Raw genomic sequence first — 121896 nt, 5'->3', positions numbered from 1 at the left:
TAGGAAGATCTATACCAGTGGTCGGCAAACTCATTAGTCAACAGAGCCAAATATCAACAGTACAACGATTGAAATTTCTTTGGAGTCCCATATTTTAAACTTAAACTTCTTCTAACGCCACTTCTTCAAAATAGACTAGCCCAGGCCGTGGCATTTTGTGGAAGAGCCACACTCAAGGGGCCAAAGGGCCGCATGTGGCTCGCGAGCTGGTTTGCCGACCATGGATCTATACAATCAAGACCTCCAGGTCACAGGAGGTGACACAGGAACCTCCAGGTGAAGACAGAAGAATCTTAGGTTACTCACTGACAGATCTGAGCCTTTAATAGGAACTACTGTGGCTCTCACTCACTGACACTGAACGTGGGCTGATCTGCAGACTCCTGTCAGTAAGCACCGGCTGCGGTGGGTGGGCCAGGGAAGGATGCCTTGGTGCCCACAGCACCTGTGCCGCTGCATGAGGCCCATTTCTTCACAAAACAAAAACAAACCACCGTAAGAAAAATGAATTTTTTAATTATTTTTTCTCAAAGGCAGAATCACATAGCCGTTTTGATATGATTTCCAGTAGGTCTAAAATACTGCTTTTTGGAGTGGTAAAAATTCCATTACAGAAACACACAGAACAGACATAGGATAAACAGAAATCACATCAGTTGATTGAATGGTTGTTCTCAGGATGTTCTCAACCTTATTTTCCTGTAAGAAAAGTTTCCAGGATCGGATCAGGAACTGCTGTCAGCACACAACCACGCTTTGGCAAAGGAGAGACCACATCAGTGACCTGGCTCAGTGCAGTGCTGTGTGTGCATCTGCAGAAGCTGCATGTGTGTGAGTGCTTTGTGTCAGCTGGGAGATTTATAATTTCAAAAAATCTAAGGAAATTAAATCACATTCTTTACAAAAGCAAACCACTGCTTCAGTATCCTTTTCCCTTGAGACACATGCTGTGTTAGGAACAGGTTCAAAAGCTTCCATGTACAACCATCTGTTATTCATCTGAAATACCCGGACGGAAAACTGGCAACCTGGGTACATGGCTTAGAAAGTAAAACTTTACAAATTTTATAAACAATTAAAATACGCGCAGGCATTTTCTTAACTGCTAATTGTCAAAACTTTCCATTGTTTTTAAATCTGAAAGACTAAGGACTTTGGGGAAAAGCCACTCCGAACACACAATAGTATTACTGTAATGGAAGTAAAAAGCAGGTTAACAGACACATTAAAGTAAAAATACTAAGTGACCAGTTACTGTTAGAAGCTTGAGTTGTATTCCAATCTTAAAAGAAATGACGACTACTTAAGTGGATTGCAATGTTCAAGACTAATGGAAATGATGTTGCTGCTGTAACAAGTTATAAAACACTGAGCAAACATGCTCCACAGGGTGTGCGTCCCGTGAATTTAAAGTTACACATGATCATGTTAAGAATGCCATTCACCACGGGCCGTCCCCAAGGCATCTTTAAAAAAATCTACACCAAAGGTTTGGACAGTGAAAGCAGCAGTACACTCTGTTTCTTATAGAGACGCCAATACAGTAAACGCATTCACTTTTTAGCTACCATTATACTAGTCACAATTTGTAACCTTACAGAATAAAGCTATAGTATATGAAATTACAATATATTTATCTTCTTTAAAACCATTTTTAAAGAAGGGCCTACCTGTCAATTTTTAGAAGTCAAAAACTAGCAGAAAAAATGTAACTGATAAATGCAGTCTTTTAAAATATGTAGTGGTTAATTATATGCTAATTTTCAAAATACAACAGAATTTTTGGTTCGTGAGGCCCTTTAAGCAACAAAAGGTAGGTGAGGGAGTCACATTTATCAATAGAAATATAAAGCTCATGAAAAAATTTCAATGCTTATTAAAATATCTTTTTTCAGAATGCCTTTTTTGGTAGTTAAACATAAGAAACCTCACTAATAAATAATGGGTATGAGCTGGTAGGACACATAAATGAATTAAGATGCTTTATTATGACTGTGTCACATACTTCTTTTGAAGACCATCAGTAAATGATTTCTTTCTATGTCAACTGAAATACAATTATTTCTTAACATATATCAGGATCTACTGCCTAACATGTCTGTTTTCTCTCTGTAGAGCAGAGATCAGCACACTGCGGCCCCACAGGCCAAATCTGAATGACTGCCTGTTCCTGTAAATTAAGTTTTCTTTGCACACAGCCACTGACTCACTCATATAACGTCTGTGGCTAATGTCATGCTGCAGGGGCAGAGGTGAATAGTTTATACAGACCATATAATTCATTCTCAAAGCCTGAATTATTTACTATCCAATCCTTTACAGAAAAAATTTGTCAACCTCGGCCCTGGGGGGTTTCCCCGAATAATGTAAATTAATGCATGTTCCTCTACTTCAACACCTGTTCTCTCTTCCAATACATGTATACAGTCCATGTACTTTATAGTTAATTGTATTTGTTGGTATACACCTAGGAAGCCAACATTCTAGCCGGGCTCCCATGTTTAATGTATTTCAAACATAAGCACTCCCTATGGCTATGACCTGTTTGACTTCTGGTCACTTTGGAATGCTCTGGGAGTTGGATGATAATAAAATGGGGGGGTGGGGTGGGGGGGCAATACACTAACAGAATGGCCAAAAAAACTTGCATCTTATTTCATCTTGAAGAAGGAAGCTGGATAGCAAAAAGAATAACCCAAATCAAATACACCTTAGGGTAAATGCCTTTCAATCGGGAAAAACAGTTCGATAGTTTTACACACACACACACCCCTCCCACCTACCACAAACTGACAGCTAAACAGAAAGTGTATTTGTTTCATAAATATATTACTATCTATATACATATAGATACATCCATAAAAGGCATGTTAAATAATTATCTGTGTAATCAATACTACTTTAAAGTTTTTCTTGCGTGTGCTTTAAAGTTACACACTCTATTAAAATTATCAAAATAAGTCTTTAAAAACAACAGAAATAAAACCAGTGAAGAGTCACTTTCCATTCAAATGTTTCCACATCTTATCATTGGTCACCTGGACTCCAGACTTGGGCATGCACAGATCAAGGAAACACAGTTCAACGAAGGAAAAGTTAGCCATCAAAATTCTAACACCCTCCCATTGTTAATACTTCATAACAAGTGTGTGTATATATATATATATATATAAACATCCGTTTTACATAGTTATATTACATATGCTTATAAATGAATTCTCATGAAAACACAGAGTTCTATTTACTGCCAGCATCAAATATTTTATACTGGTTTGCATTTCTTTCCAATGCAATTTAGGTCAAGGACAAACTCTATAGATACAGAGGCCATAAAAGGAGCCTGAAAACTTACACATCACATGCGAGAAAAGAGGAGATACGAAGGGCCAGTTCTTGGCCAGTTGGGTACTATTCCCTTTGTGCTAAGACACAGAAACAACGAACTGGCTCATTACTGTGTGAAGTACAGTCAGCTCAGAAAATTCCAGTTGGAACCCTTTCTCCTGGCAGCTTCACTACTAACTAACCACCTCTCTTATTTATTAGCGAGTCTGGTAAAAGATACGATTAAGGTAAAAGTTTTGGCTAAATTAAAGGTCTGGATCCAGCTCTGGGTTTATTTTAATGGTGGATCCTTTTACATATTGCTTTAGATAATTAAGAACTGGATGTATCTAAGGTCTGCCAAATACCTGATTCTTAATCTCTGAAAGCAGCACTGGTGCTTCAATAAAAGGGGGAGGCAAACTGGCCTCTTGTCGGAAGGAAATGCCTGTATCTAACGTGCAGCTACACGGAGGGGTTTCAGCGTGGGCAGCTCAGAGCTCTCCGCTCAGGACCGGCGAGGCAAGCCCCAACTCCCGGGAGTCTGAAACCCGGGAAGCAAGGACAGATTGTTAACTGAAAACAGCCAGAAGGTAAAATTAAAGGTGTGACATACATTTCACCTAAAATCTCGCTTCAATAAATTTAGTCACGTTTGCCAGAATCTCCAAACAACTAAGAATCTAAAGTTAAGAAAACGGAAGCAAAAACAACATGTGCATTTTAAAAGTGATTTCACACTTAAAGAAAAAAGAGACTTGCAATATGATAAAATAAAAGGTACTATGCACGTGTAACCCTATTTTTGGCACTGATTTCGCCTCTGCATTTGAGCTTGTCCTACAGGTAGTGAAAGAAGGAGACAGGTTCACAGGCGAGGGGGGCTCAGGCAGACACCACCCAGAATGCTGTGCGGCCTCCTCGGTCTTCTTTCCAGTTACAGTGACAGCCACACCTGCCTCAACAACAACAGCAATGACTGTGTAGAACACCACTTTCCTGAATTAAGTTTGCTGAACACGGTTCAGATTATTGGATATGTCAATATGCACAATGCCTTGTAGAAGCATTTACTGTATACCCAAACCCTACTCCATGCAACACACAGTGTCGCACAAGTAGTGAAAATGTTAGCCTAGTCAAAGGTGCTTGGACATTATTTTCAGGCAGCATTTTACCTTTATTTTAAGTTCACACTAGATGTTTTAGGAGAAAGAAAATGCCAATAAATTTATTTAATATACTTCAATATATTATATAAAACTAGGACAGACACTTTTATTTACCTAAATTATTACTTTAATTTTCTACCCTATTCTAGACCTCAGTTTTACGTAAAAAATTTGTATTTAAATAAGGGATAAAATGTTGCCCAAAAGTCTAACCATGTTACACTTTTGTGTTGTAACTAGATCTACAAATCAAAAAGTTCTTATAGTTAAAAAGATACAATTTGTATCAACAGTAAAAGGTACTTTCTGGTTTTTCAGGGCTTTACTTCGAACTGTAGCACGTGGAGTAATCAGCACACCCAGGGCATCCCGGCAGACTGAGGACACGGACCGGAAGGAGTCATCACACTACGTACAAGTCACACACTGGAGGCGACAGGGAAGTCATGCCAATCACACCACTGTCTGCCACTGACTGCAGGACCTACCTTCTAACCGATGAAAACGAATTAGCATCTAGCAAAACCCATGTCTTTGAAACCAGAAATATCCCTTACTAATACTAAAACAGACTTTGGTCTGTATCTAACACTACACTATTTGTGGCAAGAATCTGGCCTTAATAATATAATAGGCCCCCCGCCCCCCATAAAACAACCTTCAGGAAAATGGAAAATATACAGTATCTTACAAAAATGTTAAGTTACCATTTACAACTCCTCCATCGCCATTTCCATAGTGCAGTATCAATAAGTGTTGCATATTCTCAACACATAAAACCACCTCAGGCCAGCCTTGATAAACAGCAGGAAAGCTAGAGAGTATATTAAATATAAAAGTTGCATTGAGAATAATTAGATTCATTAAAAACAGGCAAGTACTGTGAAAGGGTTACTTTATCCAGTATTGTTGTGCCCCCAAAGAAAAAGACAAACACATTAAAAAATACAGGTCAATGAAAATCTAGGAATTCAATTCCATTTCTACTCTCTAGAAGCACATCACAGCTGGATAGCAAAGCTCTAAACTGTAACAGTTACGGCTTTTGCCTTATTCATAAAATAAAAATGGAAACACTTTTTTCCCCCATTGATTGCATCTGCTTTCTTTTAAATCTGCCATATTAAATTAACTAATTACGTAACAGACAAAAAAAAAATCTGAACAAAAATAAACAATAAAAAGTGCCATATTGTAAATCATTCTAGTATATACTGTTACCCATTTCAACATAAAACTGGTAACTTACATTAGTTTAAAATATAGTCAGTGCTGTAGTATATCTTTGTTTCTATAAATAATGATTATAGCACAAAGAAGCCCACTTTCCCCAAATAAAAATAACTTAAAAAGCTGTAAAAGGTTCAATTAAGCTTGGCTTGAAAAAATAGTTTGCTAGGTCTAGTCAAATGTTCAACATTCTGAAGGTATTGTAATTGCTTGCAATTGATAGAGAAACACCAAGTTAATAAAACATGAAATAAGGATAAAAAGTGCTGCATATAAACCCCTGATGCACCAAAGATTAATATCAAAGATCACATCTAATAAATCAAACTGGAGAAATCTCCAGCCAAGGATAGAGCTTTAAAAAGGAAATGTTTAAAAAAACGTTTGAATGTAAAGCAATCCCGTGATAGATACTTCCACTATGTGGGGCTATACATACAGATTCCATGATACAGTATTTCACATAAATGGATACTATAGAACCTCCTTGCCGAGAAGGAGATCACATGTGCTATTGTAGCAAACCTCCCTCAGCATTTGAGCTGAACAAAAAACTACTAAACACCACAAAGATGCATCGTCTCTCAGTAGCCCAGCTGCGATTTCTCCACTAAGATGGCTGCGGCCAGCTGCTGGGCGTCGGTGACGTGAGGGTTCCTTTTCATGACGATTCTCACGAGGTCGGGCGGGAAGATGTTGCACAGGTTGATGTACACCTTCTCCCGGCTGTCCGGGTAGCGCGGGGGGTCCGGGGGCAGCCCGCAGTACGGGACCCGCCAGGGGGGCTCCTGCTGCTCGGGGAGGCTCTGGAAGGTGAACTGCTCGTAGCACGGCTGCGTGGAGCTGTCGGGCAGGGAGTAGGTCTGCCGGTAGCCGTAGGCGTCCACCCCGTACCCCTGCCTGTCCCAGCCGCCCAGCCCCTCCTGGCGGGAGTAAGGCTTTCTCTGTCTCGAAGGGGAGCTGTCGTACAGCCGGGAGTCAGAGATGCTGTCCAGTCTCGTGGCCACCAAGGACCGCCCCAGGTGCGGTGCCTTGTGCGCGGAGCTCGGAGGAGAGGGGTACTCGCCGGGGCAGCTGGACCGGGCCCCCACAGCTGGGTGCTGCAGGTGCATGGCCAGATGCGGGAGAGGAGGCTTGTGATGGTACTTTGGTTCTTCGTGACTGTAACTTTGCACTCTGGTTAAGGGGTCGTGGAAGTTCTGCAGGAAGGGCTGGGAATTAAGGCGGCCGTGAGGGTACATGTGCTGACACTTTAGGTTCTCTTCCAGTTGGGGGTCGGGAGAACTGACGTAGGACCGGTCGTTGTAGCCCACGTACGAGTCGCTGCTCCCACAGCTCATGCTCCCGTCGCTGCTGCAGTCAGAGGCCACGGAGCTGATCCTGTAATCCGTGTCTAAGGAAAAACGCCTTTCGGGACTCCGTGGGCCCGAGATACTCAGATTCGAATATGCATTCAACATGGAGTAATACCCAATGTCAACGGGGGAGTCACATTTGGGGTACTGTTCGTAAGGCATTGGCGTCCCATGATTTTTGGTTGTCATCATTATTGGAGGATATTGTCCCTGCGGTCTTTGATCCTGAGGTGGGAAATGAACTCCAGAGGGAAGGCCATTGCTTAAAGATGTAGTGCTTTGGGGTTTTGCAGCAGAAGTAGCCGGTATACTCACTAGGGAGGGTACAGACCTGGTTTCCAATTTGTTTTTGGTGGGAAGCTTTTCCTCTAGGTCTGGGTAGGCCTGAGTCCTGATGCTGGGGTCCGACTGCCTCTTGGGGGCGCCTCGCTTGCCGTCGGCAGAGCCGTCGGCCTTGGTGCTGCAGGGGACGCTGTTGCTCTTCACCAGCCCGCCTTCGTTGGCAGTCTTGGCGGCCGTGTTTCTGGACATGGCACGGAGCTCATCGGCCACGGACCTCTGGGGCTGGCTGCCCCTTTCCGGATGATAATATTTGCACTTGTGCCCATAGGTGCACTTCTTTCCTGCAGAGAGGAGGACCAATTAGGCGAAGGAGCATATGCCCAGGCCCCCAGCGCTCAGCCCGGAACTATGACTTGGACTGGCGAGAGAAAGGAAGGCAGGGTCGGAGGCACACCGAGTGCGCCTCACTTCTGAGAAATGCCACTTGCCGTCTCCCCTCCATTAACAGCACTAAGAAGCTGGCCCAGTGACTAATAATCGCCTCCAGAGTTCTGGGTTAATACCCTGTGTCCTCAACTACGACCTACCCATTCTCTTCCAGGATGACTTTATAATAAGGTAGGGCATTCGAGGGGGGGGGGGGGTAAGTACTACTATAATGTGATAAAGCCGTTGTGACCTGATGTGTATCTACATGTAAGAACTCCAAATGTTGATCTAGATGAAAACTTCATGTAGAAGGAACCGAGTTTTTGGAACTGAGTTTGGGAGATGCATTTGCATTGAAGCCAATTAGGTAAAAATAATTACTTTTTCATGGTTAGAATGTTTTCTTAAGTTTAATTACAAATAAAAGAACTGATATTATGCCATCCAAGATTAAAAGTGATTATTAAAGATTTAACAACACACTGTGCTCTAAAGGCAGATATTAAACACCCAGAAAGAAGTTACCGTATGGGCAGGGCTGCTTCTTGTGTTCGGGAACAATAGGCTTCTTCCTCAGAAAATTGTCCAGGCTCGGACCGTGCCTGCCAAGAGGGTCATCAGGGGGCATGAACCTGTCACGAGTAAAACACAAAATTATACCTAACTAGGAAGTTTATCATGTAATTCTAAAGACAGTGTAAACATTTATTACTCTAAGGTATTTTTTCCAATTTTAGTCCAAATACTTCGATTCAACATTTACAGGATAAAAATATTAATGGACTAAGTTCTCTTGATAATAACAAAATTAAAATGTTTCAAGCTAAATTCATATTTGTTTTAATTCAAATAAGCTTTGAGTGAAACATGTTCCAATTATTTCTTCCTTCCTCTCAATCCTGGGGATTTGTAAGGATTTCAGAAAACAATCCCGAGGACATTATAGGAGAGTTTTATAACCATCAATGCTGTGAAGCAGTGTAAACAGGAGGGGAATGATGAGGGGCCGCTGAGGAAGAGAAGGGAGATGGAGCATGGACGGCAGTTAACGACTTGCATGTTGGAATCTGTGCACATGTCATCTCGTTTCATGCTTCCAGGGTCCCTGCAGCATCCGCGCTGCTCTGGGGGCTAACACACTTTTCTAATTCGGGCTTAGATAAAGGAAGTTACTTTCATCTAAGTTCACGTTCACATGTGCAGCCAAGATGCCTGACTCCACACAGTCATTTCCCTTCCCACTCTCCCAAGGTGCTTTTCAGCTGATGTAGAAAATGTCTTAAGAAAATAAACATTATACTGGACCGACTGCCCAATGGAAGCAAGAATTCACAGTGTGCATAATGAAAAGCAGTTATGACTGCAAAGTTCTGCTATTAGTTAAGTTACTGTTTGAACGTGAAAGAAACCAAGTATTTACCCATAAAATGCGAATAATTTATGAGCTCTTAAGGGGGTGTCAACATGGATGAGTAGTAACACTTAGCAAATATTAATATAAGAATAATAGGGCAACATTAAAAGTTTAAAAATAGAAGACACTCAATCCTACAATCTTAATGCAATTAATTTCTACTTATGTGTTGCATTTTAGTCATTTTTCTGTATGCATATTCCATTTTACAAACACAGATTTTATGCTTTGTCTTTTTAACATACGATTCAATGTTTAAAAGCTTTTCATCATCATAACTCAGGATAGCAATATTACTTGTAAACAAATGTTTTACTCACTTGTCATTGACAAATGAATACATTAACAATCGCTCATCAATGAACTTCTTCCACTCTGGCTTCTCATTAGCCAAATCCCTGTAGTTGTCATTGGACACAATTATTCCGTCGGACTCGAAAGCCAGCTTCACGATGAACCTGTCATCGTAGCACACCACGCGCCTGCCCTGGACTCGCCGGGACGGAGTAAACACCAGGATTTTCTCCTTCTCTAATTTACGAAGAATCTCTTGATCTGCAGGGTAGAATTTCAGGAATAAATACATACGTAACACACGTAGCAACTTCACACAGTGTGAGGTTTTATAAAACAAGCTGGATATATATAATCCTTTCATTACGGATTATTATTTTACAGTTCATGGATGTAGCAAATTTGTAACTCCTAATATTTTTCCTTCAGGATTTCTAATGAAGCTTTAAAAATAATAGTCCCCCTCAAATGAATTTAAAAAATATAAAACGTTTAAAACTTCAAAAATGTTTAAAAGTTAAGAAAAATTAAAAGCATAAAACTTAAACATGACTGAACAACTTGTGAATTAACTGGAGTTACTAATTTTTAAAACTTCTATCTCTTCAGCAGACAATCACTACATGCCTACTCGATGGCATATACTATGCTAAGTGTTAATGGCCACCAAGATGAAGAATGACCTCCCTTCCAGGATGTCTTAGGTACTGGATTAGGTAAACATGTAAACTAGTAACAAGGGTTGTAATTGCCACAACAGAAGGACGAGCAAAGTATGAGGGAAGTGGGGATGGAAGAGCAATATGGGCCAACCAGCTCTGAGACTGGCATATAAATCTCATGATGCTCCCGATAAAGTGCCAAAGTTCACTGAGACCGGAACTTTGGTTAGAAAAGCAGCAGAGGAGGGGAAGAAATGTGGGCTTTGAAGTCAGCAAGTCAAGGCTAATGCTCAGGTTCTGCTGCTTTACGTCTATGGCATCAATCCTACTGCGCCCGCTTCTCCATGTCTTCACATGCAGCTGGTGGGCTCTGAGGACCAATGCGTTACTATGTGTACAAGCACTCAGCACGGTGCCTGGGAAGCTCTCCATGAACTCGGTGTGCTTTTGCTTAATGCTGTTTAATAGACATATGTAATTGTTGCTCTTTTAAAAGTAACAGGAAACCAAAATTAAGAGCCTAGTCTCATCTAGAAGATCTGTCACCTTAGAGTTATTTTCTGTGTTCCCCAGATAAACTTTTTAAGGGCAGGTGCCATGTCTCATTGATCTGTTTCCACCAGCCTTCAGCACATCAGTAGGTAATAAATGTGTGCGAACAAATACATGAGCTACTTAACCATGTACATTCAGAGGTCTTCTAGTTATTTACTGTCTATGTTCAGGAATAAGCCACTGTACTTTATTTGTAGGCGTGTTTAGTCACATAAGATATGCCTGGATCCTCACCAAAGTGGCTGAAGGAACAAGTGTGGTGGCCATCATCGTGTTTCCTTAATAGCTATCGAGAAAAACAGGACATTAACTAGGATGGTAATTAGTAATAACTGATTAGATGACAACTACTGTGTTTCCCCGAAAATAAGACATCCTCTGAAAATAAGACCTAGCGCATGGAAAGATAAGAGATCCCCTGAAAATAAGACCTAGTGCAACTTTGGGAGAAAAAATTAATATAAGACACTGTCTTGTTTTCGGGAAAACAGGGTAGTTAGGTCAAGTAACCCTAACTTAAATATTGGGTAAATATAGCCAGTAAATTAATGGAATCTCTAGTTCTCAGCATAGTACCTGAGTCATAGTTGAGTACTTGCTTATTAAATATTTGATAAAATCAATGGAAGACTGGCAAAAGAGCGGTCTGAATTTATATTTGAGGACTTAACAAAAATTTCTTATCAAGTTTATTTTTTTGCTACCGTGAGAAATATGGGACTATCCAATTCCCAGTTTTAGTCAGGAGGATGGTTATCCTGGAGGAAATATCCAACCTCTGACAGTTCGTGTGTGCATTTCAGAGTCAACTGCATACTGAAGGGTTCCGGACGCATCATGCTGGTGTTTCAAAAGCTATCATAAACTTAGGCACAACTGACACTGTGTATTATCCTTTCCCTTCTTTTTTAAGAAAAGTATATATTTTTTATTTCAGAGAGGAAGGGAGAGGGAGAGAGAGAGAGAAACATCAGTGATGAGAGGGAATCATTGATCGGTTGCCTCCTGCACACCCCACTCTAGGGATTCAGCCCGCAACCTTGGCATGTGCCTGACCAGGAATTGAACCATGACCTCCTGGTTCATAGGTTGATGTTCAACCACTGAGCCACGCCAGCTGGGCAGTCTTTTTCCCTTTCTTAATTTCATATTCTTTCTATGCTCAAGAATGTTTAAGTATTGTTTGTTTCTTTTCAGTTCAATTACAGTTAATATTTGGGCATATTTCCTTCTAGTCATTTTCTGTGTACTTTTCCTCTCCATTGTTTATATATGTACATATGTATGTATATGTGTGTATATACACACACAAACATAATAATAAAACCTGCCTTGTGTGTAAAAGAGCAGTTCTATCAAAATATACTAATTTATTGTACCATTCTTTTATTTTACTTTATTTTTTTGTTAATCCTCACCCGAGGATATTTTTTCCCCATTGATTTTTAGAGAAAGTGGGAAGGAGGGGCAGAGACACACAGAGAGAAAATCGATGTGAGAGAGACATATGGATTGGTTGCCTTCTCACATGCTCCAGCAGGATCCAGCCTGCAAACCTAGGTACGTGCCTTTGACCAGAATCAAACCTGAGACCCTTCAATCCACAGACCAAATGCTCTATCGATGAACAACCGGCTACCTGAACCATTCTTTTAAAGAATGTATGATTTGGTTCCATTGCTTTCTAGTATAATATTGCACTAAATGTCTTTGTAGTCAGAAATCTTTGTGTGGACTCTGCTTAAATTTACATTTTTTTAATTGCTACTGAGGTGAACCTTTTCCTTTTATAAAGCACTTGCTTTCTTCTGCAAGCTGTCTATTCCTCCCCTAGTACCACTTATATATTTAAAAAAAACTCTTATCAATGCAAATGAGCTCCTTATATGTTAAGAACATGGGTTCTGTGTTTACTGGTTGTATTTTTTTTTCTTAGTAAAATAAAAAGATTTCTCATTTTTAAGAAAGTTTCCCAAATAGAGAAGTTTAAATTTTGATGCAATTAAGTCTATCTTTTCCTTCATAATTTCTTTAAAAAATTTTAAATTTAGATAGTTCTCCCCTGCCATTCAAAGACTACTTACATAAGTCTCTAATGGTTTAAGTTTATGACAATTAATTCTTCAGCCATCTGGAATCAACTGCCATATGATGTAAGATCAAGATGTAAATATGTATATTTTTCTCAAAGAGTTATCCAATGTCTTGGTACTACTGGCTGAATTATGCCTGCCTCTCCCACTTTACAGTTTCCACAGGTCTGATTCCTTGGCTCTGTACTTCCTACCATAACTTATCTATCTATTCTTAGAGATTTAAGGATTATAGATAAAAATAAAGTCTGCCGAGACCAGTTTGGCTCAGTGGATAGAGCGTCGGTCTGCGGACTCGGGAGCGTCGGTCTGCGGACGCGGGGGTCCCGGGTTCGATTCCGGTCAGGGGCATGTGCATTGGTTGCGCGAACATCCCCGGTGGGGGGTGTGCAGGAGGCAGCTGGTCGATGTATCTCTCTTATTGATGTTTCTAGCTCTCTATCCTTCTCCTTTCCTCTCTGTGAAAATCAATAAAATATATTTAAAAAATAAATAAATAAATAAATAAATAAATAAATAAAGTCTTAAAATGAGACTTCAGGTAAATGGTAAGTGGTCTGTCCATTTGCTTTTGGGTGTGAAGTGTATTTTCTTCACCCAGGTCCTCAGTTTTTGCTAATGCTGGAGGTGTAGAGAGGAGCGAGAATCACTTGACTTGAGCAAAATGTTCAATAACAATTAGCAGGCACAGGGGACATTTTTGGTTGAAACTCAGACATTCAGAAATTACAGAATAATGCAAAACACAGATACTTTATTGGGACAAAGCGTTTCCTGCCACCTGATACCAAACAACACATCCTGAGTCTCAGATATTTTTTGATCTGCAATCAATATAATTTGATTGTCACCTAGTCTAATTTTTATAGTAGATGAGAAAATTGTGGTCCAAAAAGGTTCTGTCTATTGCTCAAAGTCTTATGGCTAGTAAATGGCAAAGGCAGAATTTGAATCTAAATCTCCTGATACCTAACATGTCTCTAAGGTCAGAATTTCACAACATTTGAAGTAAAAAGTTTCAAAATTCAAACAAAACAAAAACTCAGCTTATGTAGCAAGGATTACTGTATAACATAATAAGATGGTTTGAAAATTAAGTTAATTTTCCACCCAAGGCCATGCGGCCATCACATAGAGGAAACTGAAACAGGCTGACACAGTGTGCAGTGAGAGGGGGCAGTGCGGATGCTCCTGACACTAAGTCAGAGCCACGGGCTTACCTGTAATGAGAGCATCGGGCCGGGACTGCTCTTTTCTCCAGGCAGGAACAAAAACAGTGACATCTCTGTGGCCTCTTTCCAAGAACCAATCCACTGCCAGTTTTATTCCTCGGCAGGAAAATACTTCTTTGTTCCCGTGGCTGAAAGATTATTTTAGAACGCTTTACACAACAAAACCTAAATTTAACTTAATTCAAATTTGAAAACAGGAATGATCACATCATTACAATGTAATAGGAGCTTTCAAATTTGAGATGGAGTTGAATAGCTCAAAGAAACTCTAAGATAACTTCGAAGTTGAAAATCTGTGAGAAAGAAATTAAGAAAATTGGGATGATTATTGAGTGGAGAATAATGAAAAGTTATTGTATGTAAAGTTGTAAAGGATAACAAGTCAGAAAGATACATGCTCTTTTTGACCAGAAAGGGGCCTCAAACACAGCAAGAATAGTTTCAGTCAAATGTAACAGAGAAGCCACATAGGAAAAAATCTGTAAAAACAGTAGAATGGAGCCCAGCCAGTGTTGCTCAGTGGTTAAGCATTGACCTATGAACTAGGACATGGTTCAGTTCCTGGTCAGGGCACATGCCTTAGTTATAGGCTCAATCCTAGGTAAGGGGTATGAAGGAGGCAGCCGATCCCATGATTCTCTGTCATCACTGTGTTTCTCTCTCCCGCTCTGAAGGCAATAAAAACTTATTTAAAAAACAAAACAGTGGAATGGAATACCTATTTGTTTTTAAAAACTTCCTTCTCAACACTTATTATATTTCAATATAACGAATCAGTAATGTACAAAATGTATTAGGTGACCATGAAAAACAACATATATGGGAAAAGTATGTTCACAGTGCTTAGTCTCATCCAAGAAACACTTTCCATGTCCTTCCCTGAAGACACCTGGTTTCCGTTTAACACTATTGGGTCAGACAAGGATTAATGACGACACAAGGGCATTCAGAGCTGGATCAGCAGTCTCAGTGCCTAAAAGAAAATGCCCAACTACGAGATGGTCATTCAACAAGTATTCACGCGGCACCAGGCTTTGCTTGTGCACTGCAGCCTAAGGATTCAAAACACTTCTGAGGTTTGTGAAAAAAGTCTCTTGTTTTGAATGCAGCAATTGCATTCTTTTTAAAAACGTATTTATTTATTTTTTATTGTTGACTCTGCATTCTTTTATAGTTTGAGCTCTGAAGGCTGCGCTTCTTATCGTTAATGAGACAGATATTCTTTACTTCTTATGCCTGAGGAAGGCTAAATGAAATAGGTGGACAAATGCTTTACTAATGTTTGGCACAGATCGAACATTAAGTATGTTCCTATATTGTTATAGTGGTCCCCTGTGAAACACTGGAGCCATCTAATATGGCTAATCATTTTGAAAACAAAAGGGAAACAGACCACCTTGTTATGCAGATATTGAAGGCAATAAATGCAAACCAGAGGCACTATGGCTCCATGCCCCTCCTGATGGTCCTGGGCAGGATCGAGGTGAAGTTAGACATTCTGGAAGTTTCAGAGAAAGGGATACAGGATGGGGGACTCTGAAGTCCCATTTTCTGGGTAAGAAGGGCTACCTGAAGCCTCACCAATGATACAAAATGATGCCAGGTTTCATGGAAAATACTGACATTTAGTCAGTCTTCTGAAAAACTACAGAAAATGTTGGCAGCATCTTTTGAGAGAAAATATATACATACTAACTGTTCCTAAATAGAAACACTCCATGTGCTAAAACATAACCATCTTGTTTTGCATGGATGCTCTGAAACCTAAGTGTACGGCTATGTGCTGGTCATTATGCCATTTGCTTACTCAGACTTGAGCATTGACCTGCTCTGGTGCTAAGAGACAATAGAAGCATTTTCTGCCCAGTGACTTCATCTGTCAGGGCGACTGTCACATTTCACTGCAGGAAGAGAAGATCCCACCTTCTATTTAAAGAACTTCCATACAATGTGGGTAAACAGCAAACATGAGGAAGGTTCCACACAGGCTGAAACAGGATACTGTACTGCACACTACTGACAGTATAAGTTGTTTCATATCCTTTCTTTCCCCACGGCCCGAGCCCCCACATCCCCATCCCACAAAACCTCACCGGGAGAGAGCAGGAGGAAGGCAGGCCACACTGTGAATGGGGAATGGAAACATATAAAGAACCCGGGTTTCTAAGCCGATGGACCCACATCCATCTCTGACCTTGTTATCAGAGAAAAAAGACCCTTCCTCATTTGTTCAAGAAACTGTAGTCAATTTTTCTGTTATTTGCAGCTACACACATCCTTAACCATAAACCAAAAACACTGGCAAAGCTATACTAATATCAGAAAAAATACCTTATGGCAAAAATTACTAGCAACAAAGTTATTACATAATACTGTAGTAATAAAGGAACAATTCACAAGGAAGCTGTGATAATTGTGATCTCAGTCTCCATATGAGGATTGCAAAAGATCACAGGATTTCTAGAATAAATGGACAGATGGAGCAGAAAACACGTGGTGAGACTTATAGACTGGTCAATGAACAATTACAAGCCTGATCTAATGGACATGGGCAAAACCCTGCACAAAATTAGGGAAGAGAAAGTCTTTTCAAGAGCACAGGAAAGACTGATGGAAGTAGCTGTGTGCTAGGCCTCCGAACAGATTTCAACGGACAGCAGACATACGTATCACAGATAGCATACACTGACAATGTTATTACAATGGAGACACAAAGGTTCTAATTAAAATGAATATTGCTGTTCACCAGCAAACCGATTAAAATGTTTAAAAAAAACAATCCCGTTTGTAACAATAACAAAAACTAAACAACTCTAAAGAAAAAGGTAAAGCAAGAGATTTATAGAGAAGATGAATATTGAAAAGCTGTAGTAAAGGGAATAAGAAAAGACCTAGGTGAAAGGAACAATGAACCATCTTCCTGGATGCAATACCCAATTAAGCTATAGTGCATTGCAACTCCCAGAAAAATTCTCAAAGGGCTTTTTATGGAACGTGAAAAGCTGACCCTAAAGTTAGCATGGAAAAAACAAAAGGCCAAGAATAGTTAAGCGCTTTTGAAGAACAAAAGAGGAGGACCTTCCCCACCAGTTATCAATACTTACTATAAAGCTACAGAAATCCAATCACTGTTGTACTGATACAGGCAAAGATAAAAAACAAAAACAAAAACATAAAATATGTAACAGAAAAGTAAGTGTAAAGTGACACACACAAGAATGAATGTTAAAAGTGACATTATAAATCAATTCAACAAACAGTATTAGGGCATTTAGTTATTTATATGGGAAAAATAAAATTGTGTTTTTATCTCAAATCGCACACAAAAGTAAGCTGTAGATAGATCAAAGATTTAAATTTGAAAGGAAATATTATAAAACTTTTAGAAGAAATTATAGGAGAAATTTACATCAGGATAGGAAATACTTCTTAAGGAAGATATGCAAGCACGTGCTATGTTAACCTGTTAACCGAGCGGGACGTATAAATACGTCAAATGTAAACAATATCGGGAACGGGTAGTACCTATGAATACGTCCTGGAAATATATGTTGTGCCCTGAGAGGGACGGTCTATATTTTTTGTAATCTTTATAATTGTTTGTAAAATTTATAATTTTTCAATTTGATGTTTCCATTTTTTTGTTGGTATTCTTTTCTATTTTTTTGAAATTTTGTATTTTCCTTTGTGCTTTATATATAAATAAATGAAAAAAAATATATCATTTACTTTAATTAAGTATAAAAAAAAATAATAATAATCTGAAATTACGTCCTCCGGGTGTGACGTACTGACACGTCCTAGTGAAAGAGTACGCGCCCATTACAGGTTGCGTAATTAAAAAGGGAACTCCCCAGTTAACAGGTTAATTAAGGAAAAGACTGATACATTTGGGCACATAAAACTTATTTATGCAAAAGACTCCATGAACAAAATAAAAGTGCCACAGACTGCCATAGGGAGAAGTCATTGCAACATATAACCCCAACCAAAAGGCTAGTCCTCATCTATATATATAAAAGGCGAAGTGAAAGTTTGACCAACCTACTGATTGTCCAACTGGCCTGTAGGTGTGACATGCACTGACCACCAGGGGGCAGACACTTAACACAGGAGCTGCTAAGGGACAGCAACTTTGCAGAGTGCCCTCTTGCACTCCACGGCCCCTTGGGGGATGTCAGAGAGCAGGTTTCAGCCAGGCCGAGGGATCCCACCTGCTGGAGGGACCCCACTCACTCCACAGATGCCCTTTGAACCATGATGCTGTCCTATGCGCAGCCGGCTGGGAAGGGACGGCAGGAGGTTGGCTCCGAGGGAGGTTGGCTCTGGGGGATGTCCAGCCTGTCTCGCCCAGTCCTGCCTCGCTGGCCACCTTCTAATTAATTTCTTTTCAGTATGCATGAATCCATGCATCAGGGCACTAGTAATATATAAAGTACTCCCAACATAGAGAAGTTTTTTGTGTAACCGTTTTTTTTTTTGTTTTGTTTTGTTTTTTAAGGCAAAAGATATGAGCAAATTCACAGAAGAGGAAACCCAAATGACCAACAAACATGAAAAGATGCTCAGTAGTGAAGAAATGCAAATTAAAGCCAAAATGAGACACCGCTTCACACTCATCAGATTGGAAAAAATAAAGTTTGCAAACACCAGATGTTGCCAAGGATGTGTGAAAGCAAGAACTTATAGATTACAGGTGGGAGTGTGAACTGGGGTAACAATTCAGGAGAATAATTTGGCAAAACTTTATAAAGTTGAAGGCGTGTTTTCTCTAAAACTATTTCACATTTAGGTTGAAGAAACCCAATGGTAGCTTGAAAAGGTTTAATGCGGTTAGCAGCTGGCATTCATTCTTGGCCCAGCCTTAGATCTCACATGGGGGCAGGCTAAAGTCTTTTTTTTTTTTTTTTTAAATATTTTATTGATTTTAGAGAGGAAGGGAGAGGGAGAGAGATAGAAACACCAATAATGAGAGAGAATCATTGATTGGCTGCCTCCTGCAGGCCACCTACTGGGGATCGAGCCCTCAACCTGGCACATGCCCCTGGCCGGAATTGAACCTGGGATCCCTCAGTCCGCAGGCTGACGCTCTATCCATTGAGCCAAACCAGCTAGGGCCCAAAGTCTTCTCTCCTACAGGGAGAGGGAAAGGCAGACAAGTGGGGACGTGTAGGTGGGTTCCTGAGTCTCCAATACTTTCCCAGCCAGTCTTGCCCTCGCCAGGCCAAAGAAATGAATGCTGACCTGGAAATCCCTGAAAGGGCTGCTGTGCCTTAGAATTCCTTGCCAGCCAAGGCCCACAATCACCCCGAGTCATTCCTGTTAAAGGCCAAGTAGACAACTACCAACTGGGTCCAAACAGCAGATGGCACTTCCACAGACCAGGAGAGGCTGTGGGTGACTGGCCTTCACCTAACCTTCCTGAGTGACGCACACTGAAGGATGTGACTAATCACATGTGCTGGATACAATGTAAGGGGCCACTGAGGAGTTGTGATAACCAATTATAAAAACAGGATGTCAGAGTAAGCACAATGTACTCACTGGTGCAAAGGAACTATTATCTGCTGAGTGTTTACTAAGAAGGTTGGATGGTATTTAGAAACTGTAGCTTTAATTTCATATAAACAGAGAAGAAAAATCATACCTAGTTCTCTAGCCACTTTCAAGCTATAGCTGCACAAATTCAGGGTCATTTGTTCTCAGTACTAAAAAGAATTAATTCTAATTTTATGAATTGGCATGTTCCTTTGGGCCTCAAATTCTTTTTTAATTCAATCCTTTGGGAATAAGGATGGTCTGCCTCAGGTGAGTCCTTTGCTAGGTGAATTTGTTGAAAGATATTGACCACTTTTAATTAGTTAAGAAACCCGGGAGGTTTGCTAAAAAGCATCCCTTCAACTACGCTGGCTCAGTGGAATCGGGCTCCCAGGGAAAATTCCAAATCCTCACTGCAAATGTTGAATTACTATTGATCAAAATGGGTAACACCGGCTTCACGGTTGCATGTGGTTCACCATTGGTTTTAATGGTAGCAAGTGACAAGAAACCTGCCAGCAGGTCTCTTTCTTAAAAGCCTTAATTTACTGTCATGTTTGGAACAGGCAAGCATATAAATTCTTGTTTTGCAATGGCCAGAGGAAGGCTCGTTTGAAGAAATAAACTGGTATATTTAGAGAGATTTTTAGAAAAGCCATTCATTATGTAAAAGGACTATTGGTATCTCTGGATCCCAGGAAATGAATGAACTGGACAGCCATAAAGAATTAAGAAACAGAAAGTTCCTTTCTCTGTCTCCTGGTTCTCAACCCTTCTCTGTTGTTGCTCCTGCTCCTCTGTGCCTCTCACCCTTCTCTGCCTCAGTCTGGGGCCTGGGAGATGACCATTGCTCAGCTGGCTGGTTCCCAATGGCTTTAGGATCTGGGGGTAACTTCCCTTTGGAAGAGAGAATAACCAGCCTTACCTAATGTTGTGATATGGACTCTACCCCTGGGAATCCCCTGGCACTCCACATGCAAAACAGCCAGGGTAGTAGAAATGATTAACAGGAAGGAACAAGGAGTCTGAGGATTTAGATAAATGACTGTCTTAGAATGAAGGCCTCGGGTTGGCGAATGGTTGCTCTGATAACTTGGAAGAAAGGGAAACAGCAAAACGAGACTAAAACTGCAGTGCCCTTCAAACCAACTCACTTTTCATCTCAAAGTGGAAAAAAAAATCAACCCTATTCCTTTGGAGCCCCAGAGACGCGTGCCTCCTGTGAACTCACTGCTCAGCAAACCCTTTTCTTCCCCAAGATTGCTGGGTATATCGGATGTGGTGAGGGTGCGTATGCCCCTTTCCCTACTTCACATCACCCACCCGGAGTCGCCTTCCAGCGCTTTGGGAAACTCTGCAAAAATGCACCGGGGCTCCCCAGCACGTTGCCATCTGCAGCGCTCTGCAGGATGGACACCGGCTGCTGCAAGAGTCTTGCCTCTTGATGACTCTGCTCTGACTCTGCTCGACTAATCAAACAGGCATCATGGGGCCCAAGGATAACCCTCACAAGGGAGAACCCTGGGCTGGGGCACCTCCTCCAGTCAGGCTGCTCCGCAGGCCTGGGCCACCCACTGCTGGCACTGCTGGCGGTAATCTTTGAAATCCTTCTGCAGCAGCTGACCTGGAAAGAGTCTCATTGATTTCATCACGGGGCCTTTTCTAATTTAACAGGATGGATCCGGAGGCAGATCAGATGGATTCCGCTCCAGCTCGGTGGTAGCCTTGTTGTGGGAATTTAAGTGAGAAAAAGTACCTGGATGGCAAGGATAGACAGCTTCTCAGTTATTGGCAATAACAATCCAGCTTTCGGGAAAGATGGAGAAAGGGGAAGAAAAGAGAAGCGCAGGGCTGCAGTGTTACCTGCCCAGTGAGAATTATTCACAAAGGGAGGAGACCTTTTTCTGGAACACCAACAAACAAGAGAGGGCTCCCGAACGGAGACTCAGTATGATGCCACTGTAAGAAGCCAAGGACATTGGAAGAGGAATGCCGAGAGACTCAGGAAGACACAAGGAATGTGACCTAGTTAACTGAAGCTTTACTACCTCCACCAGGAGACTCTTCCCCCAAGACTCTTACCAGTGTTAGTTTGCATTATAACTGGTAAATAGTGCAAACTAATGCGCAAAATGGACATAATTGGAGAGCCCCCGAGCTGGGAATGGGAAAACTTCATATCCACATTTCTTTTTCCTGCTTAATCTTTTCCTGGCCTTTCTTATGGATCCCGGAGCCATGCATTTTCTACTGACCTTGCTGGTTTCACCCAGACCCAGAAAAACACACACATTGTGGGTATCTCTGAACAACCTTCCACCTGCTCGTTCTCCAGCGAGGCTCCTATGTCACTTTCCTTACTGCCGTGACCTGCTGCAGAAGCCAAGGGCTGCACTCAGGTAGAGTGTATGTGAAGCTCTTGGGAGACAAGGCACCGAGGTGAACATGTGCTTACCTACACTGACAGTAAATCCGTGTTGGGGTCCGCCATGCTATGGGCCAAATTTTGGAGAACAATAGAGGGCCCGACTGGGGAGGCACATGGGCATTTCTTTTAATTATCGTCAGCTGAACTCAGGGCGCTGGGCAGAGCCACGCCCTAAGAACCCGTTTCCCCAAGATGGCAGACAGTGCTGTCAGCTTGGCCTTCATATTATCCCAGGTGTCAGTAGGGGCAGGACTAGATATGTAAATCCAGGCATGCTAGGGCCTACTTAAGAATGCGAATTAGTTGGTGATACTTCCAGGCATTGAGGGTATAAAATAAATGCACTGGGAGGGGTCAGGTGGTCATCGTCCTGCCTCTCCATCAGAGAGGAAGGATGGCGTCCCGCCTGGCTCCCAGCTTTAAATCTATTTCTGCACCTCCTTTCTTTCTTTCTATTATTTCTCACTTAGAGCCGGTTCGTTCATCTCTCGTTCCATGCTGGACGCAGTAAAGGGAGATCCCCACCATATCTGGCCCCCGCCGCAGCAGGCCTCCACAGAACAGAGGCTTTCTAACATCAATGGCGACTTATTGCTGACTTATTTGTCACTGCAACTTCCCTGACAGATTTCCATAACTCACTGAATTATAACTTCAGACAATGAGATGGAATTAATTTGCAGACCAAGCTGTGAAGGGCTGCTGGAGTTTGGATTGGGGTAAGGAAGTCCCATTACTTGTACCCAGGAACTCCCATTCAGCTTCAGAGACATGCAACCCCCTCAGAATTAGAGACTGAAAACCAAGAGAGGCTAAAATGAACAGTTTATCTTTGACAAACGTTAGGCTTTCACTGTCATAACTTTTCATTATTACCCAAATTTATTTTGCCTCACATCTAATGGGATTACATTTAATTTATTCATATACACTACTATAACTAATTTGAAAACCATGCATATTCTTTTCTGTCTTCAACAGAAAAGCAATTCAATCAGTCAAAATAATATATTTGCTACATCTTTTATCAACACCACATATATTCCCACTAGAGAACTGAAGTATACTTGCTCAGTAATGTGCCATTAAATATCATCAATTATGGTTAATAGATTATAATGGCATATTTTGTAATGCAGAGAAAAATGCAGGGAAACACACGTTTTAATGTACTTTGGAACTTCCACATGGAAGCTCAATATTTGATATAACTAGGAAATACAATCTCACATATTATGTTTTCTTAAGTTATACACACACACATATCATTTACTAGGTTAATCACAGTACAGGAAAAGTTATTTCAGAATTATAACTGTTCTCTTCTAGTGTAAGGAGCAATAAAAAAAAGAAGAAACTTAAAAAAAGGGAAGTAACTTATTATTAAAGGGAACCCCCTCTTTTTATTTTTCATGGCATTAAAAATAAAAGAACAAAGGAATCTCTTTTCAATTATTTTATTTCCTCAATTTGATTTTGCTTTAGTTTTTGTTTTGAATTAACATATTACTTATAATGTTATACAGAACCTTGAAAATCATAGGATTTTTACTTTTTTATATTCTAAAATTTATGTACTAAGTAATATATAGTAAAAGAAAAGCTATTCATAAAAAGTCTTCCCATAAATCATCTAAAATGTAATTATAAAAATTAAACCTAGAATGGCTTATTTAATACTACTATCAATGAATATAATATTAGTGCTATTGCTGCTAACTAGTACTACTACTAAATAGAGATGGCTCTGATGAGTAGGCCAATACAGTGAAAATATAGTCTTTGGAATCAGACATGATTTTAAGTATTTTCTTTACCATTTTTCTGTGTGACTTTGGCCAAGCTACTTATTCTGAACCTCAATTTTCTCATATGTAAAATGAAGATAATCCCACCAAGTTTATAGGGCCTTTGGGATTGAACAAGAGTACCTGGAGGCTTCAATAAACATTAATTCCTTCACTTTCTTGTGTCCCATTAGCTTGCATTGGAATGAAAATAAAACCAATAAAATAGATCTTTAATAGCTTTAATCTCACCATTGATGGTAAATTGTGATTCTTAGAGCAATATGTTTGATGTGTGGAAGTCAACTAAAGAGTTTTAGATAAAAAAAAATAGATCAAATTAATAGGGGATGAAAAAAGACAATTGCTGTTTTGATAACTTTCTATATATCATCCTTTATTTAAATAAAAAACTAGATCTATAAGGTTGTTATACTCCCAACTGGAGGATTCAAGTATGACTGTAAAACTTGTATGACTTTAATGGGTCATTATGATGAAAAGGACACAAGTTGTCAGGGTTTGTCAGTCAGTCAAATACCTACAATGTGAAAATATAAATAAAAAATATCCTTTTAAATTAGAAAACTACATTTGACTCTTTAGTACCAAGTCCTTCAAGTTTAGATGTAGTTAGCTTAATATATTATAGAAATTCAGGGTGCACTGGACATTATTCACAGAATAATAGTAATGCAGTTATAAAAATATTTATCAAACACTAAATTAATACACCCAGGTGCTCATTAAATATTTGTTGAATTAAATTTTTTCCTCAAATTTTAGGCCTCATTATTAAAACAGAGTTGGACATATGAAAATAGATTTTAATTACAAAGGATTCTTAGAAAAATGGCTTTAACATGCTCTTCGTTAATACATTTTCCATGTTAAATGACTGTTACAAAGAAATTCTTATAGCTTATGTCCCTGAGGCAGAGAAAGGCTTGCAGCTGGATATCACCTTCAGTATGGAAATCAGACACCTGACTTTCTATCACTGTTGTCTAAGTGAAGTTCATATTGTATTTGAGAACCTACTAACTTCATGTGCTGACTCATGCCATCTAGAATTCTTTCTTTTACTTTCTACAATCTACTTACTAATATTGGTTGATGCTATTTTGTCATTCTTGTAGTTTCTCAAATCTATTATCTCTGATTTCTTTTCCAAGATTACTTTGAGGCTAAGACTAGTTATCAGGATGCTCAGTACTGAACATACCACCAAAAAACGAAGTCCACGCTCCTCTGCTACAAACAGAAATTCCACAGTGTGGCTCAGAGACCCTTCTGGGAGCAGGGAAGCAAGTTTAAGTGGGAAACACAGCTCCACCTCTGCATTCCAACTCAAACTGACTCTGCTTTTGTTTGTTTTAAATACTGGGCTTCCATGCAAGATTTGCAGGATTGTACTGCTTTAGAGGAAAAGAAAGTCTAATAAATTATTTATTTAGGACAATGAAAACATCCAACATCAAAATTACAATGGAAGTCTTGACATGAAATACTTCCTATTAGCTTCCAGTTGGTTACAGACATAATAGCAGTTTGGCTTAGAGAGAGAATTTTCAGAATGAAAGAGGGTAAGGAAAAAGAAAATGAGAAAGATTTCTTTGACCTTATAATGTCCATAATTTGAAACCAAAGTTAATAATAGGAAGCACTTGTAGCTAATCCAGATCCTAGGGGGTGATCAGTCTAAAAAAGCTGAAGAGAACTTATCTGTTAAGTAGATGTAAGAATGTCTTCAATATTAACAAAACTAGAAAGCATTAACTCTAATCACTTTTCCTTATCCTATCTAATAAAGAGGGAACATGCTAATTGAGCCTCACACCATCACAAAGATGGCGGCGCTCACAGCCAATAAGGAAGGGGGATGCTAACTGACTGCCCTGACCTCAAAGATGGAAGCACCCACAATCAGTATGGAGGGAATATGCTAACTGACTGTCACACCCTCTATATATCTCAAGTTTAATGGAATCACAAATGTGAAAGCTTGTAAGCTACTTAGAGAAAATAAAAATCACAATATCATAGAATTTCATTTCAGAAATATTAATCATGCTTTATTTCTGTCTGTATCCAGAATATACATTTCATCATATATCTATATTATCAGGTACCTGCCCTACTAAGGACAGAGGCCTATTTGCTGAATGACCAATTTGCTAAATTATTTTCTTTTTTTTAAGAATTAAAATTAACTGCAGCTTTTTATCAAGAATCATTAGTTCAGCTCCACTAAACGTAAATTTCATTCTTTTCATGTTTCAGAAACCAAACACTTTTTGAATGATTATCATTTAATATGCAAAAGTTTAGGGCTTTCTGTAAATGTACTTTACCCTCCTTTTTACTTTTGCACACTATGTCCTCTTTGCTCCTATATCTAACAATGAAACATCTGTCACAAGTTATGCTAGACTATGTTCTGGGGATTTATCTCAATTTTTGCTCATTCAACAAATTTATCCAGAGCTTCTATTAAGGTAACACATTTGAAATAGGATAGTAAATAAGTCAAAACTAGATGTATGCTTCCCCAAGACAATACAGGATCCCTGCAATTTTAGGACCCTCAGCTGCATACTCTACCTATGTAGCTTGTCCCTTTGCTATTTTGGAGTCATCCAGATCTTAATCACATGTCTCCTTTATGAAACTGTAGCTATCATCATTGAAAACTGATGATATAAACTGCAGTGAAAATAAAATGGGCTGCTAAATTGTTACTGTTAAATAATGAATAATAGGTTTTTATTACAGTAGTTACTATATTCTAGTTCTTTAAGATAATAACTTAATTTACTCAGCACCTATGCTATGCCAGGTACTTGGTATTAATTATCTCTAATTTTAATAAGAAACCTGCAATATAAAAATGTCCCCTTTTTATAATTTTGCAAATAGAGGCTAGGGAGTATAAACAACTTAGAATTCTGTAGAGAATTAATTACATTTTTAAAAAAGTCTATTGTGCTAATTTTAATAAAAATGCCTTTGCTTTCCTACTTTTAATTTACATCTAAAGAATTATTTATATCAGTTCCATGGCTCACATTTAAATGAAGTTAAAATATATTCATCTTATATAGGGAATATATCTGAGAGATCAAGGAAGGAAATAAAACCCATCCCCTCATTTACTTATGATTTATTACAATATGTACAATTTATATTTTTTATTATAAGGTTTGTTAAACTTATGAGTAGGAAATTAATTTCATAAGTAAAAGCATGTCATATTTTATGCAACATGAAATGGGTGAAATCTCTCTGTATCTTTGTTAAATTAAGATTCTGAATTTGGCCGGGACCGGTTTGGCTCAATGGATAGAGTGTCGGCTTGGGGACTGAAAGGTCCCGGGTTCGATTCCGGTCAAGGGCATGTACCTTGGTTGCGGGCACATCCCCAGTGGGGGGTGTGCAAGAGGCAGCTGATCGATGACTCTCTCTCATCGATGTTTCTGACTCTCTATCTCTCTCCCTTCCTCTCTGTACAAAATCAATAAAATATATTTAAAAAAAAAAAAAGATTCTGAATTTGAAGTAGATATGCATTTTTAAACAACTTTGCTACTTTAAGTAGATCTTATAAATGGCAGAATGTAAACTGTCTTCTATGAGTTTTTAGGAGTCCTGGTACTTTCATAGTTACGGATGTGGTATGTTTTATTGTGACTGACAGTAAAATACGACTATAATAAGATTTCCTGTCGCATTGCTCAGTCCTGGAATGCCTGCAGCACTTCCACTAAGTGTCAGATTAAAGTACATGACGGAAAGAAGGCCCGAATCTGCACCGTCCATGTTGACAGCAAGGGACAGGACTGTGCAGAAGTGTGGGGGTAGAAGTTTGTTTTCCTAACTACATAAGAAGAGATCTGAAATGCCTTAATTATGCCATTGTGGTTTTTTTTTTTTTTTTTTTTTTTTTTTTTTTTTTTTACATTAGAGTTTTTCTATGAAAAAATTTCACCATGTGGGATAAGTGTTGTTTAGAGTGTTCAGTCAATTTTCAGTTGTTCAAGGACTTTTCATTACCATTGAGAACTAGGTTTTGGTCCTGTGACTCGACATCAGGCTGACCCAACTGTGCCAACATTTATCTTGATGATACCCATCTTAAAAATTCATTTCCAGGTTTTATAAATCTAAGGCTCTCTTTCCCCTCCAAGGCCTGCATTTACTTCCAATGCCAAATCCCCTACTTGGGCCTTTCTTGTCTCCTCCTTCAGAACTTTGCTTCAAAAATTTAACTCATATGTCAGTTCCTCTCCTGTGGAGACTTTCCTGTCCCCTCAGCTTGTAATTTCATTCTTAAAAATAAAACAAAATCGCCGAAACCGGTTTGGCTCAATGGATAGAGCATCGGCTTGGGGACTGAAAGGTCCCGGGTTCGATTCCGGTCAAGGGCATGTACCTTGGTTGCGGGCATATCCCCAGTAGGGGGTGTGCAAGAGGCAGCTGATCGATGACTCTCTCTCATCGATGTCTCTAACTCTCTGTCTCTCTCCCTTCCTCTCTGTACAAAATCAATAAAATATATTAAAAAAATAAATAAAAAAATAAAACAAAATCTTTTCCCAACCCCTCTTCTTCCTCTTTCTTCCCTTCCTCTGTCAACACCTATCTATCTATCTATCTATCTATCTATCTATCTATCTATCTATCTACCTACCTACCTACCTACCTACGTATCTATCTATCATCTAAAACCCTAATATGCAAATAGACTGAACAGCAGAACAATGGAATAACTGGTTGTTATGATGTGTGCTGACCACCAGGGAGCACGTGCAGAATATGGTGGGTATGGGCAGCAGGCGGCAGAGCGCGGAACATGGCAGGCGTCTGTCATTGGGGTGAGCCTCTGGTGGTGACTGAAAATCCTTTGCTCCCGTGCACTTCCCCGCTCGCACCCACTGCCAGCGCTCAGCACTGGCCCTGATCACTCGGCGCTGTCAGCAGGTTTGAGCAGCGGCTGCCGGCCCCAATAGCCCCACAGGAGCAGGGGGAGGTGGAGAAGCCCTGAGGGGCAATCAGGGCTGGCAACCGCCACTTCCACCCGCTGCTGGCGCTCATCAGTGATCACTGTGATGCCAGCAGGTGCGAGCGGGGCCCGGAGCCATTAGTGCCTGGAAGCAGCGGCGGTGGGAGTGAGGCTCCGGCAGACAGTCCCAGGGGCCGAAGCGGGAGGGTCTGGGTGGGACACGGAGGATGGGCTGAGACCCACCCCTACGCCCACCACAGCTTCTCAGCCCGCAGTTCCTTTCAAGGTGCATGAACTGGTGCACTGGGCCCCTAGTTCTAGAATAAAAGTCTAGCGCTATTCCTTCATTTCTTGACATCCTATAATTGGGCTTCTATCTTTAATATCATATGGCATTCTTGAAGACAAGGACTTCCTGGCTGTTATGTCCTCCTGTTAATGAGATACTTTGAATTGTTCCTTTCAATAAAAAATACTAAAAATGAATGTAGCCGAAACCGGTTTGGCTCAATGGATAGAGCATCGGCTTGGGGACTGAAAGGTCCCGGGTTCGATTCCGGTCAAGGGCATGTACCTTGGTTGCGGGCATATCCCCAGTAGGGGGTGTGCAAGAGGCAGCTGATCGATGACTCTCTCTCATCAATGTTTCTATCTCTCTCCCTTCTTCTCTGTACAAAATCAATAAAATGTATTTAAAAAAAATAAAAATGAATGTAAAGACTTTGAAGTCAGACATTTTTGGATTGATACTATATTCTGCCTTGGGCAAGTAATTTAAATCCTGCAAGTTTCATCTGCTTATAAATGCAAGTAAGATAATATAGCTTTCACCTATAAAGGTTATTTGAACAAGTTGATCCTTCTTACACCTTTGTACTTGTCATCACCTACTAAAAACAGTGGTTTTCAAATTTCAGTGTGATTAATGGGGTACTGCTTACAAAAGGAGATGTCTACACCTTGATCTGGACTTGACAGTGTGGACTTGGTAGGTCTTAGAACAACACTGTGCAATAGGTGCTGGCTACATGTGGCTACTGAGCACATGCAGTAGGGAAAGTCTGAAATGAGGTGTGCTGTGAGGGTAAGATGCCCAATATGAAGACATATGAAAGGAACAATTCAAAATATCTCATTAACAACTTTTAATTGATTATATACTACAGTGATATTTTGGCTATATTAGGCTAAACAAAATTTATTATTTACATTCATTTTTCCTGTTTCTTTTTTTAAAATTATTTTTAATCCTCATGGAAGGATATTTTTTCCATTGATTTTTAGAGAGAATGGAAGAGAGTATGGGGGAGGGACTGAGGAAGGTACCAGAAAATTTAAAATGACACATGTGCCACACATTACATTTCCATTGGACATCACTGTCCTAGAATGTGTTTTATGTATTTTGAAAACTTATCGTTATTGTTGAAATTTTTAACAAGTTCTCAGATCACCTTTTGAGAAACAATATATAAAATTATAAGCTCTATAAAAGAATAACTGATGCCTTCATATACTTTATGTCCTCAGTGTTCTGAACATTGTGGGCAGTTATCTATATGGTTCTAATTGAATTTAGATGCACTTTAAATTTTAAGCCATCAAAATTTATAAAATATTTCATTAGAAGTTCTGCATTTGTTTTCCCCCTCTCAGTTCCTAAATAATTACTTTTGAATTACAACTCTCAGATAAAATAAAAACTGAAACTATTTGTTCTCAAATCATAAAGATAGTTTATTTTCTAAAAGAACTGTTTTTTTCTTTTCTTTCTTTTAAAAAAAATATATTTTTATTGATTTCAGAGATGAAGGGAGAGTGAGAGAGATAGAAACATCAATGATGAGAGAGAATCATTGATCTGCTACCTCCTGCACACTGGGGATCAAGCCCACAACCCGAGCATGTGCCCTGACCAGAATCAAACCCAAGACCCTTCAGTCCACAGGTCGATGCTCTATCCACTGAGCCAAACCAGCTAGGGCAGAACTGTGTTTTTTTCCTATGGTTATTTGATTTCATGTAGAAATAGGCTATTTAGATTCCAAAATTGTTGACTATTATTGTACTCAAATTCTTCATTTAAAACTAGTGGTTAACACTAAGCCAGAAACAAATGCTAATTTTTATAGCATAGTAATAGGGCCAGAAAAGAAAGAAAGAGAGAGAGACATATCTGAGGAAGGAGATCTCTAATTAGGGACAAATGGGGTGAAAATGGCTGACCACTCTAGAAGTAGAGAGATAGATCATTAAAAGAGATACAATTAGAAATAAGTAAGCTAATGTTAGGATGCAGAATAAAGTTGACTTTAATAACTGTCAGAAGAGAAACAGTCACAAAATTAGAAATACCTTTTAAAGATGTCTTGGTAGCAATCACTGACCATTTCCCCACTTACCTCATTGCCACGTTGCTGCCATCAATGACGATAGGTCTCAGGTTTTCTCCGTCATCGCTTACAATCTCTTGCATTGGAGAATCAGACCGCTGAGATTCCAGTGAAGACGTGTCCCGCATTATACTGTTAACTGTACTAACTGTTTGTTCAGCCTCATTTTTATTTCCAAGTTTGACAAGTTCTCCCAAAATATCATTGATTAAAGCGTCGGTACCAAGTTTGTTCAGCACAAGCTGAACCTGTTCTTCGGAATAACCTAACTTCAGTGCAAACTCCAGTTTTGTTTGGTAATCTCGCACCACGTCGGGAGGCTTCTTCACTTCCTTGGACGCAGTCTGGGGCTCTTCGGGTTTCAAGTCTTGTGAGATTTCACTGCCTTTGAGGACACGAGGCTCTAAACAGGGAGACCTACATAGCTGTCTGTGAGTCTTGGTTAATAAGCATGGCTCTACTGAAATGCTACTCAATTGTTCGGACTCATGATCAGAGTTTGTGCTTTCTTCAGAGTCACCAGAGCTCGCATTCTCTTCTGACACCTCCTTTCCTTCCTTCCCGGAATTAACTCTATCCATTGTTGGTTTTTCTACCATTGACCAAGGTACAGATATGCTGAAATGTGGGTCAGTGCTCTCCACACAAAGGTGGCCTAGGTCGTGCCCCAGATGATCCTTCAAGCCCATGAAGCTGTTCCGTGTACTTGACTCCACTTTGCTGCTTTTTCTGTATTCCTGAATGCACAGCACCCCGTATTCCTAGAGAAGAATGTAAGATATTTAGAATTTAATATGTATTTCGTTTGTCTCAATATATAAGTTGAAAGAGAATTACCAAACTATAAATACCTATGTTCGTTATGGTAAGCCTATATCCTCTCATCCCTCACCACCCTTGCCAAGATAGCCTTGTTTTGCAAACCAAGTTAGAAATTAGAAAGGCCATGTGACCCCTCCAAGGTAACAAAGTAGTAAGTAGTGAATTGCATTTTTAACCAATTTTTGTCCGATTCTAAAACTCCTATTTTCTCACTAAATCATGCTGCTTCTCAACCATAATGGAAGAGATTTTTTTTTCAACTGTTAGGAAAGGCCTATGTGTGTTTCTAAAGCGACATACAGAAGACTATCAAAAAGCATGTTTAAGATATGCTTTGACAGTTTATGTACATTTAAAAAAGCAACTCATAAAAATTGTAAAGAAAAACACTAGTGTATGATTGTAAAAGTATCATTAATTATAAAATCAACCATTTAAACAACAATCTAAAGACATTTCAAAAATGATTCCAGTACTGAGTTGAAAGAACAAAGATTCAGCAACAGCCAGTAAGAAATTAAATAATTATAAAGTCAACTGTAATCCATTTAAGAGAGAGCTAGCCCTGGCTATCTTATTTTGTAAACATTAAACACAGTAACAGAACATAATTTTTAATGTTATGCTGCCCTTATTTAGCGCCAGGAACACTGGAGTCTATTTCATTCCAGGAAGTGGGGAAAAGCTCTTTTAGTCTATACACATTTATAGAAAGCAGAGAAAATATTTCACATAAAATTAGCAGTAGCCCTGCCCAGTTTTCTCAATGGTTAGAGCACCAGCCTTCAGACTGAAGGGTCGTCGGCTCGATTCCTGGTCAAGGGCCCGTACTTGTTGCAGGTTCCCCAGCCTTAGTAGGGACACACGGGGGAGGTAACCAATCAATGCGTCTCACCTCAATGTTTCTCTCTCTCCCCCTCATTCTTTCTTCTCTCCCACTCGCTCTAGAAATCAATGGGGAACATATCCTCGGGTGAAAATTAAAATAAATAAATAAATAAATCAGCAAATAATTATGTATGTTGAAACAAATGTTAATGTCTTCAATTTTATAGGAGAAAATGTTTCTATATCATATCAGATAACTAATTAACCATTACCTGCATTTAATTAAAAAGTCATCTTTTCTCTTGCTTTCCCCCTATAAAATTGCTTTACTGTTTAAAATGCTTCTGCTGCTTTACCATTCTCCTTAGACTCTACTGGGAGTAATTGTTACTTCTCTACCAGGAACAGGTTAGCAAAATAAAATTATTTTCTCTTGAGCTTCATTGGAAGAATTGTGTTTACTTATTAAGGCAATCCCAGTGTATATCCATGGATATTGTAAGCAGAATTTGAGACTGTCATAAAACATCTATTTATATAACCTAAAAAAAGATATTGGGAAAACATTTAATTCTAAAGCTCTTGAACATCTTATTTACACTAGAAAGGAGCTATTATATAAACGTTGAAACAAAATGCTAAGTGATTTTTCTAAGTCGCACACTGAACACATACTTCGTGAACTTATTAGTGCAAAATATTGCTACACAATGAAATAAATTATATTCAGGAGGGTAAATACTAAAGAGAACATGGAAATCTTTCACCTGATGCAATACACTTAACATTCCTTCAGTGTAGAACTCCTACACACTTATACAGGAGTTTTTTCACATTTTATCTCTTGAGAAGACAGATACTTTAATATCACGGTTCTAGTAATGTAGCACTCATTAGTTTTAAAGAAACATCAAACTCTCCTGGCTCCTGAACGTACAATAGAAATATTCCTTAGGAGAGTTCCATATACATGTGCACCAGGATGAGGCTGTAACAGTATCAGGTTTTTTTTCCTTCTATTAATATGGATATTCATGAGCCAAATTATTTAGAATTAATGAAACTTTGGAACCAAATCTTTACACCCACTGATTTATTAACTACTGTAATACACTGACACCATAATGCAAGTAACAAATCACAACAGCATCCTAATAAAAGGATATAGTTAAAAGAAAAATCTGCACTGTGACCTTCGTAGAGCTCCCACCAAAAGTATTTTAAAAAAGGAAAACCTATTGGAAGCTGGGCTGCCTGGCAACCAGAAGCTGGTTGCTAAGCTGCACTCCTTTAACATGCCATCATGAATGCTAGCACAGTGAAAGAATAATTTGGTATGAACAAAAGCCTCTAAAAGAGACTGGGACTTAAGAGCGTCTGGTTTACCCTCGGAGAACAATGCAGCTGCCAAACCAATCTGGAAGCTCCGACATCATTGTTCTGTAAACCCCACAATCTGCTCTGCCTGCAGGAAGTGTAGTTAATGGGCAACATTTTTTATCTCCCCTGAAAACTTTGGGTTTCGCCTAAGTGCTGTTGTGAGATAATTCTTCAAGATCATAATTCACTGACCAAATCTCTGAATTGAACTAGAAATTATAATTTTAATTTTGAGCAGTAGTGTTTTTGTTATGGGTTGTTTCAAACAAGATAAATACTTATGAAATATGCAGCCAGTGGGGGAAAATTAGAATGCAATGTTATGTTTACAGCATAAATAAAATTCTTAATTTTTACATTTTTCAAAGAAACAAAACCAGATACCGTACTTTTTAAACTGAAAATTAGTCACCATAAAAAAAGTACTTAAACCTTCAGTCTAATAAAAAAAAATACTGATTATATTATGTAAATCTGCTAAGTAATTATATTATATGGCTATAATACAGAGAGAAAAAATGAGATTATCAGTTGTTTGCTTCTTACAATATTAAACCAGATAAAACTCATTTGCATATGAATGCATTTAATGAATACAATATACCTTTAACTTGTGATAAATCATGTGATTTATATATACTACTTAAACCAAAAGTTTAAAATAATTGGACTAATATATATATTTTAAAACACATATGTATTGATTTCAGAGAGAAAAGAAGAGGGAAAGAGAGACAGACAGAAGAGGGAAAGAGAGAGAATAATTGATTGGATGCCTCCTGCAAGCTCTACACTGGGGATCGATCCCACAACCCAAGCATATGTCCCAACCGGGAATTGAACCATGACCTCTTGGTTTATAGGTTGATGCTCAACCACTGAGCCACGCAGGTCAGGTGGACAAATATGATTTTTAATATTAAGGGTAAATGTAAGCTTGATGTAACCTACTTAAAAAAGCCTTTTTATTTTGTTGCAAAATAAGTTTTCTTTTAAAAGATTTTGGTTTAACTTTTTTTTTTTCTCACACTGACAGACCTCTCTTCATTGGTTACCTCAGAGAACGTTATTCAATATCATCTTAAACAGTTATATCATTTTTAGTACATATTAACCAACAGACTAAATATGAAATAGTACAAATAAGGTCAACTGAGTTCATTTGCCAGGCCTATAAACTGCATATATTCTCTCTGTATAATATAAATCTAAAATAATCTGATTTGTATTGAGCTGGGTGGTAAAGATTTGTGTTTTGCTTTTTTAAAACTTTAACCTTTAAAATGCTTCCTTACCCACTTGAAATTAGTAAAGGATTGCCCTAACTTAATATGGCACTTAAAAAAAAAAAGAATTTGGCAATATTTTAAAATCTTTCAATAAAAACTTAAATGCTAAGATTTAAAATCTGATAAAAAATATTTTCATATGCTGCAGTATTTGTCAATCTAATGCAATATGTAAAAATTACAAGTAATTAAAAGAAATCTTTTTTAAAAAAATATATTTTATTGATTTTTCACAGAGAGGAAGAGAGAGGGATAGAGTTAGAAACATCGATGAGAGAGAATCATCGATCAGCTGCCTCTTGCACACCCCCTTACTGAGGATGTGCCCGCAACCAAGGTACATGCCCTTGACCGGAATCGAACCCGGGACCTTTCAGTCTGCAGGCCGACGCTCTATCCACTGAGCCAAACCGGTTTCGGCTTAAAAGAAATCTTACGATAAAGACTGGTATATGATCTTTTTGTTCAATGCCTTAAAAATGACTAATATAATTTTGAAAAAGAAAAAATAGCGAAGACTAATAATGTCACAAAAGTGATTACATGTCAGGTAGAAAATATTTTCTCCTTAATTTCTACACCATTTATTAGACTTTTATGTTTTGTATTTACTCAAATGCAAGCATATATAAATAATATTTAATCAACTCTGAACTAATAAGGGTAATTTTTCTCAATTCATTAAGCAGCAACATAGAGTTTATACTCTGATAGTTATAAAAAACAATACAAGAAATATTTTTAAGCTTTCTATCAGGAATCCATTAAAACTAGCCTTTACATACTATACTCATGAACACAAGGAGTATTGGGCAAAAATATAATTGTCTGAAAACAGATTTCTATACTTATAAAGTTACAGATTCCCTTCAGAAATTGTATTGGAAATGAAACATTTTTTCTTGCTAAATGCCTAATAAGTGAAAAAAGCAAATAATACTATTTGTTGAAAAAAACCTAAATTTTCATAATTTTGTAGATGATGAAGAACTATAATATTTTAATGGCCAACAAAACAAAACAAAACAAAACAAAACAAAAAAGAAAAAACACTTTATCTTAGCAAGTTGTTGCCTTTAGTAAAATTTTTTGAAAATTCTCATTAGATGACTTGGATAATCCTAAAATCTTCTTCTCAAATCAAATCAAATATGTTTTATATCCTAAAGAGCCTCATATTAATCAAGAATATTAAACCATAAACTTGTTAAGTCAATTTATTTGTTTGTAATGTAAGTTTACAAAGCCATACAGTGGGTTCTGGTTGTTATCCAAAAAGTAATACTAAGAGAACAATAAAAATAAAATAATGAATATGTAATAAATACCTACTGCTATAGTCTCTGTGTATTTAATTACCATTGTATTTCAGTGAGAGCTGTTGTCTGTGTCCCTCTAGCTAACAAAGGAAGATGTCCCTTTGAACAGATTGGTTAATGCTCTTTAGGGCAACAGATGTCTACTGGAACCGCAGGAGACCAGCAACTGGTGGCCTGCCCATCTTCGGAAAACTTTCAATAGTCTTATGCATATGTTCACACAATAGGGCATGTGGCAGAAGTGAAAACCTCTTTTTAACCCTTTGAGCTCTCTCTTTCTCTCCCAACTTAGAGATGAAAGTCTCTGTCGCCTCCCCTTTCCCCATAACAGAACTCTTGAAAGCAACAGTTTTTGAAATGACATCTTCAATCTAATATCTGAAACTAGGGCAAGGAAAGAAAAATTTGGGAAGAAGAAATTAGTAACTCTAGGTGGATACTGAAACTTCTGACAAAAGTAACAGAATGCTTAATCATCACATTTAAAACAAGCTGCTTGAAACATCTAACCATATCAATCCATCTCCACAAGCTAGGTTTTTAAGGCAATGGAAAAACCTATCAAATCTTACTATAATTTTACAGCACTAGGTCTGACAATGACACAGTAATAAACATAAGACTGTGACAAGATAAAAATCCAAATTTGTTGTTTACGGAAATATCAGAACACGTTACAATTTATCTTTAAGTACCAAATGATTACATGCCACACCTAACACCTGGTGAATGCTCCTGGAGCTGTAATTATAAACTCCAGAATTATAAAAATGTTAAAAAAAATCTGCTTCCCATATTTTACAGAAAAAACTCACTTTTCAGGTATTTTGACACTATGCAGTAAATTGTAGGCTTTCATCTGAGGTGCTTTCTATCCAGAGTTCAAGTTAACACCTTGAATATTTACTAAAGTTTAACTCCCAAGGCATGAAGCAGCACAGATACTCACGTTACCGGGAAAATACAAAGACACTGGCTTCTGTAGCAGCTTCAGCAGTAACTCCTTAACACAGTTTTAGCTGCAGACTTCCAGGCAGGCAAGAAGAACAATGAATGGCAGAACAGATGGACGGGCAATGTCTCTGCTTAACCTACTACCGAGTGAAATAACAGCCAATCATAGGCCAGAAAGCTCACAATTAGTTGGCCGGGCAGATGCAAGCCAACCTCAGCACCCTGCATCCAGGTTTTTAAGATAAGCAAGTTGATGTCACTCTTGGGGTCTGCCCGGGGCAGCATGTGTATATTAAGGAGGGGTGTGCAGCAACAATAGGCCATACAAAGCGGACTAGTAGGCAGCTGCTCTTTGAGAGCAGTCATTAGGGAGCAGGCTGCCAACAAGAAACACCTGGCTTGGGCAGACCAGCTTTTCCTCCTTGTTTATAATGCACGGAACAAAGAGACCAATTATATTTAAAGTAGTAAAAGTTGCAGGTTTCCAAAAAGTTGAGGCTATTCTTTAGTACAGCTTTTTGTTTTTGAGAAGGAAAGAAAACGATGTGTGTCAAAGTAGCAATGAACTGCTGCAGCAATCCCTTTTCTGTAATCACTGAGTTGCTGGTGAAATGAGACAGATTATAATAAAACTATTTCTCTGGAAGTACTGGGAGGTCTAAAATATTGGTAAATATTGGTTGATATGTTGCAAGACCATAAAAAGAGGAAAAGAGATGACACTAATGTTTTAGAAACAAAGGTTGAAGAGTTTACAATTGATTTATAAAGTAAGCTCACTGGAGTACAGTGTAATAAATCAAAACAAGTTGTGTGCAACTTTGTGCCAAATGACTCATCTGAAATGTATAATTTACAAAAAACTAACTTCAACCTAAAATCACCAGAACAGCCCATCTTACGTATGTCAAAGGGTAGTGTAAAATTATTTTATGATGGATACTAATAAAAGCAAAACCTTTAAACCTGTTAAAAGTATTTGTACTTAATGAAATTTGTAAGATGTAATATTCAGTTTCCAGTTCAGCAAACAGTTAACTCTATAAAGAAGAAATATTGTAATATTTCTGAAGGATATAAAAGTAGATAAAACCCAGCCCCTCAGTGAGGAGGCTTGTTATCGCTGATTTATGTCAGCTGCAGTCTGTAGGATTTATAATGCTATGGACTACTTGCTTCTGAGGCTGCAGAAGTCATATCTTGAGTGGCCTCTGGTGATGAAAAAAATTCAATAAAAATGTAAACACCATCAGATGTTGTGAGACTCTTTCCCTACTACAGAGAAAGGAGATCTGTCCAGCTCCCTACTTACGTGACAAAGCGTGTGCACACAAGCACCTGCACACACTCGAGCACCCTCTTTTCATTCCAGTGGAAATGAGAAGAGTGAAGGCAAGAAGCTGCTCTTACAATTTGTTTTACACAGGCTGATTTATGCAGAGCCTCGGCTTTTCCCTTACTATCATATTGGTTGGGACTCTTGGCCACATCCTTATTGTGCCACCAAAGTATAAATAAGCTCTTCTCCCTGTACAAAATAAGAGGAAGATGTACTCTATACGGTTAACATTTTCAGTTATCTCACTGAGAGCATTCCTTATGCCTACTAAAGGCCTAGAAATTATTGTTGTTTCCAGAAAAAAAATGGAAATATAAAATATGACACAGTAGATCACCATTTGTCTATATTTTCTTAAAAAAAGCTTGAAGGTATGCCATCTCAAAAATGTAAGAAAAGTTAAAAATCTGAAAATATTTTTGAACTAAATGAACTTATTGGGTTCTGAATGACAAACTAATTTCTAAAGCAAGAACTATTCTTTTCTCTCTGCCAAGGGCTTCAGTTATGCTTCTGTAATAGTTAAGTCCATGGACTAATTTCATAGGCCCACCCAAAATAATTTCCAATATTCTATAGTTTATTGCAAATTATAAAGTGAATTACACAGAATTCAGTTTTTATATAAGGGATAAGCACATGAAACTTAAAGAAATGAAAAAAATAAGAATTTATCTTTTTTTTTTTTTTTTTGTGGTATGCTGTTACTTTTTTGCAATCATGAGTATCAACCCTGAAAGGAGGAAGAAAGATAAATAAAGCCACTAGTATGGTTTAGTTGTACTTCTGGTAAAACTGAGTTTGATTTTAAAATATAAGAATGAAAAATATATATTCATGCAAAGCAGTTAAAACTAAAACCTAATAATAAAGCTAAAACCTAATAATAAAACTTAAGCTATGCACTGACTAGAGAGATCAATGTTTACAGTCAATATTTATGAATTCAGATAGAAAACTTTTTCTTTTGTGTATGAAAAGGAAACTCTTTAGTATGAATAGACAGCCTTCTTTCCCTTGGGTTACCTTTCTTCTCTTTCTCCCTTGCTACTATAGTTACTGTTTTGTAGCTTTAATTCAGGAGGAGGAGGAATCCTCTCACTAATTCCTGCCATGAACACAAAGAAGGAGAGAAAAGAAGGAAGAGCCCAGCAGGCAGCCTGATCTCCTGATCTCCAGCACTGATTAAGCTTTTTTTTTTTTTTTTTTTTTTTTTTTTTTTTTTTTACCAGCAGCAAATAAAGGCAGCGATCTGAAAAAGCTAATCAGACCCTGCTGCGGTCTCTCCACTATCTGGGCCGCTAGGATTGGATAGTGTTAAGCACATTACAACATCTGGAGGTGTCTCTGAGTCACACTTCCCTAGCCCACTTCCCAAGGCAGAGCCAGTACACACAGCTGCCGGCTCTGCCTGGGCCACCGCAATAAGTGACTGTGCAGTTACACGGAAGAAACAGGAGAACAAGGCAGTGTCATGTTAGGCAGATACTATTGTAAAATCTGTCAGCGCCAAGGACGGGTCTAACATCTGAAACTGCAACTATATGACAAGACCTTGTGAAGTCTGAATGTGAAACTCCTGGGCTTTGATGCTAATGTTTGGAATCAATTCTCGGTCAGTGATCCAAGCCATCTTCCTGGTACCTGTCTCCTAGGTACTTAAAGTTTGTTCCCCTTTAATACACAATCTCTTTCAAGTCTAACAAGAACACTATGCAGAATACAAAACATTATTATATCACGTTTTATCAGTTGTCCTCCAAAAAATTAAAAGGTTATTTTTGAGAGTTACAAAAACCCAACCAAAACCCCACGTTTATACACATGATGTACTAAAGAATGGCGCAGAATCAATCAGGCACCCACTCTAATCTCTAGGTCACTATACTTAGGAAGCCGGATGGACCACGATAGCTTTAATATATTTTATTTTCTTCAGGCCTTGATTACTTTTGCTTCTTAAGTTATCTCTTCCTTGAGTAGCTCCTAAGTACATCCCTGCCAAAGTAATTTTCGTTGACACCAGCCACTCCCATGCTTAAAAATAGTCTCAGTAGCAAACGACGAGTCTGGGAGATTCTCTGCTTGGTTTTTAAGGTTCTTTCTACACCCTGGGCCCCTCCGGCCCTGCAATCCTTTACCTCCCATTTCACTGAAGGGACTGGGGAGCACAGGGGAAGGCACCCTGTGTGTTCCCTGGCACCGCCTCACCTACACAGATCGCCTCTGCTGTTCTAGGCCCAGCTCAGGGTTCATTTTCCCCATAAAACCTTCCTGGACTCGTTCAGTTTTTAATGATGCCCAACTCCTGTAACATAGAATCCATACTGCACAACACAAGCACTTACTGATGAACCAACTGGGCCGGAACCTTCTTGAGGGCAGAGCCGTTTACTCTCCCACAATCCACACAGAAAAAAACGATGTGCTGCAATGTGCTGACATCTAGAAAACACTGGAGTGAAAAACAAGACCCACCCATAAAAGAACAGGCTTCTGCAAACAGGAAGGAATGCAGGCCCTCACAGAAACAGAGCGCGCTCTTGTTAAGTTTTTTCCCTCTTTTGTGACCAGATGAGCCTATCAAAGAGCCCTCAGCTGTTTGCCATGCTCGGCAGCCCTGGTTCTGCCACTGGGGCTGCCTGCACCATTCCAGGCCGCTGGGAGCCAGGCCTCCGGATGATGACAGATCTCTCCACACAGTCTCTTTTGCTGGCTGCAAATTCCCACCCGGAGTGGTGTCCATTGGAGGGACATTCAGGCCTGTCCCTCCTCACCCGAGGATGCCGATCTGCTGGGGAAGTCTGGGGAGAGGAACTGGGAGAGCACAGCCTCCTCTGCTCGCTGGCCTCTCACTGGGCCTGCCCAGGTGCAGAGTAAGGGCACGGTTGGTTGCTTTGCTCTCCAGCACTGCCTGAGGTTGAGTGGTTAAATCCTTCTAATTTGGAGGTTCAATGTAACTAAGCTCTTGATGCTGTGATCTTAAGTCATGTTCTACAATAGTTTTATCAGAAAAAGAACTGCTATTTTGATGTCCATCTGCTTGGGTCCTTTATCTATTTCTCTATAGGTTCAAACCTAAGGCAGGAAAAAGACCCACTCAAACAATATTCAACAATAAAAAGTTTTGTTATAAAGAACTATTTAGGGAAAAAAGTAATAAAAATTAACTCTGATAAGACTACTTTTAAAATAAATACAAAGTTAAGAAAAACAAAATTCTGTAATAAAAAAAGAAGATAATGGTCCTCAAAATAAAAATTCTTAGGGTTTGATTTTTTAAAAATCAGTGTTCTATCATTAAGAGCAAACAACCCTCAACTACCTTTAGGGTTCAGAGACATATCTTATATAATAAAAGGCTAATATGCAAATCGACCTCACAGCAGAACCACCAGTCGCTATGATGTGCACTGACCACCAAGGGGCAGATGCTCAACACAGGAGCTGCCCCCAGCCCATAGGCCCCAGGCCAGCCAAGACAGGTGCCAGCAGGGACCTCGGATCGCCCTGCTGGTCACCCCACAGATCAGCCCTGATTGCTGGCCAGGCCTAGGGACCTACCCATGCACAAATTTCGTGCATCAGGCCTCTAGTACTAAATGTATACACAAAAACAGCATTTCTTCCCAGTGGTCTAAAAACAAAAGAACTTTTCTATAGTAATTTTAAGTGACAATATAACCATATTCTTAGACTTCAAATATTTCCCAGTGATTAGCTTTCCATTTAGTATTTTTAAAAATTCATTAAACAAATGCCTATAAACAGATTACCTTAAATTTCTATAACACTTATAAATACTCAATCTTAGAGAAGGCCAGTGGATACAAATCACATCTGGAATCTAGTGTAATAGGATGCTAAACAACTAATATATGAGGAAGCAGTGGAGAGACAATTCCTGAGGAAAAAAGGGCATACATGATTTTTAAAGAAGTAGAAAGCACATGATATCATCCATGTTAACAAACACAGTCATATTAAGTACAACTGAAACTCTGAGGAAAAACCCAAAATGTGTAATTTTATATAAAATATATACAAGACATTCTCAGAATTACATCACAACTGAATGGTAGGTAAATGACACTTTATCTCGTCTAGTAATGGCAGTATTTACAACATCATCATCAAAGCCTAGTCAGAACTCCTCTCTCCTGAGCCACGCACTTTATCTTCCCCATGACATCCCTCACTTCCTGCCCAGTATGTGCTTATGTCTGCACATCACACCTTCAGGCTGTACGTCATGCAAGCTGAGGGTGGTGCATGTTTTATTCTTTAAGTATTAAATAATTCTGCTTGGCAAACTAATTCAAAGCTGCTTGACCAAAAGCATTGCTAAAGTGAAATTGACAGATTTAGGCTACAAAGAATAATTGCACTAGAGAGAACTAAAATAGGGCTCTCTCATTAGGTCTGTCTGTTCTTGCTATGGTCTAGAAGAGAGTATAATAGTAGCATGTGTGTATCAAATGGAAAGGAACACAGGAAAACAGTAAGCATGCTATACAGCAAATAATACAAAAGGAACTGCAAACTATCTGTCACCCAATAAAAGTTCTATTAATTATAAATTTGATCTAAATTTAAATTCTTATTAATGATCAAGTCAAGAATAGTTCCTTATATACCAATTCTTATAAGATGGAAAGACAAAATGCCTAAGTTAATACTTCCAATGGCCCTCATACTACTATTGAGTTTAAATTACTACACACTACTGATTTTAGACAACTGTCCTGGTGTGCAAGACACTGGAAAACACAGAGAGGCTGATAAAAAGAACTTCTGTTAGAAAATAATGCTCAGTGAAATTAGCAAAAAGTTCACAAATTTTTTTTTTTTCTTCATAGCGTTCCTTTCATTCTAGAGAGAGAGGTAATAATTCAGGCATTAAATTTGTTATTCTGGCCAGGCCAGTGTGACTCTGTGGTTGAGTGTGGACCTATGAACCAGGAAGTCATGGTTTGATTCCTAGTCAGGGCACATGTCTGGGTTTTGGATTCGAATCCCAATAGAGTGTGTGCAGGATGCAGCCAATCAATGATTCTCTCTCATTATTGATGTTTCTATCTATCTCTCCCTCTCCCTTCCTCTCTGCAATCAATAAAAACATATTTAAAAAAGTCATTCTGAGCATTTAGGATAAGATTCCTTCTAAATAGGAACGATCATATACTATAATTAGTTAAATTTAGAATATGAATCATCCTAAACAACTGCCAATGCAATTGGTTTGTTAACTCCTGTGTTTTGCTTTCTGATTTATCTGCAGAGCCCAGCAGAGAGCCTGGCACACAGAGGCACTTAATAAATACGTGCTAAATAAAAGATGCACTTCAGTATCGGGGCCAAAATCTCTTCTTCAGATTTTTTCTTTACTTAATGTTATATAACCTACAGACCCAAGTATTTAAAGCAGTGGTTTTCTCAATTTGTTTACATATTGGAATCATCAGGGGAGGTTGAAAATACAATATTTGGATTCCAGAGTTCCATCCCTAGAGGTTTCTTTTTTTTTGATCTAGGAAAAGCTTGCCATACTCCAGTGATTCTAATGTGGAGCCAAGTTTAAGAACATTGACTTAAAATTTCTTTCTTCTAAAATATCTTTCTCCACAGCTTCACTTGTTAGAATCCTGTCCATTATCATTGAAGACTCAGCTACACACCCAACTTTGCCATGAGAACTTTCCTGGAACACTTTGCAACTTTGGATTATTTAAGGTTTGCACAGGGCCTGACATGGCTAAGACCTTGTGGGGACCCTGACCAGACTACGCCAGGTGTTCCAGGCCCATGTGCTATGCATGTGCAAAGGCCATGGCACAGTTTTACTGTACGCACTGTGCAGGCATACCTTTCTACAACCACACGCTGGTGTGCTATTTGACAAGAAGCCTCTCTTGTTTGAGTCAGTATGAAAATGTGTTGCTGACCAGCTGGTGAGCGGCTGCTTTGTGGAGGCTACTTTGAAGAACTGCTTTGTCTAGTGGCTCCTGTGTTTGCTGCAATGACTACTTAACTGGAATAAAGTCTCTCCTATATGTCTGTGGCTACTCATGTTTTCTTCCAATTCCTGGCATCCTCGGAGATCCAGCCCCTAGCAGAGGGCTGTGACCAACAGACCGGATACATCTTTGAGTGGTGAATAATTCTGGGAGCATAATACATAACAGAAACTTAGTATTTACTGGAAGAATGTATGGTTATTCTCATTATTCAGATTCTGTATTTGCAAACTTGCCTCCTTAGTAAAATTTTAGGCACAAAATGAATACCCACGGTGCTTTGGAGTCTTTCTACAGACAGGCCCGCACAGACAGGCCGAAAATGTGACTTGCCCAAGACACACATTCCCGTGAGGCTGAACAAAGTGACACGTTTTCTTCTTATTTCAGCTCTCCTACTGCAAACAAGTGTCTTAAAAGGATTATTTAGTACTACCTTTTTGCATTTTTGTTGGTGAATTTGCTGTTTAAATGCTGCTCAAGTGCTATCTATTAAGTGCAAGAAGGCTGTGAAGTGCCTTATGGAGAAACTATGTATTAGGTAAGCTTTTTTTTTTAGATAAAAAAAAATGCAGTGCTGTTGGTTGTGAGTTCAATGTTAATTAATCAAATATATATGTAAAATAAGGTGTCTTTAAACAGCAATAGATGTACAAGGTTATGTACTGATGGGTCCATGGAACTGTTTTGATCTGAGGCTAAATCCTGTGTTTCCGGTAGGAGTAATGGTTCAGTATTTGCAGCAACTTTACAGAACAGAACTACAATGAAAAACAAGAATCGGCTGTAATTTTTCCCGCTTCAGAACTCATAGACATCTTAGCAGCTATTTTTAATACCAGTTTTATTCAGCAACTGGGACCCTCCAAGAGCCCTGCACTGGGACTACAGCAAGAACAAAGCAAGTCTCCCTCCCTCACCAAGCTTTCGGTGTCAGGTGGAGTGGGGGAGAGGGAGAGAATATAAACAAAAAATACAATTCAGGTGATGGTCAATAAACGTTAAAGAAACTCTGAATCATGGAAGCCTTCCCTGGGAAGGCAGTATTTGTGCAGATACCGAAATGAAGTGAAAGGAAGTATGTAACAGGAAGAGGGAGGATTAGGTACAAAGCCCTGAGATGAGTGTGCTCATGGGTCAAGGTGGCCAGTATGACTGGCAGCAAGTGAGCAAGGTATGAGTCAGAAAGATAAGGTCAAGGGAAGCCAGGCCAGTAGAACTCTGAAGGGTAATGCTTCTCAAGTGTTACTTAGCATCTGAAGATCTGCGGACCCTGAAGACTCTGACTCAGGAAGACTGGGGTGGGGTCTGAGATTAACACATTTAACAAGATCACAGCTGATGCTACTGCCCTTGGTCCATGGACCCTACTTTGAGTAGCAAGGTCATAGGTCAAACTTGGCTTTTATTCTGAGATGGGAAACCTTTGGAGGGCTTTGAGCAGATGGAGTGACATTTTATACTAATGTCTAATAAGTTTGACCTACTTCCACCCTTCCAATTGTGTTACATTGATCTTTACCTATTTCTGTGCCAACACTGTCTATTAATAACTGTAGATTTATAATATATTGGGTACACTGCATGTGCAAATATTCTATCATTAGTTTTTCTCATTTTTATATTATTACCATGGATGTTTCTGCATGTACACGCTTTCAGGTACTTTAGAATTGTTTTGACAAGTTTTAACCAAAAGGCTGTTGGGAGTTTGACAGAGACTACAGTGCAGTAATACCTGCTTAAAAAGCACTGCTGATTCTATTAATCAAAAACAATTTATTGACATTTTCTTTATCTTTCAATACAGTTATCTAGATTTCTTAATGGGGAGTTATGAATTTATTAAACTTGTGTTAAAAACATTTTGGTTTTGTTCTTGCTGCTGTGGATGGAGGGTTTTTCTTCCCCCATTATATTTTTTATCTGGTTATTGTTGGTATCTAAAAAAATTATTCCCATTCTTTTTCTTGTACAAAGTTCAGTGAACTAGGTATTTCAGTGACTCTTAATGTTTCTGCTAGTGTTTTACTGAGGCTCTTGGATTTTCCAGGCACAAAGTAAAATCATCAGATTGCCTCTTCCTTATCAATGTTTGTATCTCTTGTGCCATGCCTTTATCTCATTACATGATTATAATATTAAATAACACTGATTATTTTGTGTTGTTTCTGATATTAATGGGAATGCCTCTAGTGTTTTATTATTAAGCATTTTATATAAACACACACAGATATACAACACACATACACCACCCTGGATAAATTTACCTCCGCTTCCCTCAGTTTCCTCAATTATAAAAAAATATGTAATATGGTTGTTTTAAAATTTAATGTACTAATCAATGTGAAACATTTTGGTCAGTGGCAGGCATATACTAAGTACTCAGTAAGTGTTAGCTACATGAAATAATGTTTATAGACATACATTGTTTATAATAATGTATAAATATATATAGATATAATACACTATATGTAGCCTTTATAAATCTTTTACAGAAATACATTTTTCTCCTTCAGAAAGATTTAAGAAAAAATCTTTTTTCTTTTTTTTTTTGGCTTTGGTGTTTTATTCCATTCTATTTACAATTATTTTGAATCTTTGACATTGTATCTTCAAGTCATGACAGAAGTGTGGTTTTCATGAAGTTTCATTTCTCCCTTTAGTCTGTTTTGTACTGTTTATATATTGCTTTATACTGTTTATTAGAGGAAGTATTGGGAGATGAAAAGGAAAGCAGCCACTGTTAATATATTCAGCTACCTGGAAGTCCTTCCCCAGTTTACTTAAAAAACAAACAAACGATTTTACTGAGGTATAATTTACATATGCCATAAAATTCACTCATTTTAATTATATAATTCAGTGATGAATGGTAAATTTAGGATTTCATTAAAATGATATATGAGCCGAAACTGGTTTGGCTCAGTGGATAGAGGATCAGCCTGCAGACTGAAAGGTCCCGGGTTTGATTCCGGTCAAGGGCATGTACCTTGGTTGCAGGCACATCCCCAGTAGGAGGTGTGCAGGAGGCAGCTGATCGATGTCTCTCTCATCGATGTTTCTAACTCTCTATCCCTCTCTCTTCCTCTCCGTAAAAAAAAAAAAAAAAAAAAAAAAATCAAAAAAATATATTAAAAAAAAGATATATGATAATTATTTTTGCTTGGCTTATTAATACTGTCAAGTATATTAATAGACTGCCTAGTATAGAAACATGATTACATTTTAGAAGGGTTATATTTATTGATATTTACCTAAAACTTTTTATATTGATAACCATGACTAGATTGTCATTTTCTCTTACTTTCTTTGACACATTTGGGCACCACTATTTTGCTGCCATTAGAAAAGTGATATGGTTTCATCCAAACTTTTCCTCAATGGCAAACCAATGCCCAGAGTACCAAAGGAAACTAGGCTCGATTGGCCACATGTTCCCACACAGGCACCACCGTTTCTGATTTACTGCTATTCTGAGATGTGTCCCTGAACCCTTAGTATAAATGTCAGCATGTGGCTCGGAAACAAGAAGATGAGAATAAGGAAATCTCATAACTTATGACTATAAGAACTATATAACACTATACCATGCATCCCTCCCCCCAGCTTACCAAGTAATCTGGAAAAGTTATTTAACTGCTCTGAGTCTGTTTCTCCAAACGTGAAATGGAGAAAACACCACCAACAACAGCATAGGGTTATTATGAAGATTAAATTAATTATATGCATAATAATTTAGAACAGGGCTTGGCGTATAATAAATGTTAAATATTTTACACTAAAAGTGCAATTGCAAAACAACAAAAACACCTCATTTCCTTTATTTTATGTTCTCATTAACTTAATTCTGAAAGTTTTCTCTTTATTACTAGAGGCCTAGTGCACAAAATTCATGCACAGGTAGGGCTCCTAGGCCTGGCTGGCGATCAGGGCCCATCAGTGCCTTTCTTCCCCAGCTTCCTTTTTCCCATGCCGCCCCCCTGGTGGTCAGCACATGTCATAGCGAGCAACAGAACTCCCAGTCTCCCAGTCTCCCAGTCCAACTCTCATGGGGACACTTTGCATATTAGCCTCTTATATATATGGATAGATGGGAAAGATTATGCAAAGACACACACACACACACACACACACACACACACAACAGACTGTCAAGCAGACCAAGGATACAAAGACTATCCCATGTGCCATTAGATTTTCTTACCACATGTTCATAGAATCAAAATATCAAATGACTTGAAGTTCAAATGCCCTATGCTGTCTCTGTTCATGACTTTAACCATGTGAATTTTGTTAAATAAATAATTTAGAACAATGTCTATCAGAGGGAAAGGGGACAACATTTAGTTTGGAAAAGCTAAACATACCTATCCTTTTTTTATAAAAAAAAAACTGATGATTTAAGTGTCATGGAATACTTTAGCTAGTGAGGATAATTAGAAGATGTTAGAAAGCTTTGTAAGGAACTCAAGTATAAAAATGGTTGGGAATCAATGGCTTAGGAAAAATTACATTGATTTGACGGTGGGCAGGAGTGAAGGGATGAGGGAGAAAATGGAAGTATAAATAGAAGAAAATATAACAGGCACCTGAGAGGAAACAGAGTTTCTTGTGGAAAACATTTCTTTCAGTGTTTAGGGTTGGGGAACCTTCTTTCTGCCAAGGGCCATTTGGATATTTAAATCATCCTTCACGGGCCGTACAAAACTATCAACTTAAAAATTATGTGGTTACGAAAAAAAACTCCTAGATTTGAATTTCGAGTCCCGTCTATAGTTGCTTCGGCAAGGCCAGACCAAATGATACAGCCGGGCATTCCCCACCCCTGATTACAAATGGTGGGCTGTGAGAAATTACTTAAAAATAAATGGCTGTGGCCAAAGAGCAGCCATCTCTTCCCACCTCAATAATATTTTAATTTTTGGCCACAGATTTTCCTAAAGTAATAAAACTGAACACTTTTCAGAGTTAGTTTTTTCTAAGATCTATAAGCTATTAATTATTGAAAAATTAACTCCATAATAATTATCTCCCTTAATTTGTTAAAAATTATTTTGTTAAGATTTTAATGACTGAGGAATTTACTGATAGTAATATTTAAGTTCAGAGCATCTTACTTCTTAGGGCATTTTTATAGATGTTAGCTAATTGATCAAATTTTATTTTAAAATTGTTTACAACTTTTAGTAAATAATATTCTGATGAAAATAGCGGAAAGGTTCATGATTACTCAATCAGAATAAATGAGAGGTTAAACTAGTTTTCAATTAATTCATGTATTCATTCAAAAACATTTATTTGAATGCTTATAGTGAGAAAGGGATAATGCTAAGTGGAGAAGATGAGTGATAAACATAAATATAGTTGCTATCCTAAGAAATATAAAATTTATAATAGAGAAACCAGATAAAGGAATATCTATATAATATAGGGTATGTCAGAATTTATGCTCTTAATAGTGATATATCCTACGGTATAAGAGACAAACACAGCGGCTCAGATTTGAGAAGGCCCTGAGAGGTGACATGGAAGCTAAGGCTGAATGATGATGATGACAACACATTCCTATATACACTGTGGTGTGTGTGTCTGTGCAGGGGGTGGGGGGTGGGGAAAGGAAGATTTTTGGCCAGAGAATAACAAAATCAAAGGCCCGGCTATGTGAGAGATGATAAAATATATAGAATTATGTGTGAAGAGGCTAGAAGTGGCCAATTTATGGGAAGCCTTGAATGCTATATTAGAGTTTCAACTTTGGTCCCAGGAAATGATGGGAAAAAAGAGAAACAAATATGAGACATTTTCTAAGATAGAATCAATGGGTCCAGAAATGATGTGATTTGTTGTCCCCTCATTTATGCATTCATTGGTTGATTCTTGTATGTGCTGAATATCACCCACAACCTTGGTGAATCAATATGATGCTATAACCAACTAACCTACCCCAGAGATGATTTAATACTAAAGACAGAAGAGGAGGAGGAAGTAATAAAAAAAATTGATGGCACCAAATGATATAAATAAACAGCAGAATGACTGAGGATATTGAGGGAGCTATTTCTGTGGAATGAACAGACAGCTATTCTTAATCATGTATTTTTTCTTTTAAATCCTCACCCGAGGATATTTTTCCATTGATTTTTAGTGGGAGTGGGAGAGGGAAAGACAGAGAGAAACATCGTCGATGTGAGAGAAACACATGGATTGGTTGCCTCCTGCACGAGCCCCGACCAAGGCTCAGACTGGGGAGAAGCCTGCAACCACGGTACGTGCCCTTGACCGGAACTGAACCTGGAGCCATTGGGTCCACAGGCCGACGCTCTATCCACTGAGCAAAACTGGGTAGGGCTTAACCATGTTTTTGTGTTATAAGTCACTTTCTTAGTCTAATGAATTCTCCCTTAAATAACTGTTAAAAAAATTCAAAGTAATGCCTTTAAATACATAAATTATAAACATAGAATTTTATTACAAAGAAAGCAATTATATTAAAATATATTTGTCAAAATATATAAAATTGCAGTATAATGAAATATATGCCTTTTCATTAATACATTAAAATAAGATATAGCAGCAGATCTAATCACTACAATGATTTTGTATTTAAAAGTGAAAAATACTCAAACATTTATTTCAACTATAACATGACAGAGAAATGTTTATGATTTCTATGGGTGACAAAGTCATATATATTGTTATTAATACTGGGATTGTTGCCTACATTCATGATTAAGGAAAATGCTAAATTTCATTTAGAGAATATCAATAGCATGATAAAAGTTGTTTCTCACCCAGCATCACAGAATGCCAAAACTCATATCCATAGCAAAGGGGAACCACAGAATCCAGGTTAAAAACTCCTGATTAAAAAATAAATAAATAAAAATCCTGGCACGTGTGTGGTGAAAAAGAGATGGTAATATAAGTGTTCTTTTAGTAAGTCTGACAGGAAAGGAATAAGATATAGAAAGGTAGTTTGGAGGGTGATAGGGAAGGATAAGTTTTTCATTTTCTCTTTTTTCCCCCTTTTGGAGCTTTAACCCAGGAGAATGGATTCAGCGGGGCTGGAGAGGGAAAAGTGATGCGTATCTGTGAATGACTGACTAAATGAACGAATGAGAACAGCGAACAGGATAATAACTTAGTGAAAACCAGAAGGAAAGCAGGGAAGGGCTCCTCTGTCTACTCCCTCAGCCCTGCAAGTGGCTCCCAGCCTCTAGGAGACCCCGGGCCAGGACTGCCTGGGAGTGGAGAGTGAAGGTGAGGGCACCCGGCAGGACCCCCAGTCCTCAGGGAGCAGGAGGTGAGCTGGCGTCACTCTCCTGCCTCTTTTTCTAAGCCATCTTCAGTCTTCCTCCCCAGCTCTTAAGATCCCTAGAGGCTTACTGCTGCCATTTGGCAGTCTAAATACTCTCATCGTAGCTGCTCCTTCCAATCTCTCTCCCACCAAAAGTCAAAACTCCAAATGGAAGATCAGAGTGGGTAGTGGAAAAGAAAAAAAGGAGAGGGAAGAGAAAGGAGAGAAACACTGATATGAGAAAGACATCTATTGGTCGAACCTCCAACTGAGGTATGTGCCCTTGACTAGGAACCAAACACACGATCCTTCGGGCAAGCAGGCCGGTGCTCTAACCACTGAGTACACCTGTCAGGGCTCTTATCTTTTTAAGAGATAATACAAAAAGCTGAGTAGGAGGCGATCACACAGTGAGAAGAAAATTATTTCAGAACTTTGGCCAAATGTCAATCCATGCTGAACTGTCCTGCCTATTTGAAGTGTTCATCACCAAATAAGTACCCAATTAAAATGCACATGAAGCTTAAGTACTCATTTGCTATCAAAGTAGGAAATAAACATTTACGACCCATCTGTTATTCTGAGGAATGATCAGGCCCAAGACTCAGCACCTGATAGCCCGCTGCCTGCCAAACTGGCACCCTGGCTTCTGGCTGGCACACAGGAGTTCCCAGTGCTTTCTGCACCTGCCGTGCCTGCACTCAGGTGCCATCGCACCACTGGAGGGTCTCCAAGCTCTGCTCCGGCTGCCAGCCTGGCACCTGCTTCCCTGCCACCGAGGCCAGCCCTCAGATTTCCTACTTCAACTCAAATCACAAAATTAATTCTGTGACATTTTTCTTGAATGCTGGATTCCTGATGTGTTTTCAATACGTACTTTCAACAAATGCTACCTATACTCCGAATCTAATCTTACTCAAACCTCAATTTTGAATAAGAATGTTCTCCGCAGATGTTCTTATTAAACAGAGGGTGGGGGTAAAAGATATTAGAACCAGTCAGAGGATCTCTCTTTAATGCGCTTGAAAGACCTGGAAGAACACTGGAAAACAGGGAATTCAATATAATCGGAAGCATCTTTTTCTCTTCAGAAAAAAAAAAGAAAGGAGGGCATTTGGTTAATTTTCTAACAGGAACTACAAGAATTGCTACCATTCTCCATTTTCAAGAATGTGGAGTTAATTCTGGTAATTTTGCTATTCCTCTTCATTCATACCATTCATAATCAGGTCAGGGATGAAGAGTTCATTTCCCCTCAAAAGCTTTACTGGGGGTGGAAGTGGGAAGTATCTGGAAGATGCTCTCTGAAATATGATTAAACCAGTAAAGAGCATAAGGAGGGCCATGGAGAAACCACAGCTGCTGGCTCTTCCGACTCCCGAAGAAATCCTAGGAAACACGCAGAGGGAGGACACCAGGGCTGAGAGGCCTGGAGTTCCACAAGCAGAGAAACCCCATTTAAACTGGGAAATCAGCTTATTGTGAAAGTTACATCATTCTGTCCTTCCACAAAGATGACAAAAAGCCCTGCCAATTCAAAGCATTAGATTTATTTCTCTTATCCACAGTGCTTAAATGATGATGATGGCAATAGACTCCAGGGTATATATAATAGTATTTAAACTACAACAATAAAAATGTCCCTTATTTCAAGTGCTCAAATAATTCACTATGAGTTTCTTGACTTCAAAGTTGAGATATAGACAGAAATTTATGCTAACCAACTTAAGGCTTAGGAAAAACTCAAACCAATGTAATGGAAACATACTCTGACCATGATATAAAAAAATGAGAAGTTATCAGCAGATAGCTAAAAGCAAATTCACACACACACACACACACACACACACACCCACACCCCAGTATATATAAATTAAAACTTTCTCCCAGGCAAAACCGGTTTGGCTCAGTGGATAGAGTGTCGGCCTGCGGACTGAGAGGTCCCGGGTTCAATTCCAGTCGGGGGCATATACCTTGGTTGTGGACACATCCCCAGTAGGGAGTGTGCAAGAGGCAGCTGATCGATGATTCTCTCTTTAACTCTCTATCCCTCTCTCTTCCTCTCTGTAAAAAATCAATAAAATATATTAAAAAAACAAACAAAAAAAAAACTTTCTCCCAAATAACTCTGTAACTCAGGGGTGGTGGCTGTCCAGCCTGCAGGCCAGAGAAGGCCCAGGAAATCATTTTGTCCAGCCCTGTCAAGGCATTAGGGGTGAACTAATTAAATGTTTCACCAAATATGGCAGGCTAATTTTTAAGTTGATAATTTTGTATGGTCTAAATGGAACAATAAAAGAAAATGAAGACTTAAAGATAACACAAATATCAGGTAAGTCAACAATGAGGAGGCAGCTTCAATTATTTGGGAACCCTGCTCCTGTAATTGGACAAATAAGCTAAGATTTGAAACAGACTAAGTCACAGAATAAAGATAAAATTAAGCCCACACAATTTTGAGTAGATAATGAGCACAGATGACTAAGGAGAACAAAAGCTAATTTTAGCCTGCCCCTAAAAGTCAAGAAGTAATAGACTAGAAGGTCTTTTAAAAAATCTAAAATATAAACTGACATTAAAAGCAGTAACAGTAAACTTGATTTTATAGAAATTTTGTATTTCATAATCTCAATTATTCAGAACACAATTTAGAGCCAGTGAATAAGTAAACTGAAAAAACAAAATCTGATAAAATAAATGGATATCATTAAATCTATACTAATAAAAGGGTAATATGCTAATTAGACCGGAAAGACTGGATGTCCTTCCTGACAAAACCGGGGCATGGCTGGCCTGCAAACCCCCCGTGAACCCCTCACCTAGGCCAGCCCCATCCCCCAGCGGGGGCCCCCCACCCTGATCGGGGGCATGGCCAGCCTGCAAAGCCCCCCCTGGCCCCTCACGTAGGCCAGCCCCATCCCCCAGTGGGGACCCCCCACCCTGATCCGGGGTCCCCTTCAGGGCAGGCCAGCCGGCCCCCACCTGTGCACCAGGCCTCTATCTGATATAACAAAAGGGTAATATACAAATTGACCCTTCCGGCAGAATGACCAGAATTGCCACTGGACCAGTCACTATGAGGTGCACTGACCACCTCTCGGTCCCTTTCCTGGCCTGGCAGGCTCCGCCGATTGCCTGATGGCCACCTACGGCGGGGGCGGGGCTGACGAGCAGTGGGAACAGCCCACCGCTCAGTCCCTCCCCTGGCTGTCAGGGCTGATCACCAATGGAGGAGGAGGAATGGGGTGGGTGGCAGCGGGTGGTAGAGGAGGAGGAATGAGGTGGGTGGCGGAGGAGGAATCGGGGGTGGGTGGTGGCGAGCTGCAGGCAGCCAGGGAAGATGGCCCAAGACGAGACCCACGCACGAATTTCATGTGCTGGGCCTCTAGTCATTTTAGAGTAAAACTGAGTGCCTTCCATGTACCAGACACTTTTGAACTTATTATCTTGAAATGGTAAAAACAACTCTGAAGTACATGGTGTTTGATGGATGAGAAATCAAGGAGGGACCCGGTCTTGCTTAGGAACACAGCCAAGGCAGAGTGGGGATCCAAATCCAGGGCTAGCTACTCCAGAGGCTCCACCTGCTTTCTCCACACAGTCCAGTCTTTCAGCTCTGCAAGCCAGACTCTCTGAGCATCCTAAAAGCATTTAATCACTGCCTAAATACTTTTATTTTTAGAAATATTAGCTGTTTTTATACAGTTTTATGATCCACAGCAGATACCTGCTGCATAATATCGTTTCCCCGAAAATAAGACAGTGTCTTATATTAATTTTTTCTCCCAAAGTTGTGCTAGGTCTTATTTTCAAGGGATGTCTTATCTTTCCATACGCTAGGTCTTATTTTCGGAGGATGTCTTATTTTCGGGAAACATGGTAGAAGGAGGGAGTGACAATGTCAGCAAGGAACAACTAACATCAAGGAGAAAACACCAAAAATTACTGATATAAACCAATGAGAATCATGGAATTCTGCTATCCCCACCATCTTTAAAAAAAAGCATGGCAGCCGAAACCGGTTTGGCTCAGTGGATAGAGCATCGGCCTGTGAACTGAAAGGTCCGGGGTTCGATTCCGGTCAAGGGCATGTACCTTGGTTGCTGGCGCATCCCCGGTGGGGGGTGTGCAGGAGGCAGCTGGTCGATATTTCTCTCTCATCAGCATTTCTAGCTCTCTATCTCTCTCCCTTCCTCTCTGTAAAAAATCAATAAAATATATTTTTAAAAAGTGTGTTAAAAAAAGCATGACAACTATTGCTATTTAGATTAGGATAAATTAGAATCTCACTAACCTTGGTAAGGTTAATCTCTAGGCATGCACTCCATCACATGGAAGGTAGGCAAAACAACAGTGTAAACTGTATAGAACTGTTTTAAAACTAAATTAGGTAACAAAATGCTTAATACTATGCCTTGCATAGCGTTACTGCCCAATAAATGTTAGCTGTTATTATATTTCATAATAAGTGAATTTATAGGCTACCTATTATTTGAAGGCAGAAAAATAAAATGCATATGTACACATTTTTCCATTTAAAATAGTTTGCTACTGAAAGACTTTAAAGAGTAACTTTTTGGAAAATTCACTTTTATAATATCCTTCCTCTGTTAAGTGGAATAGTTAAGATTATATATATTTTTTTAAATATATTTTTTATTGATTTTTTACAGAGAGGAAGAAAGAGGGATAGTTAAAAACATCGATGAGAGAGAATCATCGACCAGTTGCCTCTTGCACACCTCCTACTGGGGATGTGCCCGCAACCAATGTTGCCCTTGACCGGAATTGAACCCGGGACCTTTCAGTCCTCAGGCTGATGCTCTATCCACTGAGCCAAACCGGTTTCGGCTGTTAATTATATTCTTATCAGAGGCCTGGTGCACAAGATTTGTGCTCTCGGAGGGGGAGGGTGTCCTCACAGTTGAGGAGCCCTTGGGGGATGCCCGACTGACAGCTTAGTCCCGCTCCCCAGCAGTCGGACATCCTTAGAGCTGCTGCGGAGGTGGAGGAGGCTCCCGCCACCATCACTGCACTGGCCAGCTGTGACTGGCTAAGTTGTGCTCCCCCTGTGGGAACGCACTGACCACCAGGGGGCAGCTTCTGCATTGAGTGTCTGCCCCTAGTGGTCAGTGAACGTCATAGCAACTGGTTGTTCTGCAGTTCGGTCAATTTGCATATTATCCTTTTATTATATTGGATAAGGCAAATATGTATGGCCCGTCCAGAAAACACATTAGGAATTCTAAGCTAACTTAGAAATGTTTGGGTAACAACAATTGTGCTTTTTGCTCTGTTATTGAGTGACTCTCTTAATCATGTACTGGCTTTTGTTCACCCTTCTCACATCAGATTATTATTTAAAGTACTATATGGCCTTTAATAATAAAAACACATTCATGAAGTTTTCTACTATGTGCCAAGTAGAAGACTGGGACCACAGACTTACCCTCAGGGAGCCTAGAGACTATGATCAAGATAAAAATCCTAGGCTCAGTGTAAGCTACTGTTACTGACATTTTTGTATTATTAGGTAATCCTTATGGTCTAGGTAGTATTTTCCTGTTTTCTAGATGAAGAGCAGAGACACACAGAAAGCAGAAAAGAAGTAAGAGACAAAGAAGAAACAGTTAAGTATCACTAAATATGCCAAGTGTTATGGAAAAAATACAGTATTTTAAAAACACAGAAGTAAGCAAATCATTTTGCCTAAAACTAGGAAATTAGAAAATGCTTATGTGTTTTTACTTTAAAACCCAAGTAAAAATTCTATAAAGTATAGCTATAGGAATTAAAACTTGTTAGGAAAATATTTATCAAAATATTTACAGACATTATTTCTGGGTAATGAGATTCTAGGTGGTTTTAACTCTCTTAACTTTGCTTCTTTTTAATCAACTTGCAGTACTTTAACAATTTAAAATATAAGTGAGAAAAATATTTAAATTAGATATTAATGCTCATCTAACTGTCAAACTTTTAAGTGCTAATACTTAGTGCATTCAAACATGGTATGCAATCAGCACTCTTGCTTTGCTAATGAGTGTGCACACCAGCACAACTTTTATGGAAGATTTTTTGGCATAAAAAAACCTTAAAGCATACTTATTATCTTGAATGATTACCTCTAGGAACCCATCCTAAGAACATAGAGAAAAAAAATATTTTTCTGGGATAGTCAACTTAAACATTATGATACTAAAATTTTGGCAAAAGAAACCCAAATGTTTAACTGAAACAGAAGAATGATTAAATGACAGGTTCTCAGGAAGAAAACATTTGAAATAGTCTTAACGTATACTAAGAAGACCCTCTGTGTACATTGTAAGGGGAACGGAAGGGGGGAGACAAAGCTCTATAAAAAGTATTAATTCCAGTGATAGAAGAAAAAATATGCATCTTTTAAGAACCAAACAATCCAAGGAAGAGGATTCCATTGTATATTTTATACCTCACAATAACAGACACATTTATTAACATGCACAGAGCTCCAGAGACCTTGCCATTTGACTAAAAGAGACTCAGCCTTTGCTGGAACTCTCGCTTGGACATTGATGTGAGGCCCATTAAGTTACTTAACCACATTGTGGTTTGGTTTCCTCATAAGAAAAAGAAGAGTAATGAAGTAGTTTTTCATAGGAGGGTAGTAAGTATTAAACGCATGAATACAGGGGGAGCATTTAGAACAATGAGCGGCAGAGTAAGTTATCAATATTAAACTACCATGGAGTAAACTAAGATCTAAGCTGAGGCCCGAGTAACAAGGCTGAGCCAGGCAAAAGGTGAGGGTAGCTAGGGGAAAATGTCCAAGCAAGCAGGGAGACCTTGGGATTTTCTACTTACTCCCTATACGATATGATAATTTCCTTAAAGGCAGAATGCTTTGAATGTTCCGAATGTGCTCCTGGGCTTTGCTTTAGGCTAGTTCACTGTGCATAAGACTTACTGTCATTTTTGTGACATAAAATCATACATACTAGGCTTTATGGGTGATTATACTCTATTTTCATTTTTAAAAAATATATCTTATTGATTTTTTACAGAGAGGAAGGGAGAGGGATAGTTAGAAACATCGATGAGAGAGAATCATTGATCAGCTGCCTCCTGCACACCCCCCACTGGGGATGTACCCACAACCAAGGTACATGCCCTTGATTGGAATCGAACCTGGGACCTTTCAGTCCACAGGCCAAAGCTCTATCCACTGAGCCAAACCGGTTAGGGCTATTTTCATTTTTAATATAGTAAAACAATATTTCTCTGTCAAAGAGAAAAATCATACTGAGTGAAAAAGTAAATATATTTTGGGATGAAATAGATTAAAAAAACAAAACAACATTCTCAAATGTTGATCATTTCTCTGAACTGTCAATAATGAAATAGCAACGATTATGTTTTTGATGAATCTCACATTATAGCTTTTTAAGGCATGAGATTTTATATGTTGTAGGTCCATGAGGCCTATTAACACTTAAAACACAGGAAGAGCCTGGCTGGAGTGGCTCAGTGGTTGAGCGCAGACCTGTGAACCAGGTCAGGGCACATGCCAGGCTTTGGGCTTGAGCCCCTGTGTGGGGTGTGCAGAAGGCAGCTGATTAATGATTCTCTCTCATCACTGATGATTCTATCTCTCTCTCTCCCTCTTCCTTCCTCTCTGAAATCAATAAAAATATATATTTTTAAAAACCATGAAGATTTTTTTTTTTTTAGAAACTCTGATATATTTGAGATCCAACCCTAGAATCTCAATATTTTTTATTTAAATTCGGAATCGTGATTTAATAAATTCTTCTTTACTGACCTTGTTACTTAATATTACTTTTTCCAAAACTATCTTCACCACCTTAATCACCCACTCCTCCCATCTTAATGCTCTAGACACACTAGGCCACCCACTGACTCCCTGCTTCCCTGCCAAGGTCCCTTGACTCACAGAACAGATTCATTTAGAATGACTCCCATCCAGCTCTACCTACAGGCAAACCTCATTTTATTGTGCTTCTCACAAATGTTGCATTTTTGTTTTGTTTTACAAATTGAAAGCAAGACCCTCCACTAGCAAAAAAAAAATTCCTTTATGGTAGTAGTCTAGACCAAAAATATCTCCAAGGTATGCAAAGGTAGGTAACTAGCATACTAGCATTCTACCTGTGAGGCCTGGCATGCACCTTCCCCAGGACCTGAACTGACTTCTTCCCTCCTGTCACAGAGAACATCTGACGTGGCATTGTGTTCTGTTCGTAATCTCCTTTCATAGGTCAGGGGCCTTTCATAGCACAGGGACTTGATACTAAATAATTATTTGCCAAGGGAACAGTTTATCAGTCTCAAAGAACAATGACTGCAGGTTGGTTTACAATCCTCGATTCTAATACCCAAAGAATAAAAACCCTACTTCACAACTTGTTTCCTTAAAAACTGCAATGAAAGTAGAATTCTTCTGGATTTACATAGAACGATGAAAAACATGACAGATATAAAATGGCATAAAAAGATATAAAATGATAGCAGCACTTTTACATCTGTTATAGAAAATAAAATTAAATGCAGGAACTATTGTGGGCTGCTAGCATGAAGACAAGGTAACCTAATTGTAGAATGAAAACATTAAAAAAAAAACATTTTTCATTAAACACTTGGGGTCCAATTTGGCAGATGTAATCCATGAAAGCAGAGTTCCAGAGAAGCCATTAATATAAAGTAGAATATCTTTATTAGTATGTTTATTAAAACAAAAATGTAGTAAAAGGAAGTGACTAGTAAAAACTCTCATCAGCGTACAAACACTCCAACTTTCTGTTTCCTATCCTTTAATATTTCCCATTATAATAAAATAAAATAGTTTCATTAGACCTTTCATTATAACATTGCAGGCTAAAAATACTGGCTTCTTTTTTTTTTTTTTTTTTTTTTGCTTAAAAGTGCATTTTATTTTGCTTATAGTATGGAGTACTTTTGTGATGACCAGATGCTAGAGGCCGAATTGTAACTTACTTTGAAAGTAAAACCTGTTCTTAAATGAAGTAAAAACACTCAATTAAACATTCTGAATTATAGTCAGTTACTGGACCATTCTGATGTCTTTGGGGTATCTTCAAGTAGACAGATTTAGGCAACTTAAAATAAGAATGCCAAATTGGAAGAAAAGAGATGAAGCAAGAGAGAGGCCACATTTGAAATAAGCCTCGGCCTTGATGATCAAAATAAGATAATTTCACAAATATTTGGTTCCGCTATTTTTATATTCAAATATTAAATAACACCAATGTTTAAAATTACTACTAAAACTGATTGCATGTGCAAGTGGCCAACGGAACTCATACCCACTGAACCCTAAGTATATTGAGTTTAAAAAGGTAAAACATACATTGTTACTTCTTGTGGTTTTGGAGAAATCCAAAAAAATATGTATGAGGTCCTTCCACTGTTTTCTATTCGAAAAAATAGGATGAAATAAGTGAAGAAATGCAGAACTTCTCCAAATTCCTAAATGCAGAGTGCTTAGCACCAAGTATTTTTGCATCCATTCTAAGATGATTTAAAAAAATAAAATAAAAGGGGGGGGGGGGGGGTTGGGATCTGGATCAAGGAGGGCCTCGTGGGCCAGGGGGATATCCCAATTCGGTCTTGCAACCAATAGGAAAAGTCCCCCTAAATCTGAATCAGCATTTCGCCTCTCGATCACAATACCCGGAGCACACAAATCGGGATTGTTACTGGTTTCCCAAAAGGCCAGAACCCCAGATAGAGTAAGGCTGTTGTTTTTTTTAAAGTAATTTAAAGGGGGTTTAGGAGGAGACAGTTTAGGGAAGAAAAGTGGGATTCAGGTCTTCAAGTCGTGTGTGTGACACGTCTTTGTGTGGAGTTCACCCTGAGAACCAGCGCAGTAAAATGAGCGCTGGGGGTGGAAATTGGCTGAACTGCAGGGGCCTCACCGGAGGGTCGCGAGGGGCGAGGGGTCCCGGCCGGCGGCGGGCGCGGGCCGTTTGAGTGCGGGATGGAGGGTGCCGGACCGAGGGTTCTGAAGGCGGGGGGCCGGGACCGGGACGCCGGGGGCCTCCCCCACCCGCGCGCGGGGCTGGCCGCGGCCGGGCGGCGGGCCGTTTCCAGGGGGCGCCGCTCCCTCCACGGCCGGCGGCCGAGCCCGGGGCGGCCGGGGCCCTAGGCCGCGGGCGGAGACCGGCCTCCCTCGTCCCCGACCCCGCGGGGGGCGGCGCCGGCGGGAGGATGCGCTCGGCCATTCCCTCTCCCGGCCCGGGGCCCGCGGCGCTCCGACTCCCCCTCCGGCGTCCGCCCCGCTGGGCCTGCGGTCCCATCCCCGCCGCCCCTCACCCCGCCATCCCGGCTTCCCGGCCCCCCGGCCCCGCTCCCCGGGCAGCCCGCCGCCGCGGCCCTCCGCCCCTTCCCGGCCACAGACCTGCGGACCGCTCCCCGGATGGGATGGCCGCCCGCGCGAGAGGCGGCGACCGGTGCGGGGCCGCGGCGACCGGTGCGGGGCCGCGGCGACGGCGGCGCCCCCGGCCCCTCGGCCCCGCTCCGCCGGCTCCGCGCTCCCGGCCCCTCGGCCCGCGCCCCCGGCGGCCCCGCTCCCCGCAGCGCGCGGCCCGGCCCCGGCGTCGCTCTACCTACTTGCAGCGTCTGCTCAGCGGCCATCACGGCGCGTCCCGGGCGAGGGCAGCCCGGGGCCTCGGGCGGCCGCTCTCGCCTCCGCGCTGGGCCGCCGCGGCCGCTGCTAGGGCGCGGGGCGAGCGGGAGGCGCCCCCATGGCCGCCGGCTCCTCGCCGGCCCGGCCCCGGCGCGCGCTGCTCGGCGGCCGCACGGACCGGCTCCCTCCGCGCCGCCCGCTCCGCGACCGCCCGCCGCCGCCGCCGCCGCCGCCGCCGCCGCTGCTTCCTCCGCCCCTTCCCTTCCCGCCGCTCCCGCTCCGCCGCCCGCCCGGGAGGGAGCGCGGCCGGCGAACCAGCACCTGCTGCTGGAGATCACCGCGAACTGAAACAGGAAACCCGGCCGCGGGGAAAACCCGGGAGGCGTGGAGCGGGCGAGGGGAGCTGCCGGGACCTGTCCGCCCGACCCGGCCCGGCCCCGCCGCCGGGGCTGCCCGCTGGCCCGGCCTCCGCCCCCCGCGCCCCTGCTCGGGTCCCCACCTCCGGCCCTGGTCCCCCACTTCCCCGGCCGGGTCCAGGGGGCGCCCGCCCGCCCGCCCGCCCGGCAGGAACACGCATCTTCCCCCCTGGCAGCCCGGGAAGTCGGGGATCTGACTTCTCAGGGCCAGTTCCCCGGCGTCGTTCGCTTATTTTCCACATTATCCTTAAACCGTGATTGGGAAGACCCACGGCCATCGGCCATCGTTAGCAAGACCAGGCAGGGGATTTTTAAACCCATGGAGCTGCTGGGATTGCTTCCCGGGGAAACAAGGACTTGTTTCAGCTAGGCAGCTGGCCTGGCTGGCAATGGCACTATGTCAGAAATCCAGTTTTAAACCTGGGGAATGCATCCAGATCTCTTTGGGGAGGTTGGGAAGGAGACAGCCTTTCCACACTGGCTCCTGAGCTGCGAGGGTGAAAAGCAATGGGAACAGCTTGTGTGAACGGTACGACCTCTAGCACAATTCAGGTCAGCATTTTTCAGAAATGCTCCAGGACTGGAATTCACAGGCCTGTGGGATTGTCACCCAGGCTCCTCACTGCTAGCCCGGGACAGGATGCAGCCCCTTTTAGAGTGAAAGGGAAGGGGGCTTCTGTGGATTGCACCCCTACTGTGTGCCACACACTAGGGAGCCTGGTCTAACCGCCTTTTCTCATTTAAGGTTCGCCACAGCCATACTGTAGGATCCCCTCTATCAGCCAGAAAACAGAGGTGGGGAGAATTTCCCCCACATGACACGCAGCTTGAATATGAGGGATTCAGATCCGTTTGCATCCAGAGCACATATTTGTTTCACTGGAACAGAAATCGTGCCTTTGATAACACTTTTCTCCCCTTCAAGAGAATTATTTCTTGCCTATCTGAATTGTTTTCCATGGGGCATGTATGGTTTAAGCCTGGACTAGTTAATCGTAGTGATATCCACGATGCTTATTGTGGCTCACACTTTGTATTTTCTAGTTTAATGTTCTCTTTAAAAGAAAATAAATCTGCCTCGATGGAGCAGCACAGAGGTCCTCACCTATTTGGCTGGCTTCTGTTGCTCTTTAGCTATTGATGATGGGGTCCCAGCTGAGAGCGCTCACTGACTGGTGTCGGCGGGCACTCTAACACCCCTGAGATGAAAGGGGAGCCTCTCACTGAGCCTGCTTCCCACTTCAGTGGGGGGTAGCAGATAACACAGCTGGCTCCTAGTCTTTTTGAGCACAGAAAAGCCCTCCGGTCCCCATTTTTGGTCCCATCTTTAAGACCCTTAGGAAGTCTGGCAGCCTGCTCTCTGCAGCCAGGTTTCTTGTTTTTATTGGCAGGAAGGGAAGCTTGCTTTGGAAAAGCATCTCCTATTCCTGAGCCAAACCCTCAGAAGTCTCTTGAGCAGCACTAGGGAGGGGTGGAGACTTAGAAAGCCTGCGTGGCTGACAGCAGTAAGTGGTGGCATCATTGGCATGATTTTTTAAAAGCCAGGGAATTCCCCTACTTTACAATACCCACCCATGCAATCAACTGTATTTCCCTCAACGGACTCAACTAAATTCCATTCAATATTGATTAAGCATAGCTATAGATCAAGGCACTGTATTAGGTCTTTTAGAGGTAAGAGACTGGATAAGTATTATAACTGCTAACATTTAGCGAATGCCTACCATGTTCCAGGCAGTATGCTAAGCACTTTGCATGTGTTCTCATACAATTCCCACAAACCCCCCATGAGAGAATAGCTATCACAATGTCCATTTTACAGGTGAAAAACAAACAAAAAAACACAGACCCAAAATACAGTCAGTAACAATACAAGGATTGACATGTAGGCAGTCTGACTCTAGAATCAGGAACCTTCTGTGAATAAGGTACTGCCCTTTATGACCTTCCTCTGACTTTGGGGAGATGAAAACAGGAAACTTAAAAGAAAACAAGCCGAAACCGGTTTGGCTCAGTGGTAGAGCGCTGGTCTGTGGACTGAAAGGTCCCAGGTTCGATTCCGGTCAAGGGCATGTACATTAGTTGCGGGCACATCCCCAATAGGCATTGTGCAAGAGGCAGCTGGTTGATGTTTCTCTCTCATCGACGCTTTTAGCGCTCGCTCTCTCTCTCTCTCTCTCTCTCTCTCTCTCCCCCTTCCTCCTCTCTGTAAAATATCAATAAAATATATTAAAAAAAAAAAAAAAAACAAGATACTTTACAAGTGTTCAATGTGTGTCTGGGTAATAAATACAATGAAGGTTCAGAGGACAGAGGAATCTCTTTAGGTTAGAGTGGTTGGGGAGTCTGCATAGAAGATGACTCTGCACCGAAATGCGCCGAAACCAGTTTGGCTCAGTGGTAGAGCTTGGTCTGCAGACTGAAAGGTCCCAGGTTCGATTCCGGTCAAGGGCATGTACCTTGGTTGCAGGCACATCCCCAGTAGGGGGTGTACAGGAGGCAATCGATGTTTCTAACTCTCTACTCTTCTCCCTTCCTCTCTGTTAAAAATCAATATATATATATATATATATATATATATATATATATATATATATATATATATATTTAAATTTTTCTTTTTAAAGAAGAAGATGACTCTGACTTTCAAAAAGCGGCATGCAAGCTAGAAACTGTTGAGGAATAATGTTTTGCTAAGCAGAGAGTATAAGGAAGGGCATATCAGTGGGATAGCATGAAGCAAGAGAGAGTGTCAGGGAAAACTGAAGATCAAACTTTCAGTGTCTAATAGCAAAACCTCAAAATAGAAATCAGCCAAGTATGGCCCATTTGCTATTACCAGTTCTGGATAGCCAATCTGCATTTGAGTTATAAAGGCTAGTCTGGACCTTGTATTGTGACTGATTTGCACATAATTTTAAACTTTGCGTGGCTATGACTCCATAACAGGCAAAACCTTGAGCAGCTGGTTTGAAAGCAAATGCTTTGGAATGGACAGGTTGGGGACAGGAGGTGGGAGGGAAAGGTGGCACTTCTTTCTAAAATATAACTTCTAGGTAGACCCCCACACACCTAGATTCACATCTGAACCTTAAACGACAGGGTTTCAGGTGCCCACCACATCTCATCTGGCTGCCTCCACCTGGACCTTCTAATTGCCCAGCCACCTTACCTATGACCTCAAGGGTCACCCTCAGGTTCAAAACTGGTACACACCCCAGCACCTACTTCCACCTCCATGGACTTTCCTACTGGCATCCTTAGAAGTTTTCTCATAAAAAGTGTGTGAACCCAGTGTCTACCCTTGGGGATACAAGGTAATTATTTTTCTTGTTCTCATGTCTCCTGCCTCTACTATTTTTGCCAAAACACTTACCGTAGTTGAAATGATGTCAGAAATCCCTTGCATGCACCTTCACCTCCAGCTCTTTGGCCAGCACTTGGTTTCCTCTGAAGAGCTTTACCCAAACAGCCAGGTGACTCCTGTGATTTTTATTCACAGTTTCTCTTAGGTCTTTCAGAGAAGTTCCGGTTATTCCAGCGGTCTATGAAATGTAAAGTTTCCTTAGTATCATTACCCTAAACAAGCACATGATCTACATAAGACAGATACAAAGGCATACAACTCATTCTTGACCATGTGCTGCAGTGACTGGGTAGAGTTTCTCTTTAAAACTGAGTTCTTAGGGAAAGGAAACTAAAGGGCACGAGATACGAGCTGTTGACCAATCCCAGAGCTACTTTCTTTTGATGAGTTGCCACAAGATCCCAGACTAGCAGCATGACTCCTTTTCAGCGTTTGTGGGAGGCCACCGGCGAGCCAGAACAGCAAGATTTTCAATATGCTGTGCGGGACGGTCCAGAGCTGGGTTTTCTACCTGAATCAGACAGCAGGGCTGCCCTGCTCTCACCACATTTGACCAACAGAGGAATTTTGAGAAAAGAAGCAATAATAGAATGAAAATGCTCCTAAGGTGGCACTTTGCCATCTTGATAAGGACAACACCTGTCAGTGCAGTTCACCCTGCCAGGAAATTTTGAAATTTTCATTTCAACACATAATTTCAGGCGTACATCTGCAATCACCCATTATTTCAAAAGGAAACTGGTATATAGAATTCCACATGTACAAAATCTAGATAGTTGGAAACAGAATTATAGAATTTCCAGGGTAGAGTGCGTTTTACACTAAAAGCTATGTCTCAAGAATATTAACCGCAGCATTATTTGCAAAGGCAAAAAAATTAGAATCAAACTAAATGTCCATTAATGGGAGACTATTTCAATAAATTGTATTACCTTTATACATTAGAATGCCATTTATCCATTAAAAAGAATGAAGTGGACCATCCGGTGTGACTCAGTGGCTGAGCATTGACCCATGAACTAGGAGGTCGCAGTTCAATTCTCAGTCCGAGCACATGCCCAGGTTGCTGGCTGGATCCCTAGTGGCAGACATTCTGGGGGCAGCAGATCAATGATTCTCTCTCACGATTGATGCTTCTCTCCTTCTTCCTTCCTCCTCCTCTCTGAAATAAATAAAAATATTAAAAAATAAAAAAGAATGAAGTGGCCTTATGTGTATGGAATAAACTGTAAGATCCACTGTTTATTGAAAAATTAATGTGAATAATAGTGTGTATAGTAAGTGACTATATAATAAAAGCATAATATATTATTTATACTAGATGTCCTTCCAGACAAAGCTGGAGCTGCAAGAAAGCCTGGGTCCCCAGTGCCAGAGGGAAGCCGGTGCCAGCAGATGGGGGAAGGAAGGCTACTCTTGCATGAATTTCATGCATCAGGCCTCTAGTATGGATATAATATCTCTGCAAGGACATATAAGAAACTGGTAATGTTGGTTGTCCTGGGCTAAACAATTGGATGACTAGGAAGGAAAGGTAGAGGAGAGATTCTTTTTACTTTATACCCTTTTATAGCTTTTTAATTCCAAAGTGGGTACTTGAATTAGCTATTCAGAAGATATTTTGAAGTCTACATTTATTGGTGATGGGTTACTATTGTTCATGCCTTCCTATTTGATTCTATAAATAAACAGATATTGTTTTTTTCAAGTAGTCCCACAGCCACCAAGAAGAGGAAGTGTGGGAGTCCTGTGAGTGGCACGTGTGGAGTCTGGGGCTTCCCAGTGAGAGGAAAGATTCCTATGATCATGTGGAAGGGGAGATCCCATGATTGCTAAAGGATTCCCAGCCAGCATTAGTGGGGTTAGTCACTGACTTTATAACTTAATTGTCAAAAGTTTCAAACACAGATTCCAAAAGATTTTTGATGGGGGACTACTTTGACCAAGGGAAACATTTAGGGAAGTTCTCGTTAGCTGATAGGAGAGAAGTTCATATCACAGAAGGTCAGCAGTAGGCATGGGGCAGGAGTATTTTTCCCCCATAATACTCATTACTTAGATTTATGTTTGCTTGTTTATTTTATTGTGTTTCCCTACTTCAAAAATGTAAGCTCCTCCAAAACCGGTTTGGCTCAGTGGATAGAGTGTCGGTCTGCAGAGCAAAAGGTCCCAGGTTTGATTCCAGTCAAGGGCATGTACATTGGTTGCGGGCACATCCCCAATGGGGGTGTGCAGGAGGCAGCTGGTCGATTATTCTCTCTCATTGATGTTTCTAGCTCTCTATTCCTCTTCCTTCCTCTCTGTAAAAAATCAATAAAATATATATTTTCAAAAAATGTAAGCTCCATGAAGGCAGGAGCTTTGTCTCTCTGGCTCCCTACAGCATCCTCAGTTCTCCGTGCTCAGCACATGGAAGACACTCAAGTTGGTCCCGACTATAGGACCATAGCATCCAGTGACTCTCCAGTTTCTGGCTGCTAGTTAGGTATTCATCTGTTAGAAAGTAGTAAAGACATGGCCATGAGAACCAGGATTCAAGACTCCAGTCTCTGAAACAGTGGTCAAAGCAGAAGTCAAACCTCAAAGGAACTGGAGAATTAAAAAAAATACTTAGGCATGGGTTAGGTATCAAGTCAAGGAACCATCTAGCAGAATGAAGTAGGGGCTTGGCTTAAAAAAAGAAAAAAAAAAAAAAGAAAAAAGAAAAATAACCATCCAGCAAACACATTAAAATTAGACAATTCCCCCAAACAGGTAGCAAACATCATAACAATAAAATAGAAGAGACAGCCCCATAATTAGGTCTACAGCTTACAGGAAGGGCAGGATTATCATCCAAGCAGGTCTGCTGCTGATGGTTAGGTTGGGCAAATCATTGTCTTTGCATTTTGGTTGGTTTCAAGAGTCTAAGCTAGGACATAGGTAAGTGAGCCTAGTCAGAGAGATCAGCTAGCTAACTTAGACGGTTTCAAGTACTCACATCCCTGGGAAATTTACACTGTGAGCTATTTTTGTTTGAAGGTGGAAATTTCAGGGAATATTCAGCTAAAGAGCATCCAAGAGTCAGAAATAAAGAGTCCAACCAGGCAGGAAATGTCTCCCTGTGCTCCATGGTGAGAGCTACAGACCTAGATAGGGAATAATTGACTCTGAAGAGATAAATAGACTGGATCTGATGACTTGTATTGGTTTTGGTAGGTCTGATTTTAGGGAAATGACACATAATTTCTGTCTTATCTATTATCTGGCCAGTCCAGAGCACACAAGTGTTAACTTAGGCAGAGGTAGAATCAGACTGTCTCAGGGGCTTCAGTTTGGTCAAAACATTTACCTTATTTGAAATGTTAGCAGTCTCCTAAAATGTGTCTCTAGTTCTCATTCACCTGTGACTTCCTCTAGTTATTTGAGTTTCTTATGCAGACCTCAGGCTTATTGAGAAGGACTAGGCCACCTGGGTCATGCTTACAAACATCTGTTTTGAATAGTGAACATTATCTGTCTTTGGCAGTCCCTACTTTTTAAATGGATATTTTGCTAGAGAAATTCGGGAATTTATCACTTTATTTTGGAAAACTGCAAGAGACAGTTAACTGTTCATTAAGCTTTGGCAAAAACAACTTGTCATCTAAAGATACTGTTCTTACAAAATGTATGATCACCACTTTTGTGGTTTGCTTTGTTAAAATATGTGTTTTTGAGAACATTTTAGAGTGTTAGTAGGATTGAGTCTATACAATTACTGTAGTGTCTTGGTGGTCAGTAATTTTGCATAGATAGAAGTAGGAGCTGTAATTTTCTAAGACTCTTTTATACATGTAGCCCAACAATAGTGATATTGAGACTCAAATTCGTAAGCTAATGGGATCTTAATGGCTGTAGATTTCACTGGCTTTAGTATCTAGTACTTTCCATATTCTACTGCATTATTTTATTTATTTATTTATATATTTTTTAAATATATTTTATTGTTTTTTTACAGAGAGGAGGGAGAGATATAGAGAGCTAGAAACGTCGATGAGAGAGAAACATCGAGCAGCTGCCTCTTGCACACCCCCTACTGGGGATGTGCCCGCAACTCAGGTACATACCCTTGACCGGAATCGAACCTGGGACCCTTCAGTCCACAGACCGATGCTCTACCACTGAGCCAAACCGGTTTTGGCTCTACTGCATTATTTTAAATGATAAAAGAATGCTTGCTCATTGTAGAAAGTTTTTATTGAGGTGACATTGGGGTGACATTGGTTAACAAAACTATACAGGTTTCAAGTGTACAACTCAACAAAACATCATCTGCACACTGCATTGTGGGCCTATCGCCCAAAGTCAAGTCTCTTTCAGTCCCCATTTATCCACCATTTGCCTCCATCCACTTTCTTCCATCCCCTTTCCCTCTGCTATCACCATACTGTTTTCTGTGTCTATGAGTATATATATATATATATATATATATATATATATATATATATATATATATATATATATATCTTCCATCATCTTTTTTTCACCCAGCCCGCTCCAAACCACCTACCTTCTGACAGCTGATAAATCTGTTCTCTGTTATCTATGTTTCTGTTTCTATTTTGTTTGTTAAATTACTTTGTACATTAGGTTCCACATACAGTGAGATCATATGATAATACATGCTCACTAGAAAAAACTTAAGGCACAACAAAACATAAGGTTTCAAAAATACAAATGACCCCCCCTCAATCCATCAACCAGAGCTAACCACCCTTACCATTTTTTCATTTTCTTCTGTTGTACATTTATATTCCACTAGCTTTATTGATTTGATTAGATCAAGCATGTATTTATTGAGTTCCACCACTGGACTTGGAATCCTAAAATAAAAGACATGGTCCACATCTTAAGTAAACCAAATATTTTCTCAGGAAGGTAACACACATTTGAAAATAAAAATCTAGAGACAACACTAAATTAAATATGACCAAGTGCCAAATGTGCCTGCATTCGGGGCTAACTCAGTTGGCTGTGATACCTAAGACAGGTATCCTATCTAATAAAAGAGTAATATGCAGATTGATAATCACTCCAACGCACAAGATGGCTGCCCCCATGTGGTCAAAGATCCTGCCTCTATGTGGCTCAAGATGGTCACCACAAGATGGCCAGCAGGAGAGGGCATTTGGGAGGCACCAGGCCTACAAGGGAGGGCAGTTGAGAGGGACCAGGTCTGCAAGGGAGGGCAGTTGGAGCCAATCAACCCTGTAGGGGAGGGCAGTTAGGGGTGTCCAGGCCAGTAGAGGAGGTAAGTTGGGGGCAAACAGGCTGGCAGGGGAGCAGTTAGACATCAGGCTGGCATGGGAGTGGTTAGGGTGTGATCAGGCTGGCAGGCAGAAGCGGTTAGGGGCAATCAAAAAGGCAGGCAGGTGAGCAGTTGGGAGCCAGCAGTCCTAAATTGTGAGAGGGATGTCCGACTGCCCATTTAACATCCCTCGAGGGGTTCCAGATTGGATAGGGTGCAGGCTGGGCTGAGGGACATCCCCCTCTCCACCCTGTGCACGAATTTTGTGCACTGGGCCTCTAGTCTGAAAATAATTTTCTGTCCACCTCAGGAATTCATTTATTCAACAGATGTTTACTGAGCACTCATTCTGTGCCATGGTGAGGATGTGCCACTACTTCCTAAGGTGAACGTGGAGAATTCCTAAGCCAAATCCAGTTACTGCTTCCCTTAGTCTATCTTGTATAGTGCCAACGCCTCATCTCCTACCACGCACTGTCCATGAGCCACACTGGCTTTTTTGTTCTTGCTGTCTCTGCTCTCTGGAACACTCTTCCCCAAATATCCACAGGGCTTGCTTCCTAATGTTCTTCAGATTTCTGCTCAAATGCCACCTTATTACAGAGGCCATCCTTCAACACCTTACGTAGAATATCACACATACCCTCCCTTCACATCCATTCACTATCCATCTCCTAGCTCTGCTTTTTATTTTTTTAAAGCATTTATAAAAATGTTACTTATATATGTCCTTCTGATGAGATGCCTATCTTAATGGGAATTTATTTATCTGAAGAGGAAAGTTTATTTCAATAAGATAGAAGGAGAGAGAACAGGTATGGCATCACTGTTGGGAGCTACCAAATGAAACCCAGGCAGACAGTAGTGATGGAGGCGAGGCTTTCTTCAGAAGTCCCCAGATGGGTCTACCACGGAGACACAGTAATGTCAGAGGCCTTGGCTGTCCGGGTACCTGTTGCACATCACAGTCAGCCAGGAGCAGGTTATCTAATCAAGGTGATTCCATCATGGACCCTGTTTTCTGCTGCCTTTTGTTACCACTTCTCTCCTGGCTCCTCTTTATCTGTCCCGATCAGTCTCTATAGGACTTTTGTCCTGTCCACTCCTACAAAGAATTCCTTTCTAGCTCCACACACTTATCTGGGGTTTTCTCAGCCATTCCTGTGGCGTTAACTACTACCTACATTCTGATGTTTGCCAAGTCCATATCAGCAGCCCCTATCACCTGGCCCTGGGTAGGCATACAATAAAAGCACATTATATTTATTTACTCAAAATGAATTAATGGATTTGGTGGGGGGAGGGGAAGCCTACAGCGTGTCAGCATTATTGCAGGTGCTGGAGAAGTTTCCTGCTCCAATAGAGCTCATGTTATGTATAACCAGCATACAATTCAACACATCCACACACAAACAAAACCATTTCACATTCTAGCAGAGGCTCTGAAGGAATACATTAGAGTTGGGTACTAGCAGGTTTGGGACTGGCTCATGGTAAGGGATCAGGGATAGCCTCTTTTAAAATATATATATATATTTTTATTGATTTTGTACAGAGAGGAAGGGAGAGAGATAGAGAGCTAGAAACATCGATGAGAGAGGGTCATCGATCAGCTGCCTCTTGCACAACCCCTACTGGGGATATGCCCGCAACCAAGGTACATGCTCTTGACCGGAATCAAACCCGGAACCTCTCAGTCCCCAAGCTGATGCTCTATCCATTGAGCCAAACCGGTTTCAGCTGGGAAAGCCTCTTTTGATCGCATTTGAGTTGAAATGATGCAATGGAGCCAGCCACGCAAAGCACTTTGCAGGTAGAGGAACTGACAAGTGAAGGGACTGTGCTAGCACAGGTTCGTGGAGCTAGAAACGGAGGTCAAGGAAGATAATGAGGAGCAGTGGAGCTTCATGAGAGGGAAGGAGCTTGGCGGGCATGGAGGCTGGTCCTTTAGGTAGGTCTTGTGTTCTTGTTTGCCCCAAACCTCATGTCTTCCTTCCCTTTATCTTACCGCTGACTAACCTCTCTTCCTTACTTTACTGGCCTGGTTCTTGTCAGTATTTGAGTTTGCCACCCTTCTTTGTCTTTGGTGAACCACATGGGTGAGTATAGGAAGGTTCTATTGGTTATTTCTGGGTCTCTACATAGGCTTCTCTCTCTGCCCATAACACCTTTCACTTAATACTTTGCGAATAAAGATTCAGCTGAGCCATTCACTCCTTTTTAGAAAGCCTTCTCTAATCTCATCTGTCTGGATTAAGTGTCCCTACTCTGTGCTCCCACAGTCGAATGTGAGAACCAAGGCCCAGAAAAGTTGAGTAACTTCCTCCAGATCATTGGGCCCAAGCAGTTCAGTCCACCTTCACCACTGTGCTCTAGTCCCTGTCTCATAAAGCTGTTGGGAGAACTACAGGGGATGATGCATGCAAAGTGTTTAACACAAGCCCTGACATTTAGAAAATACTCCGTAAATGTCAACTCTAATTACGGACACAGTCGCTGCCCCTGGAAAGCTTATGGTCAAGTGAGGGAGTTACAAACCTAGTAAGTATATGAATAAGATGGAGAAAACTATTTGAATACCTAGGAAGATCTGTAGCATAGTTTAGTTGCTTCTCTCTTTTGCATCCCTTTCTGTAAAGTAACTGCCACTTAATAACTGTGATAAAAATACTCTTTGAAAAAGAAAACACTAGGTCTTATGGGAAAAATGATAAATTCTGTTTTAGACATGCTGAACTTATCTTCTGGAGGTGCTTCTGGAGGTGCTTCTGGAGCATCCAGTTAGAGATGATCAACAAGTTGGGCAAACAGCAACAAAATACACTCTCCCTTAAGCATCATTCATGATTCTTTTCTTCCCTCTCTTCCACATCTAACCTGAAATCCAGGCCTTATTGGGTCTGCTTTCAAATTATTAGTATAACCGCTATCTTCCCTCTTTTCTCCTCTGCCTCCACCCTGATCCAAACGATCACCTCTCATCTTCTTCATCTGTACATGAAGATACCAACAGTATTTACCTCATGGGATAGCTATGAGACTTACAGATAGTTTGTGTAAAGCACTTAGAATGCTATCCAGCATGTAGAGGAAGAAGGGACCTAAAAGTAGAAAGAGGACCCACGTAGTATGGGGCCATGAGATCCACTGTTTCTAGGAGAAAGGTAGTTATCAGAGGTTCCGAAGATTGGGAACTTCCAAACATGTGATATCTTGTTCTGTTAGGACATGTTTACGTAAGAGTAAAATAGAAAGCTGAACAGGGTTGTTCCACTCGATCAGTTCATCAGAATAGTGTATACAACAGTTAACTGCAGAAAGGTTGAGTCAATCAGGGTCTCTTGGTTTGAAGGAACAAGACTCAGCTAGAATCGAGTTGACTCAGGTCACCTCTGTTGAGTCAAAACTTTTTGTGTCATGCCACCTCGCAGACTGCTGACCAGTCTGTGAACTGGTTTCCTTGGGGACAGCTGCCCATCCTATTCAGCCAGTGGAGGCTAGAGAGGGGTGCAACCGAGCCACCATGGTTGGGCAGAGCTGCCCAGGCTCAAAGATGGAGCAGTTTTCTTCTCATTAGAAGGGACTCTAGGCTCTGGGTGTGGCAAACACCATGACTGACACAGCTGGAGAGATAAAGTTACATTGAGGAAAGGTGTGAGGTATGGAGTTTAATGCCTGGTTTTGAGTCAGTAATCCAGTTCCACTTTGAAGCAGCTCTGTGCTTTGGGCAAGTTGGTAAATTTCTCTGATGCTGAGGTTCTCTTTTATTAAGTAAACTAGTGACCTGGTGCATGAAATTCGTGCATATTAAAAGGGGATTAATTAGAGGAAATAATTTAATATTGCTATTTGCCCTCTCGCTATAATAGAAGTGTCAGAGATGAAAGAAAATTAGTAAAATGTATATGAAAACCTTCCTCCTGTCAGAGTCTGGGGCACACCATGGGACCCAGAGTCAAGTCCCTGCCCACCCACATGCACCTCAAAATTGTGTGAGACCCAGACCCCACTGGCCCCCCATTGGCTAGATCCAGACCTGGCCAGTCCCACCCTTGTCAAGCCCTGCCAGGCAGGGGGTGTAGCCTCAGGTCCCCTGGCCCAGCTCCAGGATGAGGGTCATGGCCTGAGGTCCCCTAGCCCAGACCAGGGTGGAGGGTGTGCCTTGAGGTCCTCTGTCAAGCCCTGACATGTGGGAGACATGCCCTGAGATCCCCTGTCAAGCCCTGCAAGGGAAGGGGGTAGGGGGGGGGGGCACAGCTTCATGTCCCCGACCCAGCACCAGGAGGCGGGGAGCAGCCTCAGGTCTCCTGTCAAGCCCCACTGGGTCAAGGCATGGCCTGAGTTCCCCCAACCCAGCACTGGGGGTGCACTTTGAGGTCCCCCACCAAGCCCCGCTGGGTGGGGGGCACAACCTGAGGTCCCCTGTCAAACCTCACCTGGTGGGTGGCACAGCCTGAGGTCCCCCAGCCTGGTGCTGGGGCGAGGGAGCAGCCTGAAGTCCCCTAGCCCAGCACCAGGATGGGAAGTGCACCTTGAGGTCTCCCGTCAAGCCCCACTGGGCAGGGGGCATGGCCTCAGGTCCATTGGCGTGGCACTGGGGTGCGGGTATGTGGCCTGAGGTCACCTGTCAAGCCCTGACGGGTGGGGGGCGTAGTGTGAGGTCTCCTGTCAAGTCCCTCAGGTCCCTGCTATTGCTCATTAAGGCTCCTTATGAGAACTTGGCCTCAGCTGTGGGTGCAGCCATCTTTGTGACAGAGTGATGATCAATTTGCATATTCCCTCTTTATTATATAGGATATTTATCATTTCGTAAGTGTTTGCTTTGGAAACCTGTGTGTAAACTAATCAACTTGAATTGCCCAGGTCCCAAATAACCTCTGTGCTTAGTAGGAGTGATGGTTTTAATTGAACTGTAAATTGTTGAAACTTTTGTTAATATACTGCTCAAAGGCACTACTCTCAGTGAATAAGACAAAGATATAATTCCCACAAAAGATTTTCTCTTTTTTTCCGCCCCAGAGGTATAGGAAGAACTTCCTTAATGCTAATGAGAGTTAATAGGGCCAACTCTAGCAAGACCATTTAAACACACATGCACAATTTACTGTGATGAATTATCTCTGAAGGAATAGGGTGAAATGGGAAAGAAGGGATAATCTTCTTCAAAGACACAAGACATCATACTAAGGGAAGTGGGAAGAGAAGGAGCACAATGAGGGTCAGTCCCATGGAAAAAGAGCGTTGGCCTAGGATTTTTCAGCTGTTCTCTATGGAGGGGATTCACCCCATCAAGCACCCCAGGTGGGCCAGTCAGGGTGGAAGAGAACAGCTGGAAGCCACCCTAAGGACTCTGGAAAAGTAAGAGGGAGCAAACAGTTACCCCAATGAGATGCACATCACATGTCAAATGTACTTATTGCTGCCTGGAAATATATTCTAGAATTCAGAGTGAGAATGCTCGAATCTGATAGCAGGTGTTTTTGCGATGGCTGCCAACTGCCTTGGGGTGCTTATGTTTCTGATTTCTTCTCTTTTAGCCTAGAAGAAACTACTCAGCTTCTCGATATATAATCTATAGCTGGAGTAATGTGTTCAATATTTTAAAAAGTAAATACATTGAAATAGTCAGGATCCCGGTCTCATACAGTAGAATTTTTAAAAAAATATATTTTATTGATTTTGTACAGAGAGGAAGGGAGAGAGATGGAGAGTTAGAAACATCGGTGAGAGAGAGAGTCATCGATCAGCTGCCTCTTGCACACCCCCCACTGGGGATGTGCCTGCAACCAAGGTACATGCTCTTGACCGGAATCGAACCCGGGACCCTTCAGTCCCCAAGCCGACGCTCTATCCATTGAGCCAAACCGGTTTCAGCTTATACAGTAGAATTTATTAAATGATATTGGGTATCTGACATAAGCTCTAGAAGGGCTGAAAACCAGGCTCGGAGGCTAGAGCAAGGCACCATGTCCAACATCACACCACAGGAGTAGCCCAGGAAGATCTCACAATCTCTGTTGATAGACGGAATACCACAGCTTGTCCAACCTCTTGCCTGATTCTGGCAGTAGAGATGGCCGCAAGAACACCTGTGCCTGCTGCCTCTGGAAAATGGATGTAGCTTCTGCCCCTGCTGTTACTATTGCCGCACTGGACTCTATGAGGTTCCTTCTTCTTTGGTCACTAGCTCCTGGTTCAAAATTGGAGGTGAGTGCATCCAGTCTGAGGAGTCTAGGTCAAGTGCCAGCATGTTAGCTAAGCAAGCTAGCCCCTGGTAAGTTCAGGTTTTGCAGTGCCAGGTGGGCTCTGCCTCTTAAGGCTTCTCACGCAGAGCAAAAGGTTTAGATGCTGGAAAGCCAAAAACGTAAAAAATGTACACAAAGTTTATCTTCTAAGAATACTTCATTTTGGTTAATAAACCCTTGATTTAGTTATTATAAGATATTTTAGCATGTAACTTTCAATCTTCTATAGTTTTGTTTTTAGCTCCCAGTTCTGGTCAATTCCTGAGAAGTCCCCAAGAAAGTAAAGACAGTACTGATTCATTAGATACTTTAACCTAAGCAAGTTTTTCTCCCCTGTAAAATGCTATGTAAACACATGGTTGGTTCAAAATTTTGAACTTTTACTAACATTAAAAATCAAGATGTGTTTTTCATTGTGCAAAAATAATTATTAATACATTGAGTAAATGCTTGCCCATAAAAAAACAATGACCAAGTTTAAAGAAAAGCTTGTGCATTCTATTTTTGTGCTTAAGATTTGCCAAGATTAGGTAATATTACTATAATACTAACTACTACTACTACCACCACTACTACTACTACTACTAATAGAGACAAGGGAGGAGTAACACACTATTTTATTTATTTCTTAGTATTTTTTGTTTGTTTGTTTTAGATTTCTGTCTAGAACTCTGACAGTACAGATATGCAGAAAGAAGCTTCAGCCTCATTTTGTCCCCAGTGGAATATTTCTGTGGTCCAATATCTAGGCTGTACCTAGCACGCTGTCTTATCAAAGCTATCTAATAGTCATTTCATAGTTGATTAGCAATGCCAGCTGTGACCCAGATGCATGCTACATGTAAAAAATTTTAATATCCATGGCCCTTATACATTCTTCTCCAACTCTGCACAGCTAATTTAGAAGTCAGAGAGCTATAAAGCAGATGGAATTAGACTCTCCTCGAAAGCCTGGGAGATTTTTGTCCATATGTTTGTGGTTGTTCCATAGTCAGACCATGTTTTCCCGAGTGATGTGAATAAAAGGACGAATGGCCTTTCATTGGTGCTTACTCAGTCTCTGCTTTTCCTGTGAGTCATTATTGCTTTCCAGCTCAATGCTGTGGCCAGCCTCGCTTTCAATGTGTCATTTTCATTCATTTGGAAACTAAAGAGCTGTGCTTTGCACCATGTCCTTAATGCCAGCAAACCCAGCTTTGTGGGATTAAAATGCAGAGCTGTACTTGCAGCTAGTGCAAAGTGTTGCAGGCTGCTCATCTGAGCCAAGCAGACACACTGAGCTGGAAGGCCCCCTTCAGAAGGGCTTCAGGGCTGCATGCTTGGGGCTAGTAACACCTCAAGGGCAGCCATGGCAAGCAAGCTGCCTTTATACTGAGATTGACAAGTACAGAGTGTGGCATGTAGGAGGGGTATGGGCTGGCAGAAGTCACCGTAAAATGGTAATATATTTATACCTAATTTCCTTATGGAATGGACACCCCTGTAAGGGATAAATGAGTTAATACATGTAAAGCACTTAGAACAATGTTGAAACTTTTAAAATAAAAAAGACTAAAATCTCATTTAGTCTTTACAATAACTTTATTCAGATATGTTAAGTGACTTACTCAAAGTCATACAACTAGTTAATGGTTTGAAACCAGAATTTAAAACTAGTTCTGCCAGACATCAAGAACCTCTAACCTCTACCAATGAACTCAAATTCAACACCTAGGATTATATTCTGTTGGTAATAAGATGTGGGAAGACCAATAAGGAAGGCTGACAGAGTTGCAAAGAGCCTGGAATTTTTGAGAGAGAAATTGTTGATTTGCAAAAGAGCTAAAGAAAACCTGGCACGTGTTGATTCCTAGCTAAAATTGTAAGCCCCATGATTGTTTCTGTCTTATTCATGACCTTCAATAGATAGCACAATACTTGGCACATCGGAGACTTTCAATACATCTCAATACATTTTGTTGAATGAGTGAGTAAAATAATAAGACTAAGAACTTATCACGTAAAAGGCTTAAGCCTAAAGAAAATAGAGAAAAAGCAAAAAGAGATGGAGGAATTGGCTTGCTAACTCAAAAGATAGCAAGTAAAAATTAGAGTGACCATATTGCCTGAAGATGACTAGACAGAGATTTTACTATGAGAGGGAATCAGAGGACCAAGAGAGGTGAGCTGCTGGGCTACAATTTTGACTTATGTTATTAAAGGAGAAAGCTTACGCAATTTTCTCTCAGAATAGCCAGGGCATTCTAAGGCCTATTTAATTTTAATTTTTTTTAAAGAAAGGTTATACATGAAACTTTCTGAGAGAGAGAGTCATTAATGATCCCAATAATTTTTAAAAATAAGAAATGAAATAGGGAATTTAATGACTATTTCTTGCAATGCTGTTGATAGATATATCTCATTTGACAGTTCGCTTTGATTCAAGGCTATTACATAGTACCTAGAAGAACAGAGGGGTTGCATATCCTAAAAGATAAGTTTTAAACAATACCACTCAGCAAGGCTTTGATGAGAGCTGTGGAATATAATGAACACCATAAGCTGATGAACAAAAATAGATCCAGAGACATAGAAGCATTGAATAGACTGTCAAGCCTCAGAGGGAAGGCAGGGGAAGGTGGGAGATGGAGTGGGGGAGTTGGAGTAGTAAGAGATCAACCAAAAAACTTGTATGCATATAAGCATAACCAATGGACACAGACTAGATAGGCAGGTAAAAGTCAGGGCTGGGGGTGGGGGAGGGAGTGGGGTAGGCTGGGAGGAGACAAGGGGGAGGGAAGGGACACATGTAATACATTCAACAATAAAGAATTTTAAAGGAAGAGCTGGTAGGAGGTAGATAATGCTGAGGTTACCTTCTCTGTCCAGAGCCTTATGAGCTAGTGGTCTCTGTGGCTGGGTGACACTGGTATGTGTTTTGACCAGGAATCTAACTGGTAACCTCTTGCTTTCTGGACTGATGCTCAACTGCTGAGCCACACCAGTGGGGCAAATAGCTTTATTTTTTTCACAAAATACAAACTGGCCATTTTATAAAAATATGAATGAAAAATACTTGTCAATGCATATACATTATTTATCCATAAATATAATGAAATATGAGAGGCTGATATACAAAAAGACAATGGCCAGGCCATGTGTAAGAGCAGAAAGCTGACCCATACTTGCAGCAATGTGCCCAGGAAACCAATTCCCTAATCTAGAATGCTCAGTCCTGGAAGCTGGCTGCCTGTAAATCAGATTGCCATCTCCAGTAACAATCCAGGAAGCCAAACAATCCTGCAACTAAAGAAAAAGTCTATATAAATATATATGTATACATATATGAAATAAATATGTAACTATTATCAAATGTAATAAGAGAATTAAAAGTGACACAAATTGAGATAAAATATAGGCTTTGAATATTGTTAAAATATTAAAATGTAAAAATTAAATAGTAAGGAGGACAAAACAGACTAGATATCCTACCTAATAAAGATAGAATATGTAAATTGACCATCACTTCACAATAATGATGGCGGTGCTCACAGCCAATAAGAAGGGAATATGCAAATTGATGTGACAAAGATGGCAGTAGCTGGGTTGGGAGGTATGCATTGTTGCCATGGTGATGATGATGCAGGTGTTCTGTCCTGCCATGGCTGCTCTGGGCCTCTGGGCAGCCAGGGGAAGGAAGGACTATTCTTGCATGAATCTTCGTGCATTGGGCCCCTAATTATTAAGATAAAAGAAAATCATTATATGCAAAGGCATTTTAAAAATAAGTATAATAAGCCCTGGCCAGTGTGGCCCAGTTTGTTAGAGCATCATCCCATACACCAAAAAGTGGCAGGTTCAATTCCTGGTCAGGCCACATACTTAGGTTGAGTTTGATTCCTGCTTAGTGCATGTGCAGGAGGCAACCGATCCATGCTTTTCTCTCATATCAATGTTGTTATTTTTTTCTCTCTCTTTCTTCCTCTCTTTAAAAATAAAAAAAATAATATGTTAAAATGCAGTTAAGTCAAGATTGGAATTTTGACTTAATTTAAATTCAAATTTAGTCAAAATTTTTAAAAATTAGAATTTTAGAATTTAGCAATAAGCTAATGTTTTTTCAATTCTAAATTTTTTTTTTTTAGAAATTTAAAAAAATTCTCTGAGTTAAAAAATTTAAAAAAAAAATAACATGAAAATTCTAGGGCTAGCAAATCCAAAGCTTCCAAGATGAGGCTACTTACTTCCAAGGTAAGTCCCCAGATTTCTGAAGGCCAAGAGCAAGGACCTATGGCTTCTTGCCTGTCTCTTTCACTGCTGGTTCCCGCCCATGTCCACTTGTCCACTTGGTTAAATGCTTTCTGTGCTGTGGGACACCTGTGCATACCGATCATACCCAGCCCAGCCTGGTGCTCCAACAACAGCCTTAGATGCTGGGAAATGTCGTCAAAGTTTGGCTTGGGAGACAGGCTCTCAAGTATCAAGGAAGTGCATAATGCTTTAAAATGTTTCAGGCTTAAAAATACTTAACAAACAGACGCATTTGGGTTTTTAATTTACACAAACAGTTCCCATGTTGCGCTCTGAAGTTGCTTTACCCACTTGGTAAAATCTAGTCGAGCACTGAGTGTACTCTGGGCATGTTTTCCTCTAGACACTACAGTCTAGTGGAATTGTGAGCTGAACTAATACCAGAGAAGGGAGGATTAAAAAATCCTGGAAATTTCAGGTACAACAGAGAATTGGATTAGGCTGGCTGTTGACAGCTGGAATTCCATGTTGTTGTAGGCAGATCCTACAATCATGTTCCTTAACCAATGCTTCTCACTTGCTCAATTCTAGACAGGTGATTTACACTATAGCGTTTAAGTCTCAATGCAATGACCTACATTTAAATGACTTCCAGTAATAAAGAGGTGTTTGCCTTATTCAAAACTCAACAGCATTTAGGTAACTCACTTAGAGTGCTCATTACTGCATGGAAATGTGCCAAATCATGTTACTTTGTTTGTACATGTTGTTGTACTCAGATGGCTTTACATATGCTGTGTGTGTAAAAATATCTTCTGGTCTTTTTTTTTCTTTTTTTTTTCTGGAACCATATCTATAGCCCACATTTTAGTACTATATGTATTGTTTTATGAATGTTTTAAGGGATTATTTAAAGATGCATTCATGCAGGGACAACTTTTTTCTCCTCAAATATATCATACTCCCTGCTCCATCTTCATTTTCAGCCAATGGTCTTGCTTCCCACATTACTGAAAGGCTGAGGCAAATGTGAGAGAAAGAACACAAGCTCCCACCACACACTTTTTAACTATTTAAATTCATCTATGCCCATAGACTCTGCCTCCCCCTCCAGACTACTGGTGAACCCTGTTTCCCTACCCGCCTCCACTTAGCTACAGAACTCTTCCTCTGCATTGCTTAAGGTCACTTCTCCAGCAATTATCCTTTCTTTTCCTTGGAGCATCATTTCATCTTTTCCCTAGAGCAGTGGTCGGCAAACTCATTAGTCAACAGAGCTAAATATCAACAGTGCAACGATTTGAAATTTCTTTGGAGAGCCAAATTTTTTAAACTTAAACTTCTTCTAATGCCACTTTTTCAAAATAGACTCACCCAGGCCATGGTATTTTGTGGAAGAGCCACACTCAAGGGGCCAAAGAATCACAGTTTTGCCAACCACTGCCCTTGAGCATCTCCATCAGCATACAAGAACCAAAGCTACCACACCATTTCCCTGCTGCCCACGGAGTGTTCTCAGCTCATCTACTAGAGTGATCCTGATGAAACCTGGCTGATGGCTTTCTATTTCAGTCAGAGAAAGGGGAAAAATCTGTAAAATGGCCAACAAGGCCCAACTCAGTTTCCTCTTCCCCCACCTCATCTGTTCTCCTCCTTATTTGCTGTGGTTCAGCCATATTGAGCTTCAGGAGCATTTCAAGCTCAGGCCCTTTACATTTGCTTTCTTATTTCTGGAATGCTCTTCCCTAAACATCTTGGCTCCAACATCACGTTCTTAGTGAGTTCTACCTTGATCTCCTTATTTAAAATTGCATGCCCCAGGTCCCAGGTTCGATTCCGGTCAAGGGCATGTACATGGGTTGCAGGCACATCCCTGGTGGGAGGTGTGCAGGAGGCAGCTGGTCGATGTATCTTTCTCATTGATGTTTCTATCTATCCCTCTTCCTTCCTCTTTGTGAAAAATCAATAAAATATTTTTTAAAAATTGCATGCCCCTCTTCCTTTTCTGTTTCACTACCCTCTAATCTCCTGCCAATCCCCCACGCAGGATTTATTATCTTCTATATACAATATGAGTTATTTATTTATTTTTCTATTTTTCCTCTATTAGTATATAAATACTAGAGGCTTGGTACACGAAATTTGTGCAGGGGGTGGGGGGTGGGTGGTGGGGATTCCCTCAACCCAGCCTGCACCCTCTCCAATCAGGGACCTCTTGGGGGATGTCCAACTACCACAGGGATCGGGCCTAAACTGGCAGTCGGACATCCCTCTCACAATTCAGAACTTCTGGCTCCTAATTGCTTACCTGCCTGATCACCCCAACTGCCCTCCCTGTCAGCCTGGTTACCCCCAATTGCCCCCTCTGCTGGCCTGGTACCCATCATTGCCCCCCTCTGCTGCCTTGTGATCCATGACCTTGCAGCCTGCTGTTTGGTTGTTACTGGGAGGGTGTCCTGACCAATTTACATATTACCCTTTTATTAGTATAGATCATGGAGGCAGGAATGTCTAATCACTGCTCAGTAAAGAACCTGGTACAGAGTAGCCTCTCAGTATTTGTCATTTGGATGAATAAAGAGATACATTCCATAAGAGCAAGGGGGGCCTTGTTGACTTTTCCATTGCTCTGCCCCCAGTGACTGGGACCCTGGATAGCTGAAACAGTGGTTTTTCAATAGCAATTTGTTGAAAGGATGGATAAATGAATCAAGCTAGAAAGCAAGAATGACTATGCACTCCACAGCACTTCTGAGGTGACTATCTAAGTTGTTTGCTTTTACTTTCATTGGCTCTGAAATGATCCCAGATGAAAACATGATTAGTTATGGGCTTCATTCTTAGCTGAACCCTCAAATGCTTTCAAAGGATGGGGGTGAGTGTGGGGAGAGGAGTGTAGGCTGGAGAGGGCAGTGGGGAAAGGTTGAAGTTATAACTGTAAGGCCAGTAATTTTGTGCCATTATTTATTGGGTTGAATTTATTTATTCATTCAACAAGTATTCCTAAAATTTCATCTATGTGCTGGAAACTAGAGAGACAATCCATTCATTCATCCTTTCACTCTGCAATGCTGAATGTGGCCTCTGTTCCTGCAGCTCCAAGTTGTCCTTGCAGGGTGATAAGTGCCCAGATGCAGGAGTGGAGACTTGGCCTCAGGGAATGATGAGGAAACTAACTGCAACCCCTCCTGGAGGGAGGAGGCATCTGGGAGGGGCTTATTCAACTTGAGATCAGGGTCCACTGGGAGTCCTATCTGATCCATAGGGTACTTTGCACCCACATAAACAAGCAAAGCCCCAAACTGCCCTGGGTTTTAAGTTTTCTTTAAATCGGCATGATTATCCTTTGATGATAAAAAAATTAGAGCTTTGATTCACCTGGCAAAATCATATATATATACACATATATATAATTTTATACATATTTATATATAATTAATACATAGTTATACATATATAATTATATATAATTTAAAAAATTGATTTGAGAGAGAGAGATTTGTTGTCCCACTTATTTATGTACTCATTAGTTGATACCTATATGTGCCTTGACTGCGGATTGAACCAGCACAATCTTGGTGAATCTGGACAATACTAACCAACTGAGATACCTGGCCAGGGAGGCAACAGTCTTTAGTCCTTATTCTTGGTTGCCAGTATCTTATCTGACCTAAAAAACTAGAAGATTCTTTGATATAATTCTGTTCTATGATTTTAAGAATCTTTGCCTTTATCCTTTTTGTTTGTTTCTGGTGGTGAGATTTATATTTACAGCCAGCAATAGGTTATGAACAAGAATCCTCTCTTAAACACCTAGTAACTAAACCTAATAGAGTACTTTGTGCATAGGGATCCAGTAGCTATTTATTTCATTCACGGTGTATTTTTGCATACCCGGAGAAAGTCTGTTTTTTCCTGCAGCACTATCCTTAACTTTTTTTCTTAGTTGAGTTTTCCTGTTTTCTACACATCTATTAAAAAAAAAAAAAAGGCAAAAAGTAGTCACATAGTAGGACATGGAGTCTCTCTCTTCACTGGTATGAATGGAAGTGAGGGTTGGGGATATAGATTATTCTTTTCAAAAGCCTGATTATGAAAGGAAGCTCAGAAGATGGGAGCCAGAGAAAGACACTGAGTTCAGGGTGGGCTTCTAAATTGGGGTGGGGTATATATGGCCAGAGGGGAGTTCGTGGAGAGGATGAGATTCAGAATATCTAGAAGACAGAGGAAATAATTACATAATGAACAAAGGAATGAATTAATGTGCTGAGAGGGTGGAGGATGTAGGAAGAGTGAAGGAGAAAGTAAAGCCAGCAGACAGGGCTGAGCAGAGGTGCAGGAGAGCCCTGCTGAGCTCCTGGGGGAGACCCTCCCATGCTCAGAGGCAGGGGCTGATGGCATCACTTGCAGCGACTGGATTAGAAGTAGACATTGCGAAGGCCTGTCCCAATGTCTGGCACACAGAGGCAAGTAGGGGCTGCAGTAATTATTATTACTATCGAATCCATGGATCACTGTGAGAATGTCGATATAAGAAAGTCCAAACCTGAAAGAATTTTTATAAATATGTATTTGAGTCAAACAGAGGATAAGCCAAGAAGCAAGAGCTCAGCAGACTGAGATAAATGGTTCAAAGAAATGACAGTTTGCAGCTTCTTCATGCATTTGGTATTAAGGAGGGAACATAGGAATATTTTATGAAGATGAGGGAAAGTGAGGCAGGACTGGACTCCAGGATAGTTAAGATTATGTGCTCTCTTGAAGGTGATCACTGGAAGGGGTGGGGGGCGCAGGTAATTCTGAAAGGAGGTCTTTCAAAGGTATGTTAACCTAGATGCACAGAACAATGGACAGGGCTTGTTTAAGGCAAAGATGAGCCTTTAACTAAGGAAGTTATATGCCTAGAGCATGATACCCACCATGACCTGGCCAGTTAGGAATTTATGAGCAGATCACCCTGTGAGATTACTTTCCATAGAACCCCTCTTCTGTCCACAGGAGAAAATTCATATTTTTTAAAATTTTTATTCTAAAATAATTTCAGACTAAAAGTTCCAAAAGAGTGTAAAAACTCCTATTTATCTTTCAGCAATTTTTACCAGATGTTAACATCATACTATATTTGCTTTATTATTCATACTATAGTTCTCTTTCTGTGTGTATGTGTGTGTGTGTGTGTGTGTGTGTGTGTGTGTAATTTTATTCTGATATGTTTTAAAGTTGAGATATAATAACCCTTTACCACTAAATAATTTAGTGTGTAATTCTTTTTAAAATAAGTTTTATTGATTTCTTTTTAGAGAGAGAGGATGGGAGAGGGATAGAGAGATAGAAACATCGATGAAAGAGGAATATCATCAATCAGTTGCTTCCTACACACCCTCTACTGGGGATTGAGCCCACAACCTGGGCATGTACCATGACTGGGAACTGAACCAACAACCTCTTGGTTCCTGGGGCGACACAACTGCTGAACCACAAAAACCAGGCTTAGTGTGCATTTCTTAAAAAAAATAAAAAATATAGTCTTATATAACCACGGAGTAATGATTACAGTTAGGAAATTTACAACAATCTAAAAGACTATTATCTAACAGACTTATTCAAATTTACTTTGATAAAAATTTAAAAAGTGAATTATTATGTCTGTCATCTTTGAATAGACTAGGATAGATTCTTCTTTTAACTAATATTATATATTCTCTGTAAGTCAGTGTAAAGATCGTAAAAAAGCACATTTTTGCTGAAACCGGTTTGGCTCAGTGGATAGAGCATCAGCCTGTGAACTGAAAGGTCCTGGGTTCGATTCCAGTCAAGGGCATGTACATTGGTTGCAGGCTCATCCCCAGTGGGGGGTGTGCAAAAGGCAGCTGGTCGATGTTTCTAGCTCTCTATTGCTCTCCCTTCCTCTCTGTAAAAAAATCAATAAAATACACTAAAAAGATAAATAAATAAAAGAACTCCCTTTCACTCCCATTAAAAAAATAATTAAAAAAATAAAAAAATAAAAAAGCACATTTTTAAAATAACATTTTAACAATGTATACTCAATTTTTTAAAAAGTAGATTGGTTAAAATTGTTCACAGTAGTTACAGGAAAATGCCCAGTTTATTTAAATAAGATTGCTAATGGGCTTTCAGTAAAGACAAAGAAAAAAGAAAAAGAAAAGAAAAGGTGTCTGGGTCATTGCTTTTCCAGTAATTTGCTATGGAACTCAGGATTATCCTATCTAATAAATAGGGAATATGCAAACTGACCATCATGCCCTCACAAGATGGCGGTGCCCACAACCACAAGATGGTGGCACCCAGTCCCCTGAGCCCCTCCTCATCCAGCCTCAGTTTCCCAATCCCCTCAGCCCTACCCCATCCAGTCCCCATAGCATCCAGTCTCACCCAGCCTCAGTCCCCCAATCCCCTCAGCCCCACAGCGGAAGGCAGCTGGGGGAAATCAGTCTGGCAGGGGAGCAGGTAGGTGTCAATCAGGCTGGCAGGGGAGTGGTTAGGGAACTATCAGGCTGGCAGGCAGAGTGGTTAGAAGCCAGCAGTCCTGGATTGTGAGAGGGTTGACCCAGATTAGAGAGGGTGAAGCTGGGCTGAGGGACACGCTCACGTGTGCACACACACACACACACACACACACACATATATACACACCTGTGCATAAATTTCATGCACTGGGCCTCTAGTTTAGGAATAGTGACTATCACATTTCTCAATGCTTCTTGTAACATGAGGAATTTTTATTTCTATCAATAGAATGCAAAAATGTCAAGGTGTGTCCAAAAAGGAATACATTGGTCTGAGACCTTTGTCACACTTAGTAGCCAGGGTCCCAAGGTCAGGAGAAATCAAAGGGCCTATCTTTCCAAACCTAAGAGGTTATAAAATTTCTGGGCAAACAGCACAATGACAATATGATGACTGGACAGCCATTTTAAGTGATAAATGACTGAGTACTGCCATGTTTTTGGATGGCTTCTCACAAATCCTTAGAGCATTCTGGCTAATCCTGGCCATTTAGCTCAGTCCTAAGGGAATTTATAAATATATGTATATATATATACACATATTCTTTTCTCCTTATCTATTTATTTAAATTACAAAGGCAATACACCAAAAATTCTTACTCTATTAAACTGAATCTTATGACGTTTCCATTTTCACAGGTCAAATGGTCGAATAGCAGCAATATCAAGTAACACAATATAATAAAAGAGGTGTAATCTAATTCAAGACTCAAACAATAGAAAATATACATAACAAAATGTTAAAAGGTCTCTATTCTTATCTGCTTCCACTAGCCTTCCCAGAAGTTACATTTATTAAATTGTATGTATATTCTTCTATTTTTCTAAAAACTTACTATATATAATTTAAAATGGGTATAAAAGTTCAATCTATATGTATTGCTTTACAAACTGCACTATGCATGTGAGATTTTGCATGCTAAGAAATTTGGTAAATGTTACATAATTATTCCACATTTTGTTTTATGGTTTATTTAACCATTCACTTATTAATTTCCTTGTTAATTTGTAGCTACATTTTAAAGTGTTTTAAACATAGTTTTATTGATTCCAGAGAGGAAGGGAGAGGGAAAGATGGAATGAACCATCAATGATGAGAGAGAATCATCGATTGGCTGCCTCATGCACGCCCCACACTGGGGATTGAGCCTGCAGCCCAGGATGTGTCCTGACTGGAGTCAATAATAAAAATAGTGAGTATGGGTTTAAGAATAGACAAATCAGTGGAACAGAACAGGAAACTCAGAAATAGATTCTTTCATATATGCTCAACATGCATGATTACATATATCATACAATTGACTTGGTGCCTTGGTAAAAAATTATATATATATAATTTTTTACCAAGGCATCAAGTCAATTCAATGGATTAAAGTATTTTTAACAAATGCTTCTGGAACAAAACAATATTTCTATGGGGGAAAAATGAACCAACTTCTGGTTATGATGGTGGCATAGGTAAACACAGTATTCCCATCCTCCCCAAAACCACATAAAAATCACAACAAAGCTACAACCTCCCCAAAAAACAAACAAAAACCCACCGTCATTCAGAACCACCTGAAATCTAGCTGAACAGAAATACTACAACTAAGGGTATAAAAAGTCATATAAAGACTGGTAGAAGGGGTGGAGACTCAGAACAGGCTGGTCCCATTCCCAGGTGTGGTGGATTAAAATCAGGAGGAATATCTTGGCTATGGAGGCCCTCCCTGAGGATGGATGGGTTTCAGTCCAACATCAGTAAAGGGTTCCAATGCTGGGAAGAGAAGCCCCCATAACTTCTGGCTGTAAAAAACAGTGGGGATTGTGGCTGAGGGAGACAGGGTTGGAAGAGTAGATGAACTTAGTGAGAACTTCAACAAAGAGATAGGAAACATAAAAAGGAAATTAGAAATATTTAAAAGAGAACAGTAAAAAAAAAAATGAAAATTACATTAACTGAAATGAAGACTCTATTAGAGGGAATCAAAGGTGGAGTAGATGAGGCAGAAGATCAAATCAAAGACTTAGAAGATAAGGAAGCAGGAATACCCAATCAGAGCTGGGGAAAAAAATAACCCAAAAGTATGAAAATAGTGTAAGAAGGCTCTGGGACAACTTCAAGTGTACCATCTTCCACATGGGAGTGCCAGAAGGAGAAGAGAGAGAGCAAGAAATTGAAAACCTGTGTAAAAAAAAAAAAAAAAAAAAAAAGCCAGAAAACTTCCTTATACTGTATTTTACATTTCTGTGACTGTTTTTATAACTGGCAATTTGTACTTCTTAATCCCTTTTGTCTTTTTAGCTACCCCCAAACACCCTATTCTCTGGCATCTAACACAGAGTTAAGCTCTTTGCCACACTGTCAGGGTTCACATACCATACCATAATCACAGAATGATGGCATTATTGATGGTAAGGGAAAAGCAGAATAGGCTTAAAGATGTTTAAAATATTTAAATGTTGGGAAAATATCCAAGACAAAATGTCCTTTTAGGCAATAAATTAAAGAAATGGAAAAATAAAGCCAAACTTTAGAAAGAAAAGAAGCACTAAGTATAAGCTGAACATTTTAATCATTTTACAAATTAATAAACACATCCATTCTTTTATTAATTATTCTTTCATTAATCCATTGACCTATTTATCAATTATATATCTATTATGTCCTTTTAACATATATTGATCACATGTCTACTATTTTCTACTATGTCTACTATTATTTACTATGTGAAAAATCTGTAAAGATATCCCCTTCCCTTTTCTCTAATCTGACTTCAGATTGCCAATCATAAGATTAAGTTGACATTTGTGTCCTAGAATTAGGCAGCTTTTGTCTGAACCCATAAAACACAATCTGGGTTTGAATTCTAGATAGCCACTGGAGACAAGAAGGTAAAATCCAGGACAATTCAGATTAATACAAAAATATCTTATAAACAAGTGACATTTTTTTTTAAATGGAGAAATTAAACATGCCTCTGTTTCTCTCTGGGACTCCATGGGGGCTGCTGATCAGCCCTGCCTCTCTGTTTAGGCCTGGAGATAGGCCCAAAGATGCTGATTGGCATAGAAACTGACCAATCAGAACCAAATCTGGGTGAACTGTGAGGAGCCAATGGCTGTCTAGGAGGTGGAGCTTTTGACACTGATTGACATAGAAACCAACCAATCAGAACCAAATTGGCCAGCAGGGGAGGGCAGTTGTGGGTGAGATCAGGCCTACAAGGTAGGGCAGTTGGGGACAAGATCAGAATGGCAGGGAAGAGCAGTTAGGGGTGATCAGGCAGGCAGGGGCAGTTAGGGGCTATCAGGATGGCAGGGGAGAGCAGTTGGGAGGGCAAGATCAGGCCAGCAGGGGAAGGCAGTTAGGGTCAATTAAGCAGGCAGGCACAGGCAGTTAGGGGTGATCAGGCAGGCAGGCAGGCAGGCAGAGAAGTTAGGGGTGATTAGGCAGGTAGGCAGGTGAACAGTTAGAAGTCAGAAGTCCCAGATTATGGGAGGGATATCCAAGTGCCAGTTTAGGCCCGATCCCTGTGGCAGTTGGACATCCCCCAAGGGATCCCTGATTGGAAAAGGTGCAGGCTGAGCTGAGGGAAACCCCTCACTTCCATGCACAAATTTTGTGCACTGGGCCACTAGTCTATTATATAATAATAAAAGTGCAATATGCTAATTCGACTGGATGTCCTTCCGGACAAAGCTGTGGCAACAGCGAGGGCTGAGCCCCTTGCACGAATTTCATGCATCAGGCCTCTAATATTTTCTATAATTGACGAATCTATAGTGACACATTATCACCCAACATTCAAAGAATGCATGAGGGTTCACTCTTGGTTTTGTACAATCCATGAGTTTGGACAGATATGCAACATACCCACCATTGTGGTATCATACAGAGTAGTTTCAGGCCTTAAAAATCCTCCATTCTCCACATATTCGTTCCTACTCACCCACCCCCTCAACTCCTGGCAACCACTGATCTTTTCACTGTCTCCATAGTTTTCTGTTGGAATCACACAATATGTAGCCTTTTCAGATTGGCTTCTTTCTCTTCGGAATATGAATTTAGGTTTCCTCCATGTGTTTTCATAAATTGACACCTCATTTCCTTTTAGCACTGAATAATATTCCATTGCCTTTTATAGCAAAAGAATCCGGCATTGAATTTAATTGTCATGTTTCTTTGGACAACTTTGGTTTGGAACTGTTCCTCACCCTCTTCTTGACTTTCCAGATGTTGATGTTTTTGAAAATCACAGGCCAGTTATTTTATAAAATTGTTCCCAATATGAATCTGTCTCACATTTCTTCATAAACAGATTCAAATCATGCTGCTTTGGCAAGTATATTGCAGAATGAGTTGTGCTTTTTTTTGTGACATCTTATTAGGTGGCATTCTGAATTTCAATTTATTTTGCTACAGATGTGATTCATTTTGATCACTTAGTGCCTGCCAATGTTATCCACTATAAAGTTACTTCCTTCCCCTTTGCAATTAATAAATATTTTGCATGAAGTCACTTGGAAATTATATAAATATACCTTTTTTATAACACAATTTATTTATGTACTAGAGACCTCACAAGACTCATACACTCAGGTGGGGGAAGGGGTTCCCCTCAGCCCAGCAATCTGGGTGCCCTCAGACATCCTTAGCCCTGCTGCAGTGGGAGAGGTTCCCGCCACCGCCACTGCACTTATCAGCTGTGAGCCCGGCTTCTGGCTAAGCGGCATTCCCCCTGTGGGAGCACACTGACCACCAGGGGCAGCTCCTGTGCTGAGCTTCTGTGCTGTGGTCAGTGCATGTCATAGTGACCGGTCGTTCTGCTGTTCGGTCAATTTTCATATTAGCCTTTTATTATATAAGATTTTTTTGTATCTGGCCCAAACCGGTTTGGCTCAGTGGATAAGAGCGTCGACCTGAAGACTGAAAGGTTCCCAGGTTCGATTCTGGTCAAGGGCGTGTACCTTGGTTGTGGGCACATCCCCAGTAGGGGGTGTGCAGGAGGCAGCTGGTCGATAATTCTCTTTCATTGATGTTTCTAACTCTCTATCCCTCTCCCTTCCTCTCTGTAAAAAATCAATAAAATATATGTTTTTTAAAAAAGATTTTTTATATCTGTATGGACTCATGGTTTTCTATATTGTTTTGAATTTATGTTACTTTATTGTTTTATTTTTACAGGTGACTATAATTATTTATTTCTATGCTCAAATTGTCCCTAATTTGGTTAGTGGGATCTCTTTCAAGTTGGCTTCTGTATCCTTTTGCTATGTTCCTATCATTCTTTGAACATTTTCTTGGTTTTTTTTTTTTTTTTTTTTTTCTGTGTGTGTGTGTGTGTGTGTGTGTGTGTGTGTGTGTGTGTGATACAAATGTTCCAGGCTCATCATATACTTTCCCTGTCTGAGCCTTGGAATCAGGCATTTTGTCAAGAATGCTGGTTCTTTTCTGGAAAACCCTTCCCCACACATCTCCCTTGTTTTCTGCTCACCAGGTTACCTCTACCTGAGATACCATCTTTTCCCTGCTTGGCCAAGCTCAGACATTCTGTGTCAAGCTGCCCACTCACAAGAACATCTTCTTAGCCTGTAGTGTCTTTTGGAAACCAATCAGATCATGTCACTTCTCTGGTTCAAAAGCCTAAGATGGTTTTATTTCACTCAGAGGAAAAGCCAGAACCTGCACCATATGCTCCAAGCTCCGATCCAGTCAGAATCAGTCCCTCTTTCTGCTCCCATCCCCTTCATCACTACCCTTTTTTGCTCACTCTGCTCCGCACACACATCAGGTTCTCCTGCTGGAACACTTTTGCTTTTCCTCCAATGATGATCTTCCTCCAAAGAACCTCCTGGCCAGCCTCCCACTACATTTGAGTCTTTGCAGAAATCTCACATTTCAATGAGGCTTACCCTGACTCATCTATGTGATACCGCAAACTTTGCTTAGATCCATGTTTCTTTCCTTTAGTAAAAATGCATGAATGAATCTGTTTGGCAATGGAAGCTGATGCCCACAGAACATGGACTTGAAAGGAAGTGCAGAACCAGAGCGATCTGAGCTGTTCAGCCTAAGACAGTGAGAGGACTTTAAAGTTTGTATAGGTAGTTCCCCAGCAAAGGGATGAAAACCCTGGAAAACAGCAGACCCCACTGCGATCCAGGAAGATTTAAGAACAGAGATGTTTCAAGCAATAATGGTTATGCTGAGAGGCAAATGAATCAGTCTGTAATGAGTTCCTTTCTGGGCCAACAGTTCTTTTGAGTCTCAATTTCTATGTCAAACAGTTCCTTATGTGTACATGTCAGCAATGTTATTTTGGATCATATAAGTGTATTTCTAGTATCACATGAGCTCACTCATCTAGAGTAAATGATGAACAACATAGACTGATTAACAAAAACAGGGAAGCATCCATCAGACTGTCGGACCTCAGAGGGAAGGTAGGGGAGGGTGGGGGTAAGGGGAGAGATCAACCAAAGGACTTGTGTGCATGCATATGTGGTCATGGACAACAGGGGAGGGGTTTGGGATGGGAATGGGGGGGATGAGGACAAATACGTGATACCTTAATCAATAAAGAAATTTAAAAAATGAACAGAGATGTCTCACACTCACCTGTGAGTGTGCTCTAGGCATTGTAGCAATGCAGCTATGTTGTTTGGGGAGCCCTCAGGCAGACTGGGAATGCAGTGGGAACAGCCCACTGAGGTGAAGGTCTCAGTGAGAACATATGCACCCCCAGGAGGGTGGGAGGAGGGTGGCTTTCTCACAGGATATGACAAGATGGACAAAGCTGCTGAAACAGTTGTTAAAGAAAAGTCTGGAAGCTCGAGGGACTCCTAGGATGCAAGATTCCTTCCAAAGTTCATCTCCCTGATCTGGTCCAAATGAGTATCTGTTATATGCTCAGAGAAAGAGAGCTCACCATTCAAAGAGCTCCATCTGAAGTTGCCACAGGCATTCTTTTCAAATTGGGAGGCTAAGTCAGTGTTCTGGGCTGAGCTTAGAACTGTGAGACCAAATATGACAGCCTTTGACACAGCATGCATTTAAATAGTATTGTATGTATATTAAAACAGAGACACTATGGCACAGACTGCAACATTTTCAGAGTAAATCTAAAACGGGAATTTTGCACTTAAAGCAACCTGCTTTAGACTGTGCCTTCACATCCTGGGAGTTGTTTATTCCCCTCTTCCCTGGATCACTGCATTCTAAGAGTTAGAAAAGCACCAGAGGACGGTGAAAACACCATTGAGTCCTTCCCCATCACTCTTGTTGACCTTGGGCAAATACCAGCCTCGTCAGATTTCTCACTTACAAAATAAGAAGGTTGACTAGATGATGGGTTCACAGGGGCTGCTGTTGACTTTAGAAATACCCTCAGGCTCTTCACTCTTTCCTTCCCTTTCAACCTCTCTTTTTCTGTAGTTCTGTTCTAATCTCCTCTCTCTACCTGTTGTCTTCTTGTGAGTCCTCCAGAGTTTCCATTTTCTTAGAACTTTCATTCTTACCTGGTTCACTCTGCTAGTTTCCCCCGTCTACTTCCTGACAGTTCTTAATTTTTAGTTGTTACTGCTGCTATCAACTGCTCAGTCTGTCAGTTTCCATTGAATTCCTTATACCTGAAAGGAATCTGACTGGTGCAGCTCATCTTTTTGAAACAGTGATAGATAGACTGTTGGTCAACTCCTAGATGAGCTTCCCTAAGATTGGCTCCCATCAGGGACAATCACCTACAGTCAGGAACACTAGGTTCTGTGTTAGGAAACCCAGCTGCTGTCTCTGAGTGGGACTGTGGGGTAATCATGCTCCTTTAGAAGTGAATGTAATTGGCAAGAATCGTTTTTAAAACTTCAGATTTAGCTCCAAATCTCTTCTGACTCACACCAATTCTATGATAAGACAGACACCATGTGTCATACCCAGGTTCCCTACAATGGTTGGTTTGGCATTTAGGACTGTATTTCCTATATGTCAATGTGATTTATAATAGGCATTCTATGAAAAGAAATTCCAGAATCTGAACACAACATTACTAAAACTTTTTGGTTGTTGATTATTTTAGGCTAGAAAGAGACATGTTAATCCTCTACCTGTGTCCTGTCATTGAATTCAGCAGGCAGCGAAGGCCATTTCTGGACTGGGCACTGTTCTAAGTGATGGGATACAGCAGGGAACAAAAGGAATGAACTCCTCACTCACATGGAGCTCACATTCCAGAGGAATCTAAATAAGGGTTTTTGGTTGTTACTTTTAAAAAATATTTTATGCAAAAAGGATTATATAACAAAAATGCATTAGCATATGATTTAATGTATATCTGGAATCTAAAGAACAAAATTAATAGAAAAAACAAAATAGAAACAGACTTGGATACAAAGAACAGGCTGAACTGCCAAAGGGAGAGGGGGTTAGGGGCTGGGTGAAAAGGTGAAGGGATTACGAAGACAAATTGATAGTCACAAAAATGGTCATAGGGATGTCAAGTACAGCTTTGGGAATAAAGGCAATAATATTATAACTATGCATTATTAATTAACTATGTATTATGACTATGTTATTATTAATAGGGGGGTACTGGAAATATGTTGAGGAACACTGTGAAGTATAATTGTTTAACCATGAGGCTGTGCATACCTGAAACTAAATGGCATAATATTGAATGTAAACTGCAATTTAAAAAAATAAAAAATATTAAAAAATACAATGCTTTCCTTTGTCTAGAATACCAGAACTCCACAAAAAAATTTATATATCCCTACCCTGTCAGGTGTCAACATGTTGTCACACTCACTTGGTTATTTATTTATTTTTTTAGAATGTATTGCCTATAGAGTTGAAACTCTCCAGACCCATTCCCTTTTCATCTCTCCTTCCCAGAATGCTATGGACTGAATTGTGTAAAATAAAATAAAAATTCAGCACTAGCTAGTTTGGCTCAGTGGATAGAGTGTCAGCCTGAGGACTGAAGGATTCTGGGTTCAATTCCGGTGAAGGGCACATGCCAGGGTTTTGGGCTTGATCCCCAGTAGGGGTCATGCAGGAGGCAGCTGATCAATGATTCTCTCTCATCATTAATGTTTCTGTCTCTCCCTCCCTCTCCCTTCCTCTTTGAAATCAATTTAAAAAAATCATATATTGAAGCTGTAACTCTCAAGGTGACTATATTTGGTGACAGGGCCTGCAAAGAAATAGTAAGGTTAAATGAGGTCATAAGAATTGGGCCCCAACCCTCTAGGGCTGGTGCCTTAACACAAGAAGAAAAGATACCAGAACTCTCTCTCTGCCACGTGAGGACAGTGTGGAGGTGGCTGTCCATGTGAAGTTTCTTGGCAAGGATGCCCAGCATAAGGGTCTAATTGACTTTTGGCATGAGAACTCAAAAGGGTTCTCCCCAGCAAGAACTTTAATCTTGGACTTCCCCACCATGAGAGAAAGTTTCTGTTATGTAAGCACCCAGCTTATGGCAGTTTGTTACAGCAGCCCAAGCAGACTAAGTCACCGAGGTAAGAACTATTCTGAATTGGATGTCTATCAACTCCAAGCAGGATTTATACTTTTATTACATTTATGTAGGTCCATAGACCAGAACTATGTAACTTTTTTGTTTTGAAAACTTTAGAGAAATAATATCATGTTCTACATACCTTGCATATAGGAAAGAAGGTCTATTTTTACTACAATCCCTTTGAAAACTTGATGAAAGTTATGGCCAGTTTTGTTTTGTTTTTCATAGAAAAATGTGTACTATTTTGTACACAATTTCAGATGGCTCATAAACTGTGAAGTTCAGCCAGGAAACCCAGATTAAGGACCTTGGTTCTAGTTATAATTACTCTTTAGAATTCTCATCCCACAATATTGTGAGGTTCTTAATCATGTAGAAATAGAGTAAATCATGACCACTATTCCATGCTCACTGGGGCTGAAAAAAGAGCTCACATTTTAGAGAGATACTTAATGATAAATATTGGGAATAAAAATGTATTTTTTTTTAGTCACTGGAAAATTAAATTGTTTACATATTGAATTTTTCAAGTTTCCTACATAATGGAGTTTCAGCAGCAGAGAATCGCACAATAATTATATTGGCTTGATAAGAAGTTGATGAAAAATTGGTTTCCTTTGACCTGACAAGAAGGGCTTTATCTACACTAATAAAAGAGTAAGATACAAATTGACCATACCTTTGCAATGCCCACCAGCCAATCAGAAGTGAGTATGCAAATTAACCAAAAATAGTGGGTTAATTTGCATATGCAGGCGCCGAGTGGCTGGGGGTGGGGCAGGACATTTGTGTTGTTGCCCTTTCCAGGTGCTCTGGGCTTCTGGGCAGTGTGGGAAAGTGGAAAGATGGCTCCCGGCCAGATTGAAGGCGGTGCCCACAGCCAGGGGAAGGAAGGCCCATTCTTGCATGAATCTTCATGCATTGGGCCTCTATTATATTATAAATGAATAGATAAGAAAAATGAATGTTCCTGTAATTTAATACCTTGATTGCTAGAGTTAAATACCAAGCCTCATTTTGTTCTCCTGTAAAGTCTGAGGACACACATCTACCTCCCTGGGAAATTGGAAAGCACAGGTGTTTTTTTTGTGTGTGTGGTTTTTTTTAAAGCCCATGTGAAGTTTCTTGGCAAGGATGCCCAGCATAAGGGTCTAAATTGACTTTTGGCATGCTGGTAAGTGCCTCTGTACTGTACTTTGCTTTCCTCTGATAGCAGCAGAATACTGTGAAAGAGGTTCAAGGCCAAGTGAACATTTACAGATGAATTACCACCTGCCACGAACACAGGAAGAAATATTGATGTTAAATAGTCATTTGAGAACTCAAGTAGGGAGAAAGAGCGTGGAACCCATTGAGATCTAAGGAGCCCAGCCAGGTCTCAGAAAGACAAGGTTAAACCATCCTGCAGAAAATAGCACAGGCCTGGAACGGTGTGGGAACCACATTCAGGTGTCTGTTGAAATCTATCATTGCCTATCTTTGTCGAGGGGTGCTGGGAGATGGGGAGGTGACATGTTCTGAGATGAACTCTAGAGCGAATATTTCCCAGGCTGCAAGGAAAAGGAAAAGCTTAACTATCATGAAGATGAGAAACAGAAGATAACATGTATAATGTCAAAGAAAGACATCATTCATTTTTTAAAAAATTTAATATTGAATTTATTGGAGTGGCATTGGTTAATAAAATTATGTAGGTGTACAATTCTACAATACATTATCTGGACATTGTGTTGTGTGTTTACTACCCTAAGTCAAATATCCTTCCATCACCATTTATCTCTCTCTCCCCCCACTCTTCCCCCCCCCCCACACACACACACTCTCCCATACTCTCTTCTACTTCCGCTTCCCTCTAGTAATCACCATACTGTTGTCTGTGTCCATGAGGAAGAGAGACAGAATTTTGTGGACAGGAAGAATCAGCAGGAACAAAGATTATTTTAGGTTTTTTTGCAACGTAAACAGAAGCAAGGATATTGTTGGGTGAACAGAGCAGAACTGAGGACTTTTGAGTCTATATGTACTAGTATGTGGGAATGGGGGTGGAGGAGAGATGGATATCTCTGGTAGGATATAGGAGTAGAGGTAATATTAATAAAATTTTGGCATCATATTTCTTCCCTGAGGTCCATTTTTCTCATCTATAAAATGGGAACAATAAGATCTGCTTTATAATGTAACTGTTGTGAGGACCAAATACAAGAGTAAGTTCAAAGCGGGTAGGAAAAGACCTGCTTTAGGTCCTAATCATCTTCCTGTCAAACTGGTGGCGTGACCTACCATTGTGGTAGTCTTCACGTGTCCTCAGTAAGTATAGAAATGCTAGTGGCATGCATTTTATTTGAACCCTTCTCTATGAGGGCTTCTCCAGAGTCCAAAATCCAAATTGCTTGGATGAGGAGATAGTATCAGTGTCTGTGCACAGGATACATCCTGTGAGCTCCACCTCACTCTGAACTCTGTGCCCTGCCAAGCTTGTGAGCCCTCATTCTGACCGAATTTCTGCCCATGCGTACAGGGCCTCATTCCACACCAGCTTCCTTCATTAGCCATCATCTGTTGAGCACTTTCTAGCACTAGAGAAAGTGCTTGTACTCACCCCGCTTACACTCAGTGGAGGCAAAAAATAATCAATGAAAAAAAAAATCACATACAGTATAATTCCAGATAACTTTTGTGAAGAAAATAAAACACAGCAATTAGATAGTGAGGAAGGATAGGAAATGATTTTTATTGTTGGTTTTAGCTAGAATATTTGGAGAAAACATTTTTTTTGAGAAGACATTTCAGCTGAAGAGACTAAACAGAAAAGGGAGTCACACTAAGATTGGAGAGGGCTTTCCAGATGGAGGCAACAGCTGGTGCAAAGGTCGAGGCTAGTCTCAGCTTGGGAGGACTGAAGCATTGAAAGGCCAGTGTGAATGGAGCTGAATGGTGAGAGAAGAGGTCAGAGAAGGAGGCAGGGGTCAGATCAGGCAGAGCTGCGATAAGAAGTTGGATTTTATTCTATTGGAATGGAGAGTAAATGCCCTGATTCTCACCTTAGAAAAGATTGCTCTGACTGTTGTGCAGATAATAAGCTTATAGGGTCAATGGTAGAGGCAGGTTGATCAGGTGGAGGCTATGAAATAGTTTAGGAGAGATGATGGTGGCTTGGATTAGGGTTATAGTGACAAGCATGGTGGAGTCATGTGACATGCTTTAGAGCTGAATGTCAGACTTCCTGATTGGAAATGAATACAAGGGAAGAAGAAGAATTAAGAATGACCCCCCCCTACCCCCACCCCAGATTCTCAACCTACGCAACTGGTGACTGGTGGTGCAATTTCATTAGATAGGCAAATCTTCGGGGGAGAATGGGTTTTAGGGGGGAAAATAATTTTATTTTGGTCATGTTAAGTTGGAAATGTTTATCAGACAACCAATTAGAAATATCAAGTGAGCAAAAGTGCAAGTCTGGAATAGGAAGATCCTGGCTTGAGTCATAAATTTGAATCAGTAACCCATTAGATTAGGTAGTCTTAAAGCCATGAGGAAGAACACAGATAGAGAAGGAAAAAGGGCCAAGGACAAATACCTGGGGCACTCTAACATGTAGTGTGACACCTGTGGCCTAGAATCCTCTTGACCTTCCAGGGTCCTTATCTACCCTTCCTGGCCCAGCTCAACGCAAGAGGATCTTCCTGTTTCTCCATGTGAACCCTGATGATACCTTTATCTTAACCCAGCTGCTCTTACCTTACCGAACAGAAAGAGTTTGTCCACTGGTACTAGCAGGGCCAAACAGTTGACACCTAGAATAGCAGTGGAGAAATACTGGTTATTTCCATAGGAATGGTGCCACCCAAAAGGGGAAGCTAATGCTCAAAAGCCTGAACTCCCCAATGACGTGTAGGTTATAGATTATTTAGGGGAAAATCACAAGACATCATAGGTTAAGGAGCTTGGGGACATGGGAGCTGATTGGTCAAGGTGAGGTAAGGGTGGTGAATAATTTCTTCAAGACTTGAGGACAGCTCTGAGTTTTTTCAGTGTCCCTGTATTGGGTCGTAGGAAGTAGCCAGGGAGTCATTCCACCTAAGGACTCAGGAACTGAAACATAACTTACGATGTTATCTTTAGCCTGCTGGAGGTCCGGACTCATGTTACCATTTGTCAGATCTCAGCTACTGTCTTCTGCTGCCTTGGGGTTGCTGGTTATTTTAGAAAAAGGCAATCTCTCTCTCTCTCTCTCTCTCTCTCTCTCTCTCTCTCTCTCTCTCTCTCTCTCTCTCTCTCTCTCTCTCTCTCTCCTCTTGATGATTTTTAGAGCTAGGACTCAAAGCTAAATTGAATAAAGTTATGAGTACCCTTGGTTTCACTTACAATCTGTCTCCCTCACTTAATCTCAGACGGTCTTGCTTGATTACTTTATCTCTTTGGTTTGTATTAGTCTTGTGGCCCCACCTAAATTGCTGCCTCCTGGAGGGCAGTGAACACATCTAATAAACCCCTGTCTCATCTCCAAAACCTGACAAAGAACTGTTAAGCGCTCAGAAATCCGTGTTGATTTGGTGGGATAAGGCTGCTTGAAAAGTGCCCCCTGAGGCCGTGTTGGCCCTGCTGTGTGTGTGACCCCCCTGTTTCCTGACACTCCCTCCAGTGTGGTACTACCAAGGCACGGACAAACTGTTGTCTCCTCTATGGAAGGGTAAATAAGCACTAGAAAATCTCCCAGCAAGGCAGGGGGGTGAAGCAAAGCACAAGAAGTGAAATGGCTTTCTTGGTAAACAACCAAACAACACAACAAACGGTAAACCAAACCCAATTCCATTAGATGGGAAAAGACCTTCAGCAGTCACTCCAGGAGCACAAGCACAAGGAGATCTGTTAGTTGAATGAGGCAAGCTAATTGGTGCACTCCAGAGAAGGAGCCCCCTTCACGTTGCTAGAACACTGACATTGCTGGAAAGGTGGTGGCAGAGCCTTTTTTCTGTGCTTCCCTTTCCTGCTTGAATGTTACAAGTTGCCTGCAGCTTAAAGAGCGGTTGGATCATTAACTGTGACCAGAATCCTGACTCCTCCCGACCTTCTCAAAGCCTGAGTGGCTCTGATCAGCAGCACAAAAGACAAAGAAGCTTGAAGGAAGGGAGGACTGTGAGGGAGGGAGGAGAATGGGAGGGAAGCCACGCATTGAAGCCGGGGACACAAAGGAAACCTACAGCAGCAGATATCAGAGAGGAATACGAAGAAGATGCGACGAATGGGCAGGAGTTGAAACCATCAGAAACAAAGAAAAGATAAGGTTATTGGAAAAGGAACAGAAAAGCACACCATGAAACTTGGATCAGAGAAGACAGAAAGAATCTAAAAACAGAAAAAACAGGTGTAGTGTGGATTTGTGGGAAGGTTATATTAAAACAGAAAAAATAATAGCTCGTTTTAGGGAATACTTTGGAATATTTTCATTCCTTTGGAATACTTGGAGAAGAATGACAACATTAGAGTTAAGACATTATTAATTATCTTTAGTGGTATAGCACACGGCTGAATTATTTGGAAAATTGGAAAAATTAAATAAGCCATAATTCATAAAAATTCATGAAAGTCATAAGGATCCAGCTGTCAGGGAATTGTTTTCAGTTACTATAATTAATATACAGGGTTGTGCAAGACTAGGTTTACAATTCTGAGGAAGTGAAACAGTTTATTCTTATATTATTTCTTATTGTGTTATTTTCCATTCAAGTTATTACTTTGGTCTTTGCTGGCACAAGTAAAATTCAGAAAGGCATCAATAATCTGATTAAAAATGAGCTAATGAGCCAAAACCGGTTTGGCTCAGTGGATAGAGTGTCGGTCTGCGGACTCAAAGGTCCTTGGTTGCGGGCACATCCTTAGTAGGGGGCATGCAAGAGGCAGCTGATCGATGACTCTCTCTCATTGGTGTTTCTCTCTATCTCCCTCCCTTCCTCTCTGTAAAAAATCAATAAAATATATTTAAAAAATAAAATAAAAATGGGCTAATGAGTTCTACAGACATTTCTCCAAAGAAGACATACAAACGGCCTACAAAATGTTCAAGATCATCAGGGAAATTTGAGTAAAACCTCACATTTGTCTGAATGGCTTGTACAAAAACCAACCAAACACACAGATAAGTTATTGGCAAAGATGTGGAGAAATCAGAACTCTTGCAGCCTCTGTGGACAACAGATGAAAGTTCCTCAAAAAATTAAAAATGGAACTACCATGTGATCCAGGAATCCCATTCTGGGTATTTATCCTAAAGAATTGAAATCAGGATATTGAAAAGATATTATCACTCCCACGTTCACTGCAGTACTATTCACAGGCAAGATGTGGAAACTACCAAAATGCCATCAACAGGTAAAAAATGTGGTATCTACATACAATAGAATACTATTCAGCCTTTAAAAGGATGAAAAATTTGCAGCACAAAACAAAATGGATAAACCTTGAGTGCATGATGCTAAGTGAGGCAAGCTAGTCACAGAAGGACAAATACTGCACAATCCCCGTTATATGAGGCACCTAAAAGACTCATAGAACCAAAGAGTGCAGTAGTGGTCACCAGGGACAGAGGAGGGGGAATGGGAAGTTGCCCATCAATGAGCATAACGTGTCAGTTGATGAAGATGAACAAGTTCTGGAGGTCAGCTGTACAACCAGGTACCTTACCAAGGTAGGCTGCCCCCACATATCCACCAGGACATATTGGTGACTTTCAATTACAGTTGTCTGACAAGCAGCTGGTTCAAACCTCTCTTGTCTCCTTGAATGCAGGAAATAAATCTCCCCTGTGAAAGGTGCCATCCTTGCTCCCTGGGTGGGATGTGGGGGTCGGAGGAAGTGGTGATGGGGAGAGAGACACACTTATTGATAAAGTTAAGAATCCAGGGCCAAGAAGCCTTTATCAATAAACCTGGTTACTTCTGTACTGATTTACTACCCAAGCCCACACTTTACCTAGAATTCTCACGGAAGAGTAACCAAACTTAAGTTTTTTTGTCCTGTCAGATCTTCACAAATATATTTACTTATTTTTGTCTAAAAGCCAATTGGTTCATCATTTCTCTGAGTGACATTTAAGATCTCCCATGTACACATGTCAAATTGTATTTTTTCTCCTATGAATCTGTTCTTGTGTCAATTTCATTGTTAGTCCAGCCATAAGAACTAAAAAAATGGGAGTTGCCTTTGGCAGGGGGCGTATTTCTCCTTTCCCAACAAACTACAGTCCATAATACTGTAATATAACCTTGAAAATTTGTTTAGAGGGTATCTCATGGCTGTATTCTTATCACAATAAATTACAATTAAAAAAACAAAAGGCAAAGCTCAGTGTATTGCTACAAACTTTTAACTTGATGCTACTTTTTTTTTAAATCAAGAGATCCAAAATATATTTAATAAATAAAGCAAAAATTACTTATAAACTGCAAAATACATTAGATCTGAGATTTAGTGTGCTTACCTACAAAAATATCTGCTAATTCCTGACACCAATAAGCTTAACAACTTGTTTAGGGCCGCTTTTAGACACCATGGTACACTTTAGGTGCTGTGTCAGGTCTATTGTAGGGTATGGGTATCATCACCCGAAATATAAAGAAAACCGGCCATGGTGTTGGACTTGCTTAGGAAACCACAAGTTCCTGGGGGAGGAAGTTGGTAATAGGTCTTGTGAGTGACTCATAATCTCTGGAACCAACTTGCTCCCTCAGTAGCTCTCGGCTGGGTTTTGGCTGAGAGCGATGAGAGACCTAGAGAGGGTCTATAGAGTAAATGTGGGGTTCCCAGACACTCCTCAACAATGTTGCCCGTTACTACAGCTATTTGCTAGGAGAAATGTTTTTGGTAGAAAAACGTACATATCCCCTTCTCGGAATTTGGCGAGCACAGCACCCATGATCAAAAAAATAATATGGGTAAATACAAGATCCAATAGAATAGACCCAATGGAAGGCTTGTGCTGCATCCTTCCTTTTAGTCCCAGATGACACTACGAAAAGGTTAAGGGATTTGCTCAAGGTTGCAGTCAATTAGAGATGAAGCATCATTCTTTTCTCCACAAAACTGCATTTTTTTATGTACAACCAGAAATATTTCATGTCCTCACAGGACAAAAACAGACCAATAAAGAGAATGACCCTAAACCTAACCCTTGACCCTTGGCAGGTGGCCCCTCTATATGCACTTTACTTACAACTTATCTTTTTCAGTCTGGCCTCTGCTCCTGCTCCCAGGGCAGTAGGCAGTGAATGGGACAGTCTCTGTAGAGAATGACCAGCAGGCTTTTCAGCAGAGCACAGGGAAGCTGTGTCTGAAACCACCCTACACTTGTCTTAATAGGCACGACCCTTTCTCTTGGGACACATTTTTCACTGCCATGTCTGCCTTGTAGTCTGAATCAAGACAGTGATTCATTTGAGTTTTTCACATTCTCTCTTTCATTACTAGGAGAACCCTTAGGTCATTTATAGTTCGGACATTGGCCCCTCTCACCCATTAGTATTTATAAAAAAAGCATGAACACTCTCCCTGTTCATAGGGAGGCCTGGTTCACTTTCACCCCCTCTCCTTTTGTTCACAATGTCAGTATTTTTGTCTTCTCTCCTCACATAGATTATTTTTACATATCTGGTGAAATAGAAGTTCAAAAAGACCTCTAAGAGCCCTTGTCACGCTATGGCTTGTTAAATCACATAGCTTTGTCCTTTGTCTACCCACTTCTCATGTGTCCTAACGTGTTTTTCTCTGGTGAGTACAATCACAGGGAGTATATTTTGGCTTAGTCTAAGACAGCCAATAGCAGTTACGGGTGCCTGAAAAATAAATAAATAGGGCTGCCTCCAGAAGTAGTGAGTGTGTTGGCCTTTGAGGTAGGGAGTCTATGTGTTGGCCAATGGCCATGTGTCAGAGATAATATTAGAATTCATGCCTCAGATTAGGAGTGGCTCAACAGTGGCAAACATTTGGGTAAAAAAAAGACAAATAAGACAGTCTTGTAGGGTTAAATGAGAAGATTACTCATGTTCCTTTCAACCTGATATTATGTCTAGATGCATGGATAGATACCTCTAAGAAAAGTGTTAGCTGAAGCTTGTTTCTTAGAACTATTAACCCAAAGTGTTTTTTTTAGAGATAATTTTTGTTGAGCCTATTTTTTCCCTAAAAGAAGCAGAAAATGAGTCTCCAATTTTTTTTTTTTTTAATTTCTTTTCAAGATCACTGTGAAAGAAAAACAAATTTGGTTTTGTTTTTTTCTTTTTCTCAGCTGGAATTTATTTGTGCTATTTTTGGGACAAAAGACTCTCCATTGCTTTCTCCTACATTGGGACTTTTCCAATTTAGCACATGACCTTCTCTTAATTGGTGGTTAATGTGGGGTGACTATACATATATCATTCAGACCAAGGCACTTTTAAGTTCCAGCTTGTCCTCCAAGCCTACAATTCCTCTTTGTAGCATGTGATCAACAAATGAAAAACTAATTGCAAACCTTAACAGAGGGGTAAAAAAAGTGCACTTACTAATATGTGTTTTAAGATGCATGTAGTATTAAAAAACCTTATTCCAGTTGCTATGCAACAGAGCTTTAGCATGGAAGAAAAACATGTGGTGGTATGGATTTATCTTTTCACTAAACACTTATTTGTTTTGAAATTATTTTATACTTAAACAGAGAACTTGCAAGTCAAGTACAAGGAACTCTAACATCCCCCAGATCCAGATTTCTCAACCACTAACATCTCATTGCGTTGGCCCATCTCTCTGACTCTTTATGTCTCTCTCTCAATCGTGTGATTTGGAAAGAGGAGTGGAAAGTCCATTCTTCTTATTAAAACCATCTACCAGCAAGAAGACCTGGGAAACGACCCAATAAAGAAGGCAGGAAATTGGAGAACAAAAGTATTTTTGTAAGCAACCTCCATGAGAGACCTAGAGGGGGACTACAGTAAGTGTGGGGTTCCCAGAAACTCCTCAACAAGGTTTGCACTGCCTGCTTTGTGAACATTCCCTCTTTAAGTTGTTGGAAGCATCCACTGAAGTGGGTATTATTCCCACCTTACAGACAAGGGAATGGGTTCAGAGACAATAAGCAACGTGCCCTGGGTCATAGGGCCAGAGGGTTGGCTGTGCCTGAGTGTACCTTTTAAAGCTTCTCTTTCCACCACCTCACACCCAGTCATTGCGGAAAGAGTGTTTGCCTGGGAATGAAGGGTCGCAGCTCCTCCCCTCAAGCTGCGTGATCTTGGGCAAGCTACTTTATTTCACAGGAACTCAGCTCTCTCCACGGCAACCTGAGGAAAGAGAGACTAAATGCATCTGAAGATTCCTTTTAGCTCTCAAGTCTGAATAATGTAATAAATGTACTGTTTCTCTGGCTCACTGACAAAGTCTCTTGAACATGTTATTGTTCACCATCAAAAAATAGGAGAAATGGAACTCAGAGCATATGTAAGTAGTAAAATAGTTATTTCCTCCTATCTGTTGGGTTTTCTACTTAGTAGCCTTTTAAAAAACTTCTATCGGTCCTTGATCTTTTGCTACTGGTCACTGTGCCTAGAACTTCCGATGTGGGGATGATGCTAAAGGATAGGGATTGAGTGTGCTTCTGACGGTTAAGTAGAAGGACTCTACTTTTTTTTCTTGGGCATGGTTTTGATCTCACTCTTGATAGCCTAGAAATCACCCCGTTTATATACAAGTTTACTTGGGTAATCCAATCCATCTTCAGACAGTTCTAAATATTTTGTAAAACAACCTTCTAAATATTGGACTGCCTTTCCGAAACTGGAATATGCATACCCCCAGATTTATGCAATGGTGCTCCGAAAGGCTTCCAAACAAGCCATAATATAAATGAAAATTAAAGGCCCCATACATTTTTATCTAAGACTCAAGAACCCCCAACAATCTTACCATTTCTATGGGTTCTTTTGTCTTGCCCCCCTGATTGCTCTGTTCTTGCATTAGGGATACTGAGGTGTGAAAGTTTGAAATACAGTCATATTTAATGAGTATAACATAGTGCCTAGTATACAGTATTTTCTCGAGAGTAGAGCTATTATTGTTACTATAGTTATATCAACTAAATTCTCTTCTTATACACTTTCCTAACCCAGCTTTACCCTTTTCCATGTTTTCTTCTTGTTTGTTTTGTTTTGTTTTTTACAAAAGGAATTCCTTTAGCACTTGACTCCCAGGGAAGGCAGATTCAAGCTCCTCTCATTTATTCTGCATTTATCTCTTGGTTCTGAACCCTGCTGGTTCTAAGTCTAATTCTTGGGAAGACAGTGACTATAAAGTCATCAATGTGTGACAAATATGTAATGGCAGTTAACCAATCCCTCTGGAGACCTTTTTCTACTGACTAATTATTCTTAGTCCCTTCAACATTTCTTTATATGGTTTTATCAGAATGGTTCTCTGCACCCCCCCCCCCACCTCAAAAGATACTCTGATTTATCTATATTTCTCTCAAAGAACTGATGCAATAGTACTGAAACTTCTTCTTCACATGTATGCTTTCTGCCAAAGACTGATTAGCGCCAAGGCTGATAGAAGTCATCTCCATCTTACTGAATGTGTTCACTAGTGCTAATTGGAAAGTGTGACAGTTAAAGTTATTTGGTTGTTCAGCATTCATGGCTTAGTTATCTTACGTGCATGATGCTAAGTAAAATAAGCTAGTCACAGGAGGACAATTACTGCATAATCCCAATTATATGACGTACCTAAATATATGAGGTACCTCCCCCCCATGCCCTCCCTCCTTCCCTTTTTTCCTTTCTTTCTTTTTTTTACACAACCTGATTTTCTTTTTAGGAATTATCTCTTCCCCAATGGATATTGCCTGTTGGTATTATAATCAGGAGTTCTGTTTACTCCTCCCCAAGGACAGTAATGATGAAGCTTGGCCAATCTGCTCTTCTTTTCCTGAAATTTGAATCCTGAACAGGACAATGGTGCTGACAGTAGATGGATTTCTATTCCACACTAGCAAGACTCCTTGATTATGCAGTTCTTTGCATGCAGCTCAATTGCTGCAGTTCCTGCTTTCTTTGCCATTCTTTCTGTGAACCTCACATCTTCCTAATATACACCTTTGACCTAAGTTAGCTAGAGTTGTTATCTACTACTTACAAGCAAAGGACCCTAAATAATACTGCCACCTACATGCTGGCATGCCTATCTACTATATAAATACTTCTATAATATCGCTCCCTAAAGGTTTTTTTTTTTAATACATATTCAGCAATTTAAAAACCTATAAGTTATCTCCTGTCAATTTTTATTGCAATACTCTATCTATCTTTATTTCCAGGAAGCTGACTCTGTGGTAGAGAAATCTGAATGTTTTACCATTTTACAATATGATTCTATGTATTTTACTAGAATATAAATTAATAAATTGACTGAACATGAAAGATTAGTGGGCTTTGAAAAGGCAAACTGTCTGTCTTTCACCAGGGAAGAAGTCAGCTTCCTTGTGGAGCTGTGAGGGGAGGGACAAGGCATTGTGCTCTCTTTCAGATAAAACAGAGGGAGTAGAGTAGGATGCATTCACTTTTGGCAAACTGTCGGTGCTCTGCAATTAAGTCAGGTTTTATCCACTTAACTGGTGTTGAAATCACAAAAGGAGAGCTGGTATCCTAGCATAAGAGGAAAATCAGTTCTTGAGTGAAGATGAAGGTTTTGTCAGCAAATTGGCACAGCAGCGTGAGGCCATTGCTTTAGTGCCCATGAGAGAGCCAGGCAGCCAATGCCTGCGTGTACCTTCAGGTGCCAGGTCTCCGCTCACAGTCTTCAGCTCAGACTTTTGTTACTCAAGTTTCAGGCTCCTTCCTTACCGGTGAGATCTCAGCCAGATATGTGCCCGGAAAGACCAAGTATTTCTTCCGGGAAGTAGATGCTGAGAGGAGTTAATAGTGCAAGAAGTTGATTGGGTGTAACTTCTGTGAAAGCAGGAAGGGAAGGGAAGGGAATCAGGGTTGAGGAGGGAGAGCCTCAGGCCACTGTGCAGATTTGACAGTTTTTTTCAAATCTAATAGAGCTCCAGAGCAAAGAGTGCCTGCCTTGGGCACAAGCAGCCAGGCCTAGAACCCTCAGCTGTGGTTGCTGGTGGGGGACTGACCTCCCAGGAAGAGCATGGCCCTGGGCCAGAACCTATGGATCCTGAAATAGCGGTAGCCTGCAGTTATGGAACTCCTGACAACTGAACACCGTGCTTCTGTGACTGGCACACCCTCTCTCTGAACTGCATCCTAAATTTATTCAGTGCATATGGCCTCTGGAGTCATACAGTGTAGGTTTGAATTCCAGCGACACTTGCTCATGTGTGATCTTAGAAAAAATGTAAAGCTCTCTTTGCCTCATACTCCTCATCTTTAAGTTGGAGATGAAATTAGTAATAACTTTACAGAATTATTGGAAAGCACTTAGAAAAATGCTTGCCACAGTAAATATCTTACCTAATAATAGAGAAACATGTAAATTGACCATACCTACACTACACCCACAGCCAATCAGAGTGAGTATGCAAATTAACCCAATAAAGATGGTTAATAGTTTGTATACATACCTGGGTCCTGGGAACCTCCTTGGCACCCAGGTCACTCCCAGCTGGCCATTGGAGGGGCAGGGAGGGGGGGGGGGCTTCCCAAACCAGCGATTAGAGGGGTGGTGGGGGGAGGGAAGGGGTTTAGGCTTGGGCAGGGGCTGAGCCTGGGATCTGAGGGAAGGGGAAAAATCAATGGAAACATATCCTCCGGTGAGGAAAAAAGAAAAATAAAGAAACAAATGTCACGTCCTATGAAAGACTCATCTTGAAAATGCCTAAAGAAAATTATCATTTTTTTCATGGTAAAGGGACTAGAGTCCGTGTTGATGAAAATACCTTGGTGGCTGCAGCAGTGGGATGATGGGGCTGGCGCCTTTCTTTGATCAGCCTGGTTGCCTCCAATAGGGAGCGGGCCTAAGCCATCAGTTGGACATCCCCTGAGGGCTCCTAGTATGTGAAAGGGGACAGGGTGGGCTGAGGGACCTCACCTCAGTGCACGAATTTCATGCACAGGGCCCCTCGTTGGATATAATTATGTAAATGTACAATGCTCAGACAATATATATTTGCTATTTTTTATTTGTTTATTGAATGTCAACTATGTGCAAATTCCCACTGACCTATCATGTAGGGGCATTCAGATGACCTTCTCTGATGGAGCTCAGTTGTCTGCGAAGCAACAATTATAGTCTGCCTTATTGAGAGGACATCTGAGAGATACAGGAGACTATTGCCCTCATTACTGATCAGTGACATGACTCATGTCTTGTGTGCAGATTTCATTGCTTCTTTCTTTCTTTTTACAAAAAATTATTTTATTTTAATATATTTTATTGATTTTACAGAGAGGAAGGGAGAAGGAGAAAGAGTTAGAAACATGGATGAGAGAGAAACATCAATCAGCTGCCTCTTGCACTCCCCCTACTGGGGATGTGCCTGCAACAAAGATACATGTCCTTGAATGGAATCGAATGTGGAACCCTCCAGTCTACAGGCCGACATTCTACCCACTGAGCCAAACCAGTTAGGGCTAAAAAACTTCTTAAGAGATTTGCTTTGACCTTAGAGACTAACTGGGTGCAGCAATATTTCAGCTTTAAATGTCAAGCTTTCATTTGTTTGTGTGTTGAGGTGGTATGAGGCACGCTCTTTCCAAACTACCACACCGATGTGAGTTAATAGGACTTCAGGCTATGCATCTGGAACTAGTAAGACAAAGAACTTCCTTTATAAAAAAAAAAAAGTCCCCTAAATGCTGTCGGGGAGGTCATTTTATTTATTTATCAAACACAGGCATAATAATTATTGGTTTCTGGCATGACACTACGTGCTTTAAAGTATATATCAATTAATTTAATCTTTAATACTATGATTAGGTGCTTGATTTAAGTACTATCAATTCTTCCATTTTACAGCCTTGGCCATTGAAGTGCAGGGAAATTAAATGACTTGCTCTCGGAGAGAGGCTAATGAGAAGCAGAGTTCAACTCTGAACCCAGGTAGAGTTTGTGTTTCTGGGATTTATGCTCTTAATCACCAGACACCCTATCCCAGTGAGTGCTCATCTTTTTTTTTTTTTTTTTTAATATTTTTTATTGATTTTTTACAGAGAGGAAGGGAGAGAGATAGAGAGCTAGAAACGTCGATGAGTGAGATGTGCCCGCAACCAATGTACATGCCCTTGCCCGGAATCGAACCTGAGACCTTTCAGTCCACAGCCCGACGCTCTACCACTGAGCCAAACCGGTTTCGGCAGTGAGTGCTCATCTTAACATGCATTCTTTGCTCTGTCTCCTGATGGTGAGGACTCTTTGGAGCCTACATCTCTGAAAGGAAGGTCCTCATTTACTCTGGGGCTGAGCATCTCTCTAGCTAGCTTTTGAGAAGAGCTCCCAAATTCTGTAGTTCTTAGTGTATGTTACTTTGGGACTTTCAATTGGGAACTTGACATTGAGCTGTTTCTTGCATCCTAGGTGTCAGCCCTCTGGCTAAACACACAGGACCAGTTCCCAAATCTTAAGCCACACTGAGGGCAATGAAAATAATGCCAGTTAAAAAGATAGACCAACCTCTAGGGCTGATGGAAAATTTTGGGTTTTCAAACACCACTTTGCCTTAGATTTATTGTTACTTTAAAGTGTATGCTCAAAGCAACATTTTTTTTTTTCTTTCTAGCTATGATTTGTTATCAGTGATTGCAGGTGAAATGTGCCAAGATTCGCATTAACTTTCTTTCCACAGCACTGGGAACACCACTTCCGGGGTGGGAACCAGAGTTGGCGCTTGGTGAGATCTTTCGATCTTGTTTCACCTTTACCTCACAGATCAGATCATCTTCCCTGTTTGTCCACAACATGCCTGACTTTCAGCATTCAGGAAGTGTTTCTGGTATTTTATGATTTTTTCTGTTTCTGTGAGGAGGATTTGTTACAGAATAGAAAGAATTTGTCCACCTGAGGCTAGCAGAGCCAAACACCAGACACGAAGAATGGCAATGGAGAAGAGTATTGGTTATTGAATATGGAGGGTGCCACCCAGGAGAACACCAAGCTAATGCCCAAAAGCCCAAACTTCCCAAAGGTCTGTAGATTACAGACTACAGAGTGCAAAAAAATGAGACATGGGTTAAGGGTTTGGGGTTGTGCTGAGAGCTGATTGGTTGGAGGTAAAGGTGATGAATCATTTATCCAAGTCTGGAGGACAGTCCTGAGGTATGTTCCAGTGTCCCTCTGGGGTCTAGTTTGATGAGAAAAAAATCCAGGGGGTCATTCCATTTTAGGACTCAGGAACTTAAAAAACTTAGGTCAAGATGTTTTTAGCCGCCTGGAGGTCTTGTGCTGACTTGAGTGTTCATTGATTCTTGGGGTTAAGGCTATGTCTCAGATATTCATATTCACCAGGATTCTAATATATATATATTAGAATCCTGGTGCACGAAATTCATGCATGAGGGTGGGGTCCCCTCAGTTTAGCCTGCACTTCCCAATCTGGGACATCCCTCTTACAATCCTGGACAGCTGGCTCCTAATTGCTCACCTGCCTACCAGCCTGATTGACCCTTACTGTATCCCCCTCGCTGGCCTGGTTGCCCCTAACTGCCCCCCTGCCAGCCTAATTGCCCCCAACTTCCTCTCCTACTGGTCTGGTTGCCCCCAACTGCACTTCATCTGCTGGCCTAGTTGCCTCTTACTGTCTCCCCTGCTGGCCTGGTTGCCCCTCACAGCCCCTCACTGGCCTGTTCACCCTACACAGCCTGCTGTTTAGTCATTTGGGCATCCCTCACTACCCTCCCTGCCAGCCTGGTCGCCCCAAGCAGCCTTTTTGTTCAGTCATTTGGTCATCCCTCCTGCTGGCCTGGTTGTAAGCAGCCATCTTGTGAGGGCATGATGGTCAATTTGCATATTACCTCTTTATTGTATAGGATATGGTGGGGGGAGGAAGAGAGAGAGAGAAAGAGAGAGAGAGAGAGAGAGAGAGAGAGAGAGAGAGAGAGAGAGAGAGAGAAAGAGAGGGAGAGAGAGAGAGGGTTTTAAACTAAATTTAATCAAGGTCTTAAGGACCCTCAGCTTCAGATTTGAAACTAGTTGTTCCTTCCCTAGAATTTAATATTATAGAGAAATTTTAATAAATTGTAGTTCATCTTCTTAAGAATTGGGAAGATTACTTTGCAAATTGGGTCTTTCTTTGGGCCACTCTCAGCATGTAGTTTAGCTCATTCATCTTTCAATTAATCTATATTAACTTTCTTTGGACTTGTCCACCAAATTGTAGGTGCTCCCTTTTTATTAGATAGAAATTGTTCTCTTGGTAAATACATGCTTTCAGTGGCAATAATACAGTCTCCTGAATAGGAGATAATAATTAAATAAAAAAAATAATAATCAGAAAATCTGTGGCCATTAGAGATGTCATGTAGAAATTCGAAATCTATTCTAAAGCCAAATCTCAAAGAAGTATGTCCTCTTATATATTAGTCCATGGGGAATAGGTACACAGTACCTGGAATTGTAGGATTCTGTAAGTTGTTATCTTCTAACCAAACATGATCTGTTGGCACATAAGTATGACTTTTAAAGAAATCTAATGGACTATAATGATAAGAATTTTGTCTCTTTCCAAACCATTTACTCTTTTTCAAATATTTGACTTTGGATCACTTGGGCTTTTTGCAATCACAGTGTCACCTCTTTGGACTCATTAAAAATGTCAACTAAGATTTTCTGCAAAGACAATACTACCTGAATTTTGAATTTCAGGCTTCATTGATGGTCCAGAACACATAATAGACAATGTTACCAATGTATTTAAAAGCACATACATCCTATTGAATAGAATAGTCAATAAGTTGAAAGGTTTTTCCCAGAACACCACGAAGCAGAGTTCTGCATAGACTCTGCCAGCATTGGCCATAATTCTGTTCTATGATACAATACATTCAGTTTTGAGGGTAGTTGCAGGTCTTCCTGAAAAAAGCATCCAAAGCATGTGTCAAAGCCTATATTGGCTATTCCTGGCTTCAGGATTTCTCTGGCCTGAAAGAAGCTCAGGAGGCTCTCACCCAGGACTCTCTGGCTTGGGTTCTCAGAAGAGTCGCTACTTTTTTGAGGCCTGTCATCTGCATGCTCTACCTACAATAGTGCAAATGGTGGGTATTTGTCTGAGGGAAAGGAGAGTAAATGCAGCCAGTAGCGTTTGCAACCATGATTACCCCTGGGCCCCCTGAAGGCTGGCTGATGGCCTGCAAAGCAATCAAGTATTGTGATTGGCCTCCCTTCATGCTCTTAGCATCGCAGGCCTCACTTCCTACTCACTGACTGACACAATTTATTTTGTAAATATCTCTGGAAAAGTATTATATTATCTCTCTGACTTTCCTGTGCCCTTGAGGATGGTACTGGGTATTTCTTTCCATCCATCAGGAATAAATATCCAAATCTTAAATATGGTGGGAAGATAAATCTACTGCAAATAATAATTGATACTAATAAAAGGGTAATATGCTAATTAGACCAGACATCTTCTGGACATCCTTCTAGACAAAGCCACAGTGGCAGGGGCCAAGGCAGAGGTGGTTAGGAGCTATCAGGCCGGCAGGGGAACAATTAGGGATTCTCAGACTGGCAGGCAGGTGAATGGTTAGGAGCCAGTGGAACAGGATTGTGATAGGGATGTCCAATTGTAGGTTTAGGCCCCATCCCAAAACTGGCAGTTAGACATTCCCCAAGGGGTCCCAGATTAGAGAGGGTACAAGTCAGGTTGAGGGATCCCCCCCCCCCGCCCCCTGCATGAATTTCATGCACTGGGCCTCTAGTATGTTATAATTCAAGAGAAAATATAAAATATTTTTGGGTTATCTTTGCTATTGTATTTATTGTTAGCATAGATGATGAGTTGACCCTAACAATGTTGACTTGTGCATTACATTAATAACTAGAGGACCAGTGAATGGATTTGTGCACTGGTGGGGTCCCTTGGCCTGGCCTGCAGGGATTGGGCTGAAACCAGCTCTCTGACATCCTCCAAGGGGTCCTGGATTGTGAGAGGGTGCAGGCCAGGCATGACTGGGGCTGGGAAGGGGCCATGGGAGGTTGGCTCACCAGCGAGGGACTGCCAGACTCCAGCAGCAAGCTAACCTACTGGTTGGAGCATCTGCCCCCAGGTGGTCAGTGAGTGTCATAGCTACAGGTCAAATGGTCAAACAAATGGTTAGACACAGCATATTAGGCTTTTATTATATAGGATTCCTCACTCCCTGATCCTTCACTAACTCTCTTGCTGAAATGATTTCATGTGCCAGCAGTCACATTTCACCTGCTTTCAACCTGGCATCTTAGCTGTCTTCTTGAATGTTATTTAACCATTGCTACCAAATGACATTTAGATTTTGAATTATATATTTAGATGATCTTTTTAAAGCATTAAATAAAAAAATGTAAATAAAATTTATTAGGGTAATATTGGATGGTAATCTATAGAATAAAAGCCTAATATGCTAAGTGTCCAGTCGACTGGTCAACTGTTAAACCAATCAAAGCATAATATGCTAATGATATGCTAAGGATGCTCATCCTCTCGCTATGATGTGCACTGACCACCAGGGGGCAGATGCTCTGACCAGTAAGGGTGTGGCTGATTAGGACTGAGCAAGATGGGCCAGACATGCCCAGGAGCCTTCCTGCTGTCCCTCCCTGGCTGGACAACCTCCCGTATCCTTCCCAGTCTCTGATAATGTACTGGTGGGGTCCCTCAGCCTAGTTTGCACCCTCTCACAATGTGGGACCTCTCACAATGTTGGAAAGCCAATTTTGGCCCAATCCCACAGGCCAGGCCGAGAGATCCCACTGGTGCATGAATTCATGCACTGGGCTTTTGTATTATATTAGTTTCAAGTGTACACTTTATAATACATTATTTGTATATTGCATTGGGTGCTTACCACAGGCTACTTCTGTCACAATTTATTTGACCCATTTAATCTCTTCATCCCCCCACTCACATTTTTTTCTATAAAAAATGCATTCTAATTTATCATTTAAAAATATATTTTATTGATTTTTTACAGAGAGGAAGGGAGAGAGATAGAGAGCTAGAAACATCGATGAGAAAGAAACATCGACCAGCTGCCTCCTGCACACCCCCCACCAGGGATGTGCCCGCAACCAATGTATTAATACATGCCCTTGCTTGGAATCGAACCTAGGACCCCTCAGTCCTAAGACCAACGCTCTATCCACTGAGTCAAACCGGTTTCGGCTCTAATTCATCTTTAAAAAATTAAGAGTGGTGTCCTAGTTTAGAACATTTCGTTTTGTTCTGAGATTTAGTAAGCTGTTAGAGAAAAGTGATGACTGTAGCTAACAATCTTCAAGTTACATCAGTTATTTAGTGAATTGCATGAGCATACATTAAGCTTATTTTTAGAATGTTCTTTCTTATAAATGTATTATGTATAGAGACATAGCAGCCCCACTAGTGTGGTAAGTGAACTTGTCACATATCATTCCCTTTGCAGAGTCAGGTCTAATAGAAACTTAAAGCAGGAAGTAGGGACCACTGAAGAAAACTTCAAGTGATTAAAGCCGAAGTATTTATAAACCTCTGAGTCAGTCATGATTCAGCACTAAAGCACAGTGTGAAGGACACTGGTTAAAGCAACAGTGCTGTGAAATTAAAGCTAAGACCACTTGGGGTTTGAATCTGTGCATATTTGGCATAATGAGTAGGCAAAACATTTAGCACACCCTTTCCATTCCAGGTTTATTTGTAAACAAATTAAGAATCTTCCTCTGACCTTTTTTTTTTTTTTTTTTTTTTTTAAATAATATAAACAGAAAAAAAGGTATCTTATGTAAGTTAATTTGAAATGAAAACCTGAAGTCTAATTTGATTTTTAAAAAACAGGACTAGCTTTCTTGAGTACTGAATGCCAGACACAGTAAAACCATGAACTGTGCCCTGACCAGTTTGGCTCAGTGGAAAGAGCGTCAGCCTGCAGACTCAGGGGTCCCAGGTTTGATTCCAGTCAAGGGCATGCACTTTGGTTGCAGGCACATCCCCATTAGGAGGTGAGCAGGAGGCAGCTGATTGATATTTCTCTCTCATGGGTGTTTCTAACTCTCTATTCCTCTCCCTTCCTCTCTGTAAAAAACCAATAAAACATATTTAAAAAAACAACAAAAAACAAAAAGCAGCAACAACAAAAAACCATGAGCTGCTGTTTTTACAATATTCATCTTACAAATGACAAAACTGAGGCTCAGAGAAGTTAAAACTTGCTGAAAGTAACACAGCTGATAAGTAATTTTCAGTCAAGATTCCAACTCTGATCCTTGCTGACAGACAGACCAAAATCCCTTGCTCCACACTCTCTACTGTTGGTGGAAAGAAGTGAAGTGCTATGTCAAAGAAGCCCAGCTTCCAAACAGCCTGGGTTCATAGTGCACTGCCTAAAATTTTAACCCCTAAATGGGGACAACAACATCAGAAATCACTTGAAATTTTTGGATGATAGAAGCATCATGTAAATGAAAATAATACTGGTCTATTTTTGGGTTGACATTGATAAAATTAGAACCTCCATTACTCATTCTTTTTTCCTTTGGATTTTGAAGACAGATTCAGGGCCACTTTGTGACATTGGCTATATGTGTATCTGAGAATTTTTCTTTTAGAATGACATTCTGATGAGTGTTCCTAGTAGGTTATGTGGGGGACCAAGTATTCAGGCTCTTGATGTCAGTTGGCAATGTGGGGACAGACTCCCTCAGGGTTAGGAGGGCTGAGAATCACCAGGCTCAGTAGCACATTGTGGTGAGATCACCACATTTCAAGACTGGCAGAGCTGGTTGAAATGTTTATAATTAAACTTAATATCTACAGTCACTTTTCTCCTAAGATTCATTGCATCTGAGGGTCCATATCAAACATAAACATAGCCAACTACCCAGAAGACAAGCATAAACAAAAACATCAAATTTATCCAATGAAAACAATACTTAAAATAAGCCACAATAAAATCAAGGTTCATATTTTTTTTTTTTAAAGGATTCTAATGATATTTGTCACAGAATAGGTCTCTGGACCACTGGGCTTATGAGAGACATAGGCCAAAATTACAGAGGTCCTCATTTAGTCTGGCAAACCACAGTGGCATTTTGGGTTCTCAGAGCCAGTTTTCCATAATCCCCCCAAATTTTGGGTATTTACATTTCTGTAGTGCACAGTCACCCCAGTCAATGAGCACCTGTCTTTGGGGGAAGACTGGTAGGGGAATTATGGTGCTTGTAGCGCTGGGTCCTTCCTCAAAGAAACCCATGGCATTTTGCTAGGGCCGATTTATATTTGGGAACAGACAATACATCTGAGGAAATTGGACACTAATTCTGAGATTTTTGGTTTGAACTAGTGAAAGGATGGACAATATTGACTGAGATGGAAAGTTATGAGCCCATTCATTTTGCGATACTGTTTGTCTAAACAGCATCTTAAATGGAATTGCTGAGTAGGTGGTTGGATGGATGAGCCAAGATTTCAGGGAAGAGGTCCAATGTGGAAGTATAGTCTGACAGTCATCAACACATAGATAGTATTTAAAGCCACAAGATCCAAAGAGACAGCACGGAGAAATAGGAGAGGTCCAAGAACCAAGAGCTGGGCTTGGAGAAGAGGAGAGGCCAATAAAGGAGGCAGCCAGTGTGTAACTCTGCATGCCAAGTGAAGAAAGTGTTTCCAAGAAGTTGAATGTGATCAACTGTATCAAATGTTGCTGATGCATCAAGTGGGAGGAGGATTGAGCTTTGACCATTGAACTCAGCAACACGGAGATTAATGACCTTGGAAAAGCAGTTTGGTGGTGGTGTTGGTAGTGGCAAAAGTCTGATTAGAATGTGGTGACAGATCATTGGAGGAGAAAATCCTGAACAGTCAAATCTTTCAAGGAGCTTTGCCGCAGAGGAGAACAGAGAAATGGGCAGTAGCTGAAGGGGGAAGTTAAGTGCAGAGAGGACCTTTTTTCATAAGATGAGGTGATGAAGATGAAACTATGTTTGTATGTGCTGGAAATCACCCAACTCATAGACAAGGCAAAACCGAGGGTGTAGGACAGATGAGAACATTCCTGGAATGATGTGTTTGAATAGGCGATGGACTGCTTAGTCACACATGTGAATCAAACCACAGGAATTTAC

At 40.6% G+C, this 121896-nt stretch overlaps 1 protein-coding gene across 2 annotated transcripts; it reads right to left on the bottom strand.

The window, feature by feature from the left end:
* Positions 1–496: 496 nt before the first annotated feature.
* ZC3H12C (zinc finger CCCH-type containing 12C) lies at positions 497–67133 on the bottom strand. Of its 2 annotated transcripts, none has more exons than XM_084893951.1 (6): positions 66876–67133; positions 31200–31951; positions 14031–14170; positions 9527–9761; positions 8318–8424; positions 497–7704 (listed from the first exon to the last, which is right to left on the bottom strand). In XM_084893951.1, exons 1-6 carry the CDS (start codon positions 66906–66908, stop codon positions 6311–6313), a joined length of 2661 nt encoding a protein of 886 aa, XP_084750077.1. In that variant the 5' UTR covers positions 66909–67133; the 3' UTR covers positions 497–6310. The 2 variants fall into 2 exon arrangements, with proteins under 2 accessions (XP_084750077.1, XP_084750078.1); XM_084893952.1 differs by lacking the exon at positions 66876–67133 and adding an exon at positions 63068–63385.
* Positions 67134–121896: the final 54763 nt, after the last annotated feature.

Source organism: Pipistrellus hanaki (genome assembly GCF_964339955.1).
Source record: "Pipistrellus hanaki genome assembly, chromosome: 9".
Taxonomy (NCBI): domain Eukaryota; kingdom Metazoa; phylum Chordata; class Mammalia; order Chiroptera; family Vespertilionidae; genus Pipistrellus; species Pipistrellus hanaki.
Note: the sequence above shows the minus strand (reverse complement) of the source record. Positions and strands in the feature narration are given on the sequence as shown.

Excerpts from the sequence above, each read along its gene's own strand:
- ZC3H12C (XM_084893951.1), bottom strand. The coding sequence starts at position 66,908 with ATGCAAGGGATTTCTGACATCATTTCAACTACG. Across the intron at positions 31,952-66,875 it reads CTGACATCATTTCAACTACG|GAATACGGGGTGCTGTGCAT; the intron begins GTAAGTGTTTTG and ends ATTCTTCTCTAG. Across the intron at positions 14,171-31,199 it reads GGCAGCAACGTGGCAATGAG|CCACGGGAACAAAGAAGTAT; the intron begins GTAAGTGGGGAA and ends ATAATCTTTCAG.